This window comes from Natator depressus, chromosome 21 (genome assembly GCF_965152275.1).
Source record: "Natator depressus isolate rNatDep1 chromosome 21, rNatDep2.hap1, whole genome shotgun sequence".
NCBI classification, from domain to species: Eukaryota; Metazoa; Chordata; order Testudines; family Cheloniidae; genus Natator; species Natator depressus.
In genome coordinates, this window is record NC_134254.1 from 17,280,802 (window position 1) to 17,382,544 (window position 101,743).

Consider the following 101,743-nt stretch of genomic DNA (forward strand, 5'->3'; position numbering starts at 1 on the left):
GGCCATCCTTCCTTTCTTGCTGGGATTCTCATTCTTTACAATTTCCATAACAAGTGATGTCTCCATGCTGCTTCTACCAAGGGCTTCAATATGTCACAAGGATAAAAGGCTCTTTGAGGCTGGGTCCATCTCTTTGTTATATGTATGTACTGCACCTTGCACAATAGGGCCAAGAACCCTGATTGGGGCCTGTAGGACCTACTGCAGGGCAAATCATCATAGCTGTCATGATCTTTTTTGGGAAATTTCAGCCCGGAAGCATTGGAAAATTCCACACCAGGGGCTTAGAATGGAAACCATTTAGTAACCTTACCTCAGTCAGTATTACTGAGCCCCGAGTGTGAGTTACAGAGATCCACAAACATGCACAGACTTCCCCTGAGGAACTGTATTACAGCTGTGTTGGAGACCAGTGAGTTCCATGCCCCAACACGGAGCAAAGGGGCGTGGTGCTGTAGGAATTAGGGCTGATGACCCTCTGCTCTTTGCTCTGTGTTGGTATCAAGTCCATGCCCCAACTCGCAGCTAGGGGGCATTGTGCTGTAAGAGGTTCCTTATGGCTAAGGCCTGTATCTGAGTCTCTGAAGATATTTCCTTCCCTGCCTCCCCCCTCCCCCAGACCTTCTCAAAGGAAACAAGCAAAGAGAAGGGCAGCCCTGACTACAGCGTGTCTCTGGGGGACATTAGGAATTAATAGCAGATCTGGGGTTGTGCTCTGGAGCCCGATCTGAGACCATATCGAACTATTGATGGGGTAGTGGCAGGAACCAACCAAACCCCAACGTCTGTTTCTCAAAGCTCTGACATGTAACTGTGACGGTGCAGGAGAAGCTGGATTCACACGTGTTCCAGTCCATGATCGCTGGTACGAATTCACTCAGATTTGTAAAATCTTCTTCGGGGGGTGGGGAGAGCGCGGTCTAGTGGTTAAAGGCCAGGACTGAGCCTTAGGAAGCTGTTCTCAGCTCTTGTTGCTGACTCAGTCGGTCCAGCCGCCATTGTCAATTTGGTCCCCAGGTAGGGGGACCCTTGGGTTCTTTGCTGACGCTGAGCTCTCCTGTAGCAACATCTGCTTTCTGTCACCTCCAGCTGCTAGGAGACTGTCCCACTCCCCTGTGGTGGATGACGACCAAGCCCCATGATTCATGCTGTTGTCACTTCTTGGCTGGAGTACAGCAGTGTGACAGAGCTGGGCATGAAGCCTTCAGCGCTTGGGGAACTCCAATGGGAACAGACTCTGCAAGGCGTCTCCTCCGCAGCCTGCAGCTGCCGTGACTACATCATACCTGTTTCTGCTCCCTGGGCCGGCGAGCCATTGAACATAAATGAAGTTCATGGTCTCTGTTCAAGGCGCTCCATGGCCTGGGTCCAGGGTATCAGATAGAGCCTACAGCTCCAGGACACAGACTACAGTTGACAACTCTGCTCGTCTGGCCCAACTGAACTCTCCACAATGGGGGTAAAGCTCGTCTGTGCGGGAGACAGAGCTCTTCCTCAGGGGCCAGACCCAGGCTGTGGAATGAAACGCCCGGAACAAAGGGCCATCCTAAACCTGCCCACCTCCGCTCCAAGCGTGGGGCATGTTTCTCTGACCTTCCTCTTCTCGCATCAACACAGAGCAACAAGTGTATCTAAAAAAGCATTTCTCTCCTCAGGAGATGAACCTGGCCACAAACAAACGCCCCACCCCAGCACCCTACCCAGTGGAGACGCTTCAATCTCCACTTCTCCCGCTGGGGAGAGGAGAGAGAACAAGTGGGTGACAGCTCGGTAGTCGTGTCGTGTACTGCGCAGACACTGCAGGGACGGGTGTGGTATAAGAACAGGTACAGAACAGAACCTGGGGAAAGCTACCTCATTGTCATGTGCCTCAGTTTCCCCATTTGTAAAACAGGGATACTGATGGGGCAGCAGAAGTGTGGGGCCACAGTCACCAATGTAGAGAACTTTTCTTAATGTCCTTGGATCAAAAATGCTCTAGGAACAAAGGATTCTTTTGGGAAATCGTCTGAATGGGAGTTTGACACGAACACTTGGCCCATTGTTAGCAAGCAGTATCTGGCCATCATTAATTAACTGTCCTGGGGTGGTTCAGCCAGGAAGCGGCATGGGGCAATTGCCCCTAGTCCCATTCTGATGCTTGTGAGATGACCAAGCCCAGCCAGTCCACCGGCAGATGGTGTGTCCAAGAGTGGGTGTGCTCAAGTCTGCGTTTTCAGGAGCCAGCCAACGGTGTAACTACAGTCACCTAATGTAGACAGGCCAAACCACACTGAACAGGGATTCACTTTCCTTTCCCTGCTCTTTGGAACTAGGCTCAGCCACCCTGGGTGCAAATCAAAGCTCACAGTAGTTCTGCTTCTCTAGCCCACCCCCCCCCAACTCCTTTCTAGCTTTTTTATCCAGAGCCTTTTATGAAGAAGGCCAGTATCACTATCCCCATTTCACAGATGGGGAAACTGAGGCCCAGAGCCTTGCCAAAGGTCACCCAGCGGGCCACTGGGCAGAGCAAGGACTAGAACCCAACTATCCTGGGGAAACTGAAGCACAGAAAGGGGAAGTGAAGTCACTCAGAGGCAAAGCTGGGACTAGAACTCCCAGGGCCCCACTCTAGCTACTAGACCACACTCCTTCTAGAGTGTGGAACAAAACCCTGAGGTCCTGCTTCAGAGCAGACCACACTGTCTCCTTCCCTAATGAACATAGTTTGGGTGACTTCACAATCAGTGAGCAAACACTAACAATGCCTAGCTTTTATATAGCATTTTTGGTCAGTCTATAGGCCCTTTACAAAGGAGGTCAGACTCCCTATACAGATAGGGAAACTGAGGCACAGAGCGGTGAAGTGACTCACCCCAGGTCCCCCAGCAGGAAGTGACTTTGGGCCAGATGTTCAGCAGGTGTAAATGGGTGCCACTCTGCTGATGGCGATGGAGCTATTCCCATTTACACCAGCTAAGGATCGGGCCCTTCCTTTGCTGCGGCGCTTGCCCTTTTGCACACAGGCCTGTCTAGGGCTAACGGCTGGGGAACGGCGGCGGTGGGGTGGGAGGGGTGCCAAGGGGGCTTACGGGCCAGCTGGAGCGCCAGGTGCTCGGCACTTCAGAGAGCCAGACCTGGCAAGATCTGATTACTGCAAGAGCTGCTCCTGAGCTCCCTTTAAAGCCATGCCTGAGAACAGCCACACAGCTTGTTATTTAATGATCAGTTGTAGTGCTGGTGCCAGCATGCTCCAGGGGGAGCACAAGGATGGAAGCTATGGAAACCAGGGGGAGGGCTAGGCCCAGGGGAGCAGCGAGGGGGGTGCACAGTGAATTGGGCCCAGAGAGCAGTGACGTGGCAGAGGTGGGATGGAGGGACAGGTGTGACGTAGGGGGGAATCATGCAGAGGAATGGGGTGGGGGCTACAGGTAGGGGAGTAGATGAAGTGGGCAGAGAATCAAGCTCTGAGAGGTGGTGGGAGTATGGGGCAGGCTCAGGGGAATGGGACCCTGCAGGACCCAGTTTCAAACCCTCCACCCCCACCCCGACCCCCCGTGGGTGGTTGCACAGAACACTGGGTGGAGAGGTTTTGTTTCTGGATAAATTGCAGGGGCCGGTCCCCTCTCTCCGAACCCTGAGGGGCCTTGCTTCTGTCTCTCTCCCTGGCTGGCTTCTCTGAGCAGGGTGGGTGTCACGGAGTCCCCGGGCGATCCTCTGGAACTGCTCCCCATGAAGCCAGTCAGGACTCTGGGGAAGTCTCCTCTCTGTGAGCAGACTGTCTTCAGGACAAACAGCTCACACAGCTTCCACCTTCCTGGGTCTGACCTCGGAGCCTTCAGCATCCTCTGCCCCTCCGTGCGCTTTCCACAGCGAGTCCGCCCAAGCAGGGTCCTGGGGAAGCCAGAGGGTCCTGCATCCCAACTCCGCAGTCAGACGTGACTCTCAGCCAGCCAGTAACACAGAAGGTTTATTAGACGACAGGAACATGGTCTAAAACAGAGTTTGCAGGTGCAGAGAACAGGACCCGTCAGCTGGGTCCATTTTGGGGGGCAGTGAGCCAGACAACCACGTCTGCCCTTCACTCCATGTCCCCAGCCAGCCCCAAACTGAAACTCCCTCCAGCCCCTCCTCCTCTGGGCTTTCCCGGGCCAGGAGGTCACCGGATTCCTTTGTTCTCCAACCCTTTAGCTCTCACCTTGCAGGGGGAAGGGCCCAGGCCATCAGTTGCCAGGAAACAGGGTGTCGGCCATTCTCTGTGTCCAAACTCCTGCACACACTTGCCCTCTAGGGCTCTGCAATGATCATACACCCTTACCCCACCACCTAGATACTTAAGAACTGCCTAGGGGAAACTGAGGCACCCCCACACTATTCAGAAAAAACATTAAGAACAGTCCCACTTCGTCACATCTCTCCCCCCTTCGAGATCGAACTGAGCGGGGTCACTTTAGCCGGTGACCTGGGGAAGTTCGAAGCCACCAACGTTCCCATGGATGCCCCAGCATCTCTCCCATTCCTTGGTAGGAGTTACACCAGGCCCATCCAGTTTCACGCCCTCCCTTAGGTCGGGGGTGGTCAATAGCACTCTCAGGCCGCATGTGGGAAGGTTTATGCGGCCCGTGCCGTTTGGCCACCCCAAAACCCCAGGGGGTCAAACTGGGATTGGGTCTTCTCCCCAACAAGCTGGCCAAACACAGCCACCTGCTGAAAGGACTGTTTAACTTTCTTAACAGCTTTCACTTCATCTGAGACCTTCTCAAAGCTATCCACACTGGATCTTTCAACAGGAAAGTCAGTAGATCCATTCACAACAGAAAATTTCTGGCTGTTAGGAACTGAAACTTTCTTGATTAAATCATTTTCACACCCTTCAGTTGCAGTAAACTGCTTGCAAAGACTCCATGAGGATTCCTTTCCCTAGGGCTTTTCTATGCAACAATTCACCCCTCACAGAAATTCTGCTCTTACCCTCTTCACCGAGGCTTGCTCTAGAGGAACACTTTCCTGAGCAACAACAGACTCTTTCTGGGTCTCACTTACATCCAGAATTACCTCTGGCCCATCCGGCGGATTCCTACACAATTCCCTTTCAGGCAAACTGACAGACTTCCTAGATAAAAGGTCAGAAGCATTCTCCTTCCCTTTGCCACACACAAGTTCAGGAATCTTTTCCTTCTTGCAACAGGTTTCCACACCCTCAGTAGGTAACACAATCACATCACCTTCATGCTCTCCTTGTGCCCTGGCTAAGATCTCACCCTGATTAGACAGAGTTGCGACACCCTTTCCCAACAACACACTAGCAACAGGCAAAATACAAGCACCAGAATTGTCTGGTCTCTGGGATTTTACATAGACACTAACTGGATGCGACCTAGTTACAGTGCCATTCTCCCGAGCAGACACAAACTTAGGACCCTTCCCTTCCTGGGCTTTAGCTGAATCCAGAACCAACTCTGAGACAACTGCACTACCCTCAACCATCACAGGCTGAAAGGCCCCTTCTGTCTGCTCCACAAAGAAGAGCCGGAGACACTTTCTCCTTTCCCAGACACACAGCTTGGGATCTCTTTCCCCTTGTCCCAGCACACAGGTCTGTTTACAGACAACTGCCTGGAGTCCGGGGTAGCTCCCTCCATAGGCAAGTCAATACCCCTGACAGACACAGGCACATTTCCTTCACTGTCCCAATTCTCCACCCAGCTAACAGGTAAGGTCCAGGGACACTCATCTTCCACTCTCCTCGCCTTCCCACCCTGCTGACTAGACAAAGCCATCAGTTCACAAGGCTTCCTAGGCTCATCCAGACTTTCCTTACCAAGCACCTTGCCACACCCCACAGATAAACTGCCCTGCCTGTGTCTCCCCCCATTCAGCTGGGGTCTCAGCTCCCACTGTGCTCAGCGCTGCCCTTGCTGTCTCAGTGGGGGTAGGCAGCGAGCTCGCTGCTTTCCTCACTGCATCAGAGACACCATGAGCCCCCTCTCCCTCTGTGCAAGGGGGGCGGGGAGACCCAGGCGTCTGGTTACAGGCAGGCAGATAGCCTGAGCCTAGCAGCTCTTCCCTGCTGCCAGCCAGGTCATCTGCATTTTCACTGACCATTTCCCTCTCCACCGATTGGTTCCCTGGATTCAAATTCAAACCCTTGGCCATTACAGGAGCAAGGCCTGGATCTGTCCCAAAGAGACACAGTCACTCCCCAACAGGGTCTCACAGCTGGTATCCATGATTTTTCCAGGGACTGAGGTGAGGCTGACTGGCCTGTAGTTCCCAGGATCCTCCTTCTTCCCTTTTTTAAAGATGGGCACTACATTAGCCTTTTTCCAGTCCTCCGGGACCTCCCCCGATCGCCACGAGTTTTCAAAGATAATGGCCAATGACTCTGCAATCACATCCGCCAACTCCTTGAGCACTCTCGGATGCAGCGCATCCAGCCCCGTGGACTTGTGCTCATCCAGCTTTTCTAAATAGTCCCAAACCACTTCTTTCTCCACAGAGGGCTGGTCACCTCCTCCCCATGCTGTGCTGCCCAGTGCAGCAGTCTGGGAGCTGACCTTGTTCGTGAAGACAGAGTCAAAAAAAGCACTGAGTACATTAGCTTTTTCCACATCCTCTGTCACTAGGTTGCCTCCCTCATTCAGTAAGGGGCCCACACTTTCCTTGACTTTCTTCTTGTTGCTAACATATCTGAAGAAACCCTTCTTGTTACTTTTAACATCTCTTGCTAGCTGCAACTCCAGGTGTGATTTGGCCTTCCTGATTTCGCTCCTGCATGCCCGAGCAATATTTTTATACTCCTCCCTGGTCATTTGTCCAATCTTCCACTTCTTGTAAGCTTCTTTTTTGTGTTCAAGATCAGCAAGGATTTCACTGTTAAGCCAAGCTGGTCTCCTGCCATATTTACTATTCTTTCTACACATTGGGATGGTTTGTCCCTGTAACCTCAATAAGGATTCTTTAAAATACAGCCAGCTCTCCTGGACTCCTTTCCCCCTCATGTTATTCTCCCAGGGGATCCTGCCCATCAGTTCCCGGAGGGAGTCAAAGTCTGCTTTTCTGAAGTCCAGGGTCCGTATTCTGCTGCTCTCCTTTCTTCCCTGTGTCAGGATCCTGAACTCGACCATCTCATGGTCACTGCCTCCCAGGTTCCCATCCACTTTAGCTTCCCCTCCTAATTCTTCCCGGTTTATGAGCAGCAGGTCAAGAAGAGCTCTGCCCCTAGTTGGTTCCTCCAGCACTTGCACCAGGAAATTGTCCCCTACACTTTCCAAAAACTTCCTGGATTGTCTGTGCACTGCTGTATTGCTCTCCCAGAAGATATCAGGGTGATTGAAGTCTCCCATGAGAACCAGGGCATGCGATCTAGTAACTTCCGTGAGTTGCCGGAAGAAAGCCTCGTCCACCTCATCCCCCTGGTCGGGTGGTCTATAGCAGATTCCCACCACGACATCATCCTTGTTGCTCACACTTCTAAACTTAATCCAGAGACTCTCAGGTTTTTCTGCAGTTTCATACCGGAGCTCTGAGCAGTCATACTGCTCCCTTACATACAGTGCAACTCCCCCACCTTTTCTGCCCTGCCTGTCCTTCCTGAACAGCTTATATCCATCCATGACAGTACTCCAGTCATGTGAGTTATCCCACCAAGTCTCTGTTATTCCAATCACATCGTAATTCCTTGACTGTGCCAGGACTTCCAGTTCTCTCTGCTTGTTTCCCAGGCTTCTTGCATTTGTGTATAGGCACTTGAGATAAATCGCTGATCGCCCCTCTTTCTCAGTATGAGGCAAGAGCCCTCCCCTCTCGCGCTCTCCTGCTCGTGCTTCCTCCCAGTATCCCACTTCCCCACTTACCTCAGGGCTTTGGTCTCCTTCCCCCGGTGAACCTAGTTTAAAGCCCTCCTCACTAGGTTAGCCAGCCTGCTTGCGAAGATGCTCTTCCCTCTCTTCGTTAGGTGGAGCCCGTCTCTGCCTAGCACTCCTCCTTCCTGGAACACCATCCCATGGTCAAAGAATCCAAAGCCTTCTCTCCGACACCACCTGTGTAGCCATTCATTGACTTCCATGATTCGACGGTCTCTACCCTGGCCTTTTCCTTCCACGGGGAGGATGGACGAGAAGACCACTTGCACCTCAAACTCCTTTGTCCTTCTTCCCAGAGCCACGTAGTCCACAGTGATCCACTCAAGGTCATTCTTGGCAGTATCATTGGTGCCCACGTGAAGAAGCAGGAAGGGGTAGCGATCCGAGGGCTTGATGAGTCTTGGCAGTCTCTCCGTCACATCGTGAATCCTAGCTCCTGGCAAGCAGCAGACTTCTCGGTTTTCCCGGTCGGGGCGGCAGATAGATGACTCAGTCCCCCTGAGGAGAGAGTCCGTGACCACCACCACCCACCTCCTTCTCTTGGGAGCGGTGGTCGTGGAACCCCCAACCCTAGGACAGTGCATCTCATGCCTTCCAATCGACAGAGTCTCCTTCTGTTCCCTTCCCTCAGATGTATCATCTAGTCCACTCTCCGCATTAGTACCTGTGGAGAGAACATGAAAACGGTTACTTACCTGTATCTGCATTGCTGGTACATGGACGCTCCCCTTTCTTCTTCTGGAGGTCACATGCTGCCAAATTTCTTCACCGTCCTCCTGTCCCCGCTGCGCAGCCTGCTCTGAATCTTCAGAACATTCTGTCTGTAGAAGCCTATCCTGACATCCGTCCAGGAAATCTTCAGTTTCTCTTATGCAACACAGGGTCGATACCTGTTGCTCCAGACCTTGAACCTTTTCTTCCAATATGGAGACCAGCTTGCACTTTGTACAGACAAAGTCGCTTCTGTCCTCTGGAAGAAAGACAAACATGGCACATCCAGTGCAGGTCACAACAGCTGGAAAAATCGCTGGAAAAATCATGGAGCAGGTCCTCAAGGAATCAATTCTGAAGCACTTAAAGGAGAGGAAAGTGATCAGGAAAGTGATCAGGAACAGTCAGCATGGATTCACCAAGGGCAAGTCATGCCTGACTAATCAAATTGCTTTCTATGACGAGATAACTGGCTCTGTGGATGAGGGGAAAGCAGTGGACGTGTTGTTCCTTGACTTTAGCAAAGCTTTTGACACGGTCTCTCACAGTATTCTTGCCCGCAAGTTAAAGAAGTATGGGCTGGATGAATGGACTATAAGGTGGATAGAAAATTGGCTAAATTGTCGGGCTCAACGGGTAGTGATCAATGGCTCCATGTCTAGTTGGCAGCCGGTATTAAGTGGAGTGCCCCAAGGGTAGATCCTCGGGCTGGTTTTGTTCAATATCTTCATAAATGATCTGGAGGATGGCGTGGATTGCACCCTCAGCAAGTTTGCAGATGACACTAAACTGGGAGGAGAGGTAGATATGCTGGAGGGTAGGGATAGGATACAGAGGGCCCTAGACAAATTGGAGGATTGGGCCAAAAGAAATCTGATGAGGTTCAACAAGGACAAGTGCAGAGTCCTGCACTTAGGACGGAAGAATCCAATGCACCGCTACAGACTAGGGACCGAATGGCTCGGCAGCAGTTCTGCAGAAAAGGACCTAGGGGTTACAGTGGACGAGAAGCTGGATAGGAGTCAACAGTGTGCCCTTGTTGCCAAGAAGGCCAATGGCTTTTTGGGATGTATAAGTAGGGGCACTGCCAGCAGATCGAGGGACGTGATCGTTCCCCTCTATTCGACATTGATGAGGCCTCATCTGGAGTACTGTGTCCAGTTTTGGGCCGCACACTACAAGAAGGATGTGGAAAAATTGGAAAACATCCACCGGAGGGCAACAAAAATGATTAGGGGACTGGAACACATGACTTATGAGGAGAGGCTGAGGGAACTGGGGATGTTTAGTCTGCGGAAGAGAAGAATGAGGGGGGATTTGATAGCTGCTTTCAACTACCTGAAAGGGGGTTCCAAAGAGGATGGCTCTAGACTGTTCTCAGTGGTAGCAGATGACAGAACGAGGAGTAATGGTCTCAAGTTGCAGTGGGGGAGATTTAGGTTGGATATTAGGAAAAACTTTTTCACTAAGAGGGTGGTGAAGCACTGGAATGGGTTACCTAGGGAGGTGGTGGAATCTCCTTCCTTAGAGGTTTTTAAGGTCAGGCTTGAGAAAGCCCTGTCTGGAATGATTTAGTTGGGGATTGGTCCTGCTTTGAGCAGGGGGTTGGACTAGATGACCTCCTGAGGTCCCTTCCAACCCTGATATTCTGTGATTCTATGATCCTGGAGAACCCCAACAACCAGCCAGCCCCACCCCTCCTGGGTCTGCACAGGGATCTGGGCCATAGGCAGGGTGAGGGGCATCCCTGGGACTCTCACCCAGCTCACACAGCCCCTCAGCATCTGAGGCTGCACCACCCGGGGCCTGACAACCGTTCTCTCTGTCCCAGGATCTCGCCACCCCAGGAATTTCTCCCCATTGACCATCACCTTCCGCTCCCACTGGAGGTCCGAGGTGCTTGGCCCAAGGAAACTCCACACAGACATATAGGTTGGGGTCAAGAGTGGAAGCCTGTCCACCACCCCACCCATCTGGCTGACAAAGTCTATGGCCTCAGGACCCAGCAAGGGAGCTAGACACCGGGGCTTTTCCGCAGGGTCTCCCTGGTTCAAATCTCCAGCCTGCTCAAAGGCAGTGAGGTGGGCATCCACATCCCCCCCGCCCTCCTTAACCAGGGGCAGCAATTTAGTCTTGAGGTTCCCTGCGGAACTGGCACTCCGGGGTCTATCCCCACTCACCCCTGGGAGGTCCCCAATGCCTCTCCGCTCCCCCACCGCCAGTTCATGCTGCTGCTGCTTCTGCAGCTCTTTCTCGGGCTCTCGCTGTCTCTCACAGTCCTCTTGCTCTCTTGGACTCAGCTCCAATCCCGTCCATCTCTGATCCCCGGATGGGGAACCCAATCGTGAAGACCCTCGTCTGGTCTGCTCCCCACTGCACACTGCACCCCAACTCCCCTGCAGGGGCAGCCATGGGGGTTCCATGCTTTGCCCTCCACCCCGAGCACTGGCTCCGCAGCTCCCATTGGCCGGGAACAGCTGCCGATGGGATCTGCGGGGGCGGTGCCTGCAGGCAGGGACAAAGCACAGAGCACCCTGGCCCCTCCACCTAGGAGCTGGTCATGCCAACCACTTCCCAGAGCCGCCTTAGGTAAGTGCCACCTGGAGCCTGAACCCCGAACCCCCTCTCATGCCCCGTCCCAGGTTGGAACCCCCTCCCGCACCCAAACTCCCTCCCAGGGCCGCACCCCCCTCCTGCACCACAACCCCCTGCCCCAGCCTGGAGCCTCCTCCCGCACCCAAACTCCCTCCTGGAGCCTGCACCCCCCTCCCATACCCCAACCCCCAGCCCTGAGCCCCTTTCTGCACCCCAAACCCCTCATCCCTGGCCCTACCCCAATGCCCACATACCCCCATCCAGAGCTGCACCCCAACCCCCTGCCCCAGCCCTGAGCCTCCTCCTGCATACTGAACTCCTCGGCCCCAGCCCGGAGCCCCCCTGTGCAGCTCAACCCCCTCATCCCCGGCTCCACCCCAGAGCCTGCACCCCCAGCCAGAGCCTTCACCCCCCCACACACCCCAACCCTCTGTCCCAGTCCTGAATCCCCTCCCACATCCTGAACCCCTCATTTCTGACCCCATCCTGGAGCTCGCATCCCCTGCCGGAGCTCTCACCTCCTTCTGCACTGCAAACCTCCTGCCCGAGCCTGGTGAATGTATGTGAGGGTGGGGGAGAGCGAGCGATGGAGGGAGGGCGGATGGAGTGAGTGGGCCTCAGAGAAAGGGTGGGGCAGTGGCAGGGCCTTGGGGAAAGGGGCAGGGCTAGGGTGTTCAGTTTTGTGGGATTAGAAGGTTGGCAACGCTAACACATGCCATGCTAGGCCCAGAGGCTCAGCTTTGCAAAAGAACTTCGCAGCTCCTATTTAGCTGGCTTTCTCCCTGTTCTCTTCCAGTATACCTGCTTTCTCCATCACCGAATGAGTGGCCAGGAGAGCTCAGTATGCTGGGTGCATGCTGGGCCCTGCGGGCTTTGGAAAAGCTGGCCATTATTCAGTGGCCTAGTGGGGAGACGAGCTCTGTGGAAAATCCAGCCTCAGTTGTGGACGCTGAGCACTTGAAAAATCTGGTCCAGATCTCTTTGGAAAATCTAGCTCAGCTTTTTCCCAGCGGAAACACAGCCCAGCTCCAACATCAGGAACAGAGCAGCTGTGTTTGCAGAAAGCTGGCAGCACATGCAGGTCCCAGCCCGAGGGAATGGGAGCTTTCTGTAAACACCGACTGCGGGTAACTGTGCACCTTGGCTACGGATTCACTGCAACCATTAGTAAGGGGGTGTGCGATCATCTGCACAGAACCTCCCATTCTGCCTGTGATGAGTTTGGCCCAGAGAGAGAGAGTGACTGACTGGTGGGAGGGGAGAAAGAGCGAAGGGAAGGATGGAGGAAGAGAACAGGAGGAGACAGATAAAGGAGTGACAGGGAGAGAGGAGGGAGACCGCTGGCAGGAGAGAGAGAGAAAGAAAGGAAGAAGGGATGGTGGACAAAGAGGAAGGAGTGACAGAGCTAGATGCCAAGGAGAGTGAAGTGAAGGAGTGACAGAGAGAAGGCACGAGAAAGAGATGGAGAGACAATGCACAAAGGAGTGGAGACAACAGGTGTGGCAGAGAGGAGCAGGGCTCAACCTACCAGGGCTGGGGGCTCCCCCTCAGTTCCTGAGTCTACACAAGCTGCCCAGGAGGCTGGTGTTGGGAGGGGCTGGCCCAGCAGCAGCTGCTTTCCTTGACCCCCACTGGCACCCTGGAGTCCCTGCCAGAGCAGCGGGCAAGCTATGCCGGGGGCCCTTTAACACACACCGCATAGCCTGGCGCTTATTATTCAGCGTAGGAACCTTTGGCGGCTGCTGCTCTTGTCCTCCTGAGATCTGTGCATCCGCCTACCTTGGGCTGGGCTGGGCTGGCCTGGACGGGCACTGGGAGGATTAAAGCCCCAGTCCTGGCTTTGTCACAGTAGCAGTACTTCCAGCTCCTAGGGGAAAACCCCTCTGAAACCCAGACATTGCTAGTATATGTTCTCAGAGCAGGAAATAGGCCAAGGGATGGTGGGAGGGGAAAGCTAGAGTGGGTAGGACTCCTGGGTTCTATCCCAAGCTCTGGGAGGAGAGTGGGGTCTTGTGGGTTACAGTGGGGGTGAGAGGGCTGGGAAGCAGGAGTCCTGGATTCTCTGCCACTGATTCACTCTGTGACCTTGGACAAGTCCTTTCCCATCTCTGTGCCTCCATTTCCCCCTCTGTCCAATGGAGATAATGGGATCCTGCCATGTGTGTAGCAGCTAGAATTCTCTACAAAGGTTCAATGATCTTCACATCGGGGAGTGGGCAGACAGGTCCAGGTTAGAGCTGAGATGCTGGATGGGATGGATAGCAGGGTGTGTAAGGGGAAGGAAGGCTGTATGGAGGGGTGTGAATGGGGAAGGAAGGATGGTTGGAGGGTGTGAATTGGATGTCTGGATGGGGTGTGAATGGGGAAGGAAGGAAGGAGGCTGGAGGGGTGTGAATGGGGATGGACAGACAGAAAGTGTGTGGCTCAGGCTCCCATCCCAGTCTCTGACCCCCCCATTCCCAAGTGCTGCACTGACTCCCAGGACTGGGCCATTGAGGGGTGCCGGGGGTTGGTGTGTGTCTGGGCTCGGGAAGGTGGCAGGGTTGCTCGGTACCACCCAGCTAGGCTGGCACGAGGCACCGCAGACGCTGCCTGGAGAGCGGCTGTACAAGGCAGGGAACATCTGGCGGGGGAGGTGCACGCTCACGCCGGCATTGCCAGCCTCCCTGGCTGAGTGTTAATCAACCACCAGCTGCTCGCTGCAAATTTCAGCCCGAGCAGGGGCGGCTGAGAGCAGGGGCTGGTCCGCCAGGCCTGCTGCAGATTAGCCCGGCCTGCGGGGACGCTGATACAAAATGCTGCACAGTCTCCTCAGCACCACAGGCCAGCACGCGCACCTCCAACCTGGCCTCTGCTCGCTCTGCTGGCATCCCAGAGAACAGCAGACAAGGTCAAGGGCTCAGTCCTTCAAGGTTGATCCTGGGCCCGGGTGTGACGATGTGACGCAGCAGGGAGGGGGGAGTGTTGACCTGGGAATGTGCCCTGGGGATGGGAGACCTGAGAGCCTGTAACCTGAGCCGGGAGGGGGAGGGGGAGGTAACACCTCTGCCCAGGAATGTGGACGGAGGCTGCAGGAGGGAGCCTGCTGGGGGGATTAGTCAGTTTGGTGCTGGGTGGAGGAACGCAGGGAACCCCAGGGCTGGGGTCTAAGCTCCCTGCTCCCCCAGAAGGACTTGACTGAGGGGTCCTGGGTGTCCCCACAAGCTCTGTTTTGGACTGTGTTCCTGTTGTCCAATAAACCTTCTGTTTTACTGGCTGACTGAGAGTCTCAGTGAATCCCAGGAAGAGGGGTGCAGGGCTTGGACTCCCCCACACTCCATGACACCGGGGAATGTACGAGAGCCCACAGCTCCAGGGTGCAAACCTTGGCCACCAGCTCTGCTCCGCTGGCCAGCAAACTTGCCACAATCAGAGCAAAACTTGGCTGGGCGGGCGCCAGGGCTTTCGAGGGCTGCCCCAAACTGTGGATTGAGCCCCTCCGGGAGCCAGGCCAGCTCCCACTCCCAGTGCACAGCGCCTTTCTTTGACCTGCCTTCTCTACCACACAAACAGAGCAATGCATGTGTGCGTGTGTGTGTGTCCATGTGTGTGTCCGTGTGCATGTCTGTGTGTGTCTGTGTCTTCGTGTGTGTCTGTGTCTGTGTTTGTGTGTGTGCATGTATTTGTCAGCGTGTGTGTCTGTGTGCGTGTCCATGTGTGTGCATGTGTGCATGAGTGTGTGTGTGCATGTGTGCATGTGCATGTGTCCGTGTCTGTGTGTCTGTGTTTGTGTGTGTGCAGGTGTGTGTGTGTCCTGGTGCGTGTGTGTCCATGTGCGTGAGTGTGTGTCCGTTTGTGTGTGCATGTGTGCATGAGTGTGTGTGCATGTGTGCATGTGTCCGTGTCTGTGTGTGTGTGTGTCCGTGTGCATCCATATTCTAAAAACACCTCCCCCCCCCCACAAGCACTCCCCATCACACTTCTCTCCACATGGGATGAGGAGCAGAGGACAGACAGGTGGCAGAGGTCAGTCGTGTTTCATGCATGGCTGGAAGGTGCTCAGATACTATGGTGATGAGCTCAGTGCTAGACCCATACAGAACAGACCAGGAAGAGCAAAGGGGATGTGAGAAAGAACTGGAGGGGGCCAGGAGCAGTGGCAAGACCCACTGTGATCCAAGCACAGGGGAAGCATAGAGGGGCAGAGTGTGTCCCTGGATTGGCCAGCCAGCATGCGGGCTGGGAAGCTGTCTAGCCGGCTGGGGTGGGAAAGTTCCCAGAGCTGCAGATGGCAAAGCAGCCCATGCTACTTGGCTGGAGCAAAGGACATGCTCCACCCACATATCCTCTGCCTCCCCTGCTCCCCACCAGCAGATACATAGGGGGTGGTGCCCTCCCGCATCCAGGCTGCCCCAGGGGCACTGGTGCACACCCCAGCACAGCAGCGTAGTACACATGCATGCAGCAGACCCCCAGTAGTGCAGCAGGCTGGTTGGGAGCCTGGGACTCAGAGAGGAACAAGGCATGCCCATGCAGGGTGGCTGGCTCAGGGGGGTTGGAGCCTTTCCCTGCTAGGGTGCTGGTTCCATCTGATGACTGTTTGGTGGGGTGGGCCTCAGTCCAGTTCCTGGCTGTCAGAGCCCCTTGTTGGCAGCCAGAGGGCCATGGAGACCGTGCTCTCGTCTCCCTTGTGGGGTCTGAGGCAGAGTGCTGGCCGGAGCACCCTGGTCACTTAGGCAGTTCTGTCGCAGAGAAGATGACAGGATTAACTGGAATGAATTAAGCTGAAATCGAGGAGATTGGTGATACTTAGGGACAATGATTGGGCTAATGAGGTCATTAGCACCCTTCGGGGAGGATATATACTGGGCAGGAAGAGGACGCATAGGGGAGAGCCCAGAGGTGAGCTGGGCAGGGCAGATAAAGTTGGGGGGAGGGCTGCGCTGTGTTCTGCAGTGAGTGGACGCTCAGAGTGCCCATGGGTAAAAGACATGTACTTGGTGTGTTGGGAAAGGAGCCAGGCGGTGTGGCACAGCGGGTAGCTGCCAAGGGCGTCCTGGGCAGGATGGAGTGCAGTCGTACCTCTTCTGGGGATAATTATTCTCTGGGGCTGCTGGTCAGTCCATCCCCCCCACCCCAACACACCTGCCCCTTCCCCTGATCTACCAGCCTGGCCAGCATGCAACCATCTGCTCTGACCCCAGTGCAATCTGCTCCCTGCAGCCAGGATGTCAGCTCAGCTGCGCCCCCTGGTGGGCCCGGCTCCTGCTGCGCCCTCACCAGCACGTGGCTGGGGACTTGTCATGCATGAGGGGCCGTGCCCTGCACAAATGGGGACCCCTCTGGCTGCCAATTGCTCAGGAAACACTTGGCGGCTGGCTTATGCAGGGGACATGTCACTGCCAACCCTGTGCCAGCTGCTGTGAGTCGGGCGCTGTCGCAGGAGCGCCCCCTGCAGCTCCGCAGTGCAGAGCAACTCAGCCAAAGAGGCGTAGCCCCATAAGTGCAAGGACTGGGGGATGTCCCACTAAAGCAGGGCTGCTGGGGTGTTTGCTAGCATTGTGTCCCCGAGGGAAGGATCTGGTCCCCGCCCTCTGGCCCTGGGAGAGGCAGTCGCAGCAGAGCGTGTCTGCTATGGGATTTCCGCAGGTGCTATGCCTGTGCACCCTCTGCCGGGCGGCCGGATCTAACGCTGATCACCCTTAGTCTGTAGCTGTCTCCTCTCTCCCCTGCAGTCCTGGGGCTGGAGGCTTGAACAGAGGAGCTGGGCCTTTCTTCGGCTCTTGCTGGCACGTGTCAGTGAGCAGCTCCTGCTTTCCAGCCGCGGGAGCCAGGGGCTGTCAGCTAAGTGGTGCTGGTAGGGCGTACCTCCTGTGGTTAGCAATCAGGCGCTGCGAGACACTCACTGAACTGTCTCCAGCTTTGCCTGCAGATGGCACCAAACCCCCACCCATGCAGGAGGCTGGGGGGACTGGCTCTCCAAACTGTGCTGCTCCTTGGCCATCTGTGGGTCCAGGGAGCTGTCACTGGGGGAGGGGGACGCAGGCCAAAGGGAAATATCTTGTGTCCCCACCAGCCCTGCAGATTATGCCAGCAACATAGTGCAGCCTGGGGTTGTAGTACAGCTCTGTGCCCTCCCCCCATGATGGGAACCCCTTACAGGGTTAATATAAGCGAAGATTTGGCTCTTTCTCTGCGCTGACCACCCTGGTGCTCAAATGCTCTTGTGCCTCTGGCATGGCTACAGCCGTCACTACAAGCCAGGTCATTTCTAGAGCACTTCTAGAGGAGTCTGACCCAGCACCTGGCCCGAGCTTGGGGAAAGTGCACACCCAATCCAACGGCCAAAGCCAGCCCCAGTCCTGAACAGCCCCAGCCCATACAGGTGTTTGGATCTGGACTTTGCAGCTAAGAGGATGATTTCGCTCTTGCAGTGTGTATCACTGGGCAGGTAAGTTACCCTGCCCGCTGCCTACCTGTGAGCCCGTGGTGCTGCCTCAGCTGCTCGCGGGGCTCGCACAGGCCAGGATTTCCTTGCCGGCCTTCGTGCCAAGACTGCGGTAGAGCTGCCGTTACAAAGGCCACGGGCATGAGTGGGAATCTGTCCATTGACTCCAAAGGGACTTGGGTGCAGCCCTATGGGAGAATCAGTCACAGGGGCTGAGCCCCGTGCTGTGGTGTAAGCCAAAAGCTGCAGCCCAGGGGAGGGGAATTTACTTGCTGGCTCATTGGCTGCTTGGGAAACAGACCACAGGGTCCGAGCTCCCCCCGTGTCCCTCCCCGGGCTGCAGCTCCTGGCTCCCACCACAGCACAGGCACCGACTGTGGCTGCTCCTCCCCAAGGCCCCACCCCAAGGCCCCACCCCGCACTCTGTCCCTTTCCCCCAAGGTCCCACCCTCACCACACCTCTCCCTGCCCCCGCTCCGCCCCCTCCTCTTAGCGCCTTCCGCCCGCCACCAGACAGCTGATGGGCGGGTGGATGGTGGGTGCTGAGCACGCTCTGGTTTCCCCCGTAGGTGCTCCAGCCCCAGAGCAGTCGGTGCGTGTGCGCTGCGTCTCCTTCCTGCTCTCCCCCAGCACGGGAGGCGCCAGGAGCCAGCCCCAGGGCCACGTGAGGAGTCAGGCACTGCTATTAACCGTGCCGGTCGCAGCAAAGGCCCGACGCCAATACCTGGAGTGAGCCAGAACCCAGCTCCCCATTCCCCACATCAGCCCTGCCAGCCCCACAGTGCCCCCTAGCGAGGTGACGGAGCCAGCCGTATCAGGCGTACATTTCTAACAGTGAGAGCGATCAATTCTGGGAGCTGCCCGAGGGTCACGGTGGGTTCTCCCTCACCGACCAGAGGGGCGGTTTGTCTCAAATCTCGGCTCTGGGAATGACTGGGGGCCGTTCCCTGGCCTGTGATACGCGGGAGGCTGGACGAGATGATCACATTGTTCCCTATGGCCCTGGCATCTAGGAAACCTCTACAGCCAGCACCCTGCAGCCCTCTGCAGTGACCCTGCTGGCCAGTGCAGGCTTCGGTCGAGAGACCATGGGCCCTTCTCACCCCGCAGGGACAACTCCCCCAGCACAGGGCCCAGCACTGGGGGCACAGGTCAGTAGCATGAAACTGACTGAGGCGGCTTCCTGTGGCTTCAACAGACTCTCCCGCAGTGTGTTGGGGGGAAATCTGTCCCCTGCCCCAGAACCCCCTTGCACCCTGTGCCCCAGACCTGGCCTGCAGCCTGGTGCCCACTGCAATACAGCATGCCGGGGGTGCTGAAGCTGCGGTAATGCTGCCCCCGTGTGGCACAGTGCTGCACATGCACGATGGAATACCCAGCAGAAGACTTGCCCCTGTTAGGAAAACCAGTTGTCTGTCTGTTCTCGTGTTCCCCCAAGATCCCCACCCTGGCACAATATCACCCCAGCTTCAGTGTTGCTGAGCCAACTCCTTCACTGTTGTTTGCACTGGCAGGAATGGATTCTTTGGCGCAGGTGGGCAAACCTCAGCTGAAGCCGGTTAAATCGCTTTAAGCTGGGTATCATTTTATAATGGTATCGTGCTATTACGCGAAGCATGGCAGGGGAGTGGATTTGGTTCTGTTATAGAAAGGCTGCTTTAACCACCGGCATTTGCACTGGGATTTCCCTTTCAGGTCCCTGACAGCCTGGAGGAAGCGTGACCCAGTGGTTACAGGGCTCTTGAAACCTGCATTCAGTTCCCTGCCCTGCTGCACGCTCCATGCCTGACCTTGGGCACGTCACTTAGGGTATGTTTACACCACAACAAAACACTGGAAGCTGGCCCAGGTTGGCTGTCTCAGGCCCGTGGGGCTTGGGCTACAGCGCTATCAGACTGCAGTGTGGATGCTTGGGTTGGAGCCCAGGCTCTGGGACCCCATAGGTTGGGGAGGGAGCTCAGAGGCCAGACTCCAGTCTGAGCCCAAGTGTCTCCATGGCAGTGCTATAGCCCCACAGCCAAAGGCCTCGTCACCTGACACGGGCCAGCTGCGTTTCTTCCACTCAGGGCAGAGGTACCCTTAAGCTCAGATCCTCAGGTGCCTAACTCCCATTGAGCATGTGGGGCTGATTCCCCCTCGGCACAATGGGGAGAATAGCCCTGCTCGCCTCCCAGGATGAGATGTCTGGCAAGTCACAGCCAGAGATAGTACCGTTCTGGTTAGGCTTCCGCTGGAGAACTGTGTCCAGTTTGGTCACCGCTGTGTAGAAAGGATGGAGAGAAACTGGAAAGGATCCAGAGGCGAGCGAAAAAAATGATCAAAGGTATGGAGTCATGGGCAGCGAGTATCATAGGTTGGGGGAGGCGGTGCCTCTCCAAACAGCCAGGCGTGGCCCCGCCCATGCTCCGCCCCCAGGTCCCTCCACCCCCTTCCCGCTCGCCGTGGCTCCAGTCTCCCTGTGGTGTGGCCCCTGGCTCGGGCTATGCCACCCACTCTCCCAGCGTTCCCACGCTGGGGCCGTACCGCCCGCTCTCCTGGCTCTCCAGGGACTAGGGCCGCACCGCCTGCCCTCCCGGTGCTCCGAGGCTGGGGCTGCACTGCCCGCTCTCCCATCACTCTGGGGTGGGGGGGGCCTCTGGGCTCCGGCAGGGGGGAAGACGCCACATGGGTGAAAGGGGCAGGACTGAGCCAATGATTCATGCACCATTCATGGATGGAATGCCAGTCCTATGAGATTAAGGGGGGATTTGATAACGGTCTTTGGATACTTGAAAGGCTGCCATAAAAAAGATGGAGAAAAGTTGTTCTCTCTTGCCACAGAGGGCAGGCAAGAGGCGATGGGGTCAAACCACAGCACAGCAGATGTAGATGAAATCTGAGGAAACATTCCAGAATGTCAGAACAGCAGGCCAATGTGACAGACGCCTAGGGAGGCTGTGGAAGCTCTTTCACCAGAGGTTTTCAAAAGGATCATAGAATCATAGACTATCAGGGTGGGAAGGCACCTCAGGAGGTCATCTAGCCCAACCCCCTGCTCAAAGCAGGACCAACACCAACTAAATCATCCCAGCCAGGGTTTTGTCAAGCCGAGCCTTAAAAACCTCTAAGGAAGGAGATTCCACCACCTCCCTAGGTAACGCATTCCAGTGTTTCACCACCCCCCTAGTGAAAAAGTTTTTCCTAATATCCAACCTAAACTTCCCCCACTGCAACTTGAGACCATTGCTCTTTGTTCTGTCATCTGCTACCACTGAGAACAGTCTAGATCCATCCTCTTTGGAACCCCCTTTCAGGTAGTTGAAAGCAGCTATCAAATCCCCCCTCACTCTTCTCTTCTGCAGACTAAACATCCCCAGTTTCCTCAGCCTCTCCTCATAAGTCATGTGTTCCAGTCCGCTAATCATTTTTGTTGCCCCCTGCTGGACTCTTTCCAATTTTTCCACATCCTTCTTGTAGTGTGGGGCCCAAAACTGGACACAGTACTCCAGATGAGGCCTCACCAATGTCAAACAGAGGGGAATGATCATGTCCCTCAATCTGCTGGTAATGCCCCTACTTATACAGTCCAAAATGCCGTTAGCCTTCTTGGCAACAAGGGCACACTGTCGACTCATATCCAGCTTCTCGTCCACTGTCACCCCTAGGTCCTTTTCCGCAGAACTGCTGCCTAGCCATTCGGTCCCTAGTCTGTAGCGGTGCATTGGATTCTTCCATCCTAAGTGTAGGACCCTGCACTTATCCTTATTGAACCTCATCAGATTTCTTTTGGCCCAATCCTCCAATTTGTCTAGGTCCTTCTGTATCCTATCCCTCCCCTCCAGCGTATCTACCACTCCTCCCAGTTTAGTATCATCCGCAAATTTGCTGAGAGTGCAATCCACACCATCCTCCAGATCATTTATGAAGATATTGAACAAAACCGGCCCCAGGACCGACCCCTGGGGCACTCCACTTGACACCGGCTGCCAACTAGACATGGAGCCATTGATCACTACCCGTTGAGCCCGACAATCTAGCCAGCTTTCTACCCACCTTATAGTGCATTCATCCAGCCCATACTTCCTTAACTTGCTGACAAGAATACTGTGGGAGACCGTGTCAAAAGCTTTGCTAAAGTCAAGAAACAATACATCCACTGCTTTCCCTTCATCCACAGAACCAGTAATCTCATCATAAAAGGCAATTAGATTAGTCAGGCATGACCTTCCCTTGGTGAATCCATGCTGACTGTTCCTGATCATTTTCCTCTCATGTAAGTGCTTCAGGATTGATTCTTTGAGGACCTGCTCCATGATTTTTCCAGGGACTGAGGTGAGGCTGACTGGCCTGTAGTTCCCAGGATCCTCCTTCTTCCCTTTTTTAAAGATGGGCACTACATTAGCCTTTTTCCAGTCATCCGGGACTTCCCCCGTTCGCCACGAGTTTTCAAAGATAATGGCCAAGGGTTCTGCAATCACAGCCGCCAATTCCTTCAGCACTCTCGGATGCAACTCGTCCGGCCCCATGGACTTGTGCACGTCCAGCTTTTCTAAATAGTCCCTAACCACCTCTATCTCCACAGAGGGCTGGCCATCTCTTCCCCATTTTGTGATGCCCAGCGCAGCAGTCTGGGAGCTGACCTTGTTAGTGAAAACAGAGGCAAAAAAAGCATTGAGTACATTAGCTTTTTCCACATCCTCTGTCACTAGGTTGCCTCCCTCATTCAGTAAGGGGCCCACACTTTCCTTGGCTTTCTTCTTGTTGCCAACATACCTGAAGAAACCCTTTTTGTTACTCTCAGCATCTCTTGCTAGCTGCAACTCCAAGCATGATTTGGCCTTCCTGATTTCACTCCTGCATGCCTGAGCAATATTTTTATACTCTTCCCTGGTCATATGTCCAACCTTCCACTTCTTGTAAGCTTCTTTTTTATGTTTAAGATCCGCTAGGATTTCACCATTAAGCCAAGCTGGTCGCCTGCCATGTTTACTATTCTTTCGACTCATCGGGATGGTTTGTCCCTGTAACCTCAACAGGGATTCCTTGAAATACAGCCAGCTCTCCTGGACTCCCTTCCCCTTCATGTTAGTCCCCCAGGGGATCCTGGCCATCTGTTCCCTGAGGGAGTTGAAGTCTGCTTTCCTGAAGTCCAGGGTCCGTATCCTGCTGCTTACCTTTCTTCCCTGCGTCAGGATCCTGAACTCAACCAACTCATGGTCACTGCCTCCCAGATTCCCATCCACTTTTGCTTCCCCCACTAATTCTACCCACTCAGCATCACTTAGCCTGCTTAATGGCCCATTAAGGGACATCGGCTGTACAATAAACGCATTAAAAGACCAGGGACCACACCTGATGAGTCAGCAAGCCATGTAGGGGCCATGTCTGTGGACAGAGAACCATGTGCTGTGAAGCTTGTATAGGGACACAGGAAGCAAAAGAATATAAAAGGCTGCTGCATCTTCTCCATTTTGTTTTCATTCCTGCTTGTCATAAATATAAAGGGAAGGGTAAACACCTTTAAAATCCCTCCTGGCCAGAGGAAAACCCCTTTCACCTGTAAAGGGTTAAGAAGGTAGGATAACCTCGCTGGCACCTGACCAAAATGACCAATAAGGAGACAAGATACTTTCAAAGCTGGAAGGGGGGGAGAAACAAAGGCTCTCTCTGTCTGTGTGAGGCTTTTGCCGGGAACAGAACAGGAATGGAGTCTTAGAACTTAGCAAGTAATCTAGCTAGATATGCGTTAGATTCCGTTTTGTTTAAATAGCTGAGAAAATAAGCTGTGCTGAATGGAATGGATATTCCTGTTTTTGTGTCTTTTTGTAACTTAAGGTTTTGCCTAGAGGGATTCTCTATGTTTTGAATCTGATTACCCTGTAAGGGATTTACCATCCTGATTTTACAGAGGTGATCCTTTTACTTTTTCTTCAATTAAAATTCTTCTTTTAAGAACCTGATTGCTTTTTTTCATTGTTCTTAAGATCCAAGGGTTTGGGTCTGTGTTCACCTATGCAAATTGGTGAGGATTTTTATCAAGCCTTCCCCAGGAAAGGGGGTGTAGGGCTTGGGGGATTTTGGGGGGAAAGACGTTTCCAAGCGGGCTCTTTCCCTGTTATATATTTATTAGACGCTTGGTGGTGGCAGCAATAAAGTCCAAGGGCAAAAGGTAAAATAGTTTGTACCTTGGGGAAGTTTTAACCTAAGCTGGTAAAAATAAGCTTAGGGGTTTTTCATGCAGGTCCCCACATCTGTACCCTAGAGTTCAGAGTGGGGAAGGAACCTTGACACTTCTTCTTACCTCTGGAGCAAGTTTCTACAAACTGAAGCTCTAAACAAAGGACTGAATGACCCATCCAAGCTGTGGATGTGTCCTGTCTTCCGAAAGTGGCCAATGACAGGTGCCCCAGAGGGAATGAACAGAACAGGGAATCACCAAGTGATCCATCCCTTGTTGCCCATTCTCGGATTCTGGCAAACAGAGGCTAGGGACACCATCCTTGCCCATCCTGACTAATAGCTCAGTGGTTTGAGCATTGGCCTGCTGAACCCAGGGTTTTCAGCTCAATCCTTGAGGGGGCCATTTAGGGATCTGGGGCAAAAAGTGGGGATTGATCCTGTTTTGAGCAGGGGGTTGGACTAGATGACCTCCTGAGGTCCCTTCTAACCCTGATATTCTATGCTCCATGAACGTATCTAGTTCTTTTTTGAACCCCATTATAGTGTTGGCCTTCACAACATCTTCTGGCAATAGCTGTGGGTGATTCAGGTGCAGTAAAGTGGGGCACATAAGGAGATCCTGTCCCTTGAAAAGGAGAGAGAGGGCAAGTCCCTGGGGGCGGTTGCTGCAGATGTGAGAAGACTGGGCATATCAGAAGGCTCTGTCCCACTAAGAACTTGACTTGCGGGGGAAGGATGTTAGCCTGGGGGCAGGAAGCTGGCAGAGTTCTAGCTTCAGAGGCTGAGGGCTTGTCTGCAGCTCTCAGTGAAGATGCTACCAATGCCGATGGGAGAGCTACTCCACTCAGCATGGGTACTCCACCTCCCCGAGAAGCAGTAGCTGTGTTGATAGGAGAAGCCCTCCTGTCCACATAGCGCTGTTTACACCAGGAGATCGGTCGGTGTAACTGCATCATTCAGGGGTGGGAATTTTCCACACACCGAGCTATGCTGACATAGGTCTGGCATGTGGACCGCACCTGCATCTGGAAACCCAGCGGAGGCAGGCAGAGGTTGAGAGAAACAGCTTTACAGATCAGCGAGCCAGGGGAAAAGAGCCAAGGTCGCAGGCCTGCGGAAGGCGTTCCCTGGGCTGTGCTGGGCAAGGGGAGAACACGGGGCAAGTAGGAATGACAGGCTCTGCAGCCTTGGCAGTACTGGGTCCCAGTGCAGTGGCCAAGCCTCCGTGGTATTGGAGACCGTGGCCATGACAAGTCTAGTTGCTGTGAGGGACAGGTACAAAAGGGAGTTGCAGGAGGCATTTGGAAACAAACAGCAGCCACAAAGAGACCTAGAGGAGACCCACACTGCGTAAAAGAGGGCCCTGCACAGGCTGGAGCTGATGGTCCCAGACAGCGCAGTGAGGTTGTGAGGTGAAGCTAGCTGCTGTGGGGGAAGCCAGGCCGTACACCCTCCCGGGCAAAGAGGAGAACAGGGGGCAGGGGGGAAGAAACATCTAGAGCTCCAAGTAATGACACTGAAAGAGGCGGTGGAGGGGTTCCAGCTCCAGCTCTCCAGCCCAGAGAAGGTGTGCCCAGCAAGAGGCTGGTTGGGCTCAGAAAGTGCCCAGCTGAGGGAGGGGCCAGAGGGCTGGCCAAGAGGAAAGCAGCTTGGCTGGGCTCGGCAGAGGAAATTACATGGAGATGATGTAGCACCTGCCTTGGGGATAGGATGGCTGCAGGGTACGAGGACTGTTGACGGGTGACCAGCCCCTTTAAAGGGAAATGGGCCAGCCCTGTCTGTGCCATAATTAAATAGATGCTTCCAAACAGGGCCTCATTTGCTATGGGGCAAGGGGGAGACCTTGGTTTGCTCCCTGCCAATGTTTCATACGTCTGTACACTCCATTATGTCTTCCACTCTCCCCCCACCCCCTAGACTTGCAAGATATAATCATAGAATTGTAGGACGTGAAGGGAGCTCGAGAGGTCTGTGACGGGTTTCCCCGGGGTGCAACCTGGAACTGAGGTACCACTGAGCCCTCTGGCATACCGAACTGGGCTCCCTCTCTCACTGCGCTGCTGTGGCAAGCTGCAGACTGCTCTCAGTCCTGCTCTCCCACAGACATTCCCACAGGCAGGGACGCACCCAGCTGCAGTTACATGAAGGGGTCCCAGAGCTGTACCATCTTGTCCTGGTCAAAAGCCTGACAACCAAGTTTGTTACCCAGTCCGCCCCTCCCTCTACATGGAGAGGACAATGCAGCAGATTTTGTTCCTGATCAGATTCCCCCAAGCACTTCAAGCAAAACACACTGTTTTAGGTAAAAATGTAAAACAGATTTATTAAGTACAGAAAGATTTAAGTGTTATAAGTAGTGATCGTACATATGTAAGCAGATTACCTAAGAAATAAACAAACACACAATCCAAGCTTTATAAACTAGATAGGATTTGAATCAAGCAGTGTCTCACCCTGTTAACTACAAGCAGGTTGCAGCTTTTGCATACAAAGACAGGAATTCTTCTGTCCTGCCTGGGCCCCCCTTCCCCAGTTCAGCCTTTGTTCTTCAGGTGTTTTCAGGTGTTGTCGTATGGGGGACTGAGGTCCAGTGATGATGTCACTTCCCCTTTTTATAGCTTCTTCCATGTGGAAGGAACTTCATTGTCCCAAACAAAGCCCCCAGCACAGTTTGTGGAAAAGAACAGGCACCAAAATGGAGTCGACTATCACATGACTTCGTCACATGCCTTTGCATGCTTTGATGAGTCATGGCAGCCATTACGCATATTTTGGTTGAAGCATCCACAGGAAAGCTAATCAGGTGAGTCTCTGCTTTTCCCATGGTCCATTGTTTTCGCTGATGGTCCATTACCTTGGGTAGCCCCTTCACAATGTGCTGGCTAGACTGGATGTAAACTACTTTGTGGGTGTTACCAAGGAGCAAACACATTTGAAATATAGATGCATAGTCAATATTCATAACTCCAGTTACAAAAATGATAAGAACATAAGACCGGCCAGACTGGGTCAGACCAAGGGTCCATCTAGCCCAGTGTCCTGTCTGCCGACAGTGGCCAGTGCCAGGTGCCCCAGAGGGAATGAACAGAACAGGGAATCATCAAGTGATCCATCCCCTGTTGCCCATTCCCAGCTTCTGGCAAACAGAGGCTAGGGACTCCATCCCTACCCATCCTGGCTAATAGCCATTAATGGACCGATCCTCCATGAATTTATCCAGTTCTTTTTTGAATCCTGTTATAGTCTTGGCCTTCACAAATGCATATACACATGATAATCATATTCAGCAAACCATAACTTTTCCACTGACACCTCACATGACATAGTTCGTATGTAACCCTTCTGCCCATCACGGTTGGCAGCAACAAGAGCCGGGTTCAGTATCTAGGGATTCCGTTTCAATAACACAAGGCAAAACCGGCTCGAGCCCCCACCCAATGACCTGGGACAATTACATACCACCCGCCTGCGCGCCTCTAAGAGGCAATACTTCCCCTCTCTCAAGCACAGAGTCTGAGTGTAGCAAAAGCCTTTTAATAAAGGAGGGAAACAATGGGGCATTATGTTGGGGAACACCACAAACAGGATTCATAACACTAACCATGAGCAAAAGACCCATCCCCAAGTGAGTCTGGCAGTGTCCTTCCCCCTCCTCCCCCCCCTGCAGCCCCAGAGTGGTTCTTGAGTCCAGCAACCCAATAGTCACCACCCCCCACAGTTTTTGTCCTTGGTCAGTGCAGCCCCCCAGAGTTCAGAAGTTCATCTGCAGAGTTTACCTCCCAGCCTGGGTGGAAGTGGAGGGAGGTACTGGGGGGCATCTTACATGCTCCGCTGCTCAGGTTGATAGCTGAGTGCCAGGCCTCTCCATGGGGTTCTTCTGCAGTCTTCACCACCAGCTGCGCCTCTCCACCAGCCATCCTGCTGGCCACTCCTATCTGCTCCGCTTTCCACTAGCCATCCTGCTGTCCACCACCAACTTGTCTTCAGGCCCTGCCCCCACCCCTATTTAACACAGCACTCAGTGATCTCAGCTTTTCAGTGACTTCAGCACTTAGTGATTTTAGTTGGTAGTAGGGGGAGCCTTAGTGCTGGTGCACCACTAGCCGAAAGAAGACCTAATGCTTGGACCTAGGTATCAGTGATTTCAGCTCTGCAGTATGTAACAAGACTCCTAATGGAGCCAAAACTAGCTCTGTTATTACACAGGAACAGGGTGTCAAGATAGGGGGGAACCAGAGGACCACACTGCTAGGCACACATACCTATCCCCAGCCTCTCTCAATTCACTGGTTTTTGGAACCCATGTCCCTTGCCTAGCAAGTGCTGCTTAGTTGAGGGCAAGTCCCTCCATCATAAAATGCCAAGTACAGTTCTACTGTCCTTGATTCACATAACCAGGATAACAACGCTTTATTACTCCTGCCCCAATAACAAAGAGACTGGGGATCCCACAGCAGCCAAAGTGACCATTTGGGCAGGCAGTCCATCATGCTAGGCAGGGTGGGTGTGCCCATGCAAACGAGATCAGCCCCTGAAGTCCTTTTCCACAGCTCACCACCAGATGTCAGGGTAGAGCTCATTCTGACTCTGCTTACATGTACAAACTGCATCATAATTATATTATCGCCATATCATAATCATATGACTCTGGGGAATATGGGGTGCAGAGTTTCACAAAGTCATCTAGTCCAGCCCCCTGCACTCATGGCAGGACTAAGTATTATCTAGACCATCCCTGACAGGTGTTTGTCCAACTTTGCTCTTAAAAATCCCCAATGATGGAGATTCCACCACCTCCCTGGGCAATTTATGACAGTGCTTCACCACCCTGACAGTTAGGAAGTTTTTCCTAATGTCCAACCTAAACCTCCCTTGCTGCAATTTAAGCCCATTGCTTCTTGTCCTGTCCTCAGAGGTTAAGAAAAACAATTTTTCTCCCTCCTCCTTGTAACAACCTTTTATGTATTTGAAAACTGTTATCATGTCCACTCTCAGTCTTCTCTTCTCCAGACTAAACAAACCCAATTTTTTCAATCTTCCCACATAGGTCATGTTTTCTAGACCTTTAATCATTTTTGTTGCTCTTCTCTGGACTTCCTCCAGTTTGTCCACATCCTTCCTGAAATGTGGCACCCAGAACTGGACACAATACTCCAGTTGAGGCCTAATTAGTGTTGAGCAGAGCGGAAGAATTACTTCTCGTGTCTTGCTTACAACACTCCTGCTAATACATCCCAGAATGAGGTTTGCTTTTTTTGCAACAGTGTTACGGATTCATATTTAGTTTGTGAGCAACTCATTGTTCCTTGCTAAGTGGAGTACTTTGCATTTGTCCTTATTGAATTTCATCCTATTTACTTCAGACCATTTCTCCAGTTTGTCCAGATCATTTTGAATTTTAATCCTATCTTCCAAAGCACTTACAACCCCTTCCAGCTTGGTATCGTCCACAAACTTTATAACTGTACGCTCTATGCCATTATCTAAATAATTGATAAAGATATTGAACAGAACCAGACTCAGAACTGATCCCTGCGGGACCCCAATCGATATGCCCTTCCAGCTTGACTGTGAACCACTGATAACTACTCTCTGGGAATGGTTTTCCAGCCAACTATGCACCCACCTTATATTAGCTCCGTCTAGGTTGTATTTCCTTAATTTGTTTATGAGAAGGTCATGCGAGATAGTACCAAAAGCCTAACTAAAGTCAAGATATACCACGTCTACCACTTACCCCCATCCACAAGGCTTGTTACGCTGTCAAAGAAAGCTATCAGGTTGGTTTGACGTGGTTTGTTCTTGATAAATCCATGCTGTTACCTATCACCTTCTTATCTTCTTATTCTCTAGATGTTTGAAATTGATTGTGCTAATCCCATAGCATATTCTATGCACTGACACAACTTCCCGCCTCCCTGAATTGTTCTGAAATGACACTTTTGCTTCCCAGCCTGATGGGGTGGGACTAAGGGGGTCAGGGACTAACTGCATGGTCACCTGGGCAGTATAAAAGGGAGGGGAGACATCAGTGTGGGGTGTGGAATGGCTGGATGACTGGCTCGCTCCTGTGGAAGACTCTTAGCCAAGGTCTGCAGGAGGCCAGGCACTCCAGGGGAACCAGCCTGGTGCTCGATACTAGAGCAGAAAAAGCCTCTCAAAGAGAGCCCAGAAAGGGGGTGAGAACAGGGCCCAGAGGACGGGCTGAAAGGCTGCCCCCAAAGGGCAGAAGAACCTTTTCATTTGTTGGGACTCTTAGTATGGATGTGGGTGACCCCAGAAGGGGTGGAGTTTGTTGGTGCCTTAGCTGGACAGCTAAGCCACATGCCCAACCCTGACCAGTGTAGGGAGACCCAAGAAGACCCATCTTGGGGAAGGGAGCTGAGGCAAGGAATGTTGGCAGTGCCAGGCTTGGCCAGGAAGGGGCAGTATGGGCCAGAATCACAGCTGATGTAAATGAAGATGGCCCCATCGCATCAATAGAGTTAAGCTGATTTACACCAGTTGAGGAGCCCCTGGCTCTCCTGAGGAGTTGCACCCTGCCTGGGTCTGCTCCCCCCTTCATCGTCAGCCAGGTGCGTTCTCATCCGAGCCCATGCGGCTCCCTTCGGGTGAGATACCGCCCAGCTCCTCCTGTGTCAGCCTGCGGCACTTGTGTGAGACGTGGCCATTGAAGGACACAGCTCATCCTTGAGAGCAGCTGCCTCCTCAGCTGTGCTGGGTGGCTCTTGTTCTATTTATTTATGTTGCTCTGTGGGTGAGTCAAGCTAGGAAAGGATGCCTGCTGTCATAACCATGGGGTAGCCTAAATTCCTCCTTACCTGTAAGGGGTTAAGAAACTCAAGTAACCTGGTTGGCACCTGACCAAAGGAACCAATGGGGACAAAAGATACTTTCAAATCTGGGTGTGGGGAGAGGTTTTGTTTTGGGTTCTTTGTTTTCTGTGGCCGTTCGCTCTTGGGACTAAGAGGGACCGGACATCAGTCCACGTTTTCCAAATCTTTCTGAACAAGTCTCACTTATTTCAACTTGTAAGTAACAGCCAGGCAAGGCGTATGAGTTTATCTTTGTTTTCTCAACTTGTGAATTTTCCCTTTACTAGAGGGAGGTTTATCCCTGTTTTGTTGTAACTTTGAAACTAAGGCTAGAGGGGGTTCCTCTGTGCTCTTTGAATTTTCTGTTACTCTGTAAGGTTAACTACCAGCCTAAGTTTACAGAGGTGATTCTTTTACCTTTTCTCTTTAAATAAAATCCTTCTTTTTAAGAACCTGACTAATTTTTCCATTGTTCTAAGACCCAGGGGTTTGGATCTGTTGTCCCTTTGTAACCAATTGGTGAGGATATATGCTCAAGCCTTCCTCAGGCTTGGGGGAATATTTTGGGGGAATAGGACTCCAAGTGGTCCTTTCCCTGATTGTTTGTTAAATCACTTGGTGGTGGCAGCAATCCCAAGACAAGAAAGGAATCTGTGCCTTGGGGAAGTTTTAACCTAAGCTGGTAAGAATAAGCTTAGGGGATCTTTCATGTGGGTCCTCACATCTGTACCCCAGAGTTCAGAGTGGGGAAGGAACCCTGACACCTGCGTTGCAGCGTCTCTCTGGGTTTGCATTGTCCTCTCTGCCCTTCCAGTAGCTTGGGGATTGCTAGGGCGTCCATAACATTTGTGGGCCCGACCCACCAGCGGAGGTTCTGGCCCTGGAGGCCTTTCCCAATCCTGGGCCATCAGATGGACATCCCTGCTCGTTGCCATGCTCTGATACCCACAGTGGACTCCACTGTGCTTTTGCTAGCTAATGCCACACAGCCTCCCAGGCTGAGCCCCTCTGGGAAGGGCCGCTCCAAAGCCTGGCCTGATTCCTTTGGCTGCTTCGGTTTCCTCAACTATCTGCAGCATTCCTGCATCATAGAATCATAGAATATCAGGGTTGGACCTCAGGAGGTCATCTAGTCCAACCCCCTGCTCAAAACAGGACCAATCCCCAATGTTTGCCCCAGTTCCCTAAATGGCCCCCTCAAGGATTGAACTCACAACCCTGGGTTTAGCAGGCCAATGCTCAAACCACTGAGCTATCCCTCCCCACAAAAAACACAGCCATGACATCCCCCGAGTGCCGAGATGGGTTACATGAGCCAGGCCTTGCTGGGCACAATGACCTCCGCATTGTCTCTTGTCGTGTGCAGACGGAGTCTGACATCTCACTGCCCCGCAGTCCCCGGCTGCTTATCCGGGGGCACCAGTGGCTTGTGGTTAAAGGAACCTCTTCTCCCTACATATGACTCAGTTACTAATGATCTCCACGCCCAAATGGAAGCAAGAGCGTCTTGCTTGAAGCAAACATAGCAAGCCTCAATATCACACAGTGTCCTGGGGCTTTATCAGACTATCAGGCCCTTACAAAGATGCTCCACAATGAGTGTTACTGGTATCCCAGCCTACAATAGTCGGTGTCCCTGCATCACAGAGACGCTGTCTCACTCGTGGTGCCGTCTCACTCTTCTCAGTACCTGGTCTGCTGGGGCTCTCCAGGTCGAGGCATGCCCGCTCTGCAGAAGATCACTCTGAGAAGGTGCAGTGACTTGAGCCAGCTGGATGGATGGATTACTGCCTAGGTTCATCTCCGTTCTGGAATGGGTTCAGGAGATGTTCTTTGTTCCACGGCTTGTACTCCCAAATTCAGGGTCCTGCATTGCTCATTTATACAGTATCCCAAATACCCTAGGTATTTCTGGTGCAGCTTATACAGTTCTGTATTGACCTGCTTCTGACTTCACTTACAGACTCCTGATTCAAACCAGAGTGAGAGGAGAATCGGGTCCAGTGGGGTGACTCCTGACTGACACTGGCGTGAGTGAGGGGGGGAAATTAGGCCCAGTGGGGTCACTCTGGATTTACACCGAGGTGAGTGAGGGGGGATTCAAGCCCCCTATTAATTCAGTCATAGCCTGAACCCATGTTTAAAAAGTTCGGCTAACTTGGTTAAAGCATCCCGCAGACTGACTTCCCGGATTTACTGGTGATGCGTCTGGCCAATGACCCAGGACAGAACAGCACAATTACCATGTCCTCACGCCTTAACCTAGCAGTGAAGTGGCCTGCGTCCACGACCTTGTGTCATTTGCCTGTCAAACCCTCAGCCGTGCACATCAGAGTAGCAGCACTGACCCAGTGCAGACACGGGGCTTGGCACCAGAGGAGAGTCTGGCCCACTGACTCCAATGCAGCTATTTACATCAGTGTGGGATTTGGCCCACTGATGCCAATGGAGTTATGCCGATTTACACCAGCTGGGGATCTGGTCCACTAACACATCAAGTGCATTCAGGTCGCCGGCAGGGCCATGCTGTGCTGGGTGGGCTATGTATGGGGCTGCCTGAGTCTCTCAGTCTGGAGTGGGGCAGGCAGATGCTCTGTAGAAGGGTCCTTGACTGATTCGCAGCCGAAGATGGTTTCCCAGTTGTGAGCCCAGTTACTGCTGGTCCTTTGTGCCCCAGCTGGCCAGCCCTGATGAAAGCAGCCCAGCATCCTCAGCTGTGCATGAAGACTTGGGGCTGAAGGTCAGCAGCTGCCTAGGGGGGAGCAGCCCCCTTGTTTTGTCCAGGGAGGGCTGGGAAGGACGGCCCTCCTTTCCTACCAGGGATCTTCCCCGTGTCTCCCCCTCTGCCACTCACTAATATCCCTGCTCCCCTACTACAGTGCTGGGAACACAGGTCATTTGAGGTCCCTCTGTTTCTAATCTAGTTTGGAAGGATTTATTTTTGGGTTCTTGTAACCTAGCAATAGGTGCACGTGACCAGCGGTGGCTGCAGCCTGAATATGCATTACCTTCTCCAAGCTGCTACTCAGCAGCCGAGGAGCCCGTGCAGCCAACGCAGACAACTACAAAGGGTTTGCCAAGCTCGGCCTTCTCTCTTGTTCTGACAGTGGCTGCTAGTGGCTAGTCAGGGCCACTGCTGCAAGGGAGATGGTTGAGCACTGGCAGAGCTGAGGACACTGCTGGGAGGAAGATCACAGCCCTGGGGTCCTGGCTGGCCTTGCCAGGGCCCTGCTATGAGGGAGCTCACAGCTGTAGTCTCACTGGTGCTAGCCCTGTGCAGTGGCAAAGAGGGAACAGATGAAAAGCAGCAGCATAAGCCCCCAAACCGACTAAATGACTAAAAGGCCAGGCTGAAATGACGACCAGCCTCCTGGCTGGGGCCATGCGGCTGGCTGTGTGGGGGAGATGCCACAATGCAGCCTACAGTTTCCCAGGGGAGAAGCAGATGCTAAAAAAAGCCATGCTAGTGCCATGTAGGAAGCTAACCAGGACCCAACGCTGTGCCCCCCAGGACCAGCCCCTGGCTGCAGCTCCGGGCAGAAGGAAACACACCTGCACTGGGTGGCCCTGCCCAGCTGCCAGGGTGCCCTGGGAGAGGTTGGAGGAACCAGAGAGTTTATTCTCTGAATGGTTTAATCTGCATCGTTTCTCCATTTCCATGTGCCATTCCCAGAGCTGCTGCTAATCCTGTGCGTTGTTGGCTCCGTGCTACAGAGAAGGTTGCCGGTTTTGGTTGGACGTACGCTTGGAGGTTTCAGCGCATGACATAATCTTTAACTGCAGATTCATCTTTAATTCCTGGAGACTCCAGGACAGTCCTGGAGGGTTGGCAATCCGAGGGGAAACTGAGGCAAAGTGGGGACATGACCTACCCAGGGTGCTCAGAGAGGCAGTAGCTGAGCTGGAAGCAGAGGTTGGATGGTTCCATCATTAACCCAGCAGCTTGGGACTCAGGAGAGCTCGGTTCAATTCCTGCCTCCACCACAGGTTCCCCAGGAGACTTTGGGTCAGGACCAGGAGAGGGGTCAGGCCTGGGAAGCCTGAGCAGAGGCAGGCACCACCCTGTCCCTAGGGTACCTAAGGCCCAGACCAAAGGGAGTTAGGCACTAAGCCCCTGTGCGAATGGAGGCTTTAAGCCCCACGCCGTCAGCATTTCACCCTGGCTGGCTCCTGCATGCCTTTCCGAGGCACTTGGCTCTCCCCATGTGCTGGACGTGGGGCTGTGGGTAGATTCCCCTAAACTGCAGGGCATCTAGGAGTTAGGTGCTGTGCTACCTAAAATCCCTTTGGGAACCTAGGCCTTCTGCTCCCCACGTTTAATTCCCCCTCTGTAACATGGGGCTGATTCCTTTCTCTCAGCTTGTGAGCTCTTCAGAGTAGGACTGTCTCCTACTCCATGTGTCTGGGCAGCGCCTGGCATGCTGGAGCCCCTAGGCATGGCATGGCTGTGACACTACTACTAACAATAACCCAGGAGTCCTGGCCCCCAGCCCTGTGCTTAGTCCACTAGCCCACAGCTGTTGCCCAAGCTGGGTGTTCCCTGGCTGGAAACTAGGGCCCCTGGCCCTCAAGGGATAGACTCCTACACGGTGCCTTGCCCCCAAACACTGTCCCCCTTTCCCTGTCACCATCTAGCCCCCAGCCCCAGGCTCCTCCTTGTCCCTCCCTCACTCCCCAGTGCTGCTGCTGAGATATCAGACCGCTCCCATTCTCAACTCAACCCTGCTCTGCCTCACTGGCCTTCCCCACTCCCCTCTCTGCCTCCTCCACTCTACTCCAGATGGGGCCCTTTCTGCTGCCCCCATCCCCCACTCCTTAGGGGGTCACTACCCATCTTCCCCCTCTCCTTGAAGAGGTTGCCCCTGCCCCTGCCCCTGCCCATTGTTTCAGCCCCATCCCTTCTTTTCTGATTCCCTTGTGTCCTTCCCCCCCGGGCTTTGTGCCTTCTTCCAGGCTGTCCCTACACGACTACAGCTTCCTGAGGGAAGTGCCTCTCTCGCCCACTAAAGCTTCACCTACCCCAGCTATATTGTGTCTGCCCCTGGGCTGGGCCGCCAGGGCTGTGTAATCCCCATGGCACCTCACCTGTGGTCCCGTCCCTTACACAGGAGAGGTAACAACACACCTGTCTTCTCTAGCAATCAACTTTATGAAAGAGAGTAAGTATCATTGCTCCTTTATTACACGGGAAAAACTGAGGCACAGAGAGAGAGTGAGTGGGGGATGCAATTTGCAGGGTATATGTGGCCCAGCCAGGACAGAACCCAGTAGTCCTGACTCCCAGGCCTATGCCCTCCCTGCTGGATCATGCTATTGCCATTTTTAAATCATTTGTGTGTGGTTTGGGTTCAGAGGAGTTAGCTAAACACAGGGAATGGGCCACAACCAAATCCTCTGGTCCATCCAGAGTGACCTGGTGACACGATGGGAAGAGGGCGGCTGAGTTCATGGTGACCTATCATGGACTATGCCTGGGTGCAAACCCCCAGCTGTTCTCCTTTAGGGGAGACTCACCCCTCTCTGCACGCTTTGGCCCAGGGTAGCTCTACTTAGAATTATGGGGGTAGGCCGGGAAGCCAGGCTGCAGGCTCGTTGGAAGGTAGTGGAGGTGGGGCCTTCATATGCTGAGCCTCCTCCACCTTCCAATCCCAGGGACGGGGTGCTGTGCTGCCGGAGTTTCTGACCTTCACGGTCTGGGCATGTTCCGTTGCCCAATGTGGTAGCAGGGGCATCTGCTCCTGGAAGCGCTGTCCTCCGTCAGCTGAGCAAGTCCCATCTCTGCAATGGCATTAGAGAGCGCTGGGCACGCTGGGCCACTAGCCCCGTGCTAGGACATGCTGTTCCCGGTGCAGGCCCTGCTGGCAGAAGCCGGACGCAGCCTGGAGGAAGCTGCTAAAGACAATGGTTCTGACTCTCATGGGAACGCTGTGGGGCTGGCCTGGCATCGGAAGGAGGTTGGATGCTTTGCAGGCAAGGCCTTGACCTGCACTCCTTATCCCTGGTGTGAGCCGTGGACGGGGCAGGACCAGCTCTACCAAACTGCAAACCAGGAGGCCTTTAGGACCCAGAAACCTTGATGATCTCCAAGCTGCTGGCTGCCTCTCACCCTTCACTGCAGTGACTCTGTGCATCATCTCCCCTGGAGGAGCATCAGCTGAGAGGTCCCCAGTACTCTGGCAGGCTGCACAGGGAAAGGTAGGAGCAGATGCCTGGATTGGGGACAGGAGGAGAGGGCTGGGGCTGGCTAGGCTGCAGCATTTCTCTGTGCATCCCCAGGTATCTGGAGTGTCTCGGTCAATGGGAGAAATGCACAGAGCCAAGTCCAGTCTCCTGACTGAAACCTCAAGGAGCTGGGGTGGAACCGGAGCTGGGCACCCGAGCTCTGGCCACCAGGGACTCCACGATCCGTTTTAATGGAGGGGCGAGGACCTGAGCTGGGTGGAGGCAGCCCTTCAGAGGGTCCCGCTGGAAGCCAGTTCAGCAGCACCAGGGCGAAGGAATGAGCAGGGCCAGGCTGGATGCCGCTCTGCTTTCCTAGCCTGGCTCTCTTCCCTTCCACCCTGACCGGGGCCTGCTGGCAGGATGCTGGGGCTCGCTGCGCAGGTGGAAAGCACAGGGTAAGAATCCTGCCCCTGCAAAGGGAAGGGCGAGTGGATAGACGTGAAGGGCCCAATGGGAGGCTGTGGGGGCAGCCTGGGCAGGAACAGGGGAGGAGGGTCACCCTCAGATTCATCAGGTTGGCTCATGTGAGCTGGGCACAACACCATGGTGGGCGTCCACAGGGTAGAGGGCAGCCTGCCTAGGGGCCTGGGCGAGCAAAGCATCCTGTGTTGAGAGGCTGATCAGGACCAAGATCGGAGCAGTGGGGAGGGCGCGTTGCTGGGGAGAGCGGAGGGAGCTGGGGATGGGCAGGGGAAAGAGAACACAGAACACACCAGCCAGCCATCTCGCCCTGTGCCCTGCATCTCATGGTGCCCAACACCAGAGGCTACAGATGAAGGATAGTGCACCCCGTGTAGTATACCTAACTGTTTAATACCATTCCCCCAAAAGGGGGTTCTTCCTGACCCCCAGCTGGCGATCAGCCGGCGCCCTGAAGCATAAGAACTGATAGACCCCTGATCCCAGTCAGTACCACTGCAGCCATAGGGCCAGGCAAGGGTGTGAAGGGCAACAAAAATGATTAGGGGTCTAGAGCACGACTTATGAAGAGAGGCTGAGGGAGCTGGGATTGTTTAGTCTGCAGAAGAGAAGAATGAGGGGGGATTTGATAGCTGCTTTCAACTACCTGAAAGGGGGTTCCAAAGAGGATGGCTCTAGACTGTTCTCAATGGTAGCAGATGACAGAACGAGGAGTAATGGTCTCAAGTTGCAATGGGGGAGGTTTAGATTGGATATTAGGAAAAACTTTTTCACTAAGAGGGTGGTGAAACACTGGAATGCGTTACCTAGGGAGGTGGTAGAATCTCCTTCCTTAGAGGTTTTTAAGGTCAGGCTTGACAAAGCCCTGGCTGGGATGATTTAACTGGGAATTGGTCCTGCTTCGAGCAGGGGGTTGGACTAGATGACCTTCTGGGGTCCCTTCCAACCCTGATATTCTATGATTCTATGATTCTATGACTCCAGTGAGCATTCCCCAGTGTTCCTATCCCAATGCCTTTGCCTTTCCTGTCCCACAGCGCTTCGCCTCAGGAACATCCCCCAGCGTCAGGGGGGTGGGCAGGGGAAGGATGTGCTGAATCTGAACAGGTTTCGTCTGCTAGGAAAGGTGCTTGATGACAGAGTCGCCCATTTGCTACCACGTTATCCTCTGGGGGGGAACGGGCTCCTGGGGGCTGGTGGACGTCCTCCGTTGTCGTGGGTGACTACATGGACTGGGGGATAAGTTGCCGGTGTGGATCACACAAAGGTAGAGCTGCCTCACAGTCTTTGTGATCTGGACTGCATGCACTTCCCCTTGCTCCCCGCTTTGTGCCAGCTACAGCCTGCAAATGCCAGCACTGGGTGCCCGCAGCGCCAGTAGGAAACGGCAATGGCCCATTTGTGCTGAGATCCCATTTACTGTTGTGAACTAAACACGGCGGGGCCAGGTGAGTCATTCAGTAGGGGGCTGACTCCACTGCTCCAGCATGGCCCCTGGGGGCACTGGGCGGTAAGGAGCATTATGTGTGGAGTCAGTGCTGACCCCAATGCCACAGTATGGTGCTAGGTGTTGCGTGCTGCTGTGGGTGAGTCAGTAGGGGGCGCTCTTCCCTCTGAGTCAGGGCTTACCCTAATTCTCCAGCCTACTGTTAGCGGGTGCTGTGCCCCACTTCTCATTTATGCTCTAGCCCCTTTATATTGCAGTTGGCGTAAATTACTCCCAGTTTCAGGTCCCTTCCCACTACCAGATTAGTACAGAGAAGCCTTATCTTGCTGAGAGCTAGGCCTGGCATTTTTAATCGGCAGTAACATTAATTGTACAGTATCCAACCATCCTTTTTTCCAGGTCAGTGCTATGGTGCAAGCCAGGCCATGCGTTGCTGTTTCCCCATTTAGGGATGCTTGACTGTTCAGCAGATTTCTGAGCTGGTAACAGCTGTAGTACTGAATTCCATCAGTGGTCAATATCTAACTATTCAGACAGCTGCAAATGTTGTTACTGTTTGTTGAAATGTTGCCCTGTCTGTTCTTTCCCTGTAGGTGCCCTCCTCCCCAGGTGCTGCTTTCAGCAGATACATTAACCACTGTTTCACCTGTGGGGGAGTTTTCCATCAGAGCAATTCCGTGTTTAGGAATCATAATCTAGGGCCAGATCTTCAGCCTTAGTTCCATTGGAGTCCATGGAGCAAAGCCAATGATCACCGGCTGAGGATCTGGTATGTCTGAGCTGTCCCACGCCATTAGATTCAGGATACATAGTTCTGCTGGAGCTGGCATCTCAGCACCCAGAACTAGATCTGTGAGGAGAATGGGAGTTCTGTGCTGCAAAGGTTTTTGAGATTTCAAAATCTGGCTTCATTCCAAATCAGAGGGAAAACTGAACATTTTGAAATTCTCCACTCAGGAAAATTCTGAAAAGAAATTAATGTCCAGTCCCTTGTGCTTTGATTTTTTTTTTAACTTTGTGTGATGTTAGAATATTGTACCAACCAAAACCAGCGGAAATGAAAAGTTGTTCAAAAACAAAATATTGAAATGTTTTGTTCTGAAAATGTCAAAATGGGACATTGCAACATTGCTGCAACTTCCCTCCTCTCCCCAATAAAATTGGAACAAAATCGACCAGTTTCACAGAGTGTTTCGATTTCAATGGAACTGCATTTTCCCAGGGAATATGGTTCCATCAAAGTTCCTTTGACCGGCTCTCCCCAGACCCTTTGGAGTCACATGCGTTTCCACAGCTGGTGGCAGTAAGTTCCCGCCTTTATACAGGTTTGAGGTTTAGGCCATGTCTACACTACGGGCGCTGCAGTGACGTAGCTATGGCGCTGTAGCACCGTGATGTAGATGGTTCCTATGGCAACAGAAGGGGTTTTCCCATCACTGTAAAGAATTCACCTTTCCAAGCGGTGGTAGCTACCTGGATGGAAGCATTCTCCTGCCGACCTAGCTGCATCTAGACTGGAGGGCTGGGTCTGCTCAGCTAGAGCATTCGGTGTGTGGATTTTCCACACCCCTGAGTGAAGTCGCTATGTCAATCAGTAGAAAGAAAAGGAGGACTTGTGGCACCTTAGAGACTAACAAATGCATCCGATGAAGTGAGCTGTAGCTCAGGAAAGCTTATGCTCAAATAAATTTGTTAGTCTCTAAGGTGCCACAAGTCCTCCTTTTCCTTTTGCGAATACAGACTAACACAGCTGCTACTCTGAAATATGTCAATCGGTGTTAAGTTTAGACCAGGCATTGATGTTTGGGTTTTTTTTTTTCCATTTTGGCTAATTTCATCAAGCGGCATGTGTCTGGTGCGCTGTCTTAGGCTGGGTGCACGCTGACAGGTTGTATTGCATCACTACGTTGGTCAGGGATGTGAAAACCCCTCCCCCGAGCATGGTAGCTATGCCAACTAAACCCCCAGCGCAGACGCAGCTCCGTCAGTGGAAGAGGACCTCCGTTGACATAGCTAACTTCGTTCGGGGAGGTGGCATTCCTAAGTGACAGAAATCCCCTTCCGGCGGCGTAGGCTGCAGCTATGCTATGGGATTATGGTGGTCTGGCCTCCATAGTGTAGACATACCCTGATGCTGGTGTCACAGGGTGAGATGGCTCTTCAAGGCCTGGTCTTCACTAAAAAGTTAAGTCGACCCAGCTACATCACCCAGCAGTGTGAAAAATCCACCCCCCTGAGTGATGTAGTCAGCTGACCTGACCCCCAGTGTAGACAGCACTAGGGCAACAGAAGAATTCATCTGCTCTCGCCTCTTGGGGAGGTGGATTCCTACTGTGGCTGGCGAGCCCCTCTCATGACGGTAGTGAAAAATTGGGATGGGGGTCGGGGGTAATAGGAGTTTATATAAGAAAATGATCCAAAAATTGGGACTGTCCCTATAAAATCAGGACATCTGGTCACCCTACCAGCACTGTGATTCTCAGTGATACTGAGGCCCGTTTATGAAGCTCTGGCAGCAAGATGCACTGGTAGAAATAACTGTATCAAGTATGGGGCACTGGAGAATCAGATCCCCTGAGTCCTGTGGGGTTTTATACCTCTCAGAAAGTGGGGCTCTGATCTCTGTTGTTAGCATGAAAGATCTTAGTGTGCTTTCTCCCAAAAGTAAGGATGTGAACCCTGATGTCCTGGTCATATTCCAGGTTAGGTAATTACATTCGGATGGCCTAAATTCCCCTTGTAGTTTCAAGTGGACATGTTCTTCACTCTCTGTTCTCAGCAATTCGGCAGTGTTGTGGTGTGCTGTTAAACAGCTGCTGTGCTCCACTCGAGAAGTGTTTGCATTTCAGTTGTGAGCAAAGTGACTCCTGCTTAGCTAAAGCCTGCGAACTGCTTTGGAATTCCCTTGGAATGGAAGGTGCTGTGTGATTGCAAGGTACTAGTTTACCATCTGACAGGGGGACAGTCCCAGCTCCTGTCCTTTCAGGGAGGTTATTTTTCTGGTATACTTTGCAAACTGGGCAGAGACTCCACAAGGGACACTTCCACTCCCTGTGTGAGGACAACGCCAGCGAGTGTCTGAGTGACAGGAAACTTCCGAATGGTGGGATGGCCAGGAATGGGAACCCGCTGACATACACGAGCCCATGAAATATGCTAGACCTCTGATAACGGGGGACTCCCAAGATTCACTGCTTCCCTGAGGATGGGAGGCAGGGCATATGGAACACCCCAGGCCCCCGATAATGAGGCTACCTCTCAAATATAACGGATGCCCGAGAAACAGGAGATCCCCTGGAATACACTGAACATACCCGGCAATATGCTAGATGCTCATACACTGGGGAATCCCGAACACTCGGAAATCTACAGGCCCCTTGGATGAGATCTGGTGAGCACAGGTGCAGACCCAGCCAGCACAGAGGCCAGTGAGAGCTGGGGGCCCAGGGCTAGGACCTGGTGTAAATCCACTTTGCTCAATGATCAATGTGCAGCTATGGCCCTTCAGTGGAGCGGTGCTGATTACACCAGCCCAGGATCTTGGCCAATTTCTGGGCTCACTGAGAGCAGGGAGGTGGGGATGGCCGGAGGAGGTTGATGGGGCATCAGCCACCATGAGCCAGATACGCCCCTGGCCCTCTGTGGATGGTTTCTTTCTCTGGGTGAGCATACACATTCTTCCTTTGCCTTTCCTGAGATCTGGGGTATGAAGCAGCCACTCACTAGTCCAAGGCAGCCCTGGGGCTCCCAGTGCGACAGGACGGTGGACAATCCTGAGAGAACCCAGAACTCCCAAGACATTTGTTGCAGAGTCAGCAGGCCCCGCTGGTGAGGTGAAAGGAACGTAGGGATCTGGGGACCACCAGACTGGATCAGACCTAGGGACCATCTAGTCCAGGATCCTGTCTGGGACAGTGACCAGCATCAGCTGCTTCAGAGGAAGGTGCAGGAAACGCACAGTAATAGGCAGACATGGGGCAAACTGCCCCTGCCCCTGCTCCCTCCCTCGGGAAGATCTCGCCCAATCCCTAATAATGATAGATGGGTCTCTCTACCCTGTCCATTTTGGGAGCTTAGGGGATGCCCCTGGAGTTGGAAACCAAGGTCCAAAGCTGGGAGGAGCCCTTGGAACAGCAGAGGGGCTGGAATCCTCTCAAAATCAAAGTGGTTTAATGGATTAGCAGCATCAGGTAGGACCTTGGGGGGCAGAACCTGAGCACCGTCCTCGGTGTCTACTCAGATCTGTGTCCCTGATTCAGCAAAGCACTTACGAACGTGCTTGAGTGTACGCATGTGCTCTGGTGTGTTCGCCCTTTCAGCAAAATTCCCATTATCAGCATGAGCCCAGGGTTTGGCCCTGGCTCTCGGCTTAGCCAATGCAGTGATTAACGCGGAATTACATTTCGTTGTAGGTGCTAAGCTTTGCCAGGGAAAAGCGAGCAGCAAGATGAGATACCAGGAGGGCTGAAAACAGGCAGGAGACCCTTAGCCAGTGCACAGCCCCATCTGCAATCTCATGGCTTTTCTGGACCAGCGGGCATCACCCACCCAAGCACAATCCAGCAGGACACAGACAAGGGTGCCAAATTCGGTGCAGCTGAGCAGCAGGATGGCCAGTGTAATCCAGCAGCATCGGGAAGTGTAAATGCCCTTGGCGCATGGACTTGTCCTCTGGGGCTTGGCAGCTGGTGAAGGAGCCAGCCAGAATGTGAGTCTGTGGGCTGGGATTGCTCCCTCTCTGCTGGCTAATTCTCTCTGATTACTCTAGGGGACCCAAAATAGGATGGATGATGGACCTGTGAGGGGAGGTGCCGTGGGCGTCGACACCAGTCTCCATGGAGCCTTCACTCCCTACCCAGTGGGTATGGAATTCCTCCAGGCCGGGAAGGCTTCTCCATACATCCCAGAGCACCATGCACCCCAATTCCACCCTGGACACCAAGACCAGGGACGTGGCCTCAGAATCCATCGGGCTCTTCTTCATGCTCTTGATTGACTTGACGGCCATCGTGGGCAATGTGGCCGTGATGACCGTCATCATTAAGACACCAGCACTGAGGAAATTTGTCTTTGTTTTCCACCTCTGTCTGGTGGACCTCTTGGCAGCCCTGACCCTCATGCCTCTGGCCATGCTGTCCAGTTCCGCCTTCTTCAACAGCACCATCTTCGGCGAGGCCATGTGCCGTGTCTACCTCTTCCTGAGCGTCTGCTTCATCAGCATGTGCATCCTTTCCATCTCGGCCATCAACGTGGAGCGCTACTACTATGTGGTGCATCCCATGCGCTACGAGGTCAAGATGACCGTTGGCCTGGTGGTCTGCGTCCTGGTGGGGGTGTGGATCAAGGCAGTGGTCATGTCCATGATCCCTGTCCTGGGCTGGCTCTCTCCGGATCGTTTCAGTGCCTCCCCAGCCTACAGTGGCCGGAGCTGCTCGCTGCAGTGGAGCCAGAGCTCCTACTGCAAGTTCTTTGTGGTTTTCTTTGCCATCTTCTACTTCCTCCTGCCCGTCCTGATCATCCTAGTGGTCTACTGTAGCATGTTCAAGGTGGCCAGGGTGGCTGCCATGCACCATGGCCCACTCCCCACCTGGATGGATACGCCGCGGCAGCGATCGGAATCCCTCAGCAGCAGGTCCACCATGGTGACCAGCTCGGGTGCCCCTCAGATTACCCCTCAGAGGACGTTTGGGGGTGGGAAGGCTGCTATCATTCTCCTAGCAGTCGGAGGGCAGTTCCTCTTCTGCTGGCTGCCCTATTTCTCCTTCCATCTCTATTTGGCGCTGAGCTCTCAGGCTTTCCCGGGCCGGCAAGTGGAGAGTGTGGTCACCTGGATTGGCTACTTTTGCTTCACGTCCAACCCTTTCTTCTACGGGTGCCTCAACCGGCAGATCCGTGGGGAGCTCAGCAGGCACCTCACCTGCTTCTTCAAGCAGCCGGCAGAGGAGGACCTCCGGCTGCCCAGCCGCGAAGGCTCCATCGAGGAGAACTTCTTGCAGTTCCTGCAGGGGACAGGCTGCAACACAGAGAGCAGGAACGTTGCCTCTCCCAAAAGGGAGCCCCCCGGCATCGATTTCCGAATACCTGGGCAGATTGCGGAGGAGACCTCGGAGTTCCTCGACCAGCACATCACGGTCTCCGACAGCTACATCCGGGCCGCGCCCACACCCAAGCCCGAGCCGTAGCAGACCTTTGCCCTTGACAACCTAGTCTTTCTGATGTGTGGAATAATGCAAAACCCAGCTGTCAACAGGGCACGATTTCCTAATAAACACAACCGTGGCAACTGACGTGTCCTCTCTCCACCTGAGCGCCCACGCTGACAAGCAGCTGGTTCTGGTGGGTGAGTCATTTTGGCTGGCTAAGATCAATATCGTAGCGTTTCTATGATTTTTCCCTTTTCCACTTGGAGCAGAAACAGCCTCTTGGATTAAAAATTCCCTGGAATTTCCAATTTGTCTCTTGTAAGTTTCCAAAAGGTCCTCACTCAGTGCGGGGGGATGGACTAGCTGATCTCTTGAGGTCCCTTCTAGCTCTATGTTTCTATGGGTCTATGAAAAGAGCGTTGATTTTTTTTGGGGGGGGGTCTCTAATTCAATATCCTCTTAATCCTTTCTGATCTGATCCCTACCCCCCAACTGTGTGAACCTACCTCCATCCCAGCTAGGGTTATATTTAAAAAATGGACACTCCAGCAGGAATGCCGGAACCTCCCCTGCCCTTCCCTCTTCCCCGAGGCCCCACCCCTTCTCTGCCTATTCCCCCCAAACTCTGCCCCTGCCCTCCTCTGCCCCCATTCACTTCTCTTTCTCCCTCCCTCCCATCACTCGCTGTTTTCCCCTCCCACCTTCCCCCTTGCCCCCCAAGAGTCAGGAGGGACTCACCTACAGAGCCCGGAATGGGAGCTTCAGCCGCCCTACACAGGTAGGAGGCGGCCCCAGCTGAGTAGGGGCTGGCACAGTTTCCCCACCCACAGTAACCAGACTTTGGGCGTCCAGTCCGTAGATCTGACAGGACACTGTCAGGTCCCCTTTTCGACTGGACTTTCTGGTCGAAAACTGAGCACCTAGCCACCCTAATCCAAATAGGAAAAGGGGGACAGCTGGGATCCCCACCACCATGCCGCTTCCCTGATTTTCCCCCACTGAGATCCCTTCGAGGAGGAGGGAGAGCACAAGCTTGAGCCAGGACACTCCTGGCTAGGCCTTGGACAAGGCACGGCGGAGCCACGTGTCTGTGGAAGGAGCAGGTGGAGACTCAGGCGAACCAGTTCAAGGGAATGTAGCTGAACAAGTGACCTTTGATCAGGCCGTGAGACAGGGGTTTCCTAGGATCCAGCCCCATTTCCTCCTACCCAGCCCCCAGACTCCAACGCAGCCTCCCACCAGGCACGCCCTGAACCTAGCACAGGCTCCAGTGCAATCTGCCTCCCTATCCCTTGGTCTTCCAGCAATCCCTCCTCAGCTTGGCCCAGGCCCCTTGCTCTGTCTCAAACTCCTCCGAAGTGCTGCTGGACTCATGACACCTGCCCAGCGGGAGGTGGGCCCTGGGAGCCACTGTGGGTCTCTTCCCCCTTCCCCAGCACCTCGAGTGCTGGGCCCTACGCTCCCCGCAACCCACACTCTTCTCCCGCCTTGTCCCCCAATGCTGCTTCATGGCCTGGGGTTGGATCCCCTGCCCTGGAGCCCCAGGGGAGCCCCCACCCATGCATGGCCCAGCTCAGACATCAGATACAGCCTTCGCCCCAGAGAACAGAGCCACTGCTACATGGGAAGCAGTGCTCCAGGGCAGGCTGTCCCGGGGTGCTGGGTAGGGGGAAGGGAACAGTGATAGTGATTTGTTTGTATTGACATGAATCATCTTTTCCCTTCCAGAACCGCCCCCTCTGGTTTGTCTGCCCGTGGCAAAGGGGACTCTAACGCAAGGAGCCCATGTGACGCGTGAGCGGGGCAGCCGCAGGGCTAAGCCATCCCCACTGGTTGGCCCCCTCATGGCATCTTTGATCACTGGCGGAGACTTAGGAACAGCTGGTCGTGGGGTCGTGTCTGATCAGAGCCAGGCTGAACCTGAGCCTTCACCCATCACATGGCCCAAGCTAGGGGCAAGTGGGATCCAAGCTGCATTTATCCAACCACCTTGTCTGCTTGGGTCTGGCCCTGCCCAACTCTGTCAACCAAAACGTGGGAGGGTTTAGGTCTGGCAAGACCTCAGTGGTCAGGCCTTGGGCTTGCCGAACAAGGGAGTGGTTCCAATCCAGGTCCTATTTCTTTGACACCCCCCCCGCCCCCTCAGTGCAGGGCGATGTGGCGGGGAGAGGGGTTCTGATTTTGTCTCATCTCTGCTCTCGAGGCCTGGAGAGGAGAATGGCATTCACATCTCAGCCCGTGAACAAAGATCTGCTCAGCCAACCAGCCTCAGCCTGCTGGGATCTCTGGTAAAACTGCCCAGGGCATGGACAGAACTGGGACAGATGGGCCCCTTGTAATCAGCGAGCCTTTCCCAGCTGGGCTGGAGAATGGGAAATAGCCAGGAGAAGAGGCCTGGCCACCTTTGCCATGGGATTATGCACTAACCTCAGCTGGGGGGTGTTCTGACCCCAGAACCTGCAGGGGCTCGCTGTGGCTGGGAGCACCCTCTCCAGGCGGGTCCTGCGTGCTGAGCTGGCAAGCCAGCACATCCAGCCGAGCAGCACCGTCTGAGCTCCGTCGTCACTGCTTCTGAGGGCTAGGACTCGAGGACGTTCATTTAGGACAGTTTCAACCTGGAGCACCAAATAAAACTCTTTATTACGAAACATGGCTCCCTGCCTGCATGGGACCTGGTGGGCTCTGAGCCCTGGCGCTCAGAACAAAGGGTCCAGAACAGGACGCCAGGAATGTCATCCTGCTCCGATGGGGCTTTTAGCTGTGGCCAGGTGGGTCTTGCTCTAATGAAAACTAGTTTCTCTCTCTCCTGGCCTTATCAGCTGTAGCTGAGCTCAGGACGGGACAGGGTCCAGTGGTTTCAGCACAGGGCTCTGGCCACAAATCCAGAGTCAGGTGAACTGCAGTCTGTGCCCCATGTGACCTTGGGCCCGTAACTAGGCCAAGAGCCCCCCAAATGGGCATGAGCCTAGGCTCCCAAATCCACTTTGAGGCACTCAAGGAAGTAGCCTGATTGTCCCATGGTGCTGAGCCCCCAGCCTCCCTTTGACCCCCGTTTGAGCTTTGGGTGCTCAGCACCTCAGAAAATTAGGCTCAAGACTGCTCCGTGCCTCAGTTTCCTCCTTTGTGTACCAGGGATGAGGATACTGACCTGCCTCACCACAGGCTCAGAGTCTGAACTCAGATGCAATCCTTGGGAGGAGCAGGCAGCCGGGGCCCTTTCTCCAGAGATCTCAAAGCCCGTCACAGAGGTGGGTAAGTGCTAGTACCGGGGCAGCGAAGACAGAGAATTGGTGGCGTGACAGCGAGCTCATAGCAGAGCTGGGAATGGGACTCAGGAGTCCTGCCTCCTCGTCCATTCACCTAGCCGCCTGTGCACAGGACCTGGGGGGCAGAGAGCTGCTGTTGGCTGTGAGCTCTGGCCCTTGCTCCTCCTGGAGCAGTGGGACTCAGTGATGTTTCCTGGCAGGCTACTGGGCTCCCCTGAGACCACCCCACTGAAATGTGCCAGGGCTGTAGCCCCAGGGCGGAGGAAGAATCATAGAATGTCAGGGTTGGAAGGGACCTCAGGAGGTCATCTAGTCCAACCCCCTGCTCGAAGCAGGACCAATCCCCCACTAAATCATCCCAGCCAGGGCTTTGTCAAGCCTGACCTTAAAGATATCTAAGGAAGGGGATTCCACCACCTCCCTAGGTAACGCATTCCAGTGCTTCACCACCCTCCCAGTGAAAAAGATTTTCCTAATATCCAACCTAAACCTCCCCCACTGCAACTTGAGATCATTGCTCCTTGTTCTGTCATCTGGTACCACTGAGAACAGCCGAGCTCCATCCTCTTTGGAACGCCCTTTCAGGTAGTTGAAAGCAGCTATCAAATCCCCCCTCATTCTTCTCTTCCGCAGACTAAATAACCCCAGTTCCCTCAGCCTCTCCTCATAAGTCATGTGTTCCAGCCCCCTAATCATTTTGTTGCCCTCCGCTGGACGCTTTCTAATTTTCCACAGCCTTCTTGTAGTGTGGGGCCCAAAACTGGACACAGTACTCCAGATGAGGCCTCACCAATGCCGAATAGAGGGGAATGATCACGTCCCTCGATCTGCTGGCAATGCCCCTACTTATACATCCCAAAAAGCCATTGGCCTTCTTGGCAACAAGGGCACATGTTGACTCTCATCCAGCTTCTCGTCCACTGTAACCCCTAGGTCCTTTTCTGCAGAACTGCTGCCTAGCCACTCAATCCCTAGTTTGTAGCAGTACATGGTATTCTTCCGTCCTAAGTGCAGGACTCTGCACTTGTCCTTGTTGAACCTCATCAGATTTCTTTTGGCCCAATCCTCTAATTTGTCTAGGGCCCTCTGTATCCTATCCCTACCCTCCAGTGTATCTACCACTCCTCCCAGTTTAGTGTCACCTGCAAACTTGCTGAAGGTGCAATTCATGCCATCCTCCAGATCGTTAATTAAGATATTGAACAAAACCGGCCTGAGGACCGACCCTTGGGGCACTCCACTTGATGCCGGCTGCCAACTAGACATGGAGCCAAGAGCTGCAGCCCTTCACGCAGATTCCCAAAGGGACTTAGGTGCCTCTGTAGGCCTGCACAGAGCTGCCTGAATCCCAGCACTCCCACAGTGAACGAGCTGCTCGGATCCCTGGCAGGATTCTCAGACTAGGCATTCCCCATCTAGCTCACCTGCCGGCATTTGACCCGGACCCTTCTCCAGCCTAGCCGAGGGCCCATACCCCTGGGCTATACAGTCAGTCTCTGGCCCAGTGAACACCGAATTATTTATAGGCAGTGGAACAGCAGACAGCCCCCATCCAGTGTACCCTGAGGATTGGGGCACTCACCTGCCAACTGGCAGACCTAAGTTGGGCTCAAGTCCCAGCTCCCAATCAAGCAGAGACGAGACTCACCTCATGCCAGGTGAGTGCCCGGGCTGGAACGGGGTGGGGTCTCTGCTTGTTCCTAAGAAAGGCTTGACTTGCTGGCATGTTTAACTCCCGCAGGGGCCTCCCAGCTGGGGATCCAGAGCAGAGAGGGGCTCCTCAGTCAAGCACCCAAGGCCCAGATGAATGGGAAGTGTGAATCTGGGCTTAAGCCCTGCCCCTCCCCTCTGCATGTCACCTCGGCTGGCTTAGGCAGCTCCCCACTCAGCGTGCTGGTTTCTGAGGCTCTCTCCCCAAGCATTCATTGTTCAGGGAGCCTGGGGACTGTGACTGGACAGGACACCTAGGAGCTAGGTCCTGCCTTCGGAAGGGGAGTTTTGCAACTGACATCTGCACACTTGGTAGCCAGTGTCCAGTAGCCACACACAAGGGATAATCATGAGGGAAGGTAATGGTCTCTAGTGGTTAGAGCAGGGGAGACGCTGCCCTAGTCTCTCTGGGTGAGTCATGGCCCTCTGTGTCTTTGTAACAATGGGCAGTGCCACTCCAGGGGCCTAGGCTGTTATAGCTGGGTCTCATTTCGGGCATTGGGTGGTGCTGGTGGGCTGGGATACAGGCGCTTGGACAGTGGTCTGGGGGTCCCCACTGGCCTGGACTGCCATGACCTAAGAGCTCTATGACTCATTTACACACCTCCCCAGAGTGGTGAGCAATTCAGCCAGTTGGTCTAGCACCCAGGAGTGACATGGGCGCTAATGAGTGTGAAGTGCTGTGAGACGCCCAGGAAACAGGCCTTGGTGTGAATGATTGTGACAGCGGATAGTGCAGACAGACAGAGACACCGGGAGAGGCGGCTCAGGCCTGGGGATGCAGGGCAGCTGTGTTCTAGCCATGGCTCTGCTACAGGCTCACTCTTCCGCTCCCGTCCCCCCCGCCGTCCACGCTGTTTGAGGCAGGGGCTGTATGGGGCTGTGGCCTCGTTCAGGGCCTCCTGCTTTCACTGTATGACGAATAATAACTCCAGGGAGCTGCAGGGCTTGAGTTGTGACTGTGCTGCCTGCCAGCAGAAGCCCTCCATGCCCAGCTGGGGATCCCAGGGGAGGAAGATGTCTGAGGGACTCAGCTTTCATCTCCTGTTGTTGGCTGCAGCCTGGGCAAGTGGCCTTTTCAAAAACCAATCTTTGCCCATTTTTGCTCAGGGGCCTCACATGGGGGTGGGGGCAGCAGGCACCAAGGCCTCCTGCTCCCCTGAGCGCTTTCTCTTTCTGCCCAAATGGAGCCAGGGCGCCTGGCCAGGAAATACCAAGAGGCAGCAAAGTTCCCCGACAGCCTATGGGAAAGGAGCTTTTTCCCCCAAGCCAGCTACTGTCTGAGTCTCTGCATTCTTTACTCCCACAGGCGGGTGGGAGGGGACTGGCTCCATCTGTGGGGCCTGAATCCCACGTGTTCCACATACACCCCTGGAGCCTTTTGTTCTCCTCCCCAGGCTAGCCTTGCTGGGTCTCTCCGGTAGAAGGTGCCTCTGGCCCTGCTGGGGGTCAGGTTCTGAGCCACAAGGTGCCGTGGCGCAACGGTCAGGCTCTGAGGCCCTGGCTCAGTTCTGCCCCTTGGGGATCAGGCCCCTTGGCCAGGAATGCACTCAGCGAGCACTGTGTTTGCAGCCAGAAAGCTGAACCCCAACTGCCTTGTTCTGGCAGCTCTGCTCTTGGGATCCCTCCTGGGGAGCCTCCCTAGGGCCTGCAGGCCGAGCCACCCCACATACGAGTGAGTCCTTCCTGAATGGAGCGTGGCTCTGGATGCACCAGCCCAGGCACTGTTCACATACACGTGTGATCTCCTGCACACGCTCCCAGCACCTTCTGCACAGTCCATCCTCCCGCCCCGCTCTCCTGCAGGATCCAGCAGGTCTGACCTTTCACGCTCTTTGGAGCCTCCCTGTGCGCGCAGGCTCACGCCCTCGTCCCATGGAGCCTGGAGCCCCCAGCAATAGCTCTGCTCTGAAGAGCGCTTCCCACACCTGGGCGGGGCGGAGCAGCAGCCCTAGAAGAAAGCGCTTGTGTCTCGCCATTGGTGCAATAAGCTGCTCTGTGGGTAATGGAGAAACACGGCAAAGGACATGGGAGCCACGCCGGCACCAGGCTCTGCAGGTGCAAGGGAGCAGCCCGAATCTGGATGGAGTAGCTTCTCTTAGGATGGCTGTGGAGTTTGGGCTCTCTCCCCTTTCCTCCTCCCCTGGCTTTCCTAGCTGCTCTGCCAGCCTGCCTGAGCCCTGCGTGGCCACCGCTCGCTCTCCATCCCCATCTCGCCATGTGATGTTCCTGCCTTGGGGACTGGAGTTTTGCTCATTTCTAGAGCAGGAGCAGCAGGAGCAAGATCCCCACCCCTCCTGGCCCCCAGCACCTCCCTGCCATGGAGTGAGGGGGAGTCCGGCCAGGTCTGGGCCCCTCTGAATGGAGATTGCCGAGTGCCACAGGGAGTGTCCCTGAGCCCCCCAGTGCATTTCACTAGCCCACGGACTGGAGCCTACAAGCCCATGGCCAGTCCCCAAGCCCTGCAGCACGCACCGGCTGTGTCCGATTGAGTTCCGTGAGGCTGGAGAGGTATAAACTAGGGCTGGCATTGCCCCCTCGGGTGTAAAATGCATTTGAAACCTACCTCCCAGTACCAGGGCTGCTGGCAGCTTTCTGAACCAGGGAGGAAATGGGAGTTAACCACTTCATTACTGAGCCAACAGGGGCAAAAGGGATGTCAGGGCTGCCCCCTGGGCCACTTACCTCCACTTTGCTGAAGCACAGGGTGGGTCATCAGTCCTTCACACATGGTTGTTGCTGAATGTACTGCTTAACCCTTCCTGTGCTGACAAGGTGAAAACACAGGTTAAGTTCCTTCCCTCTCCCACCCTCCCCAACTCTCCTGCAGCCTCCGGCTCTCTCCTTCTGCTCTCTCCCTGGCTACCTTAGCCGAAGGTCTCCCGCAGCGCCCCACCTGGCACATGCATCCCCAGCCAATAGACCCCTCCTGGGCTGGAATTTTACTGGCCACGGCTAAACCGGTGAGCCTTTGGTTAAGCCTCTACACAAATGCCTGGTTATCAGAGGGGCTGCGCACTCCCAGCTCCCATCTAGTTACACCAGGGGTGCACCAGGCCCATTGTTGGTGCGCCCCTAAACGGCACCCCCCTCTCTTGCCTCTGATGGAATCCAGAGACCAGCTTGGGGTTTTCTTCCTAAGGCACTGGGTGTTATGGAGAGTAACAGGCACAAGAGGGCGGCAGAATGCCCTTTATGGTGACTGCTCTTTATTTGGTGAACAGATTGAGGAAGGCCAGTGGCAGTCACAATATTTTCTGTGTTTGGCGGCTGTTCTGGGAGCAGCTGTAAGTGTCCCCCTGTCTGGGGAAGAGACAGGGGCTGCGTTCCGTCCCCTAATGCGGAGCCGGGCGGGTTTACACATCGGGACTGGGGAAGAGTTAGATGTTCTTGCCATCCTAGCTTGGCGGGCATACATCATCAGTGCTAGCTGTTGGCAAGGGGCATTGTGCTCCTTGCTTGGGGGAGCACGTGGCTCAGGGGTGGGTAATGAAGAGCCGTTCTCCTCAAGGTCACTGCCTGGATGCGTCCATTCGCAGTGACTCAGAGTGCTCTATCGCAGGGTGGTTCTTTTCCCCAGGAGAGGGGAGTTTGGTGGGTCTCAGGCTGGCTCCCCACAGACAGGCATCTTCATCAGAAAAGTTGGCACTAGGCTTGGCACCAATGGGTGGCAACCTCAGCACAGCCACCAAGGACTTAATAGAGACTGAATACTCCTTTGGAGGGCATCCCTTGGGTTAGGGCTGAGACATGTGAGCACGGGGCACTGTGGGAGAGTAGCATGTCCTGGAACTGCCAGGGCATTGAGGATCCCATTGCCAAGGGCTTTCAGGCTGGGCACCAAATTCATACCAAAAATATAAGAGTCCGTCCAAGATGTAACATCTGCAGCATTGTTACCTGAACGCTCCACAAGTTTAAAAGTGGGAGAAGACAATTGTACCTTCTCTGGGCACATGGTCCCCACCGCCACCCCCAGTCCTCCAGATGCATTTGCAGCCTGCTCCCTCTTCACTGTTGGTCTGGCTGTGAGGGGTACCCTATAGGAGCTTAGCTAGATTGCCACAAATGGGGCCCTGCATAGCAGCCAATGTGCCATCAGCCCCTGGTGCTGTAGGGAGGCTGGGCCCAGCACAAAAGCGAAAAAGCGGCCTATTGGCAGCCCTGTTGACAGCTGCTCTGGCCCTGCAGTAGTCTGTCCATCTCATGCCCCCTGATCCAGCTTGGTCACTCCTTTCTGTCCATCCTTTTCAGGGCATATAGAATCCTGCAATGGGGTAGCACTGTAAGTTAGGAGATGGGCCTTCTGGGTCTTCCCTTGCCCGGATTCTTCCCTGTTCATGGGGAGGGTTTATGTCTGCTTCACTCCCCCCACCTTGGGGTTGGTAGGGGAACCCAGGCTATGCCAGCCCTCTTCACCAGGTTCCAATCCAGGGAGGCAGCTAAATCCTGTGCCCAAAGTGCTACTCTGCTACCTCCCTGGGTCGCTTCCTCACCAGTCCCGTTTCCCAATGATAAAACAATAACCATCAAATAACTGGTTTCAGAGTGTTAACCGTGTTAGTCTGTATCAGCAAAAACAAGGAGGAGTCCTTGTGGCACCTTAAAGACTAACAAATTTATTTGAGCATAAGCTTTCATGGGCTAAAACCCACTTCATCAGATTCATGGAGTGAAAAATACAGTAGGGAGGTATAAATACACAGCACATGAAAAGATGGGAGTTACCTTACCAAGTGGGGGGGGGTCAGTGCTAACGAGGCCAACTCAGTCAGGGTGGATGTGGCCCATTCTCAACAGTTGACAAGAAGGTGTGAGTTGGGAATGGGCCACATCCACCTGATTGGCCTCGTTAGCACTGACCCCCCACTCGGTAAATTGGCTTGCACTAATCCTGGGCTGTCTGGGCCCAGAGCACCTGCTTAACCCCTTCCTTACCAGTGTGGGGTTTGTATACCCTTGTCACACACTCCAAAGGGAAACAATGAGCTGGGCAGACAAAGAGCAAGCAGCAGATGATGTTTTGTAGCTCAGAGCCCTACTTTGTGTTGAGTCCATGGCCCATGTTGGCCTCAGTGCTCGGTATGCAGGTGCCTGAGGTAAAAGGACTAATGCACATCCCTTGCCAGCTGAGTAGCTGGAGACTTCATAGATTCCAAGGCCAGAAGAGACCACTGTGATTGTCTTATCTGACCTCCTGTATAACACAGGCCAGAGAACTGCCCCCAAATAATTCCTAGAGCAGAGCTTTTAAAAAAAATAGCCCATCTCAATTTAAAAATGGGCAGTGATGGAGAATCGACCATGACCCTTGGTAAATTGTTCCACTGGTTAATTACTCTCACTGTTAAAACGTGTACCTTATTTCCAGTCTGAATTGTCTAGTTTCAACTTCCAGCCATCAGATAGTGTTAGACAGTAGTTCTCAAACTTTTGTACTGGCGATCCGTTTCACACAGCAAGCCTCTGAGTGCAACCCCCCTTATAAATTAAAAACACTTTTTTATATATTTAACACCATTATAAATGCTGGAGGCAAAGTGGGGTTTAGGGTGGAGGCTGACAGCTCATGACCCCCCATGTAATAACCTCGCGACCCCCTGAGGGGTCCCGACTCCCAGTTTGAGAACCCCTGCTGGTAGACTTTTCTCTGCTATATTGAAGAGCCCATTATTTGTGCAGTTTTACACCTATCCCCTAGCGGTGGTGTAACCATTGTAATGAACTGAGGTGGGTGCATGTACTGGAGCGAGCTACATTTAATATTGCCGTCTGCGGGATGGAATCAGAACTGACACGCTATTTGCCATAAGCTCCATGCTGCCAGCCGTCACGGGCAATTTGCTATTAGCGTGAGCAGCAGAGATTTGGGCTTTTGGTGCTGGGTTCTAGCCCCACTCTCACTGCCTGGTTCCAAGTGGGAGTGGCATGCAGCACAGAGCCACTGGTGAGTTCTCGGTGCCCGGAGTGTACAGTGGAAAGCTAGTCCCACGAGAGACACCAGCCCACAGGGGATTGCAGCCCCCTGCTTCAATCCTTTGCCGTGCACACAGCCCCCCCTGCAGACCACGGGCCCTGCCAAAGGATGCTTCCATTCAGCACATAAGACTACAAGTCCCAATATGCAACGCGGCGGGGGCATCTCCGGACAGATCCCAGCATGCAACGCTCAAAACCTGTGGGCCGTGGCTGACGGTGTGCGTGCAGAACTCCATTTCCCAGAGTGCGCCGCGCCCCCAGCCGCGGCTCGCGGCAGGCGGCCCCGGAGCGGATATCCGGCGCCGCCTCACACAGCGCCGCTCTCGGGCTGCCGGGCTGAGGAGAGCGAGAGGCGCAGCCCGGAGCCCCCCGAGCGGTGCGGAGCGGCCCGGCCCGGCCCCGCCATGGGCTGCACGCTGAGCGCCGAGGACAAGGCGGCGGTGGAGCGGAGCAAGATGATCGACCGCAACCTGCGGGAGGACGGCGAGAAGGCGTCCAAGGAGGTGAAGCTGCTGCTGCTCGGTGAGGAGGGGCCGGCGGGGGGCTCGGGCCGGGCGCTGCCGCCGCCGAGGGGGAGGGGCGCGGTCCCGCTCCCGGGCCGCGCACGGCGCTGGGCCTGCGGCCGAGCGAGCCGCCGGGGCGCGCTGCCGGGGCTGGTTGTCCTGCCGGCCGCTCCCGGCGGGGGGCCCGGCTCCAGGGCAGGGGCGGGCGGCGGCGCGGGGCGGCTGGCCGGGGCGAGCTTTCTGGGCGGGCGGCGGACTCGGCAGCTCGGCTCGCTGGTGGAGCGCGAGGGCTTGGGAAACAGGCTCTGCTCCGGGAAGTGGCTCTGCCAGCGCCCCGCTCCGGGTCCGAGCGGCTCCTTTTCCCCGGTGAAGGTGCTCGTGCCGGCAGCTGGTGGGCCCACTCGGGTCACCAGCCCTGTGACTGGCGCTTGGTGCATCAGCCGAAATAGAGGCCGGCTCCTGTCGTGACTAAGGCTGTGTCTGCGCTAGCGCTTCTGTCCGCGAAACCTTGGTCAGTCGGGGTGTGAAAAACCCTCTCCCTGGCCAGCATAACTGTCACCAACAAAAGCAACCGTGTCGCCGGGAGAGCGTCTTCTGCCAACACAGCTAATGCTGCTCATGGGGGATGGTTTAATTATACCCGCAGGAGAGCTCTCCCCCGCCGGCATAGAGCGGCTACATGAGAGATCTTGCTGTAGCAGATCTGTGTCGCAGTAAAGTCCGTAGAGGAGGCATGGCCAGCTGGTCTCCACAGTGCTTGCAGGAGTGAAGTATAATGTTTTCTTGTCACCAAAGTCAGAGCCCTGGACATGTGCAGGAAGCATATTCTCTGAGTAAGGAGATGCTATTTTTAAATATGGTCACTTTTCTGATGGTAACATTTTAAGGTGCTTCCATTCAGTATTTACTTATTGGAGATTGCTGATTTGTGTTTTTTCAATATAGTTCTTTGAATAGATAAATATTTTGGGTCTACAAATAAAGTGCCATGTTCTGTCTGGTTTTTATTAACCCTATTGGAGGCTTGTGCATAGGGGTAAAAGGAAGCAAATGAAAATTAAAGATTGCCTATTAGGGGAAAATTGCTGAATAGTGAGCTGTAGCTCACGAAAGCTTATGCTCAAATAAATTTGTTAGTCTCTAAGGTGCCACAAGTACTCCTTTTCAAAGTGAAACAGTGGCAGTCCCATTTCTTGAGTCATTTAAAATGAGCTAAAGAATCAAGTGTGAGGAACAACCTTGCATTTATTGGGGTGGAAGGTGGATTAGCTGATTTCTGTATTTCATAATCAGTTGCTTTGTGAAGTTTGCAGTTTCAGTTAGAGACATATAGAGATATAGCTCTGGTGTGTATATTGATCTACTTAGAAGTACATGTACTAGTGAGCTGCTCTCATTTGTGTGGAAAATGTTACACTAAGATTTCTTTCAGTGTGCTAGCCGTGTTAGACTGTATCAGCAAAAACAATGAGGAGTACTTGTGACACCTTAAGAGACTAACACATTTATTTGGGCATAAGCCTTCGTGGGCTTATGCCCAAAGTACTCCTCGTTGTTTTTACTAAGATTTCTGGTTTTCTAATGGGAGGCAGCCATGGGAATCCTAAGAGCAACATGTGTATTGCTTAATTTGTTTTTCACCTGTATGAACTGTGTGAGGCACTGAGGTTTGTGGTTCTTTGTGTGCATAGAACATTTTTTTGATAAGTCTTCCTCCTTGAGGGTTTGTTCCTTTGTTAGTAAGTAGGAGTTTCAAAATCTGTAGAGAAGGGACTTTCAATGGGATTAGTAACCTTTTTGATACTGTATACGTGGGGTTTTTTATGTGCCATGATGCTGGAATATAGCTAACACTGAAATGCCAAGGAATTTGCAATGGTGTCAGCAGTTATGCCTGTACACAAAAGCCCTAAGTAATATACAGAAAAGCTGTCCAAATAATCAAAACACATAGTGTTCACACAGAGTGGGAGAGACTTTTCAAAAGCAAGAATGGTGGTTATGCACCTAATTTCTGTTGTCTTTCAGTGGCTGTTAATTGGCCTAACAGCCATTTGTGCTTTCGAAAATGTCTCTGTATAACTCATATTTTAAAAAAATCCGAGCTTAGTAAGGTCTCTAAATTAAAGGATTCTACAAAGATGTTTGCTCTCTATGTATTTGGTAACATACAGCTAAAACAGATCAATCAATTGCTAGGATAAAATGCATGCTTTAGTCATTTCATTAAAATTTCAGAGAGCTAGATGAATCGCATGTGAATTTTAAACAGTTTGAGATAGCATTTTTCTTTAAAAAATTAATATAAAAATGTCTAGGTTGAAGCAACGTAGCTCATTTCATTAAATTGTAAGAGACCTTTGGAGTGTTTAATAACTGGAGCAAGGCACTCAGTGCCGATGCAGAGTAGTTGAGAAGAAATGTGTTGCTTTATGTAAAGTCCAAACCCACTCTGTAATCATCTTTTTAAAATTCAGAAATACTTTGAATGAAGGTGAGAACACTCCATATACATCTTCCCAGCATCTCTTCAAATAAGTGGCCTAGTTTTGCTCTTCTCTGCAGAATTATGTAGGTTGGGAAAGCTCACATAGGCAAGGTCTAGTCATTTTCCCCTCCCTCAGCCTTTTAACAGAATCTTCAATATTATGACACTTCTAAATTACTACATTGTTCAAAATGTGGGTTACACCATATCTCAGGATTCTAACTGCATTTGACTTCTTCCCCGCCCCTTTTAAAAAGAGCGATTCTAGAATTTTTGGACTAGCCTTTTTTCAGCTATACATCCTGTTACTACAGGCCCTTTTTGTTCCTCTGGGTTTCTACTTTTCTTTTCTTTTTTTTGCAGTTGCTTTGGTTTTGCCCTTCTTGAGAGCAGCCCAGAACTGGAAGAAAAATAGGGTTCTAGGTTGTCTGGTCTTGCTCACTAAGCCCTTTCACAGCTGAATTATATCACCATATTTGCATTTCTGTAGCACCTTTCATACAAGGGTGTCCAATTACTTTACAAATAAATGTTTGTTTCACAACCCTGCCTGTTAGGTAGCAACGTGTTACACCAATTTTAGACATAAGGAAATGTAAGAAGAGAGTAGTGACTTGCCCAAGATCACACAAGACCTTGTCTGCACTAGGTAATTGACCAGCTGTTGACAATAGATGTCAACAATGTTTTCTATAATGTTGCAGAAGACTGGTGTCCACCATCAGTTAAAGCCATTTTCAGCACTGGTTCAAAAAAGACCCATTAACAGTAAGTCAGCAAGAGGACAATCTCCTAGCATATGGGAGACTGTGGAGAACCTGTGGGAGAGCAGGGAATAGAACCAAGGAGTCCTTGCTCAGACCTCTGCTCTAGACAACACTGCCTCCTTTCTATTAGTTTGTAACCAGTTCCTTCAAGAAAATGCTATTGTGCAGGAACAGACATACAATTTAGCTGCTGTATAATTCTATAGGATTTTCCTGTGATGAGCAGCAAAGTGTGGGAGGATATGGAAATTGTATGGTTTTTACCTACTCAGTTTAACTCCTACCATGTGCTGTAAGTAGGGCCCTTCATTTTCAGTTTTTGTTTTTTTAATTTTTCCTGGGAATTTATCAGTGTCTATTACCACAACAACAAAAACAGGTGAAAATGTGTGTGAAAAACTATTTATTTTTGGGGGGTAAATATCAGTTTATTTTGGTGTATGGAAAGGTATTCAGTAGATTAATGCTTTGAATTCCGTTCATCAGTGTGGTTTGCTGCAGAACTAAAACAGAACAAAACCTCTGAGTTTAAGAAAACAGTGTATCTCTAATCCACAAATAAAACTTTTTATTTGAATAAATAGAAGTATTAGCCTATAAATATTTACATTTAATAATTGGGTCACACCATTTGCAGCACATACACTCAACTTCATCCTTTTCTCATTTTGTGTTTTTAAAACTTTTGAATAATTCCTTGCGTTCTGAAACTTATTCCAGTACAGATTTTTGTTTTCTTTCCATTTTAGTGTGTCAGATCTTTAAATCGTTACCTGCTAACAGCTTGAAATGTGGATGTGGTGAGCATTAGATTCATCAGTACTTTCAGATGCCCACGCACTTCAGAGCTTGCGTGTGAGCCTGTTTGTTGTGTGTATCTTCTAAACTAATACATAGCCTTCGTTCAACAGGCAGCTTTGCATATACACACAGACTGATGTATTATCGTAATACAGATATCTCATGCAATGTATTATATGTTCCTAATAAAACAAGTTTATTTTTTATATATTTGAATGACACAAGAGTACGGTGAAAATTGGAAAAAACTGAATAATACTTTTTGTAAAACCTGTGAAATTTTCAGTAAAAATGGGTTTATACTGAAAATGAAGGGGCTTAGCTGTAAGTTATGCCATACTGTACATTTCAACACTTTAAATTTACTGTATTGCTGCTTTTTTAAAAAAAAAAAGCATTCATGCAATATCAAGTGACAAATACGTTATTGGCTGTAGAAGGCAGTTCCATTGTTGAATCCAGTCAGTACCACTTCTCTGAATGGAACATTCTGCTAGATGGCATCTTTGCCGACGCATCCCCTGTTTGAACTGTTCATGCATAACATGCATTTTACCCGTCTTTTTCCCCCCTAATTCCGTGGTACTTGAACATAATTTAAAAACACATACAAAATAATTGAAACAGAAGCCCATCCTAAAACAACCCTGACCTACGTAACCAGTTAACCAAAGAGACATCCTACAAAACACCCCCCACCTTCTCTAGGGACCTGAGCCACCAGTTATTTCTTAGCCTTTCCCTGAGCTCAAGATAATAGGCTTTGTGTTGTGCCATGAAGTTCAACAAGTTTTGGCTATTTCTGACCAAAGGGCTGGAGGATGAATTCCAAGGGTGAGGGCCATTCATTGAAAATGCCTTGCCACTACTTCCATGTAAACTAGAAGTCAAGTGCTTTAGTGCCACAGCTGATCAGCTCTGGACAGTACCTCAAAAACAGGGTGTCTAGGGTTTCATAGGGCAAAATTCTCAAACTCCGCCTAAAACTGGAGGGCAGACAGTGGAAATTACAGTGCATTAATGTAACAAGGTCATCTAATACAAGTTGGGTTTCTATACAATACTTAAATCTCAACCCAGATTGTGAGGAGGCTTGTCTAAGGCATTCTGATTCATGAAAGTTCTTCTTACACCTCCAGAACTTCGTTGAGTGACACAGGGAATTGTCATGTCCCCTCCATATTCTCTCTTCCACCCTCCCCCACCAAAAGAGCTGAAAAACATTTACTCAGTCATCACAGTGTGAAAGGCTTTAATTCTCTTGAGGTTGAGGAGAAAGCCCTGATCCATCAGGCTATCTGCCTGTCAGAGTAAATCTGCTGTCGGAGACTTTATGGCATAAGAATAAAAAAGTGGTGGTTGGTCTGAGCTTTGGAATGAGACTTGTGCCATGGTGCTTTGCAGTCTTCTCTCTTGCTTCTTGGGTCATCTGTAAACCATTTGTGTGGAAGAGCTAAGATGGACATTTCTGGGGTCATCATCATATTAATAGCTGAGGACAAACAATTTGTAAAGTACTGCTTAACCATTGGTAGATCAATATTTCCTGCCCCTCAGAAGCTTTTTGAGCATGCTTGCTCCATTAATCTTCGAGGCATAGCATCAAACAGGTTTTGTTCAACTAGAAAGGGGTGCCCCAAAGACAAGTCCTCTTCTCTGTAAGTTGAACAAATTGCTACCAAGTTAATCCCCTGACAGAAAGCATTTTATATTCCTTGTGTATGTAAGATTCAAAAGCAATCTCATAATTTTAAGTGTCTACAACTTAAATATTTACAGGTAGTTGGTATGCATTCTGTTCTATAGTGACTTTGCTGTGTCCCATTTCATAAGTAGTACAATGGGGACATTCCTGTTACATCCAACTTCCTCAATTTTTAATGTCATAATTTTCTGCTGTTTCCAGTATTGAAATTAGCAGTTGTTTGCATCTGATTTCTAATCTTATTTCAGTGGTTAAACTGGTCACAACCCCCAGATTGGCTCATGAAATGCAATCCGGGTGGGGAAGGTCACAAGCACGGAACGCTTCATTAGTCTGTGGCCATTACACTGGGCTGCTGTAAGAGTGCTCATGTAGCCATGTTATGCCAATGGGAGAGTGCTCTCCTGTTGATATAATAGCTACCACCGCTCATTGAGCTGGTTTTGTCCACAGGAGAGCTTTTCCTGCCAACATAGCGCTGTGCACACGAGCACTTATGCCAGCAAAAACGTATGTCACTCAGGGGTATGGTTTTTTCACACCCCTGAGTGACACAAATTTTGCCAACATGAGCACTAGCATAGACATGGCCTAAAGCAAAGAAAATCTCCCTCCTTTTCACACCATGCCCTGGTACCTTTTTAAGATCAAGTCTTCTGTCTGCTCTTATAACAGACACAAATTATATAGGCTTAGCAATGCATTGATGATTTTGATACCATTTATTATAAAAATAGAGAGTAAAAAAGTAAGGGGCTTGTGAATTTTTTTACTTCAAATGAGGGGTTGCCAACCTGAAAAGATTGAGAATAACTGCTTTATTTGATAGGTTTCAGAGTAACAGCCTTTCTTTTTGCTTTATTTGATCTGGCTGTCAGAGTATGAGTGTATGTGATTACTACATATGGCATGTTTAGGTTACTTCAAGAATGAATATTTTTAACTTAGTTCTTATGTCATTCAATAGAAAAAAGCCTTTGTAAAAGGACATTAAGAGGAAGACTTTAGTCATATGATTGGGTAGATGTTTGAAGTACTTCCAACTAAAAGATTGACTAGGGAATGCTACAACATTTTAGTCCCTTTCATTCTCCTGCACATTTAAGTATGACAGCAGGGCTTGATGTAAACCTGTGTAGGTGAGAAAGAGGCAGCTAAAGCAGTTTACCTGGGAGATGTTTGTTTGCTCTTTTGTCAGACAATACGTTTAGTGCTTTTCATGACTATTATCAATAGGTGTCTTGTGCTCCATGTTGGTAACATGGGTTTAATTAGCTTTAAATGCTCCCAAGGCTGCAGTGTGAAGTGCTGCAAAAACAACTACAAAACAAAAAGGCAAGGATGATGGTGGTACTATGCCTAGTTCAAGATATGTAGAAGTGGTCTCTAATGCTTTAGTTGTATTAAAAAAGTCTTTCTCTGGAGAGGAAATGAGACCCTGCTGAGATTTTGCGAGCTTATGGATTTGCTCTGTTATCGACCAGGGACGTAACTGTGCTCGTGCAAGCCCCTAGTATAGATGGGTACAGCTAGTATTTGCACTGGTGGAGCTTATGCCAGTTGGCCACTGATGGCTGGAATTAGAGCAAACCCTGGTGTAGATAAGGCCCTGAAATCCCACGCACTTGAGTAATAAGGCTTTGAGCAATCTGTCAGGTTTGTGAAGGCCATTCTTTACATTTGGGATTAATTTTGTGTGCTGAAGATGTGCTCCATTGTCAGTATTCATGTGGAAACTAACAATTCTGCTATAAATCAAGTTTTATCTATTTTCTACTACTATCTGTTGGATTCAATCTTCTTGCTGCCCATACCTAATCATTATGGTGTTGCTAGTGATGGTTAGTAACAAGTTCATACTGCTTCAGTGATGAATGCTGCAATTTGAATATTATTGCACATAGTTTTTGAATGCAGAGAGCCTTCCAGCATAATCAAATATCCTGTTTTTGCTGATATGCTCATAGGCTATAAAGGGAATAAGCAACTTTACTATGTTGCAGAACTTTAGAGTATAATATCCTCTGAGAATCATGGAAGACTATCTACATCGGAGATCCTGTCTAACTGTAAAGCTGAACTGGTTACAACACACTTGTTCCTTAACCCCATTACAACATGGCCAACAAGTTGTAATGGAGCTAAGACCTTACTTATTCCCGTAACCATGTTGAAAGCTCTAGGCTACAACTTTTAGTGCTTTTATAGCTGAATCTGGAGATGGACAGTTCTGATCCAGTTCCGAGAATTGGTTAAAGCAGTTCCACAGAAGACTTAAATTTGAATTAGGGATAATACATCTTGTTTAGACACCCCCCCACCTCCCCCCACCCCAAAATAATTAGTTTCCTCTTCTGCAGTTTATCTAAAAATCTATTTATAATGTTAATTCCATATACCAGTATTTCTTTGCCTGACCTTTAGTTAGAGAGTAGGTTCTCTAGTCCACCCTTGTATTTTCTAATTGCTAAATCAAGTTTCCTAATCTGTAATGTCCTGATATGTCTGTCGCCTTTTTTAAAAGGCTTCTGTGGATTTTACTTACAACTTGTGACCTTTCATAATGTTTAATATTTTTCACCACGTATAAAGTGTAAATTTTATCTATATCTTTGAATTCAGCATTTTTCTGCTTCTCATTGGCCATCCTGCCTTAAAGTGACCTCATTTGTGAAATAGTATTATATGGAACTCTTTAAGTTTCTAGCCTGTTTTTATGCTGGCCTGGACAGATTGGCTCTTGTTCTATTTAGTTTATTTGGGGTTTTTTTGATTGGCAGGCATGACCATTGCGCTCAAATATAATACACAATAACTATGCCAAGTACTTCCCAGTTTTCCTACAGGGCACCCTCTCAAGTATAATTTCAAAAGCCTTGAGGCAGTTGTTACACATTGAGTCCCTTAAGTAAAAAGTAGGTTAATACAACAGTGCCATGAACATTTTAAATGCCCAAAAGTAACAGTATTTTGAATGTTAACTTTAATGTCTTCAATACATATACAGTGTAATGGTTCCATAACCTGGTTTGTGCAATTAAAATTAAGATGGATTGGATGACCTAATACTATATTGCTATATTTAACATCTGTGCCTAATATTAACTCTAATTACTTTGCTGCTGTGAATTTTCAATCAGTGTTATATGAACTTAAATTATTGTATTTAATTTCCTATCTTTGAAAAATAAATCTGTTTCCTGCAGAAATAAATGCACATGATTATCTGCTTTAATAGGGGAGATGCACAAACTGTTTGCATTGGGCCATCTTTTAACCTAACACTTTTACAGAAGAGGAGGTGGTGTCTTGTTATGCCACACGAGGTGGATGTAATATTTTTGCCTTTGGCTTCTGACTTAGAGATATGTTGGTGTGATGAATGCATCCTGTTATATTGTGATTAACTTCCTTCCTTCGTAACAACCTCAGCTTTTAATGGAGCAGCGTGGGTGTTGGCCACTGTGTCAAACTATCTGATTAGCCCTTTTTCTAAGGGTGTGTCTACACTACGAAATTAGGTCGAATTTATAGAAGTCGGTTTTTTAGATATCGTTTTTATATAGTCGATTGTGTCCCCCCACACAATCCTCTGAGTGCGTTAAGTGCATTAACTCGGCGGAGTGCTTCCACAGTACTGAGGCTAGCGTCGACTTCCAGAGTGTTGCACTGTGGGTAGCTGTCCCACAGTTCCTGCAGTCTCCGCTGCCCATTGGAATTCTGGGTTGAGATCCCAATGCCTGATGGGGCAAAAAACTTTGTCGTGGGTGGTTCTGGGTACATGTCGTCAGGCCCTCCATCACTCAGTGAAAGCAACGGCAGACAATCATTTCTCACCTTTTTTCCTGACTTACCTGTGCAGATGCCATACCACGGCAACCATGGAGCCCACTCAGCTCACTATCACCGTATGTCTCCTGGGTGCTGGCAGACGCGGTATTGCATTGCTCCATAGCAGCAGCAACCCATTGCCTTGTGGCAGCAGACGGTGCAATAGGCCTGAAAACCATCGTCATCGTGTCTGAGGTGCTCCTGGCCGCCTCGGTAAGGTCAGTCAGGAGCGCCTAGGCAGACATGGGCGCAGGGACTAAATTAGGAGTGACTCGACCAGGTCATTCTCTTTAGTCCTATTGCACCATCTTCTGCCGGGCAGGCAGGAGATGAGGATGGCTAGCAGTCCTACTGCACCGTCTGCTGCCAGCCAAAGATCTAAAAGATAGACGGAGTGTATCAAAATAAGAAATAGACCAGATTTGTTTTGTATTCATTTGCTCCCACCTCCCTCCCTCCGTGAAATCAACGGCTGACAATCGTTTTGGTGAGGTCTGTCGGGGCACCTTGAAAACTTTAATGGAGATTCAGTCCTGCCTGAAATACCAGAGGGAGGGATAGCTTAGTGGGTTGAGCATTGGCCTGCTAAACCCAGGGTTTTGAGTTCAATCCTTGAGGGGGCCATTCTGTGTGACAGTTTTTGTTTCTCCTTGATGTAAAGCCACCCCCTTTGTTTATTTTAATTCCCTGTAAGCCATGTCGTCAGTTGCCCCTCCCTCCGTCAGAGCAATGGCAGAAAATTGTTCCGTGCCTTTTTTCTGTGCAGATGCCATACCACGGCAACGATGGAGCACGCTCAGATCACTTTGGCAATTAGGAGCACATTAAACACCATGCGCATTATCCAGCAGTATATGCTGTACCAGAACCTGGCAAAGCGAAACTGGGCGAGTAGGTGACGTCAGCGTGGTGATGAGAGTGATGAGGACATGGACACAGACTTCTCTCAAAGCACGGGCCCAGGCAATGTGGGCATCATGGTGCTAATGGGGCAGGTTCATGCGGTGGAACGCTGATTCTGTGCCCGGGAAACAAGCACAGACTGGTGGGACCGCATAGTGTTGCAAGTTTGGGACGATTCCCAGTGGCTGCGAAACTTTCACATGCGTAAGGGCACTTTCATGGATCTTTGTGACTTGTTTTCTCCTGCCCTGAGGCGCAAGAATACCAAGATGAGACCAGCCCTCACAGTTGAGAAGCGAGTGGGGATAGCCCTGTGGAAGCTTGCAACGACAGACAGCTACTGGTCAGTCGGGAATCAATTTGGAGTGGGCAAATCTACTGTGGCGGCTGCTGTGATGCAAGTAGCCAATGCAATCAAAGATCTGCTGATTTCAAGAGTGGTGACCCTGGGAAATGTGCAGCTCATAGTGGATGGCTTTGCTGCAATGGGATTCCCTAACTGTGATGGGGCCATAGACGGAACCCATATCCCTATCTTGGCACCGGAGCACCAAATTGGCGAATACATAAATCGCAAGGGGTACTTCTCAAGAGTGCTGCAAGCACTGGTGGATCAGAAGGGACGTTTCACCAACATCAACGTGGGGTGACCAGGAAAGGTACATGACGCTCGCATCTTTAGGAACTCGGGGCTCTTCGAGCAGTTGCAAGAAGGGACTTTCTTCCCAGACCAGAAAATAACCGTTGGGGATGTTGAAATGCCTATAGTTCTCCTTGGGGACCCAGCCTACACCTTAATTCCATGGCTCATGAAGCCGTACACAGGCAGCCTGGACAGTAGTCAGGAGCTGTTCAACTACAGGCTGAGCAAGTGCAGAATGGTGGTAGAATGTGCATTTGGACATTTAAAAGTGCGCTGGCGCAGTTTACTGACTCAGACCTCAGCGAAACCAATATTCCCATTGTTATTACTGCTTGCTGTGCGCTCCACAATATCTGTGAGTGTAAGGGGGAGACGTTTATGGCGGGGTGGGAGGTTGAGGCAAATTGCCTGGCCACTGGTTACGCGCAGCCAGACACCAGGGTGGTTAGAAGAGCACAGGAGGGCGCGGGGTGCATCAGAGAAGCTTTGAAAACCAGTTTCATGACTGGCCAGGCTACAGTGTGAAAGTTCTGTTTGTTTCTCCTTGATGAAACCCCCCCGCCCCTTGGTTCACTCTACTTCCCTGTAAGCTAACCATCCTCCCCTCCTCCCTTCGATTACCACTTGCAGAGGCAATAAAGTATCGTTGCTTCACATTCATGCATTCTTTATTAATTCATCACACAAATAGGGGGATAACTGCCAAGGTAGCCTGGGAGGGGTGGTGGAGGAGAGAAGCACTAGGAGGGGTGGTGGAGGAGGGAAGGACAAGGCCACACAGCACTTCAAAAGTTTAAAACTTATTGAATGTCAGCCTTCTGTTGCTTGGGCAATCCTCTGGGCTGGAGTGGCCGGAGGGGCCCCCCCCACCGTGTTCTTGGGCATCTGGGTGAGGAGGCTATGGAACTTGGGGAGGAGGGCGGTTGGTTACACAGGGGCCGTAGCGGCAGTCCGTGCTCCTGCTGCCTTTCCTGCAACGCAACCGTATGCTGGAGCATATTGATCCTCCAGAAGCCTCAGCACTGAATCCTGCCTCCTCTCATCATGCTGCTGCCACCTTTCAGCTTCAGCCCTCTCTTCAGCCCACTACTTACTCTCTTCAGCCTGCCACCTCTCCTCCCGGTCATTTTGTGCTTTCCTGCACCCTGACGTTGTCTGCCTCCACGCATTCGTCTGTGCTCTGTCAGTGGGGGAGGACTGCATGAGCTCAGAGAACATTTCATCGCGAGTGCGTTTTTTTTCGCCTTCTAATCTTCACTAGCCTCTGGGAAGGAGAGGATCCTGTGGTCCTTGAAACACATGCAATTGGTGGAGGGAGAAAAAAATGGGACAGTGGTATTTTAAAAGACACATTTTATAGAACAATGGGTACACTCTTTCACGGTAAACCTTGCTGTTAACATTACATACATAGCACGTGTGCTATCATTCCAAGGTCGCATTTTACCTCCCCCCACCGCGTGGCTAACAGCAGGGAACATTTCTGTTCAGCCGCAGGCAAACAGCCCAGCAGGAACGGGCACCTCTGAATGTCCCCTTAAGAAAAGCACCCTATTTCAACCAGGTGAGCATGAATATCACTCTCCTAAGGATAACAGAGAGATAAAGAACGGATGTTGTTTGAATGCCAGCAAACATACACTGCAATGCTTTGTTCTACAATGATTCCCGAGTACGTGCTACTGGCCTGGTGAGGTAAAGTGTCCTACCATGGTGGACGGAATAAGGCTGCCCTCCCCAGAAACCTTTTGCAAAGGCTTTGGGAGTACATCCAGGAGAGCCGCGAATGCCAGGGCAAATTAATCATTAAACATGCTTGCTTTTAAACCATGTATATTATTTTAAAAGGGTACACTCACCAGAGGTCCCTTCTCCACCTGGCGGGTCCGGGAAGCAGCCTTGGGTGGGTTCGGGAGTTACTGGCTCCAGGTCCAGGGTGAGAAACAGTTCCTGGCTGTTGGGAAAACCAGTTTCTCCACTTGCTTGCTGTGAGCTATCTACAACCTCGTCATCATCATCTTCCTTGTCCCCAAAACCTGCTTCCGTTTTGCCTGCATCTCCATTGAAGGAGTCAGACAACATAGCTGGGGTAGTGGTGGCTGAACACCCTAGAATGGCATGCAGCTCTTCATCATAGAAGTGGCATGTTTGGGGCTCTGACCTGGAGCGACCGTTTGCCTCTCTGGTTTTCTGGTAGGCTTGCCTCCGCCCCTTAAGTTTCACGCGGCACGGTTTCGGGTCCCTGTTATGGCTTCTGTCCTTCATGCCCTGGGAGATTTTGACAAATGTTTTGGCATTTTGAAAACTGGAACGGCGTTCTGATAGCACGGATTCCTCTTCCCATACAGTGATCAGATCCCGTACCTCCCGTTAGCTCCATGCTGGAGCTCTTTTGCGATTCTGGGACTCCGTCATGGTGGTCACCTCTACTGATGAGCTCTGCACTCCCCTGCAGCTTGCCACGCTGGCCAAACAGGAAATGAAATTCAAAAGTTCGCGGGCCTTTTCCTGTCTACCTAGCCAGTGCATCTGAGTTGAGAGTGCTGTCCAGAGCGGTCACAATGGAGCACTCTGGGATAGCTCCTGGAGGCCAATACCATCTAATTGCGTCCACAGTACCCCAAATTCGACCCGGCAAGGCCGATTTCAGCGCTAATCCCCTTTTCAGGGGTGGAGTAAGGAAATCGATTTAAGAGCCCTTTAAGTCGGGGGAAAAAAGGGCTTCGTTGTGTGGATGGATGCAGGGTTAAATCGATTTAATGCTGCTAAATTCGACCTCCACTCCTGTTGTAGACCAGGGCTAATTGACAGTAGGTCTGGCTATCTGACCTGCTTTGCTCTCCTCCTGATGGCCTCACTTCCTCTTCCCTCGACCTTGTCTGCTTTAGCAGCAGTCCTTAAGTAGCACATGGTTTCTATGACCATGTATGAAATATCCCTTTAAAGACCTTGGTGCAGGCTCTTGGGTTTTTGTGGATAGGGGTGGAGTGGATTTCTGCCTGTGGGAGCACCTGAGATTTTGGCCTGGTTTCCATAGGGAGCTAAAGCAATTCTGTCACAGGCTTCCTGATTACCTGATAACCTAGCAGTGAGGACACTGGTTCTAAACAAGCTACCCTTTGGTGTGAACCTATTGCTGTGGTGGCTTTTTTCACATTGCTTGGTAATTTGAGTTCTGTCTCATTTTCAGTCATCTCTTCTTTGCACTTTTGCATGTATGCAAACAGAGCCCTGTGGTTCATTGTCCTCATACTGCTAATTTTGAAGAAGGGAATTGAGACTTCTGTTCTCCACGTAATTATAATGTCCCTGCTCTGAAATTGGTTAACCAGAGTCAGCTTAGATGTCTCATGCTGAAATGTGATCTTGTGGGTAGCTGTTCTAATCAAAGCAAAAGGAACAGCCTCACTTACATTTTTGCTCGTGAAAATGTCTAAATAATGCTTCTGAATTCCAATTATTTTTGAGCCCAGTAAAATACAGACTCTTATTTCCTGAGCTCTAAGCTTTTGAAAGCTTTATAATTTTTACCTCTGTTCAGGATCTGTCTCTGATCCCTAAGTAAGAGGATACATGCAGGACCCACAAGAACATCAGATGTAATGTTATCAAATCATACTAGCCTACTCGGAAAACTGATATTTGGCAAGAGAAATCACAGTGGAAAAGTTTTTTCTGTTGTATTTAAATTCCTACTTAGTAATCTAGAGGTGGTTGTCTTGAACTTTAGGGTTAAGTTTTCAAATCATGTTTAAACAGAATATACATCATAATAACTGAAGCTGGCTGAAAGCAGTAAATAAAGGATAGTGATTAAACATCAAATTATTGAGTTGGTTGGGACAGTCTTGGTACAGAATTGGGTCCGCTTGTAAGTGATCTGGAAAAAGAAGGAAAATTAAAATGTGAGAAGGAGGAGAGGACCAGGTGGCCTAAAATGTTTTCTCTAACTACTTTTTCTATTTAAATTTCTACCTTTTCAGAAGGGATCAGATAATGAGATGCTCTCTCATCTGATAGTTTGAGGACCACTTCTCCTCCCCCCCCCCCCCACCCGTTGAGATACAGTGCGGGCTGACTTGCGATGAGAGGGGAAGATTTAAACAAAAGGAAATATACATTTTTTTAAAAATTAGAATATCCTTATAGCCTATCTTGGCCCTATAGTGAAGTTATTGATACCTGTTATTTCACTGACAAAGTGTCATAAAATTATGCTATCACACATTCAGCATTGACTGTGCTGCAGAAATAGATAGCTTTAAGATAAATTGAGGAAACTTCAATAGCAAACACAGCAATGGGAAATGTGTCATTTGAGAATGCACCTGAAAGTAGTCTGCATGAGAATTCCTGCCGCCAGAGCTTTTTGTGGTGGGGATAGTCTGTTTTTTTACAAAACTGTATACAATGCTGCTCAAAATACATTAAAGCTATTCAAATATCCCCTCTGTTTGTAAGAGGAATTTAGAGGATCACTGTCAAAATAAAATGAATTTGTGTCCCCCCCCTGCGCCCAGTGTGGAAATTCAAAAAGGGAATATACAGAATATTGGAACCATAAATTCTTAGGCCTAACCTTAAATATTTTTCTTTATTGAAAGAATGAGAAGCAGTGGAAGAAGAGCACAGCAAAGTTCTCAGAGTGATAGACATTCCTGATGTCATCTCTGTTGAAATGCAGAGAGCTCAGAAATGATGGGCAGCCATTTTGGCAACTGAAGTACAGAGGGAAGAGAACAAGAGAGCTAGCTTACTAAATGGAAGATATTTTTGTAAGGAAAAATCACATTGATTCTTAAAAGAGCATTACTAAAGTCATCTGTGAAAGCTGAAGTTTTTGTGTTTCATTAGCCTCATTGCTTTTCTGTCTTGCAGTGTCTTCTTTTGTGGCAGATGTCTGCTCATAGTCTTGGAGAAAAGAAACTAGCTTTGAGACCTGGTGTAAAGTCCTCTTTCTGTTTCTATCGTTTGCCTTAGCAGCAGGATCCAGACAGATATCCTATACTGTCTGAGACTGAACCGGAAGTACCTCCGTATTTGATGTGGATGGGTGCAGGGTTGTGTAAGTGATGTGTAAGTGATGGATGAGGCTGAGTCACATGAAATACTGTTTAAAATATTGAACTGCGTTTCATTACTTCTAGCCTTGGGTTGGGTCAAAGACAGAACAGCTGAAAACTCATTGCTGGCACTTTGCCTCAACAGCACAGAGCTGCTCTTGATGAAATACATCTAAGGGTATGTCTACATGATGAAATTAGGTCTATTTTATAGAAGTCGATTTTTAGAAATTGATTTTATACAGTCGGTTGTGTGTGTCCCCATTAAGCGCATTAAGTCCTCAATACCTTGGCTAGCATTGACTTACAGAGCGGTGCACTGTTCCCGCAGTCTCCACTGCCTATTGGATTTCTGGGTTAAGCTCCCAATGCCTGATGGGGCAAAAATATTGCCGCGGGTGCTTTTGGGTACATATCAGTCGCCCCTCCCTCCATGAAAGCAATGGCAGACAATCGTTTTGTGCCTTTTTTCTGGGTTACCCATGCAGACACCATACCACGGCAAGCATGGAGCCCGCTCTGCTCACCACTGCTGTTGTGAGCATTGTAAACACCTCGCGCATTATCCTGGAGTATGTGCAGAACCGGGCTAAGAGACGCCAGCACGAGGAGGATTGTGATGAGGACATGGACACAGACGTTCCTGAAAGCACAGGCTGTGGCAATTGGGACATCATGGTGGCAGTGGGGCTGGTTGATACAGTGGAACACCGATTCTGGGCCCGGCAAACAAGCCCAGACTGGTGGGACTGCATAGTGTTGCAGGTATGGGATGATTCACAGTGGCTGCGAAACTTTCGCATGCGTAAGGCCACTTTCCTTGAACTTTGTGAGTTGCTTTCTCCCCCCCTGAAGTGCAGGAATACCAAGATGAGAGCTGCCCTGACAGTTGAGAAGCGAGTGGGGATAGCCCTGTGGAAGCTTGCGACGCTTGACTGCTACCGGTCAGTCGGGAATCAATTTGGAGTGGGGAAGTCTACTGTGGGGACTGCTGTGATCCAAATAGCCAATGCAATCACTGATCTGCTATCAAGGGTAGTGACTCTGGGAAATGTGCAGGCCATACTGGATGGCTTTGCTGCAATGGGGTTCCCTAACTGTGGTGGGGCAATAAATGAAATGCATATCCCTATCTTTGCACCGGACCACCTTGCCACTCAGTACGTAAACTGCAAGGGGTACCTCTCAATGGTCGTTTCACCGACATCAACATGGGTATTGGCTCCAGGGTGATGAAAAGGTCCTGGCTGCTGGGGAGAATGGATTCACCGCTTGCCTGCTGCACAGTCTCCTCTTCCTCATCCACAAAATCCTCCTCCCTGTTGTGTGAGACTCATCCCTTGCAAGTGTCCACGGACAGTGGTGGGGTAGTGGTAGGGTCGCCCCCTAGAATGCTATGCAACTGATCATAGAAGCAGCTTGTATGGGGCTCATACCCAGAGCGACCGTTTGCCTCCTTTGTCTTTTGATAGGCTTGCCTGAGCTCCTTAACTTTCATGCAGCACTGCTGTGTGTCCCTGTTGTAGCCTGTCTCCACCATGCCCTGTGCGATTTTGGCATATATATTAGCATTTCTTCTTTTTGATTGGAGTTCGGCCTGCACAGTTCTTCTCCCCATACGGCGATCAGATCCATTGTCTCCCTTTTGGTCCATGCTGGAGCTCGTTTGCGATTCTGGGGGGACTATATGGTCACCTGTGCTGCTGAGCTCGCCACACTGACCAACAGGAAATGAGATTCAAAATTTCCCAGGGCTTTTCCGGTGTACCTGGCTAGTGCATTAAAGTTCAAAGTGCTGTCCAGAGCGGTCTCATTGGAGCACTCTGGGATAGCTCCCAAAGGCCAGTACTTTCTATTTGCATCTGCACTACCCTAAATTCGACCCAGCAAGATTGATTTTTAGCGCCACTCCCCTCGCTGGGGAGGAGTACAAAAAGTCGATTTTAAGAGCCTTTTCCCTTGTCAGAACAGCATTGGTTGTGTAGATGTGTTGTAGACCCGGGCTAAGTCAGCATTCCCTCCTCCCCCCCGACTAATTGATTCTGAGTGCACTACCCATGGTGCCTTGGAAGCGAACTTGCTGTCCTGTGGGACAGCTGGCAACATTACTATCCGGATGGCGATTCTGAGGCAGGTAACAAGTAGCATCTTCCGATCAGCTCTGAGCATTTTAGGGAGTTTACACTCTAACTTGATATGGCCTCAGGCAGTAAATCTGAATTAAATCAACATATATGCTCAACAGTAGAACTTGTACAGAACGCATGTACCTGAACTACCATATGGATTAAGGCCGTGGTTTTGTATTACAGAGGTGCCTAGAGGCTCTGTGCAAGGCACTCTGTAAGTGCAAAGCAATAGATGGGCCCCAGGAGTTTATAATCTAGATAAACTAGTCACCCGAAGAGTGGGAAAAGGAAGTGGTATGCCCATTTTTCAGGTGGGCAGCTGAGGCACAGAGATGAAGCAACTTGCCCATGGACACACGAGCTGTGTAGCAGAGCTGCAGATTGAACTAGATCTCTGGAAGCTCAGTGCCTTAACCTCGAGCCATTCTTTCTCTTGATAATTTTATACACCATTAATTGAAGCCTTAGGCACTGAATCAACCTACTGTCAAATACACTGAGGCATGGAGAAGCTGGTCTGTACCTAGTGTGTTCAGCCATCCAGGGTTTTCAAGCAATACTAGGACAACTTGTTCAGTCCAAAACAATCTAAACTACAATTGGGGAATATAAACTTGAGTATAAAGTTACCCTGGCAGATAATGAGAAACATAATTTTGTAGTGAATTGCTATTGTATTGCCTATGGTAGACTTTAATAAAGCGGTTGAATCCAGGGATAAATTTCAGTTTGTCCTGTTGCTAAGGGCACACATGGCAGAAAAAAATATATCTATTTTTTATCATCTAGAAAGACTGCAGGTATCGTCCCATTCAATTTCTGGCATAGGTATTGTCTTGTTATCCTGCTTCCAGGGTGACAGCTGTTTTCCCTGTTCAAGTTTGCACAGTATTTCCATAACTAATGAATAGCTGCTTGTATTTGGCTATTGCGTAAGTTTAGAAAATCAGATAGTTGTATGTTTGCTCTTTCCATTTCTCTCGAACTAATCGCCATTTGTACCTTGAGACTTAACATTCTCATGAAGTACTCTTAGTTCTCTTCCATGCTAGCCCAACGTTTTATCCTGGTTTAAACAACTGTTCGGAATGATAAAGGAACTGGAAAAAGTTCAGCAAAGTTGAAACACATCTGTAGTAATCAATACAAAGTAATTTTTATCTATTATACAGAAGTTGTTATAACAAAGTCAACTCTCTAATCTTCAGAAGTCCAAGCTGCACATATCCTGGTTTCTCTGGCAGCATGTGACATCAAGGACCATGAACAGACGGAATGTACAGAGTGACTTTCAAACCTTGTTCATGGTTCTCTCTGGGAGTTCAGGTTTCCTGACATCTTAAGGATGTAATAACTAAACTTGAATACAGCAGTTTCTCTATCAATGGCTGTCCTCCTTATCTCTATTTGAATCTAGCAAAAGATTTTTGGAACTTTATTCTGGAGGACATGCCTCCCAGAGGAGGCATTAGAAGCTTCTGCTATATCGATAGTGACAAGAACATATACCAAAGCCCAGATTTCACTTGACATAATTACCAAGATTCTAGAGACCAGATGCTCTGGCATACTCGTGCTAGAAGTGAACAGGAGGTCGGGTCATATAATCATCAGTCTTAAAATACTTAGAATCCCATGAGCCACAAGTCCAAACCTAGGAATGCTTCTCTTCAGCCTTCTGTGCATAATCAAATTCTACAGTTTACTGAGAGCTTCTTTTAGATGAGACCTTAAACTGATGTCCTCTTTGCTCTTAGTGAATATTAGAACCCTTGGCACTCTTTACTGAAGAGTAGTGTTTGCTCCAGAATGTTTGTCTAAAACATACCTGCCACTCCACTTCTGTGCCCTTTGCTCTGAGAGTTGGTTACCACCTCCACTTTCCAGGGGGCTGCCTTTCAGCAGGGTGCGTATGTCACTTGTAAATAGGGTGACCAGACAGCAAGTGTGAAAAATCTGGTCGGTGCTCGGGGGTAATAGGCACCTATATAAAACAAACCCCCAAATATCAGGACTGTACCTATAAAACTGGGACATCTGGTCACCCTACTTGTAAAGCACTGTGGGATGCTCCAGAATGAAAAGCAAAGTATCTAAGGGTATGTCTACACTATGAAATTAGGTTGTTTTTATAGAAGTCGATTTTTAGAAATCGATTTTATACAGTTGATTGTGTATGACCCCACTAAGCGCATTAAGTCACCGGAGTTCATCCTCAATACCATGGCTAGGATCGACTTACAGAGCAGTGCACTGTGGGTAGCTATCCCACAGTTTCCACAGTCCATTGGAATTCTGGGTTAAGCTTCCAATGCCTGATGGGGCAAAAACATTGTCACGGGTGGTTTTGGTACATGTCGTCAGTCACCCCTCCCTCCCTCCGTGAAAGCCTTTTTTCCTGGGTTACCCATGCAGGCACCATACCATGGCAAGCATGGAGCCTGCTCTGCTCACTACTGCTGTTGTGAGCATCGTAAACATCTCGCGCATTATCCTGGAGTATGTGCAGAACCGGGCTAAGACGCCAGTACGAGGACGATTGTGATGAGGACATGGACACAGACGTTCCTGAAAGCACAGGCTGTGGCAATTAGGACATCATGGCGGCAGTGGGGCTGGTTGATACAGTGGAACACCGATTCTGGGCCCGGCAAACAAGCCCAGACTGGTGGGACTGCATAGTGTTGCAGGTATGGGATGATTCACAGTGGCTGCGAAACTTTCGCATGCGTAAGGCCACTTTCCTTGAACTTTGAGTTGCTTTCTCCTGCCCTGAAGTGCAGGAATACCAAGATGAGAGCTGTCCTGACAGTTGATAGCCCTGTGAAAGCTTGCAAAGCCCGACTGCTACCGGTCAGTCGGGAATCAATTTGGAGTGGGGAAGTCTACTGTGGGGACTGCTGTGATCCAAATAGCCAATGCAATCACTGATGATCTGCTATCAAGGGTAGTGACTCTGGGAAATGTGCAGGTCATACTGGATGGCTTTGCTGCAGTGGAGTTTCCTAATTGTGGTGGGGAGATAGACGGAACACATATCCCTATCTTGGCACCGGACCACCTTGCCAACCAGTACGTAAACCGCAAGGGGTACTTCTCAGTGGTGCTGCAAGCACTGGTGGATCACAAGGGACATTTCACTGACATAAACGTGGGATGGCTGGGAAAGGTGCATGACGCTCGCATCTTTAGGAACTCAGGGCTCTTCGAGCAGTTGAAGAAAGGACTTACTTCCCAGACCAGAAAATTACTGTTGAGGATGTTGAAATGCCAATAGTTATCCTTGAGGACCCAGCCTACCCCTTGCTCCCATGGCTCATGAAGCCATACACAAGCAGCCTGGACAGTAGTAAGGAGCAGTTCAACTATAGGCTGAGCAAGTGCAGAATGGTGGTAGAATTTTCCTTTGGAGTTTTAAAAGCTCACTGGCGCTGTTTGCTGACTAGGTTAGACTTCAGCGCAACCAACATTCCCATTGTTATTGCAGCTTCCTGTGTGCTCCATAATATCTGTGAGAGTAAGGGGGAGACATTTATGGCGGGGTGGGAGGTTGAGGCAAATCGCCTGACAGCCGATTTTAAGTAGCCAGACACCAGGGCGATTAGAAGAGCACAGCTATGTGTGCTGCGCATCAGAGAGACTTTGAAAACCAGTTTCATGAGTGGCCAGGCTACGGTGTGACAGTCGTGTGTTTCTCCTTGCTGCAAACCCACCCGCTTTGTTGATTTTTAGTTCCCTGTAAGCCAACCACCCTTCTCTTTTCAATCACGGCTGGCAAAGGAAATAAAGTAACTATTGTTTTGAAACCATGCATTCTTTCTTTCTTAATTTAAAAAAAAAAAGCGAGATAACTGACAAGGTAGCCTGGGTGGGGTGGGTTGCAGGAGGAAGGAAAGACAAGGCCACATTGCTTATTGTAGCCACACTACAAATCAAAACTGTTTGAATGACAGCCTTCTGTTGCTTGGGCCATCCTCTGGAGTGGCTGGGTGCCCGGAGCCTCCCCCGTGTGTTCTTGGGCGTCTGTGTGAGGAGGATATGGAACTTGGGGAGGAGGGCAAGTGGTTATACAATGGATGCAGCTGGGGGTCTGTGCGCTTGTTGGCTTTCCTGCAACTCCAACAGACGCTTCATCATGTCAGTTTGCTCCCCCATTAGCCTCAGCATCGCCTCCTGTCTCCGCTCTTCGCGCTCACTTAACGCTTTCCTGGTCTCTGCCACTGAATGCCTCCATGCATTCAGGTGTGCCCTCTCAGTGCAGGAGGACTGCATGAGCTCGGAAAACATGTCATCGCGAGTGCGGTTTTTTCGCCTTCTAATCTGCGATAACCTCGGGGATGGAGATGATAGGGGGAGCATAGATAGATTTGCACCTAGGGGGAGATAAAAAGGGAGTGTAAAATTTAAGATACCTTTCTGAGAACAAAAGGGAGACTTTCACAGTGAATCAAGTAATTCACAGCAGACAGCACATGTGCTTTAGGTACAAGGTCGCATTTTGCCTTTTATATTGAGCGTCTGCCTGTATGGTGACACATAGCAAACAGCTGGGCAACAGAATTCGGTTTCCAGGCAGCCATGGTAAGCTTTTTGGTATGCAGGGTTGGCTTCTTACGCCTTCATAGCATGTGGGAATGGTTTCGAACTGCAGCGCCATCCTTTCCCATAGCAAGCAATGCCGGTTGGGTTTCACATTTAAAAGGAGGGGCTGCGGTTTTTGAGTGGATGTGCAGCACACCCCTCCCCCACCCCACCGCTTGGCTATTCTCCAGGATGATCCCTTTTAGCCAAGCACAAACAACCCAGCATGAATGGGGTCCTTTTACTGTTCCCTTACAAAAATTCCCCTATTTCAACCAGGTGACCATGAATGATGTCACTCTCCTTAGGCTAAAACAGAAAGATAAAGACAGAATGTTGCTTGAATGCAACCAAAACCCAGGCCTATTTGCTGCCATACTTTGTGCTGCAGTGATTCCAGACTACTTGCTACTGGCTTGGCGTGGTAAAGTGTCCTACCGTAGAGGACGAAATAAGACAGCCCTCCCCAGAAACCTTCTGCGAAGGCTTTCAGACTACCTCCAGGAGAGCTTCATGGAGATGTCCCTGGAGGATTCCCGCTCCATCCCCAGACATGTTAACAGACTTTTCCAGTAGCTGTACTGTCCGCAAATGCATCCCAATTCTTCTGGGCAAATCAAACATTAAACGCTATTGCTTTTAAACCCTGTACTATAGTTACAAATGTGCATTCACCAGAGGTGCCTTCTCCGGCTTCAGGGTCAGGGATCCCGCCTTGGGAGGGTATTGGCTCCAGGGTGATTCATAGATACTAAGGTCAGAAGGGACCATTATGATCATCTAGTCTGACCTCCTGCACAATGCAGGCCACAGAATCTCACCCACCCACTCCTGTGAAAAATCTCTCACCTATGTCTGAGCTATTGAAGTCCTCAAATTGTGGTTTAAAGACTTCAAGGAGCAGAGAATCCTCCAAGTGACCTGTGCCCCATGCTACAGAGGAAGGTGAAAAACCTCCAGGGCCTCTTCCAATCTGCCCTGGAGGAAAATTCCTTCCCGACCTCAAATATGACGATCGGCTGAACCCTGAGCATATGGGCAAGATTCACCAGCCAGATTCCCAGGAAAGAATTCTCTGTAGTAACTCAGATCCCACCCCATCTAGCATCCCATCACAGGCCATTAGGCCTATTTACCATGAATATTTAAAGATCAATTAATTACCAAAATCATGTTATCCCATCATACCATCTCCTCCATAAACTTATCGAGTTTAATCTTGAAGCCAGATAGGTCTTTTGCCCCCACTGCTTCCCTTGGAAGGCTATTCCAAAACTTCACTCCTCTGATGGTTAGAAACGTTCATCTAATTTCAAGTCTAAACTTCCTGATGGCCAGTTTATATCCATTTGTTCTTGTGTCCACATTGGTACTGAGCTTAAATAATTCCTCTCCCTCTCCGGTATTTATCCCTCTGATATATTTATAGAGAGCAATCATATCTCCCCTAAACCTTCTTTTAGTTAGGCTAAACAAGTCAAGCTCCTTGAGTCTCCCTTCATAAGACAAGTTTTCCGTTCCTCGGATCATCCTAGTAGCCCTTCTCTGTACCTGTTCCAGTTTGAATTCATCCTTCTTAAACATGGGAGACCAGATGATGAAAAGGCCCTGGCTGCTGGGGAGAACGGATTCACCGCATGCCTGCTGCGGATTCTCCTCCTCCTCTTCCTCCCTGTTGCGTGAGACTCCCTCCTTTGCAAGTGTCCACAGACAGTGGTGGGATAGTGGTAGGGTCCCCCCCCCCCCCCCCAGAATGCCATGCAGCTGATCATAGAAGCAGCTTGTATGGGGCTCATACACAGAGCGACCGTTTGCCTCCTTTGTCTTTTGATAGGCTTGCCTGAGCTCCTTAACTTTCATGTGGCAGTGCTGTGTGTCCCTGTTATAGCCTGTCTCCACCATGCCCTGTACGATTTTGGCATATATATTAGCATTTCTTCTTTTTTGATTGCAGTTCGGCCTGCACAGTTCTTCTCCCCATACAGCAATCAGATCCATTGTCTCCCTTTTGGTCCATGCTGGAGCTCGTTTGCGATTCTGGGGGGACTGCATGGTCACCTGTGCTGCTGAGCTCGCCACACTGACCAACAGGAAATGAAATTCAAAATTTCCCGGGGCTTTTCCGGTGTACCTGGCTAGTGCTTCGGAGTTCAAAGTGCTGTCCAGAGCGGTCTCATTGGAGCACTCTGGGATATTGGCCTCCAGGAGCCACCATCGAATTGCATCTGCACTACCCCAAATTCGACCCAGGAAGGTCGATTTTAGCGCTACTCCCCTTGGCGGGGAGGAGTACAGAAGTCAATTTTAAGAGCCCTTTAGGTCGACGGAACAGGGTTGGTTGTGTAGATGTAGTCCATTTTAAAATCGACCTAATGCGGCTAAATTCGACCTAACCCCGTAGTGTAGACCAGGGCTAAAAGTGCTGCATTCTAGAGGCAAATAGTTAAGATGACTCTGGTCTGGGTCTGTGAACTTCTGGCAAGGTGGGGCTTCACCCCACTGTAATCAGCAAAATGATTCCATGTGAAGACAAATTCTTGAGGAGGGGTGTGCGCCAAATGGTACAGCTGGGAGGTCTGGTATCTAGCCAAGAAGATCATCTTGATGCAAACTTTCACTTCTCATCTTTGGAACCTTCTGTCCTAAAAGTTTCCCAGACTGCTGCACTAAAAGCCTTCCTTGCTTGAGACTGCTTTAGGCAAAACAAGATTATGATCTGACATGTAAGGAATTCTTTAGTTCAGTCCTATCCTATAATTACAACAAACATAGTGTTACTGCTATTTTAGGTTAGGTTTCCATAAACTGCTGCAGAATAGAATCTGGATGAGGGCTCCAGTAGACTCTTCCACTTCCAGGAAGACAGGCCTCTGGGGCAGAAGATGGGGATGCTGGAACTTGTCACTAGGCTGGGTTTCTATCACATCTTGTTTATAATCCATCATTTTGACGATTCAGAACTCGCAAACAAAGGGAACCTAGGTGTTGGTTTTAAGATTAGACAAAATGTAAATGCAGGTTAGCATGTTGGACTATTACTGTGGCTGTTTGCCGCCATCTTTCCCTTGGTGCAGTGGGTTTTTTCTGTTCTCCCCCACCTGCACTGCTAGGAATTATCCTCAAGACCAAGTGTACTGAGGTCAGAGTGCAGTCATCTTGTTCATATTGGCTTCTGAACCACAGAAGATCACGCTGCTGGAAACATATGGCCCAGACTGGCGTGCAAAATGAAAGAGAATACAAACATTTCAAACTTTGCTGTCTCATGTTCTGTATATAATGGGAAGGTGCAGGTATATTTGCCATACTGAAAATCTTGAACTTCCTTGGGGTGCCATTTGCACATGGGAAACAGTATTGACTAATAGTTAGATGGCTAGAGCAGGAGCCTAGGAGTCAATTCTCTGCTGCCAATTCGGTGAGACACCTAGGTCATCACTTAACCTCTGTCCTAGGCTTTCTCCTCATTTAAAATAGTAAGATAGCGATCTACCTCGCTAGGTGGTTGTGCGGCTTACTATTTATAAAGTTGTCACGGAGTCCCCGGGTGATGCTCTGGAACTGCTCCCTATGAAGCCAGTCAGGACTCTGGGGAAGTCTCTTTTCTGTGAGCAGACTGTCTGCAGGACACACAGCTTCCACCTTCCTGGGTCTGACCTCAGAGCATTCAGCATCTTCTGCCCCTCTGTGCGGTTCCCACAGCAAGTCCACCCAGGCAGGGTCCTGGGGAAGCCAGAGGGTCCTGCACCCCAACTTCACAGTCAGACGGGACTCTCAGCCAGCCAGTAAAACAGAGGTTTATTAGATGACAGGCACATGGTCTAACACAGAGCTTGTAGGTGCAGAGAACAGGACCCCTCAGCTGGGTCCATTCTGGGAGACAGTGAGCCAGACAACCACGTCTGCACTTCGCTCCTCGTCCCCAGCCAGCCCCAAACTGAAACTGTCTCCAGCCCCCACTCCTCTGGGCTTTCCCCTTTCTAGGGCCAGGAGGTCACCTGATCCCTTTGTTCTCCAACCCTTTAGCTCTCACCTTGCAGGGGGGAAGGGCCAGGCCATCAGTTGCCAGGAAACAGGGTGTCAGCCATTCTCTATGTCCAGACCCCTGCACACACCTGCCCTCTAGGGCTCTGCAATGATCAAACACCCTTATCCCACCACCTAGATACTTAAGAACTGCCTAGGGGAAACTGCGGCACTCCCACAATATTCAGAGGAAACATTAAGAGCAGTCCTGCTTCGTCACAAAAGTGTTTTGAGATCATTGGCTGAATGGTATCTTAGCAGTTAAAAGTGTTAATGCCTGTTACTTACACTACTCTGTATCCTTCAGATTCATGTGCGTAATGGGAACGCTGCCTTGGGAGATCATTAGTGTACTATTGCAGGAATCGGAGTAATAGCCGTGTTAGTCTGTATTCGCAAAAAGAAAAGGAGTACTGGTGGCACCTTAGAGACTAACCAATTTATTTGAGCATGAGCTTTCGTGAGCTACAGCTCACTTCATTGGCTGTAGCTCACGAAAGCTCATGCTCAAATAAATTGGTTAGTCTCTAAGGTGCCACCAGTACTCTTTTTCTTATTGCAGGAAGAGGTGATGGATCGGCCGGTGTACAAACTGAAGTACCTTCGGCCCCTTCACCCCATTTTACAGTCCTATCTGTTTGGAAGATAGAATCAATGAGTAGTCAGAACTTTGGAAATTCAGAAGTATAACCTTCCTTGTTTTGTGGTTAGATGATCACTTGGTTGTCAGCATTCATAAACTGAGAATACAAACTGAGCATTGTGTACTGGTGCCTGGTCTCTCTAGGGAGCCACTGTCAGAGGTGGGTCACTGCGGGGAATAGCTGATGTGGAGATCTTTAACTGATGAGTTTGCACAATTAAGTTCTTTACTTCAATCCCAATCAACATCTAGATGTGGGGCTACATCTCACTTTGGCTCTTAGTTTTAATTTGAAGTTAAAACTAACATGAGTTTATTTGTACTTTTCAGGTGCAGGAGAGTCTGGTAAAAGCACCATTGTGAAGCAGATGAAGTAAGTAGAAGCCCAGATATTTAAATTGGTATAAATTGTATTTCTGTATTAGACTGAATAAGAAATCAGCATTGTCCTCCTGGTTTAGCTTGTGATTATGGCTTGTTTTTGTTCCAGGATCATCCATGAAGATGGCTATTCAGAGGAAGAATGCAAACAGTATAAAGTGGTTGTCTACAGCAATACTATTCAGTCCATCATTGCAATAATAAGAGCCATGGGGAGGCTAAAGATAGACTTTGGGGAAGTTGCCAGAGCAGTGAGTATTTCACTCGTTTCCTTTAGCTTGCTTCTGTAATGTAGATTATGTTAATGAAGATCTGAAGTTCAGTCCGTGGAACATGTGGTGGAAATATTTTTAAGCCACAAGATAGCAGTAGTGGAGTACATCTGAAAATCTGTAAAGTATTAGTAACACTCTGCCTGGAGTATCTTATTGTAGATACAGAAAGGAGCCCTTGACAGCTTTTGAACTCCTTTCTAATACAAAATACTTGGATGCAGATCAAGTTGCTACATTTTTAACAAGACGGTTACGGATTAATTTAAAATACTTGGTCTCCTGTGTCAGTGTTCAGTCGTACTTCAGAAAGTTACGCCCCTTTACATTTTTAATCTAAATCAGATGCTAGTGAGTTTTTTCACAATTTAAAAATGATTAAGAGCATCACAAGGATAACTCTTTTTGACTTTCTCCTTTCCAAATCATATGGTTTCCTCCTCTGTGATATCATTAACATTTCCCCTCTCGGAGTCCCCCCTATCTAGCAAACTTCCTGGCATTTCTTCATTCTTTCTTGATTTTTGTGGGTGGGGAAAGCAATAAGACCAAAGGAGGGAAATTCCCAGGAGACACTTGAAAAGGTGGCACAAATACAAAAGAGCAGGAAGTAAATAGTGTAATTGTGGGATTAAGCCCCCCAGGATGTCCCTGTCCACAAACACAAGCCTCTCTCCTGAGTCCAGTTGTGCTTTCAACCTGGGCTAGCTGGCATGGCTGGTAGTGAGGTTAGAGCCCTGGTTCTGCTTTCACTATAGCTGCCCATTTTTGCAGGGGTGATCCAGGCTAAAGCCACTCACGTGCTGATAGGAGAATTGTGCAAAGGCACTAGAGGACTGTGTGCCCAGAAGGACAGGCAGTTCCTCCCACAACTTACTGAGAGCGAATCCTAGAGCAGCTCAGTGTACTGCAGCCATAGAGCCCTGGGATGTGCCCCCAGCTGTCCTAGCGAGAGGCAGAGGAGTGCAGCACCAGTGAAGGCTCTGTAACTCGGGTAGGGTTTTGCAGTGTGGTTGCATAAACTCAGGCCAGATACTGATCAGTTGGGCTAACTCTGCAGTGACATACCCTTAGAGGTGGCACCTGGGCATTACCCTACAGGCTACCTTGGTTGTTCATTATTTCCATGCCCTGCAGCAGCATTCTGAGAACTGATTTCAGGAGAAAGTAAGTATCAGGCGCAGACAGGCTCTTCAAGTTGGTGGACTTGCTGGGAGGGTAAAAGGGCCTTGCAACATTACCCCTTAAATAGAGCTGACACAAGTTGCATCATCACAGAAACCTCAAAGTAGGTCAGCCTATTTCTCAGTTGCAAATCTGGCTGATAATTTCCCTATTGAAAAGCGAGAGCCTATATTAAATTTTCTGACAAGTGTTTCATGTAATCTAATGCAAACAAACACTGGAATCCTGAGTGGTCCCGATCCTTCCTTCCCTGTGAAATGTTCCCATTAAGAAATTGGAATTCCCCTTTCTTTTGACAGTCCTTATGGGAAATGGCAGTTCTTCAAAGCTCTAAAACCTTTAATCACCCAGTATTTGCTTTTGGTGCTGGATTTTTCCCTGCACCAAATAAACTGTAAATAAACTGTAAATTGTAGTTTTAGACAGGAAAAGCTTTAATTCCTTCAGTAGCTTGTTGTACAGAACAGGTATTCTTTTGAAAGCCAGCAGCACTTCTGAGGAGATGCGCCATGCACAAGATATAATGCTGAAGGTTCATATTGCCCCATCTACCTCATTAGAACAGCTAAACATTGCCTGTTAAGTTGGAACTATGATCCTCCTCTACAAAGAGAGGGTTTGTGGTACTATGGGTGTGCTGTATGCCACAGGTGACCACCACCTCCCTCTGATTAATGCATCCTGCTTGCCTGAAACCAGATGCTCTTGAGCAGTTTGCTTCTTGCTCAGTCCGTGTGTTTCTGGATGAAGGAGGAATATTGATTTAACATAGTGGGTAGGTAGACTGGGGAGGGGAATCTAGCTATGCCAGTCAGGAACCTATCACTGGTGTCACTGCAGGCATTTGTGGTTTAAGTGGTGGTTAAGGCTCATTTTAGCTTGTAGTGGTGTTAACTATGGAGTATGACTGAATCTTCCTTTCACCCTCTTCCTGCAGGACGATGCCCGTCAGTTGTTTGTGTTGGCTGGAAGTGCTGAGGAAGGAGTGATGACTCCTGAGCTAGCTGGAGTGATTAAACGATTATGGCGAGATGCCGGGGTCCAGGCCTGCTTCAGCAGATCAAGAGAGTATCAACTTAATGACTCTGCATCCTAGTAAGAGACCGTTACTGCCCCCAGTGTTTTGTGTAGCGAGCACGCCACTTACGACTGTTGTGGTCAGAGCAATGGGTATGTCCAGTGCCTAGGTGCTCCTTTAAAGGACAGTCAGAAAGCGTTTAATGGGAGTACAAGTCACGCTTCAGGAAGTGTTTACCTAAGCTGGGTAGATTGGCAAAATGGGATATCCTAAGACAGGAGGGGATTGGCTCTAAATACTTAGTCCTGCTTCAGGTCATCTAGTCCAGTCACCTGCTCTATTGAGGGCTCTTCAGTCCTACGTGTCGATGATTCTGTGACTCCATGCTTTAGCTGATCAAAGTAGATCTTGTAATGAAAAGGAAAGGGATCAACTGCCTCCATTATAGAATTTATTGCGGTCTTCCCCTTATCACATGAAAAATGTATTTGTGTTTCTAATGTCATGAATGAATTAACTTGTCGATCTGCCTTCCCAGTGTAAAAGTAACTGTCTGTTTGTAAATGTCAGTGTAGTGAGACAAGTTGTAGCTTCTCTGGAAGGTGACTTGAGGTTTCCTCAGTATTAATGTAAGGATTAATATTTCCTGGAAACTAGACTCATAATTAAGCTACCAAATATGTAATGAACAACGTTTAACTGTGAGGTCCTAAAACCAGTATAGGAAAATCCGTTTTCTTGCCGTTCTTCATTTTACTAATTTTCACCAGGCTTCTTCTGGTGGTGCACCAGATGGGAAACAATTTCAGGCAAAAGCGGTGGTTATGTATTTTAGCCCGGGCTGGCAGCCTCGATGCTTCCCATTATGAGAACCTGTTTTCGGTTGCTTACAACTTTGCCAAACTTTAGTTGTTTAGGTTTGTTTTCCATGCTGGGTGTCTGGAATTTTTGGTGACCTTTTCTTTGGAAAGCTCTTGTCAGGGTTCCCTCCCCACTCTGAACTCTAGGGTACAGATGTGGGGACCTGCATGAAAGACCCCCTAAGCTTATTTCTACCAGTTTAGTTTAGACTTCCCCAATGCACAAATTCTTTGCCCTTGGAGGGTATGCTGCCACCACCAAGTGATTTAACAAAGAATCAGGGAAAGGACCACTTGAAGTTCTTATTCCCCCAAAATATCCCCCCAAGCCCTTAGACCTCCTTTCCTGGGGAGGCTTGAGAATAATATCCTAACCAATTGGTTACAACGTGATCACAGACCCAAACCCCTGGGTGTTAGGACAGTAGAGAAATCAGTCGGGTTCTTTAAAAGAATTTTATTTAAAAATCACCTCTGTAAAATCAGGATGGAAAATAACTTTACAGGGTAAAAAACGATTCAAAAACACAGCAGAACTTCCTCTAGGCTTAGTTTCAAAGTTACAAAAAACAGGAATAAACCTCCCTCCAGCAAAGGAAAAATTCACAAGCAGAACAAAAGATAATCTAACACGCCTTGCCTGGCTTTTACTCTCAATTTTTGTAATATGAGAGACTTTTAGGATGGTTTATAGGAGAAGGAGTTTTCTGACCTGATGCTTCTCTGCTTCCAAGAGAACACACACAAATACAACCTTCCCCAGCCCAAGATTTGAAAGTATCTTCTTTCCCCATTGGTCCTTTTGGTCAGGTGCCAACCAGGTTATTTGAGCTTCTTAACCCCTTACAGGTAAGGAGGAATTCTAGGCTACCCTTAGCTGTATGGTTATGACAGCTCTACTGCCCCCCTGCTTTTTGCAGGGACTTGAAATTTGGCAGGGCTCTGGCCTTTGTGTCAGGGATGTGGCTTTTGCCAGCCCTGTGAAAATCCATCAAAAATCCACCAAATTATAAGCCTTTGAAAAATTGCAGTTTGCACATGTTCACTAGACTCCTTTTTAGCAGCCAAATTCCCTGAAGATTCTGTCCATGCTGAGTAGAAGTTTCCCTGCAGTTGCAGTTTTGGGCTGCTGGGGATCATGTTTTGGTCCTGTGAGCAGGGAGCGTGTCTCTTGTGCTCTCATTGACCTCCTCTTCAGGGTCAGCGTACCATGGAGGAAGCTGCCTGATTTAAAGGCTAGAGCTGGATTTGTTGGGGGTGGGATGGCAGGGAAGTAGTTTGGGACAAAGGTGGGGTGGATGTGGACTTGGAATTAGAGTGAAGGGAAAGACAGATGATAAAGGCAAGGGGACTAAGTCGGTATGTTGGGATCGGGACGGGGGAGACACTGAGATTGAGTCGCCGGGGGGGGGGGGGTGATTAGAAGTGACTGGAACTGAGAGGTCAGGGGAAGAAGTGTGTGTGTGTGTGTGTGTGTGTGTGTGGGTGTTGGGGGGAAAGGGGATGACACTGATCTGATGAGGAGCCAGGTTGCTAGGGGTCAACTGGGATTGTCTGGGCAAAGAGAGGGACAAGGAGCTGGGAGGGTGATGACTACTTTGGGAGTAGACAAGAAGTCTGGGTAGGGAGATGGGGGGGGGGGGCAGAAGGGGGAGACATATTGGCTGTGGAGCTGAGGTGTGGGGAGTAGTGGGATTGGCTGGGGTGGGGAAGAGACAGAAGTAGAGGACAGGGCCAGGATGGGGTGCGAGGAGAGGAAACTAGCTGAAGAGTCTGTGCCCACTGGAGCACACTCCCCTCCTGAGCCTGGATTGGAACCTAAGGTTCCTGAGTCTCACCATTCATCTGCTATCAGTAAATATCTGGAAGCCCTCTAAATAGCAGCTTTCCATCCTTTTCTAGTGCTCGTCATCTTAGTGGATGACAATTTAGTCCAGCTCTCAAGTGTCAGAAGTGGATCTAATGGTTCCAACCCCGCTGATGACCTCTGTGGGTGTCCGTATGATCCCACATGATGATGGAATTTTTGTTTTCATTAAAAAAAAAAAAAAAAACCCTAGGAAATTACACAGAAAAATTACAAGAAATGAATGCTAATATTGCAAAGTTAATCACCCCAAAATTGGGAAATGCTGGAATTAAGATTACCTGTGCAAACTTAATCCAGTCTCATTATGCATATGCATTATGGTGCAATCTAATTATGTGATCACATGCCATTATTTTCTACACTTCAGCCTCATTCAGTTCACAGGATGAATCTGTCCAGCAAAAGGTGGGTGTTGTCTGTAATGCTCTCTGCTTCAGTGGTTGCAGAAGTTGGAAGATGTGTAGTGAATGAGGCAGGGGATTGCAGAAAGAGAAAGGATGGGCTCCAGCGTAAAGCAGTCGAATGCTGCCCTGGGGAACTGGATTGTATCCCCTCCGTGCCAGAGTTCCTATGTGGTGCTCAACAAATCACTTAACCCAGACTTTTCAGAGGTAGTTGCTAATTCCACGTTCCTATCTTGCCATTTGTGCTGTCGTGCTTCATGTACAATGGACTTTGTATTGTGTAAAGGCCCATTGAAGCATCAGCACCTTACCTGGTCGGGTGCCAGGCTATTCACTGCCTCGGCTTCCCCTCACTCATGCACCTGACCTTCCTAGGAAGGACTCGTTGCCACATCCAAATCTTTTTTCAAGCAGTTTTATTCTTCATACATAAAATGTAGGTGAAACAAAAGCAGATCCTCCACCCAGCTCCCAGGGGCTTTCCCCCTGGTGCTGAAAAAACACGCCTTCCCTTCCTTCCCCCTGCTGCATAGCCTACTTCAGGAACCCTTCCTCCCTCCTGCAGCTCCTCTCCCTTCCCAGCTGGGCCTGATAGTTGAAGGGACATATTCAGTTTGACAAAACTAATTAAAATCTGCCCTTCCCTTCGTTGGGGATGCTGGAGGTTGTGTTCAGTTTGGTGCATCTATTTCTACCTTTACCTAGCCACAACACCTCCCTAACTTCAGCTAACCACAGCAGGGAAGGCACAGCCTATTTCTGCATCCCGGGAATTCAATCTCCTATCTCAATGCCTGGGTCATCAGAACTTTGTCATGGGGCTGTTTTCCCTGACATCTTCAGTTCAGGAAGGACTGGCTCCCGAGAACCGCATAGGAAGGGATGAATGGATATTCTTTGGTTGAGAGTCAGAGGAGCTATAACTAGAGCAATAGCTAGGACTCCTGTGAAGGAGAACTTCTAGTCAGGCCCTAGAAGATACTGTACCTCCCTGGTTCTCGTATCTTATGGGTGTTGGCCTTTTGGTACAGCCTTTCCAGAAAGCTTGTAGTTCAGTGGTCCTAAATACAGAACTATCTGAATACTGTCATGGGGATTTCATGCCCTCTTATACCCTTTCCTCAGTATGGAGTCAGAAGGCAGTCGTCTGTGTTCTCTGCTTTTCCCTAGAGATGTTAGTGACAACTCCTCCCTTAGCTCAAGTTGTGACTACTCAGTATCCTACAGCCTCTTCCATAATAAATGCTTTGTATGAATCTTTTAGAGCTTTTAGCTGTTTGGCCTAGTAAGCGTTCTTCCCAGTAGTTAAAGGAAACATGACTGCATTGTTAGGAAAATACCACCCTGGTGCTCATGTGAACATGTGGAGGAGGGAGAGCCTATTGTAGCCACCAACTGAATCCTGTCCAACTCATTGACGACATCTGCCAAAATCTGCCTGTCTCCTGAGCAGCTCTGTGAGAAATCAATGTTCTGCTTTGTACTGCGAGGTTCCTCCTGAGTTTTGGATTCAGAGTAACCTGAAGCTGCCAGATTTTATTTGATTTCAAGTTGGAGGTATAAATCTCTGGACATGCGAGCGTTGGGGAGCTGCCCCAAAACTACTATGGGTTCTCCTGGGAAACCTCAATGGTCAGCCAAGTCCTGGGCTTAATTATGAAAATGTCACCCCCTCTGTAGCTGAAATCTTAATTTTAGGATTTCCACTTTTACAGGCGATAGTTGAAGCATGAAAACAAGCTTCCTCCACTGGAGAGGGTGTGGTGTAGGGAGCAAATGTTTGTGTCAAAAATAGTGAAAAAATTATCTAAGAAGGTGAGGGAAAGCCCTGGGCGGTGCTCAGCCAGGAAGGGAACATTGTTAAACCAGGTAGGATATAGGAAGACTCTCATATTAGGATAAACACATCTGTTCTTTGAATGGTAGATAAATTTGTCTCGTCTTAGTTTGTCTTAACGTCTATCCACATAGTAGTGGGAAAACTGGATTGTTAATATTAAGTCTCCTAGTGTGGTCTCTGCATCATTCTCTTGTCCCCCACTTTCTCTTCTTGCATTTCTGCTTTTTTTTCAGGCTGACATCTTTTACATGGTCGTGTTATACAGAAGCTGTGCACAACAGATCTAGTAGCAGCTTGTAACTGACTAGGATTCTGCAGCTTCCCTATGTAGAAAGCACTTCTTTGCAGGACAGTGCTGTATGGGTGTGGCTGCAGCCACTTCCCACACAGAGCAAACCACATCTGTCAAGTCATGACAGATAAGGAAGTGTGATGAGGGAGCTTTTGTCGCAGATCTACAAGGCCTACGTGTGTATGGGGAAAACTGAAGAGCGAAGGCTTACTTCCTGGTGTCAGGAGGTTCCTTTTGATGCTGCCAGTGTTCTGATCATTTTAAAATGCATTTCTTCTGTCCAGGGAGGGTCAGATGATTATTGGCCTGTAGCGTTGTTCATTTCTACCTTTTTGAATGACTTGGTTAAGGTCTTTCATGGAGTCTTAATATATTATTTTCTGGATTCTCTCTCCAATCAGTTGGGCCAGGTTTGTTGTAAGAGTCACACTCCAAACACTAATGGAAACAAGGTGCTTATCGGACTAAAGTAGCTTTGTGTTGTAAGCATGTGTGTGGGATTTCTCAATTCATTTGGTGGTAGATATTGACTGAAGTTATTTATCTCCTCCATCTGCTGTGGAAAGAGCTGATGAGAGAACTGAACCAGTTTTGCTTTCAATAGGTCTTGTGCTGAATCCTGACAATGTAGTGAGTAGATTACAAGTGTGCGAATGGAGGAAGCAGAGCATCTGTTTAAATAATTCACTAGTTAGTCACATGCTTGTTATCAAAGCCAAGCTGTTACAGTGCCAGCTCTTGAGGTAGCACTTGCATTCTTCTACCAACAGGACACAGCTTGTTTAGAGTTTAATACTTATTGCCAGTGCTGTTACTTAATTCATTTGGCTTTGCTGTCTGGTTTGCGTAGCTGCTTTTCCATTAGTGCTTTGTTGCTAAATTAGCTGTGTTCTGGTGTGTCTGACTAGAGCAGTTACTTTTTCCTGTGGTGTTAGGCTAATCAGGACTAGAAATTCCAAGGATCTTTATTTTCTAACAGAAATATACTTTTATCATAAGACTAGTACAGGTAACACTACCTACACCAAGTGCAGTTATATAGTTTTTTCTAAAAGCTCATTAAAAATATGCCAGGGCACAGAATAGGGTATCTTGTAGACGGTTGAGAAGTTTACTCTTTGAATTAGTTGGCAACTTGTCTGTTATGTTAGTGAGTGGAAAGAAGGACTGTAGAACCAACCCATGACAAATTATCCATTGGAAGGGTATAGCCATACAATGTGTCTACCAAGAGTCGGAGAACTGGCAGGGCTAGAAGTGGGGGCAAAGGCTAAAGCCTGCCAGTTCAAAACCTACAGTTATTATAGATTATCTTTGGCAACCTGAGAGTAGAGGAGCTTGTGATTAATACCTGCTCTGAAATGGATGAAAGGCAGGAGCATGATTTGTGGGTCCAGACTAGAAGAGATGCACCCATTACATGCCTTGGAGCTCTAAAGGGGATGTTTGTATGAAGCTGGGAGTTGAAGGTGGTCTCAGTGGATACGCTGCTGCAGAGTGTCTGTGATGCTGCAGAAGGGAAAGGATTCCTCCCAGCAGCCTCTGAGGTGCATAGCCCAGCTATATGGGCGGGGTGCTGGAGCGAAGAGTTGGGCCTTGGGCAGTTCAGAATTCTGGTCTCAGAGGGCCTGGAGGCACAGGAAGGCAGCAGTGTATCAGGTCACATGACAAGTATTTTTGCCCCATAAAAGCTAGAGATTGAGTTTGTTCTCCAGACATTGGTGGGTAAGGGTTCCCAAGTTGTCAGGGAAAGATTCCTGCTTGCTTTTGCCTGAGTGGATGGCTGGATTTGTCATGCTTTGGACAGGGCTATGAACGTGGCTTACTGTTTCTGCCTTTTACCCTTTACAATGAGCAGAAACCTGGGCTTTATTCACTTCTCTTCTGGTACGTTAGTGTTTGTCTTTGGAGGCCTCCAGGTGAATTTCTTTAGCAAAAGGTATTGATTACAGAGGGAATTTGATGATCATTTTTCTGCTCTGTCTTCCACACTTATTCTGTAGCCCAGCTTGCGTTTGACTAGCTGAGCACCATCTGTTACTGACTGACTGCTGTGTTAGGCTGGATAGTACATGGCTATAGGAAACTCTAGAATACAGGTATATGTTGGAGGTCTGGGCTGTGCTAACAGAACTAATGCACTTCACCATGACTTTCTTCTGCGGTTTATAAAAGATTCATAGCAAGGACGCAGACTAAAAAAAGCATGTCTTGGATTGTCTCTTTGGTTTAGTTACCTAAATGACTTGGATAGAATATCCCAGCAGACCTACATTCCAACTCAGCAAGATGTTCTGCGGACCAGAGTGAAGACTACAGGCATTGTGGAAACTCACTTCACCTTCAAGGACCTGTACTTCAAGTGAGTATGGTGCAGGCTGCTGCAGGATGTCATTCCTCCCTGCAGATTGCACTGCTTTCTTCTACTGAGTGCTGTGGTGCTTGGTGATGGTTGGTATCCAGTTTTCCCTCATGCACATATTGTGGAGCCTTGTTCTTATTCAGCACTTTCAAGTAAATTGTGACTATACTCCCTTGTCATTAATTACTCTGTTCTTCCTGAAATTACTCACTTGGGGTACCTCTGACTTTTTTATTTACATTCTTTTGTTCTTTTCAGCTGCTTTTCTGTTGGAATCGCAAACACAGGTACTGAATGCTTGTTTACAGGATCAAAAACTACTAAAAGGACACTGGCTACTGGTTTTAGTTTGCATTTAATCCCTTCATTTGATAAGTGCCGTTCCCTATAGCCTTGGTCTCTTGTCATTTGCAGTGCATTGTTTTCCTGTGTTCCTAAGGGAGCTGAAATTAATTTGGCTCTGACTGGCCTGCATGGCATTGTTAGCAAAACTCGAAATATTATAGTGCTGACTAACCCTGCTGCAAAGCAGCAGGGGGCATAGAATAGAATATCAGGGTTGGAAGGGGCTTCAGGAGATCATATAATCCAACCCCCTGCTCAAAGCAGGACCAACCCCAACTAAATCATCCCAGCCAGGGCTTTGTCAAGCCTGACCTTGAAAACCTCTAAGGAAGGAGATTCCACCACCTCCCTAGGTAACCCATTCCAGTGCTTCACCACCCTCCTAGTGAAAAAGTTTTTCCTAACATCCAACCTAAATCTCCCCTGCTGCAACTTGAGACCATTGCTCCTTGTTCTGTCATCTGCTACCAGTGAGAACAGTCTAGATCCATCCTCTTTGGAACCCCCTTTCAGGTAGTTGAAAGCAGCTATCAAATCCCACCTCATTCTTTCCTTCTGGAGACTAAATAATCCCAGTTCCCTCAGCCTCTCCTCATAAATCATATCCTAGCATGCATAAGTGTGGCAAAAATGGCTGCCTTTATTGTGCAAGAGTCCAGGGGCTGGGACTTGCCCTCTATTGTAATACAAGTAAAACCCTTTGAAGGGGTACAGATACTGAGCCTAACCTTGACAGTGTCCCTTTAAGTATGATAAATCAGAGTTCCCTCTTTATCCTCCATACAAGCTGTTGTACGGAGGATAGGTGGGGTTAGCATAGGCTTCCCCCCAGCTTCCTGCTTACTCTTCTAGCTAACCCTTGCTTTGGACTCTGAGCGTGTTCACTGACACATGAGCTAGAATCCTATGTGGTGGATGTTAGTGCTGTGTAACATTGTCATAGGAAGCTGCTGCGTTTGTATTATGGGCCAGGTTCTCTTCCCTGTCAGGAATGCTGTCGTCAAGTTTCAGTTACATAAGGTCTTTAAATAAGCATTAATTTGCCAGCTATGATTTTGATCCTTTTGTGTAACCAGGTTTGAAAGGGACATAGGAAAAATCTAAACATTTGTGTAGGAAATCCGACTCATTACACACTTCTTGAGGATACAGTGGCAGCTTGGCTTCTGAGCTGTCTAACCTGTGACTTGTGAACAGAAAATGCTTGCATAATTTGCATCAGAGCTATTTTTATGGCTATTGGTGAGCTCGGGGGAAACTTGTCTTCCATCACTGTGTACTGGGATTAACATTGCTGTGCTGTGCAGTGCTCTGACTCCTGGGACACTGAGCTCAACGTAGAAGACAGGGTTAAAATAAACGTTTCTGTGAATAGGGAAGATAAGGAAAGTTTCCAGCTATCTGCTGTGCAATAGAAACAGATGTTGTCTAAGGCACTGCAACCCTTACCCAGCCTCCTGTTGGGACCTACAAGCATGGCTATACCCCTCTCTGTATCCATATGAATGGGATATAGAAGTGAGAGTAGATACGTGATGAGGGTAGAAGGGCCCAGCCAAGATTTGGCTAAGAGGCAATTTCAGATCATGTGGGTTTGGGTAGAGATAGGTGTTATATTGCTAAATAGGTTTTTTTAATTAGATCATTAAGGCTGAGCATTCATACCTCCCTTTAGGAGACTGGCTTATACAGGGCTAATAAAGCCTGCTTAGGCTAACTGGGCATCCATAGAAAGTGAGACACAAGGCATATCGTTTCAAAGGGATGGGCCTACTTAGGGAAATGCTTAAATAGATTTTTAAACACAAAGCAGCAGTTTTCTCTCTTGCAACCTAATGTATCTTCCTTTCATACTGCAATGAAGTCACAATGTTGAATCTGGGACTGCACTTCCCTACTGGGCTGAGATGTTCTAAAGGCATGACTGTGAATTCAGGATCAGCTTGGAGAAGTGGGGTTGAGAGGCACTGTTCTTTTTTCAGATATCTTTGCAATAACAGCAAAAGTAATGGAGAGCTTTACAAACTAACCTGTATCTTTATACAAAATTCCCTCTTTCCTAGTGTGGTCCATTGGGACAGCGTGTTTTGAATAAAAGCATGGAGCCAGAATTCTAGCCCTTTTGATCAGAATCATTAAATTGTGTTCCTTTTGGCACACACTGAATAGTTCCTCTCTTTGGGTGTCTGACTGCCTGTTTGCTCTGATGATTGTCAACTTGGATTTTGGTTTTGTACCTCTTGAATATTGACTTGTATCTGACCCGATTTAATTAGTGATTGCGGTCAGTCAGAAACCAGCAGGGAATACTGCCTCTCTTCAGAGTGCATTGTAACTTTCCAATAAACTTCCATATCTGTTTTATAGCCAGAAATCTTCCAGCAAAATTTAGGAATTTTTTGCCCCCAAACCTTCAAACCCCTATAGCTCATTAATTATATATTAAACTGCTGCAACACCCAACTTCTTAAAAGTTCCATCAGCATCCCAGTAGGTACAGATCATGTTACCTCAGAGAACCAAGCACAGGTAATTGGAAGAACTGACTTATGCAGAGCAGGTGCTTTGCATCCAGTGAAGCCAATGGGTTACTGCTGCTGGGAATGTGAGATAACAACCAAGGAAGAGTGCCAAGGTGAAGCAGCAGGCCCTATTCTTTCCATTCGAGATACTGTTGCAAACAAGCCCTTGAGGGTTATTTCCAACTGGGAGGCATAGAATCTTCATATTTTAAATTAAAACTTGAGTTTTAATTAGAAAAAAAATTAAAATCCCCTAAATTGGAGGATTTGAGTTTCTGGCCTTATTGATGGAAAGGCTTTATGTATCTCTGCATTTCCCTTGCAATCTGCTTGCTGAAAGTGTTTTGAAAAGTTGTTCTTCTCCATTTCCTGTGAGTAGGAAGGTGAGTGCTGCACATCATCTGAGCCACTTTCCCTTCACTCTTCCAGGATGTTCGATGTTGGTGGCCAGCGATCAGAACGAAAGAAATGGATCCACTGCTTTGAAGGCGTGACAGCAATCATATTTTGTGTAGCCCTCAGTGATTATGACCTTGTTCTTGCAGAAGATGAAGAAATGGTATGTCACTGTTACTAACACCTGGCTGCAGCCAGGGGATTGAGGTGGAAGTTAGCTTCAAGCTGCCCTATATACTTCGTATCCAGGTTTTATGGGACTCTAACCATAACTTGTTCTGTGTTTAGTATTAACTGTGTTGGAGATGGTGATAGAAAGCAATCTCTCCCCTAAGTCATCTGGCAATAGCACTGTGCAGGGAATGGGCTTCTCAAGAGCAGCCTCTAGCCTATTCCTCTACAAGAGCACATAATAACAAACACTGCAGGAAGTGACAACCACTACAAATACACGCTTTCTTCAGAACCCGTGCCTCCCTGACAGTCTGAGAGAGATTATGGGGTGGGGAAATGCTGAGGAAAATTAAGACATGGGGAGTTTCAATCTTTCCTGGACAGACCTCTGATCAGGGTCAAGCACAGTGCAGAATTACCTGACCTCTGTCTGACGCAGCACCACTAACATTTGTGTGGTTGCACAGCAGTGACGCTTCACATTTTGAACACTAGTAGCTTTGTTCTAAAGCTCATCAAAGAAAAAACCCTCCTCCCAATTTACCCCTGGAATGATGCATTGTTCTTTTAATTACTTTTCAGAACCGAATGCATGAGAGTATGAAACTGTTTGACAGCATTTGTAACAACAAATGGTTTACAGACACCTCAATCATTCTCTTCCTGAACAAGAAAGACCTGTTTGAGGAAAAGATTAAGAGGAGCCCATTAACAATCTGCTACCCAGAGTACACAGGTGAGCTGGGCTAACAGAAATGAAGAATTAGAATGAAGGTGCCTCCCAGAGCCAAGCAGTTAAAACTCTCAGGAAATCCAAGCTCACTTGAGCCTGTCGTTCCTTGTCATTCCCGTCCTCTGGACTTCATACATGGGCAAGGGGAGGGCTCTGTCTTGTGCTGGGACAGTACATGTCTAATGATTTAAAGGTGGTCAGAAGGGCTAGCCCACCTGGGCATGATCAGCACTGGTTCTCTCTTCTCAGAAGCTTTGGCTCCATGTGGAACCCTTGTCCACATTTTCATATGACTTGGAGTATGGATAGAACAGATGTCTGGCCTGTTCATGTGCTCCTCATAGCTAGGTCCTGATGCATCTCACTGGTGGTGTACGGATAACTGTGTTTCAGCTCAATGGAAATTCTGGAGACACTATAAAAGGAATCTGGGTGAATGCTAAAGCGCTCATTTGCCCTAGCAACGAAAGTCCCCATTTCCTCCCCTAGAGTACCCTTTGCAGCCACCTCCCTGTTCCAAATGGTGTGCAGGCAGGTCATTCTCCTGAATCTATCCCTCTATGCCTAGTCTTTTAAAGGTCAGACCCACATCTGCCCTCTAGTGTGATCCTCTTGGGGTTATGTCTAGTCATAGCCCAAATGATGGGGCCTCCATTCATGCCTGTCATTTGTTTCATCCCCTACTTCAATTTAGTAATTTAATCTAGTGGGTGAAGCTGTACAGGTATTAAGTACTAGTGACCATTGTACCGAAGGGGCTAATGGTAAGACTGTAGCTTGCTAAAGCATATGGTTGCAAGAAGCTTAACTTCTGCTTGAAAGATTTGAATCAAGCTCTCTTCTGCAAGCTGCTGAGTAAAGTCAGGTGTCCTATTTTGCAGGCTCTAATACATACGAGGAGGCAGCTGCATATATTCAGTGTCAGTTTGAAGATCTGAACCGAAGAAAAGACACCAAGGAGATCTACACCCACTTCACCTGTGCCACTGACACAAAGAACGTGCAGTTTGTGTTTGATGCTGTTACAGATGTTATCATTAAAAACAACCTGAAGGAATGTGGACTCTATTAAGAAGGAAGGTAACAATGAGCTATCTAACTGCTCTGAGTTCTAGTAATATATTTACACTGACAACTCAATGTGGGGTTGCAATGTGCTTTTGCTAACACTTGTTCTTCTTTCAGTTTTTAAAGACGTGGCGTTTTGAGAAGCAAACTTTCTTTGCTGCCTCATGGACAGCTGCAAGCATGAACAGGACCAGGGGAATGAAAACAGCATGCAAAATTCTTGCATTCCTTAGCACAATCTTCTGTATTAGGGACCTTTTTTAATTGATATGGGATGTTGAAGTTAAAGATCTCAAAATGGAACAACTGTTAAGTGTGATTTGATCATCTAGGCAGCATTCAGATTGCATAATCTCAAATGTGTACAGCTGTTGTGAAATTGAGGTGCTGGATTCCAGAACTTCAGTATGTAGCTTTTCTCTTTCTTTGATTAACAAGCCACCACTAGTCTGTTTTTAAGGTTTTTCCATCAAGAAAACTATATATAACTTTACTAAATTTTATTTCTTTATTTGCCAATGAATCTTGTTTTAAAAAAACAAAACAAAAAATCATTTAACTATGCACATGATGTGACCAGATCATGCAGAAAGTATTCCTCTTAGTAGGAACTCTTTGTTTTTAATGCTTGGTATGGTCAGTTTAATATTTCTGCAGCTATTTAAAAGATCCATAGAACTCTTATGACTTTAGCTTCAGCTGCTTCTGATGTGTAATTTGTTACCATCCTGCTACAAATACCATAAGGCTTTTAAAAGAGGGAGTGGAGGTTTCTGCAGCAGGATAACACATCTTAACTTGTGGTTGGGGTTTACCTGGGCTATGCTGGTCACCAGATTACTGAGATTTGTACTGGGGTAGTAAGCTTTAAAGACGGCTTCTTGGGTGAAAATCTACCTAGGAATGCTTCCATCTGAAGGGACAAATTGCTAAATTCCAAACTAGATGGAGCATACATGCTGCTACAAAGCTACTAAATCAACCACTTAGATCCTTGTGTGTTTGGTTTTTTTCTTGTCTAAAGCAGTGGTGAACCTTGTAAAAGATGCCCCTTGTTTTGCATTTTACCATGGCCTTTTATGTTCAGAGACTTCTAAACTGTATTGACAGCATGCCTTTACTTTGTAAATGTGGTGCCAAATTCCTCTTTGCCATTTGTTTTTACTGTAGTAATGTTCTTAACAAGTCAGTACATTCCTTTGCTGAAACCATTGCATTATGAGACTTTTCCCAATTTGTCATGTGTACGGTTTCAACCTGTTGTAGTTGTTGGCAGTATTAAAATGGTGAGTAAACAGTTTAGCCTTTTTCTCTACTTTATTCCAGCTATTTCTGGAAATGTGCTCCCGTATTATGTGCTCTGTCCACATCTGTCTGTTCGCAAGAATGAGATGCGCAGCTAGTAGCGAATAGGGTGGGACTAAGCGGAGATCTACTAACTCTTGACTACAGGAACTCTAGACCAACTGGTGTCTTGCACAGTGCTGTCTTCCGCTGCCAGCAGCTTGGGCCTGGATTGAGATCAGCAGACATCCCATGTCACTCATCACATGTACAGGTTGATGGCAAGTCTCTAGCTAGAGTCCTAGTTCCTCACTTGAATGCAATGGAAAAAATAATGCCCAACGCCAATCAACAATTGGTGGATACATGCCAGCTTGAATGTTTGCCTGGAAGTATGGCACCACTACCCTGCTAGCACTTGAAACTCCTTGGGGAAGAACCTCAGCTGGTCCAAGTTATCATTACCCCATACTCTGTGCCTTGCATAACATCCCTAATAAGTGGCAGCATTCAGTAGTTGTTGTAAATGACTTGTTTTGATGGGGAAATCCCCTTCAACTGTCAGTGTATATCTCATACTTTCCTTTTAACCAGACCTGTAGGATTCACTACAGCTTCTCAGTGATGCCAGGAGTAGCTCACTCCATTCTTAAAACATACATTCATGCTGACCCCTCCAGTAACATCGTACGCCAACATTGTGCCACCTGAAGGAACTGTTGAGTTAGGGCCTGATCCTGCAAGGGGCTGTGCCTATAAATGCTTATTTCTTTTTTCTTTCAGTGAGACCAAGGGTGCTCAGCACTTTGCAGCCTCAGACTATTAAAGGTAAAGTGCGGTCAGGGGGGAACTTGACTGTAAATGGCACCCACACAACCAGCCAAGGCAGCAGTGACTGGAAGTTCCACAGCGTGGC

The 101,743-nt window shown here is 49.7% G+C and overlaps 2 protein-coding genes across 7 annotated transcripts; both read left to right on the top strand.

Annotated features, from left to right (window-relative positions):
• The first annotated feature begins 36,612 nt into the window (after positions 1 to 36,612).
• GPR61 (G protein-coupled receptor 61) lies at positions 36,613 to 48,382 on the top strand. Of its 5 annotated transcripts, none has more exons than XM_074935939.1 (4): positions 36,613 to 36,746; positions 43,053 to 44,980; positions 46,512 to 47,551; positions 47,916 to 48,382. In XM_074935939.1, the coding sequence occupies exon 2, from the start codon at positions 43,476 to 43,478 to the stop codon at positions 44,820 to 44,822; it is 1,347 nt and encodes a 448-aa protein (XP_074792040.1). In that variant the 5' UTR covers positions 36,613 to 36,746; positions 43,053 to 43,475; the 3' UTR covers positions 44,823 to 44,980; positions 46,512 to 47,551; positions 47,916 to 48,382. The 5 variants fall into 5 exon arrangements, with proteins under 5 accessions (XP_074792040.1, XP_074792039.1, XP_074792042.1 ...); XM_074935938.1 differs by having other exon boundaries at positions 43,053 to 44,976; XM_074935942.1 differs by lacking the exon at positions 36,613 to 36,746 and adding an exon at positions 36,757 to 37,168 and having other exon boundaries at positions 43,053 to 44,976.
• A 7,634-nt stretch (positions 48,383 to 56,016) lies between these two features.
• On the top strand, positions 56,017 to 100,847 carry GNAI3 (G protein subunit alpha i3). Of its 2 annotated transcripts, none has more exons than XM_074936453.1 (9): positions 56,017 to 56,260; positions 84,152 to 84,194; positions 84,312 to 84,453; positions 86,597 to 86,754; positions 94,177 to 94,305; positions 97,602 to 97,731; positions 98,325 to 98,478; positions 99,357 to 99,555; positions 99,661 to 100,846. In XM_074936453.1, the coding sequence occupies exons 1-8, from the start codon at positions 56,143 to 56,145 to the stop codon at positions 99,545 to 99,547; spliced, it is 1,065 nt and encodes a 354-aa protein (XP_074792554.1). In that variant the 5' UTR covers positions 56,017 to 56,142; the 3' UTR covers positions 99,548 to 99,555; positions 99,661 to 100,846. The 2 variants fall into 2 exon arrangements, with proteins under 2 accessions (XP_074792554.1, XP_074792555.1); XM_074936454.1 differs by lacking the exon at positions 56,017 to 56,260 and adding an exon at positions 56,982 to 57,074 and having other exon boundaries at positions 99,661 to 100,847.
• Positions 100,848 to 101,743: the final 896 nt, after the last annotated feature.

What these genes read in the sequence shown, in the direction of transcription:
- GNAI3 (XM_074936453.1), top strand. Translation starts at nt 56,143, where the DNA reads ATGGGCTGCACGCTGAGCGCCGAGGACAAGGCGGCGGTGGAGCGGAGC. An exon ending in ACCATTGTGAAGCAGATGAA is followed by an intron (nt 84,195 to 84,311) that starts GTAAGTAGAAGC and finishes TTTTTGTTCCAG; the next exon opens with GATCATCCATGAAGATGGCT. An exon ending in CTGCTACCCAGAGTACACAG is followed by an intron (nt 98,479 to 99,356) that starts GTGAGCTGGGCT and finishes CCTATTTTGCAG; the next exon opens with GCTCTAATACATACGAGGAG.
- GPR61 (XM_074935939.1), top strand. Translation starts at nt 43,476, where the DNA reads ATGGAGCCTTCACTCCCTACCCAGTGGGTATGGAATTCCTCCAGGCCG.